The following is a 139,829-nucleotide window of genomic DNA, read 5'->3' on the forward strand; positions in this document are numbered from 1 at the left end:
TTTCGAAAGACCCACTTTGTGCCAATGATGTTCTTGTCTTTCGGAGGAGCTTCGAGGACCCAAACTTTATTGCGGGTGAAGTTGTTCAATTCTTCTTGCATGGCCATCACCCAATCCGAGTCCTCAAGCGCTTCCTCTATGCTAGTGGGTTCAATACAAGAAACAAACGAGTAATATTCGCAAAATGAAGCATGCTTAGAGCGAGTTCTTACTCCCTTTGAAGGACTACCAATGATTTGACCAATTGGATGATCCTTGGAGATGCGACCATGCTTCACTAGCAGTATTTGCGTGGATGCTTGTTGGGGTGGATCTTGTGTGACTTGTGCTTGTTGTGGAACATTTTGCTCTTCTTGTTCTTGGACTTGGGGTGTTGGTGTTGGCACATCTTCTTGAGGTAGTGGATCATCTTTTTCTTGATCTTCATCCACTTGGGGCGCCATGGAGGTGCTTGGTGTAGATGAGGAAGATCCTCCCCCTTGATCATTGCCTTCATGCACCTCTTCCGGCTTGATATCCCCAATGGACATCTTCTTCAATACTTCATCAATCTCCTCATCACCTACATTTTCATAGCCAACAACCTCATCTTGGGAGCCATTAGATTCATCAAACTCCACATCACATGTTTCTTCAACTAACCCGGAGGTTTGATTGAATACTCTATATGCTTTGGAGTTTGATGCATAACCAAGAAAGAAACCTTCATCACATCTACTCTCAAACTTACCGAGCCTTTTCTTCTTGTAAATGAAGCATTTGCAACCAAAGACTAGAAAGTAGGATATATTTGGTTTCCTCCCGGTGATGAGCTCATATGGAGTTTTCTTGAGGAGTCGGTGGGGATACACTCGGTTTGATGCATGACACGCCGTGTTGATTGCTTCCGCCCAAAACTTCTCGGACGTGCCATAATCATCCAACATTGCTCTTGCTAGGGTGATGAGTGTCTTGTTCTTTCTTTCCACCACTCCATTTTGTTGAGGCGTGTAGGTGGCGGAAAACTCATGCTTGATGCCCTCTTCATCGCACCATTCTTCAATCTTCATGTTCTTGAACTCGGTGCCGTTGTCACTCCGGATCTTCACAATTGGGGAGTTGTACTCCCTTTGAGCTCTTCTTGCAAATGTCTTGAAGAGTTCCGGAGTTTCACCCTTATCGCCTAGAAACATAACCCAAGTGTAACATGAAAAATCATCAACAATTACTAGGCAATAGAGGTTACCACCAATGCTCTTGTATGTAGTTGGACCAAAGAGATCCATGTGAAGTAGCTCGAGCGGCTTGGAGGTAGACAACATCGTCTTGATGGGATGATGTGTTGCGACTTGCTTCCCGGCTTGACATGCTTTACATAGCTTGTTCTTGTCAAACGTGACATCCTTCAAGCCGGTGATCATCCCTTTCTTGTGGGCTTTCTTGAGGTTGCTCATGCCGATATGAGCAATTCTTCTATGCCAAAGCCACCCAAGAGACGACTTGGTGAAGAGGCATGTCATGGTGCTTGTTTGCTTTGAAGAGAAATCCACCAAATAGATGTTGCCATGCCTAAACCCCGTGAATACCATTGACTTGTCTTCTTCAAGAGTTACTACAACACCATTCTTGTCAAAGGTACACGTTAGTCCAAGATCACACAATTGAGCAATTGAAATAAGATTAAAACTTAGTGTTTCTACAAACAAGACATTAGAAATAGATAAATCTTTAGAGATTGCTATTCTACCCAAACCTAAGACTTTCCCCCTTGAGTTATCACCATAGGTGACATGTTCATGATCACCGGGGTCTTCAAGAGAGGTGAACATGCTATCATTGGCGGTCATGTGTTGAGAGCAACCGCTATCAAGTACCCAATGTTTTCCACCGGCTTTGTAGTTCACCTACACACATGAGAATTCACTTTTGAGTTTTAGGAACCCAAACAAGCTTTGGGCCTTGCACATGTGTGACAAGAGCTTTTGGGACCCAAAGTTGCTTGGGGAGCTTCTTCTTTGACTCCTTAGCAATTTTGCCAATGAATTTGGCCTTCACCTTGCCCTTCAATTTACTAAAGAGAAAATGGTTATTTTGAAACATAGATGAGTAATTCTTAGGTAAAGTGGGAAGAGGACGTAATGGTAAGGTGCACTCCCTAGTGTGGTGTCCGGTGACTTGGCAATGTTGGCAATATGAACCAACTTCCTTGATGAAGCTAATCTTGATCTCCGGAGAAGGAGTACTGCCTTGATTTGGCTCCGGAAATGAACCAAGACCTCTCTTGCCATAGTCACGGGCATTGTTGAAGAGAATCTCCTTGTGGATGTATTCTCCTCTTGAGAGCTTCTCCACACTACTCTTGAGGCTTGCCACTTGATCCATCAATTCCTTTTCCCTAGAAGGTACAAGCTTGGGCAAAGCATTAGTAGCATTTGCATTAATGAGTAGGTCATCACATGAAGTAGAAGCATTGACCTTCTCAATAGTTTCATGAGCAAAGTTCTCAAGACTTGGGTCAATTGCTTCATAGGCAAATTCAAGTTCTTGATATTTGTGAGCCAACTCCCTATGCTCTTGTTTAAGCTTTTTGTGGCTCTCTTCAACTTGCTTAGCAAGTACAAGTGACTCATTGTGCTCTTTGAGCAAGTCATTGTACTTGCCAAGCAAGTTGGAGTGGGCAAGCTCTAACTTGGCATGAGTGCTCTCAAGAATCTTGACTTTGCCCTTTTCCCTCTTGATGACGGATGTATACTCATTAATGAGGTTAGTGAATTCATAAGGGTCAAGCTCTTCATCACTATCATCCTCACTATCCACCTCACATACCTTGGTGTTACCTTTTGCCATGAGGCACATAGGAGGCGGAGGTAGTGGTGGTTCTTCATTTGTGAGGGCGATGGTGACGATGTCTTCTTCATCACTTGAATCTTCGCTTGATGAGACATCGGTCACCCACTCTTGTTTTTCCACCAAGAAGCTTCTCTTGGTGTGCCCTTTCTTCTTTGGGAAGAGCTTGGTCTTCTTGTCATGGCTCTTCTTCTTCCCAACCTTCTTGTTCTTGTTCCTTTTTTCATCCTCTTCATCATCGCTTGAATCATGGCGATGTTTGCCTTTGTTGTCCTTCTTTCTCTTGTCCGGCTTGGGGCAATCGGGAGAGATGTGGCCTTTTTCTCCACAATTATAGCAAGTTTTGTTCTTGACATCTCCCCATGGCCGGAACATTCTTCTTTTGGGGTCAAAGTTGAAACCCTTCTTGTTGATCTTGTCATTCAAGCGTGTGAACTTTCTCATCATGAGAGCAAGTTCTCCATCATCTTCTTCATCGGATGAGCTCTCATGATGATCCTCTTCTTCATTGCTTGAGCTTGATTCTTGCTTGACGATCTTGAGCTTGCGGGATTTGTTGGCATTGGTTTTGAGAGCAATTGACTTGCTTGTTGTTGGCTCTTCGGACATACCAAGGATACCCATTTCATGAGCGCGAATTTCGCCCACAAGCTCTCCCACTTCCATTGCATCAAGATTCTCTTTTTGAAGCATAGCATTGATAATGTTGTACTTGGGCTTCGGAAGGAGCATGAGAATCTTGCGGTTGATGGAGCCACTGTCAATTTTAGAAACTTCAAGAGCGTTAATGTCCTTGACAATGACATTCAAGCGAGAATACATATCATTGCAATTTTCATGAGCAAGCATCTTAAAGGAATCATATTTTGCTCTAAACAAGTGATATTTTTGTTCACGGACTTTTGTGGAGCCTTCATGAATTTCAATTAGCTCTTTCCATATCTCACTTGCTAAGTCCATGCCATTTACTCTAGCAAAGACTTCCTCACTAATGGCTTCGAAAATTGCATTTCTAGCCTTAGCGTTCCATTTTAATTGCTCCGGGGTGGGAGTTCCGGTGAATCCGGTCTTTGTTGCCATCCACACTTTGGGGGCAATCGCATCAAGGTATGCGGCCATACGAACTTTCCAATAGGCAAAGTTCTTGCCCTCGAACTGAGGCGGCGAACCTCCCATCTTGGCCATAGCTCTAGGCGGTGAAGCCTAATGATCCAAATGAGCAACGAGGCTCTGATACCAATTGTAAGGATCGATGGACCAAGAGGGGGGTGAATTGGGCCTTTTTCAAATTTCTAAGATAGATAAAACAACCTTAACCAATGCAATGCTAGTAAGGCTCAATTCACCAACCGACTAAACAAAACAAACTACACAAGCTAACAAAGATATGAAACTAAGCAAGGTAGAGCTAAGCTATGATCTCTAAGGTCAAGCACATGAAAGAATGCATGAAAGTAAGTGCTTGAAATGAAAGAGAGTGCAAGAGACAACCGGATTTTTTCCCGTGGTGTCGATGTGTTGGCACACACCCCTAATCCACGTTGTGACACTCACTAAGAGTCTTGTCACCTCCCATGTCACCGAGACTTGGGCGCTCACTAAGAGTCTCCGTTCACCATCCCGGCGTGGTGGAGCTCAAGCCACGTACAATCTTCTTCTCCGGGCTCCCACAATCCTTGGCAAGCTCCGCGAGAAACACTTCGATCACCAAGATCGTCTAGGTGCTGCCAAACACTAAGAGTAACAAGCTCCTAAGCCTTCACTTGACCTACACTCAGTTGGCCCTAGCTCAAGCACACTTGCTACACTTGCAAAGGATGAAATCTTCAAGGTTGAAGCACAAACAAAGCACTAGATCTTCTCTCTTTTGCTCAAAGCTCTTTCTCTTCTTCTCAAGGGTGGCCTCAGGTTTTCAAGGTGTCAAAGGCAACTGAAATGAGCCAGGGGGTACCCTTATATAGAGTGGAGGAGGTCACATAGCCGTTGGAAGTTTTCTGCAGAAAAATCGTGACCACCGGAAGAACCTTCGGTATAGAAAGTATTGGCATCGGTTCAACCGGTCTCTCTGTGTCAAAGAAGTAGCCGTTGGAGTTCTGACACAGTATCCACGCTTGCGTCATTGCACCGGTGCATGCTCCGTAGGGGCATCGGATCAACCGGTGCTAAAGAGGTTCACTGATCAACTCAAACAAGCGTTCTGGAACAAAGTACATCCAATGCACCGGTGTTTTGATTCTGAAGCGTCGGTTCAACCGGTGCTGAAGAGAGGTTGAATTCCACCAAAACATGCTCTCTGGAACAAAGAACTTCCATTGCACCGGTGCTTATTTTTTGACCATCGGTTCAACCGGTGCCATACTTGATTTCTGCCTTCATCCAGAGAAGATAGAACGACAGGGCATCGGTCCTTCCGCCATGCATCGGATGCTCCGATGATAGGTCACCGGTTCAACCGGTGCTGCTGTTTTTCATTGTATTCAACTGTTTTGACTTGGATAAGAATGTGACTTTGATTGTTTCTTCTTCCAAGAGTTGTATTGACTTCTATTGACCATCTTTTGCTGTTTTTGAGTGAGTGTGCAAGATTTCTAAGGCCAACTCAAGTTTGATCAAGCTACTAACTCATGAACCCCTCTTAATAGTACGATCAAGAACTAGAAACTATAAAACCTAACTAAAACAAGTGTCCTTCAACTCCTTGTGACACTTGAGACTAGAAAGGTCCTTAATCTTTCAAATTGAGTCCTTGGTACGCATGATTGTTTCGAATTGAGGGGTCTCCTTTCATATTTCATATGAGACTAATCCAGTTATTGAGCTTTCCTTTAAAACACACGTTAGTCGCATACGGTTGTCATTAATCACCGAAACTCACCATTAGCATCTATCGGCCTAGATGCGCTACAATCTCCCCCTTTTTGGTGATTGATGACAACACAAGGTAGAGATACATACTATAAGAAAATGAAAGAGATAAACAAGCATGCATTACGAAATAAAGCACATGTAGGGACATGTCAACTCAGAGCATACACAATATCCAAATAACATGTCCATACACAAAATCCATGAAGATCCAAACACGCCACAAACCACCAAGCTCCCCCTATCTCTACTCCCCCTATCTATCTCCCCCTTTGGCAACAAAGCACCAAAAAGGAAGGCGATCTAGTCCTGAGCTGGAGAAGGCGGGGTCTTCCGGCTGGGTCCGGTGGAGAACTGAGCGGCGGAGTCGTCGGCGTCGTCGTCCGTCCAGTCGTCGTCGACCGAAGAGGACTTCTGCTCGACCGGAGTCGTCGGAGCAGCAGAAGTAGCTGGTGTAGCGGTAGAAGCTGGCGCGGCGACGACTGTGGAGTCCGTCGGAGGAGCAGACGTGACGGGAGTCAGGTCTGGCTGAGTGGAGCGTACGACGGACGGACGGAGCACCTCAGGCTGAGAAGGAGAGTCGAACGTGAGAGACTGAGCCGAGGGGTGCTGGAGCTGGTGTAGGATCTGCTGTTGTCTATGAAACTCTGCACGCTGCTCGGCAGTCCAAACACTAGGTTGAGGAGCATGAGCCGGAGCAGCAGTAGGAACAGGACTGGCAAACAACCCAGTCTGAAGAAGTGGTGACATCGGGAAAGATGACAAGGGTGTCTGCACAAATCCGCCAACAGGTGGAGGGGGAGCAGTGGGGTCGAACTGGAGCTGCTGGGGTGTAGGAAGCTGAGGCTCAGGCAGTCCAGTGTGACGATACAGCTGACCGAAGCATCCCGAGAAGAATTGTGAAATTTTTGCAGTAGCTTACTTTAAGCATGAGTGATCCACCATAAAATTTTCATACTCATAGGACCTAGTTTTGTATAAGAATATAAAATGTAACCAAACTTAAATATGTGTATAGGAATAATAATATTTTTACATGTAAATTTTTATACAAATTATAAGAGGCAAATAATAATGTCTTTGCTAGTCATATTTTATTTTATAGTAAATCATGCTCTAATTGATAATTTGGCCTCTAATTGTTTATAGCACTAGGGTTAAAGTTAATTATCACCATACTTGCATCTTTGTATGTAAATTGTTAAATTGTTTAATGTTTATCATCTAATGGCAAAGTCATGTTGGCATTTACACATTGTCTTATATGCATACATATAGAGTCCGCGACCGAGGAAGTCGTGTACGAGGTGATCGCGGAGCCGCAGGAGCAGACGGGGCAAGCCCCGCAAGAGTTTCGTGACGACCCGGCCCAAGGCCCAGTGGACACTAGCTCTGAGCAACAGCCCGCAGGCAAGCCCCGGAGCATAACCTATTATTTTAACTTATGAAATGTTATATATGTATTTAATTGCTTATGCATTAAGTTTCTAGGCGTTGGATGAAACACTAGTTGCATGATTCCTAGGTTCCATTGGTCGGAATACTAGTATGTATATGTCATTATCCTTGCCATGCTAAAATTAGGATTCGGTAGAAATCGAGTAACGTCCTGTTACTCACAAGGTATAGGATGTCTTTATGATTTGATTATGGAATATTGGAATATGGAGGAAAGGAAAAGAATTGGAGACCGGACAGGAACTGTTTAGCCCCGTCTGTGTCGGTTAAGGACCGTACCGTTGTCGGCCCTGCTGATCATGTTTGATTTGTACTAACTGCATACCGGGAGTAGGAGGTAGTCGAAACCGGTAAGCCGAGTACTACCTTGCTTAGAAAGTACAGGAACCCGCACCCAACTCCTGGGGTAGTTGAGTAGTCGCGGAGAAATGGGGATGCATATGTTTACTTTTGGTGGTCTCACGTTGAGCTTGGCTGACCATATGTCGTTGGACTGGTTCCTGTAGTTCGAGGCGGGGAGGGGAATGGCTGGTTTGTATTGTCTGATGGGGCAAATACGTGCCGTGTTGGTTAGGTCCACCTTGCAAGGTTAAATCGGATCGATTCGCCGTCAGTCACTCTCGGACATGAGCACCTTGATCTCCGAGCCACATCGTAGTAAGAATATGGAAGGGAATGAGATGATCAGTATAGTTGTACCTAATCAATTGTTTTTCCACACTGATTGGTATAGATATGCAAACCATAGAAAATAGGTACCATTCCTAATCTTAAGCTAAAATATTGAAAGTAAGGACTCACTTTTAATTGCTTTTCCGCAAAACAACCCACAGCCAGAAAGCCATGCATGTCTAGATAGTGGGCTATGTATACCCATAGTCGGGTAAGTCTTGCGGAGTATTAGTATACTTAGGGTTGTGGCTCAAACTATTTCAGGTCAGGACGAGATAGACTTCTGCCCTTGTTGTGCTAAGTTCATCCAGCTTGGCGCGGATGGTTGGGAGGTGGCCGGACCAGATGCTTAGTCCTTACTAGTTACCAAATCACACACCCGTGGGCTGAGTGTGTGATTCGATGCCACGCTTCATGTATTATAGACGTCAGGTTTCCTATGTTGGACTTTGTTTTAAAATAAAGTTGCTCTTGTATATTGTTTATGTAATTAAACCAGGTTTGTAGAACTTAATGTACTCTACTCGGTATTGTAATCATATTTATATGTACTCGTCATGTTTGTACTGCCTGCGCTCACCTTCGCGTGGGACTACTGGTGTTTGTTTTGATCGGAAGATCAGTGCCGAAAGGGCTGTCAAATTAAACCGTTAAGCCAAATGTGCCTGATGTGTTCAAATGATAGCCATTTAGCTTAATTTTGAGTTTTAATTTGGCGGTTCCGTCACAGTAAGGCTCAATTCACCAACTGGCTAACAAAGCAAACTACACAAGCTAACAAAGATATGAAACTAAGCAAGGTTGAGCTAAGTTATGATCTCTAAGGTCAAGCACAAGAATAATTCTAAGAAAGTAAGTGCTTGAAATGAAAGAGTGGACAAGAGACAACCAGATTTTTTCCCGTGGTGTCGATGTGTTGGCACACACCCCTAATCCACGTTGTGACACTCACTAAGAGTCTTTTCACCTCCCATGTCACCGAGACTTGGGCGCTCACTAAGAGTCTCCGTTCACCATTTCGGCGTGGTGGAGCTCAAGCCACGTACAACCTTCTTCGGGCTCCCACAATCCTTGGCAAGCTCCGGAAGAAACACCTTCAATCACCAAGATCGCCTAGGTTCTGCCAATCACCAAGAGTAACAAGCTAGGGTCTTCACTTGAGCAAGAACCGATCACCAAGAACGGATGCACACAAGCTTCTCTCTACTCAAGTCCTTAGTCTTGCTTCTTGAATGATTGAATGAACAAATGTGTGAATGATGAAGCTCAAGGTGGCTCTCAACAATATATGAGTGTATGAAATGTTGCCTGTTGTCAAGAGAGTGCAAAATGACCCATTGGAGGGGTATATATAGGCAGCTCACACGAATAGAGCCGTTGGAGAAAAGCTGCCAGAAAACTGCGTAGCGACGATTAATCCGACGATCCTCCAATAGCCAGCATCGGTTTAACCGATGAAAGTAAACTGCCCTTTCTGAAAACTAGTCGTTACAACTTGGGCAGATTAACCGACGTATCATCGGTTTAACCGGTGAGTGTAGTTGTCCACTGATCAACTGAAAAACCAAGTCTCTGGACAACTGCACCGACGTTAACTCAAATCTATCGTCGGTTTAACCGGTGAGTACAACTTCTGAAATCCTTGGAAAAACCATCTCACTGGTCAATTGCACCGACGTTTGATTTCAAACACCGTCAGTTTAACCGGTGTATAGAACTTGGAATACCCTGGAAAAAACCAACTCTGGACTAATGCACCGACGTTAATTCAAACGTCATCGGTTTAACCGGCGTATAGAACCTGTCCAGACTCTGCTGACTGCGTTTAACCGACGTATAGAAAAATGGAAGCGTCGGTTAAACCGGTGTATAGACTTTTTCTGATTTTGCCTTTTCTGATTTGAGTCTTGAGTGAAATCTAAATATTCTTGAGATATAAGTTGAAAACCACTTATTTGAACTTCTAGAAACCTGAGTGACTATAGTGTGCATCCATTTTCAAATGACCATGTCCATGTTCAAGTTACTTGACCTTAACCCCTCTTAATAGTGCGATCACTACAAAACTATAAAACCTATACTAACCTAAGTGTCCTTCTCAACCTTACGACACTTAGGACTAGAAAGATCCTTAGTCTTGTTATATATTTGAGTTGAATACCGAGATCACCTTTTTGAATAACGAAATTGAGGGGCCTCTTTTGACATATGACCAAATGAGCGGTAATGATTTATTAAGCTGCACAAACTCATTAGTCACAATAATGGTTGTTATTAAACACCGAAACAAACCTAGGGGGCCTAGATGCTTACAATCTCCCCCTTTTTGGTGATTGATGACAACACAAACATAAATATAACGAGAGAGCGAGAAAGATAAAACAGGATAAACACAAGCAAACTCGAAAAAGGACCAAAAAGCTCAACGGCTCAAATGAAATCCATAGATATGTCTCAAACCACAGCATACTCAAGCGTCAAATGTACATATCCATGAACTAACACCAAATGAAATATAACATCAAAGTCCTGATAACTACGAGCTCTCTCTATCTCTACCCTCCCCCTGACTCCAACTCCCCCTGACTCTCTCCCCCTTTGGCATCAAAGCACCAAAAAGGCGAGCTACTGATCCGGCTGTCGTGGCACGGCAAGGAAGCGGTCCGGGTCGTCATCGTCGTCGTCATCGTCGAATGGGGAGCCCTCGATGACGGACGGAAGCTGCTGGTCAGAGCTGACTGGGGGTGTGACTGTCGTGGAGGCTCTCGTACTGGCACTGCCTGGAAGAGGGTCTGTAGATGTGGTAACCGGCTCAGCAGAAGAAGTGTCGGCATCTGAAGTAGTGAGTGCTGAAGCTGCCGGCTATGTCGACTGTGGAACTAGAGACTGCTATGCTCCTCCCCCTGAAGGTAGTGTCTGTTGTACAATGGGGAGGGCAACTGACTGAACTGCCGACGGAGAGTCCTGGAAGAGTGTAGTCGCTGGCAGTGGTGAGAAGAGCGGACGACCGGCAGACCCAAGGAGTGCTGACATCGAGAACGTGGTCTCCGGTGTCGCCGTAGTAGCTGGAGCTGCAGTAAGGGCTGGAGCTAGAGTGACTGCAAGCTGAGGTGCTCCAACACCCTGAAGTCCTAGCTGTCCTGGCTGCTGCGGGGCGAGTCCGGTGTGAGTGTAAAGCTGTGCAATCATCCCGAACATCGCCATCATGCCCTGCTGCATCTGCTGGAACTGAGCATCTGTCCTCTGAGAGACTCTGTCGATAAGCCCAACAAAACGCTCCTCGGCTGCAGCCCGCTCTCGGGCGGCCTCCCTCTGAATCGCTGCAAGCTGAGCCTCATGGGCTCTCCTGGCCTCCTCCTGTGCTATCCGATCCTCTCGCTGCTGAGTGACAAGCTGCTGAAGTAGAGAGGTAAGCTCGGACGGCTGAGTCACCTGGGACTCTGTAACAGTAGCAGCTGCCGGTGACTCTGGGGCTGGCTCTCGGGACCCTCCTGCCTCGTGGTCGTGACTGGCGGGTGCTTTAGGAAAGTACTCGGCATCCATGGAGGAGTCTGACTCAAGCTCAGACCAGTGTATCTCATCATCCCCTCCGGGAAGCTGTGCCTCGGCAGCTAGCAGTGCCCCATCCTCCTGTGCCACTCGGGCCTGTGCCTCAGGTGACAACTGTGCCATGGCAGCTCTCTCTGCCTGTCTGCCCCTCCTTCGATCCTAGGGAGCTGTCGGACGGTAAACTGGGAACCGGGGAGCCTCATCCTGACGGTACACTGCACTGACGGGTGACTCAGCTGGCACAATCATAGAGCATATGTAGCTGATCCAGTGAGCATAAGGAAACTGGCGTACGACCCCCATCCCGTCAGTGATCACATCCTCAATCTCAGCTAAAATGAAGTCAACAATGTCAAACGGCTCGTGAGTGAGTATGTGAAGAAGCAGTAGCTGCTGTAGACCTGTAAACCCCTCTGGGTAGCCACTCCTCGGTAACAGAGTCCTCCGAAGTGCCATGTGAATAGCGTACACCTCTGGGGTCAGCAAGCTAGGTACTCTGGTATACGATGCTGGAAACGGCTGGCGGAAGCACTAAGAGATCGCCTCGTGAGAAGGTGCAATCCCGCCAATCATAGCTCTGCGAGGTGGATCTGCGTCTCTGTATACCATCTCGTGCAGAGAGACATCAACAAGTCAACTCCAAGTATCCCTGCTATCGTCGCCCTGGACAGACCAAAGACCTGGCCTCCAAACACGAAGTGTACGGCTCTACGCTCAGAAGCGATCCAGGCTGTGGCATAGAATACTCTGACCCAGTCCTCTATGTACCTGTTCTGCTCCATCTGAAGTAGCCTGGGTAGACCTCTGAAGTGGGCAAAGTTCTCTCTAATATTAGCTCCCCCTGCAGCTGTCCTCAGAGAAACCCAGTCAAGCACCCTGTGCGGAAAGATCCTGTGCCCTCGCCTCTGGTAGGTCTCGTAGAAGCTGGCCTGAAGAAGTGTCCAGAATCTACGGTCGACCCTGCTGTCACGGGTCACGGGGAACCAGTCCTCCTCTCCAACACTCCACCTGAGCCTCTTGACCTTCGCCGCATTGGCCTTGGTCAAGTTCTGGAGCAGCACACCTGGCTCCAGACGCACAACAGTGTCCATACGGAACACTACGCGCTCGGCCTCTAGGGCCTCGGCTCTACGGGTTGCTGCTGCTGCTGCGGACCTGCGAGGCTCCTGTGGCTGGTGACCTCCTCGCGTCCTCGGTCTAGTGCGACGCTCGGTCGCTGGTGAAGACTCTCCTACTGGGGACGTCTGCTGAGTGTGGCCAGAACGTCGTAGAGTCGGTGACCCCTGTGTGCTCTGCCCCTGAGTCTGCTCTGACTGCGCTGCATCTGAATCTGCATATGAAACTGAGTGATCTGACTCTGCAGCTGTCGGCTCCCCCTCAGACGAATCACCCTCGGTCTGCTATGTAGTGGCCCTGGCACCTCTGACCCTGCCTATACCTCGGCCTCTGCCCCTGCCCCTGGCTGGCTGCTCTCTGATCGCGAACGGGCGAGCACGGCCTGACGCCTGCTCCTCGGCGGCCTTAGCCACCATCTCGGACCTCTCGGCCTCTCTCTCTGCGCGAGTCCGCTTGCGGACGGGCTTCTCGACAACAACCTCCTTTCCCTTTCTCTTCTCGCGACCCATCTCGACTGGCGGTGGCTAGGGCGTGGCGCGGGAGTGTGCGGAACGCGAACGCGGTGCGAAAACAACGCAAGAAGCGGCTCGGGCAAAACGTCGAGCACCCTTGAAAGGCCCTTGTTTGGTTTTGGTAATTGAGTGACAACTTAGGTGGACTAATAAGTGTTTATGTTGAGATACACAGGAGATTAGTCCACACAAAGACACTAGTATGAGCAACGTGTGCCATGGAGGTGAAATGGCTAAAGGTTGATGCTATGCTCATATAGTGTGATCGAGGAGCTCATTGCATATGAGACATGACATGGAGTTATGTGACCAAAGTGGAGAAGATCAAGACAAGACTTGGCTTGATGGACCGGTTGCAATGGAGAAGGGCAAGTCAAGGCTTTGAAGCGAGGGACCGCGAGGCGGTGAAGCTTGGGCAAGATTTGCCGCCGATGGACCAAGGCAACGGTGAAGAGTTAGCAAGGCTCTTGATTCACTTGTAAAAAAATGTCTAGCTACAATCTATGCATGCTAGTTATCAAATCATCAATCAAGTTCTATGACTAGCATACATTACACACAAGCAATGCATATATAAATTTTAAAACTTATGCAAATGCAAACAAGCACATGAATATGCACATATCAAATGCAAGCAACCAAGTTCATGAGCTTGCTCCCCCTACTTGTGTGCTCCTCTTGTCCAAGAATATTGATCCTCCTCAATATTGCTCCTCTTGATCCATGTCCATGATCGCACTCTCATCTCATCTCTCCCTTTGTCATCCAAGGATAATTCATATCTTTGTTCATTTCTCTCCCCCTTTGTCATCAATGACCATAAAAGGGCCGAAACCATATGAAATTGGCCATGTGAAGATCAATGGCTACCACTTGAGGTTGTACCTCTTGTACTTGTTACCACTTGAATACCCCTTGTAGGCAATCATATGAAGCGTTTGTGGTTTGATACAAAGAGTTGGACTTGGGTAGATGGTTGAGTCTTGAATCTTCATTTTTGATGGACACTTTCAATTTGATTGGAATTGACACCACTTGTAACAACAACATGTGGAAGCATGAAGATCACCTTGAAATGCCACATGTAGGATACTAGTAGGATCCTTGACCTTGATACTTTGTAGTGGGGCTCCTCCCCCTATGTCAAAGTGTTTGTCAATCTACTTGAATCTTGAGCTCTTCTTGATGATGATAGATTTCTTGATTTGAATTGATCACTTAAAGTTGAGAATCACTTGTGGAACCACCATTGTTGTACTAGATCTACTTGAATGAATACCACTTGTATGACCATGTATATCACTTGTAGAGATACAATGATATACCTTTTGTTGAATCTAGTATCACTTGTAAAATCATGATGGATCACCTTGTTGAATTTGACATTGATAACCAATTCTTGAACTAGATTGTTTCCATGAGCTTCTTTCTTTTTGACTTGATCTAGACTACTTGCCCAAATAATTCAACTCGGTTTGAACCAATGACAAGCTTTTTCACACCTCATTCTAAGAGTTATCTTGACAATGTTGAGTTAAACACTTGAAAGCTCATTTTCTAGATCAACTACTTGGGTTTACTAGCTCATGAACATGTCATATGTTACCACTAGATCATATCAAGCATAGAAGCAATAGTGGCATCATAAAAACATTTAAAATTATTTTATTTTTCATGAATGATCACTATATATGACTATATCCACTAATCATATCCTTAGCATAGTATGAATGCATATGTCAAGCAATTTCACCTTGCTATGTTGAAGTAGAGGATAGTCATTAGATTCCAATTTAGCTCTCCAACTAGCATGATGAAGTTCAATTATAATAGTTTGGTGAAGACAATGAATACCAATATGAAAACCATTCTTCACCCATATGAAATGAATATCACTTATCATCAAATGCACTATCTTTTTGTGGTTGGCTTGCTTCATCTCTTTGATCCTTGCTTGCATGAGAGAATACCATTTGAATATCACTTGAATTTTCATGAATTTCTCTACTTTGGGTGTTACTTGCTTTTCTTGATCAACCCATTTGATATCTTCAACTAAGCATCTCCAATGACTCTAGATCACCACTTCCATATTGGCCTTCCAAGCACCTTGCTTGTCAATCCCATTATTGGGCGGCTCGGTCCCTCTCTAGGGAGAAGTGATTTCTCCAAGAACCATTCTTGACACTCACTTGAATGACTTTGGTTGATTGATCAAGATGATGGACTAGAAATGATGAATAATCTTCAAGTCTTCTTTAAGTCCCTTTCTTTCTATTTTGCTTAGTCTTGATCTTCCAATTTGAGTACCAAAAATGTGATAAGTACACTCAAATGGTCTTGTACCCAACACTTGTTATGCTTCTAGCTCCTCACAAAACCAAACCTAGGTTCCTCAACCATTTGTAAAGATTATTCCAACTTGAGGGACCTTTCAATTTAAGTGACTTAAGATCAATCCAATATTTGTCACTTTTCTGGCAGATTTTGTACTTCTCAAAGAATACATCAAATCTCTCAAAGTACAAGTTGAATTGCCACGAAATTTTGTGGAGATGTGTGACACTAAGTCATATAGCAGCCATAAAAATTTGACCTTCAATGCATTTCTAGATTGCTACCAGATTTCACATCTTCACTCATAGGTGTATGCTGAAAACTGCTGCACATGCATTGACAAGATCCACTCCAAAACCGAAGTATCCCTCATCATATTCTCATAAAACTTGTACAGAAACTAGTATCATAAGTGTAGGGAATGCATACCAAATTTCAAGCCAATCCAAATAGATTTGATCATCCAACTATGGCTATCTTCTCAGCTTACTCAGATTTTTAATAAAGGACAGATTTTGAGCAATTGAGCTATACTTTATCAAATTGAATCAAACTTGATGTCAACTTATTTGAATAAACTCACAAGACATATATCTAATCATATCCCATATTGAATGTCATCTCATGATCATATCCATTCAAACTTACTCAATTTTGATTACTAACCATTTAATCCATTCAATCATCTTGTAGCAAGTAACAAGAGCATATATATCCAATTCAAACATCTCATATGCACCCAAATAAATGTAATCAACTAGAGATATACCTTTGTAGCTCATGATAAGTCTAGCTGTCAGGATCCTCCTGAAAACACCAAGAGCGGACCGTCCGCAGTACATGAGCGGACCGTCCGCAATGTAATTTCGCTGCTTAAAACTTTTCTGCAGAGCCTCTGGTAAACAAGTCTCATGAACGGCGGACCGTCCGCCTCTTACCCGCGGACTGTCCGCACTACCAAATTTCAGACAGCCCAGAATTTTTCCAATTTTCACAATTTCAACTTTGAATTGGGAACATTGCTCAAATAAAATTCCAAAAATCACAAAACTAGCATGAACACCATCCAAAGACTCATATGAGTGAGTAAGAATGAGAAATCAAAAATAGATCAAGTAAAATCAAGGAAACTCATAATAGCCCATAAAATCTTTGGAAAATCAAAAATTTGAAGCAAAGAGTGCACATAAGAACCAAATGTCATATGTACTAGTTTTCAAGCCACATTTGAGAAGTAAATGACATTTAGCTCATTTTTCAATTTGCAAAAAGATTTTTCATCCAAAAGCAAGATTTAACACAAATAAAATTTGCAAGCCATCAAATATTTTCAATGAATCACCCACAACATGATAATTGCACTTGTATGTTGAAAGCACTTTGGACTTCATAAGCTTGTCATGGCATTTGGTTGTATATATGCAAAAACCTTCAATTCCTTGATTCAATCATAAGATCAAAAATATGAATTTTATTTGAATCAAGCCTCCAATGCCTTTGGCACCTACACACATTCATCCACGTTTTGATGGTACCCAAACTAGGTTGGATCCTCTCAAGTTAGGAGCAACATACTTTGGCAATGCCTTAGTATGAATAGCGGGATGTTTTGCAATAGTAACAAATGAGGTACCATTACCATCCTTTCTAAGCATAATATTTGCATCAATTGAAATAGGCTTAGAATTGTTACCTAAGGGACATGAATAAGCCATGTGTCCCCTTTCCCGGCATAAGTAGCATCTTCTCTTTTGTTGAGCCTTTTCTTCCTTACTCATTTAATGCATCTCATTGCCTTGCTTCTCATTGTTTGCTTGAGCCTTCTTCTCAAGCTTGTTTGGGCAACCCGAAGTTAGGTGACACAATATTGCACAACTATAGCACTTGATGTGAGCATGTGGATTCTTCTCTTGAATTTTGTTATTGCTCAACATCTTGGCATCTTGAATATGAGTTGGATACCTTGCTCTTGTTTTGCCACCCCATCTTGTTCTCTTTTTCATCATCTTCAAGTCATCAACTTGATCATCATGGTTGCTCTTGACTTGAGGTTGGGGTGCCTTCTCTTGCTCAACTTGTGGCTTTGATTGAGGTTATTGTTGCTTCACCAATTGCTTGGTTGGGCACATTGAGGTGAGGTGACCCCAAGTGCGGCACTTGAAGCATTTGATATATTTAAGCTTCTCTTCTTCCTTCTTTAACTTGAGCTTTTCTTTGTTGGGGCAACCAATTGCAAGATGTCCCATCTCATGGCATTGAAAGCACATGAAATGAGATAGCTTCATTTCTTCTTGCTTCTTCATCTTCCTATTATATTTATTTTTGTCCCATTTCTTGCCTTTGGCTTTGCTCTTGTTGGAACCAATGCCACTCATGTCACCGAAGCTTCTTTGATTTTTGATTATGCTTTCAATGGTGACTTTTGATTTTGTCCATCTCTCTATCTTGTTGCTCAAATACTTTACTTGACTTTGGAGCTCTTTGTTTTCTTCTACAAGGTTAGTCTCATATTGCATAGTAGAAGAAGAACAAGCATCTATATGTGAAGTACATGGCATAGACAATAAATCATCACATGAGGTGGATACATGTTTCTTTCCTACATCACAAGGGTTAGCAACATTTTGCAATTGATCTTTTAACCCTTGTGATGAGCTCTCACTAGTTTTAATTCCTTTACTAGAAAATTTGTTAGTGAGTAAAGCATGGTCTAGTACCAAATTCTCATGAGCAACACTAAGCTCCTCATGAGTCAATTTTAGCTCCTCATGTGAACAACTCATGACATAAAGTAGATGCTTTTGTTGTTCACATGTGTCTTTGAGAAAAGAGTTTTCTTTTTCAAATTTGATTGTTTTGGCTAACACTTCCTCAAATAATTTGGTCAAGCTAGCATATCTACTCAAGAGCTCATCATATGAATTAAGATCAATCACATTGCAATTTGATACATTTGTGTCACCTTGTGACATGAAGCAATGTGGAGATGGAGATGAGCTTGACATAGCAATATCATCCGTACATGAGCCAACTTGATCATCAAGTATGCTTGGAGTAGAATCATAATTTGCAACACTTGAATCATCATCAATCATGTCAAGTGAACTTGTTGTAGATTGATTATCATCGTCATCACTTGACCATGAGGTGGAGCAATCTTCCACAACCACCATGTTATGGATGTGTTCATCATCCTCATGCACTTCCTCCTTGGTCTTATAATCATCATGATCATCGGAGGCCGCCCCATATTTCTCATTTAGATAACTCCAAATCTCATGGGCGGTTTCCTTGTCCATGATCTCACCAAGAATGCAATTATGCAAAGATCTAAACAAGATGTTAGTAACTTGGATGTCTAGATCTAGGCATTTCTCTTGTGTTGGAGTTAGATTTCCTTCATCTAACACATGAGAAAAATCTACATCCACCATCCACCACATTTGAGGGCAAATAAATTTAAAATTGCATATCATCCAATTTTTCCACCGTGCAAAGTGTGTGCCATCAAAAATATGTGGACACTCAACATCTAGCCCATAAGTCGCCATCCTCTCGGGTCGGTAAGGACCACAAATGAGAGACCTCGGCTTTGATACCACTTGTAGGGTCGAGATGGCGGACTAGAGGGGGGTGAATAGTCCTTTCTAAAACTAATTGCGCCGGCTAACCGAAACTTATGCGGAATTGAAACTATTCGCTTAGCCAAGACTACACCCTTCTAACTATAACTCTAAGGCACAAAAAGATCCTACAACCCTGCAAGCACTGAGTGTGAGGGCAGCGCGGGCGAGGTGAATGGCGTGCGAGTACTGCTGCACGGGCGGCATGGAGTGTATGCAGAGGCGTTTCTGAACGCGTGGCTGCAGCGTGGAGGCGCACGGCGGCGCGGAGCGGCGCGGGCGCAAGGCGGCGGCGGTGCGCAGCGGTGGCAAACGCGGGCGGTAGTTGCAGCGCGTGGATGGAGCGGCGCGGGCGCAAGGCGGCGGCGGTGCGCAGCGGCGGCACACGCGGGCGGCAGTTGCAGCGCGTGGATGGAGCGGCGCGGGCTGTGTGGAAGACGCGCGGTGGTGGTGTCGCGGTCCGGCGGCGTGCGGGCGAGATCGTGGGCGAGCGGCAGCGGCTTGAGTCGGCACGAGCAAGACACATATATGACAAGTGGGCCCCGCGATTTTCCTTAACGCCGGTTAAACCGATGCCTAGGTTTAGAACGCCGGTTGATTGCATCGGTTCAGTTCACCCGAGACTCAGCAGAAACTCATCTGAACGCCGGTTGAACCGACGATACACATTTTGAACTCGCCGTTTGAACGCTGCTAACACCGGTTGATTGCTGGGTCAGATCTGAGTTACGTTCACCGGTTGATCCGATGCTGTGACTTTTGAATATGCCGGTTGAACGCCTGGTTTGACTGAGCTGAGACAAAAACTTAGTAACGCCGGTTAAACCGATGGGTATAGATCCATTGAACGTCGGTTTAACCGGTGAACTCAAAAACCCCTCACTCAGCTCACTCTTCTATGCTAAGTCCAATAAACTTATAAAATTCAACTAAACTCAAGTTAATGGACTTGCATAGGCGGCTTTACCTCTCAAAATAAATAGGGTAGCACACTAGCTTAATAGTTTTTTCTTTTCAACACACGGAAAAGCCGCAAAGCGAGACAAAGCGCCAAATAAAATGTATGAGCCTTGTCATAGGAATATTGAAGATAGAAAGCTTCAAACTCATCATGACATGACTCACTAGGCAATAACGTACCTAACACTTTGCTCTTTTCACTTTTTATGAATTAAGATCTTGTATATGAAACAAGTCTCATTTTCATCAAGTGATCTCCTTTGTGACCCTTACGCATGCAATGATGGTGCAAGCTACAACCACATGCGAAAGTAAAGTAAACATGAAGTGCACATCTATATGACAAGAAATGCATAACAAGAATTTAAGATCTACTTGTCAAGTTTGAACCCACGGGAAGCTTCTTCATGATGAGCCTTTCTACAAGCCTAAAGGAAAACAAGTGGACCACCACCTCTAGCTAAACACTTGCTCATCACTATCTTACCATGGTTAGACAAGTGTCCTATATGTATGCATTTTTCTATATGACATGGCAACTTATATGACGTTTGCCGCATCTAACACATTAAGCTCATTCCTTAGCCTAACAAAAGTACTCTCGTCTAATGGTTTTGTGAAAATATCCGCCAATTGCTCCTCGGATCTCACACCTTGAAGAGATATGTCTCCTTTAGCTTCGTGATCATGCAAGAAATGATGGCGAATATCAATGTGCTTTGTGCGAGAGTGTTGAACCGGATTTTTGGCAATTTTTACGCCACTTTCATTGTCACAAAGGAGTGGGATCCTATCTAGTTTCACACCAAAGTCCAAAAGGGTTTGCTTCACATATAGGATTTGGGCACAACATGTACCGGCCGCTATATATTCCGCTTCCGCGGTGGACAAAGCCACGGAATTTTGTTTCTTACTCGACCAAGAAACTAGAGAACGCCCAAGCAAGTGGCAACCCTCGGAGGTACTCTTGCGATCCACACGGCTTCCAGCAAAATCCGAATCCGAGTATCCCAAGAGATCTAAGCTAGCACCTTTGGGGTACCACAAGCCTATGCTTGGGGTGTGCTTGAGATACCGAAGGATCCTATTCATAGTCGAGAGGTGCGATTCCTTTGGGTTTGCTTGAAAGCGGGCACACAAGCACACACTAAACATTATATCAGGCCTAGATGCGGTAAGGTAAAGAAAAGACCCTATCATAGAACGATAGAGGGATTGATCAACCGGTTTACCGTCCACATCCAAGTCGAGATGCCCATTGGTTGCCATGGGTGTCTTGATTGGTTTGCACTCATCCATCTTGAACTTCTTCAAGATATCTTTAGTATACTTTTCTTGATGGATGAATGTCCCTTCCTTCAATTGTTTGACTTGAAAACCAAGGAAGAAGGTCAATTCACCAATTATGGACATCTCGAATTCCCTAGACATCATGGTAGCAAACTCATGGCTTAGTGAATCATTAGTTGAGCCAAAGATAATATCGTCAACATAAATTTGACAAATGAAAAGATCCCCGTTGACGTCTTTTGTGAACAATGTGGTGTCCACCCTCCCAATCTTGAAGCCTTGCATGATTAGGAAGTCACGAAGCCTCTCATACCAAGCCCTTGGAGCTTGTTTGAGCCCATAGAGTGCCTTGTGCAACCTATAAACATGGTTATGATTCCTCGAATCTTCAAACTCGGGAGGTTGCTCAACATAAACAAGTTCGTTAATAACGCCATTTAAGAAAGCACTTTTCACAACCATTTAATATAACTTAATATTATGATGTGAAGAGTAAGCAAGAAGGATGCAGATAGCTTCAAGTCTTGCGACCGGAGCAAAAGTTTCACCAAAATCCAAACCTTCGACTTGAGAGAACCTTTTTGCCACAAGTCTTGCTTTGTTGCGTATCACCACCCCATGTTCATCTTGCTTATTTCGAAAGACCCACTTAGTGACGATGATGTTCTTGTCTTTCGGAGAAGCTTCGAGGACCCAAACTTCATTGCGGGTGAAGTTGTTCAATTCTTCTTGCATGGCCATCACCCAATCCGAGTCCTCAAGCGCTTCCTCTATGCTAGTGGGTTCAATACAAGAAACAAACGAGTAATATTCGCAAAATGAAGCATGCTTAGAGCGAGTTCTTACTCTCTTGGAAGGACTACCAATGATTTGACCAATTGGATGATCCTTGAAGATGCGACCATGCTTCACTAGCGGTACTTACGTGGATGCTTGTTGGGGTGGATCATGGGTGACTTGTGCTTGTGGTGGAACATTTTGCTCTACTTGTTCTTGGACTTGGGGTGTTGACGTTGGCATATTTTCTTGAGATTGTGGATCATCTTTTTCTTGATCTTCATCCACTTGGGGTGCCGTGGAGGTGCTTGGTGTAGATGAGGAAGGTCCTCCCCCTTGATCATTGCCTTCATGCACCTCTTCTGGCTTGATATCCCCAATGGACATCTTCTTCAAAGCTTCATCAATCTCCTCATCACCTACATTGTCATAGCCAACAACCTCCTCTTGGGAGCCATTAGATTCATCAAACTCCACATCACATATTTCTTCAACTAACTCGGAGGTTTGATTGAATACTCTATATGCTTTGGAGTTTGATGCATAACCAAGAAAGAAACCTTCATCACATCTACTCTCAAACTTACCTAGCCTTTTCTTCTTATAAATGAAGCATTTGCAACCAAAGACTCGAAAGTAGGATATATTTGGTTTCTTCCTGGTGATGAGCTCATATTGAGTTTTCTTGAGGAGTCGGTGGGGATATACTCGGATGGATGCATGGCAAGCCGTATTGATTGCTTCCGCCCAAAACTTCTCGGATGTGCCATAATCATCCAACATTGCTCTTGCTAGGGTGATGAGTGTCTTGTTCTTTCTTTCCACCACTACATTTTGTTGAGGCGTGTAGGTGCCGGAAAACTCATGCTTGATGCCCTCTTCATCGCACCATTCTTCAATCTTCATATTCTTGAACTCGATGCCGTTGTCACTCCGGATCTTCACAATTGGGGAGTTGTACTCCCTTTGAGCTCTTCTTGCAAATGTCTTGAAGACTTCCGGAGTTTCACCCTTATCGCCTAGAAACATGACCCAAGTATAACGTGAAAAATCATCAACGATTACTAGGCAATAGAGGTTACCACCAATGCTCTTGTATGTAGTTGGACCAAAGAGATCCATGTGTAGTAGTTCGAGCGGCTTGGAGGTAGACAACATCGTCTTGATGGGATGATGTGTTGCAACTTGCTTCCCGGCTTGACATGCTTTACATAGCTTATTCTTGTCAAATGTGACGTCCTTCAAGCCGGTGATCATCCCTCTCTTGTGGGCTTTCTTGAGGTTGCTCATTCTAATATGAGCAATTTTTCTATGCCAAAGCCACCCAAGAGACGACTTGGTGAAGAGGCATGTCATGGTGCTTGTTTGCTTTGAAGAGAAATCCACCAAGTAAATGTTGCCATGCCTAAACCCCGTGAACACCAATGACTTGTTTTCTTCAAGAGTTACTACAATACCATTCTTGTCAAAGGTACACGTTAGTCCAAGATCACATAATTGAGCAATAGAAATAAGATTAAAACTAAGTGCTTCTACAAACAAGACATTAGAAATAGATAAATCTTTAGAAATAGCTATTCTACCCAAATCTAAGATTTTCCCCCTTGAGTTATCACCATAGGTGACATGTTCATGATCGCCGGGGTCTTCAAGAGAGGTGAACATGCTATCATTGCCGGTCATGTGTTGAGAGCAACCACTATCAAGTACCCAATGTTTTCCATCGGCTTTGTAGTTCACCTACACACATGAGAATTCACTTTTGAGTTTTAGAAACTCAAACAAGCTTTGGGCCTTGCACATGTGTGACAAGAGCTTTTGGGACCCAAAGTTGCTTGGTGAGCTTCTTCTTTGACTCCTTAGCAATTTTGCCAATGAATTTGGCCTTCACCTTGCCCTTCACTTTACTCAAAAGAAAATGGTTATTTTGAAACATTAAAGAGTAATTCTTTGGTAAAGTGGGAAGAGGACGTGATGGTAAGGTGCACTCCCTAGTGTGGTGCCCGGTGACTTGGCAATGTTGGCAATATGAACCAACTTCCTTGATGAAGCTAGTCTTGATCTCCGAAGATGGAGTAGTGCCTTGATTTGGCTCCGGAAATGAACCAAGACCTCTCTTGCCATAGTCACGTGCATTGTTGAAGAGAATTTCCTTGTGGATGTATTCTCCTCTTGAGAGCTTCTCCACACTACTCTTGAGGCTTGCTACTTGATCCATCAATTCCTTTTCCCTAGAAGGAGCAAGCTCGGGCACAATATTAGTAGCATTTGCATTAATGAGTAGGTCATCACATGAAGTAGAAGCATTGACCTTTTCAATGGTTTCATTGACAAAGTTCTCAAGACTTAAGTCAATTGCTTCATAGGCAAATTCAAGTTCTTGATACTTGTGAGCCAACTCCCTATGCTCTTGTTTAAGCTTTTTGTGGCTCTCTTCAACTTGCTTAGCAAGTACAAGTGACTCACTGTGCTTTTTGAGCAAGTCATTGTACTTGCCAAGCAAGTCGGAGTGGGCAAGCTCTAACTTGGCATGAGTGCTCTCAAGAATCTTGACTTTGCCCTTTTCCCTCTTGATGACGGATGTATACTCATTAATGAGGTTAGTAAACTCATAAGGTCAAGCTCCTCATCACTATCATCTTCACTATCCACCTCACATACCTTTGTGTTACCTTTTGCCATGAGGCACATGGGAGGCGGAGGTAGTGGTGGTTCTTCATTGGTGAGGGCGATGGTGACGATGTCCTCTTAATCACTTGAATCTTCACTTGATGAGACATCAGTCACCCATTCTTGTTTTTCCACCAAGAAGCTTCTCTTGGTGTGCCCTTTCTTCTTTGGGAAGAGCTTGGCCTTCTTGTCATTTCTCTTCTTCTTCCCAAGCTTTTTGTTCTTGTCCTTCTTTTCATCTTCTTCATCATCGCTTGAATCATGGCGATATTTGCTTTTGTTGTCCTTCTTTCTCTTGTCCGGCTTGGGGCAATCGGAAGAGATGTGGTCTTTTTCTCCACAATTGTAGCAAGTTTTGTACTTGACATCTTCCCTTGGCCGGAACATTCTTCTTTTAGGGTCAAAGTTGTAACCCTTCTTGTTTATCTTGTCACTCAAGCGTGTGAACTTTCTCATCATGAGAGCAAGTTCTCCATCTTCTTCATCATCGGATGAGCTTTCACGATGATCTTCTTCTTCATTGCTTGAGCTTGATTCTTGCTTGATCATCTTGAGCTTGCGGGATTTGTTGGCCTTGGTTTTGAGAGCAATTGACTTTGTTGTTGGCTCTTCGGACATACCAAGAATACCCATTTCATGAGCGCGAATTTCGCCCACAAGCTCTCCCACTTCCATCGTATCAAGATTCTCCTTTTGAAGCATAGCATTGATAATGTTGTACTTGGGCTTCGGAAGGAGCATGAGAATCTTGCGGTTGATGGAGCCATTGTCAATTTTAGAAACTTCAAGAGCATTAATGTCCTTGACAATGACATTCAAGCGAGAATACATATCATTGCATTTTTCATGAGCAAGCATCTTAAAGGAATCATACTTAGCTCTAAACAAGTGATATTTTTGTTCACGGACTTTTGTGGAGCCTTCATGAATTTCAATTAGCTCTTTCCATATACCACTTGCTAAGTCCATGCCATTTACTCTAGCAAAGACTTCCTCACTAATGGCTTCGAAAATTGCATTTCTAGCCTTAGCATTCCATTTTAGTTGCTCCGAGGTGGGAGTTCCGGTGAACCCGGTCTTTGTTGCCAACCACACTTCGGGGGCAATCGCATCAAGGTATGCGGCCATACGAACTTTCCAATAGGCAAAGTTCTTACCCTCGATGTGAGGCGGCGAACCTCCCATCTTGGCCATAGCTCTAGGCGGTGAAGCCTAATGATCCAAATGAGCAACGAGACTCTAATACCAATTGTAAGGATCGATGGACCAAGAGGGGGGTGAATTTGGCCTTTTTCAAATTTCTAAGACAATTAAAAACAACCTTAACCTATGCAATGCTAGTAAGGCTCAATTCACCAACCGGCTAACAAAGCAAACTACACAAGCTAACAAAGATATGAAACTAAGCAAGGTAGAGCTAAGTTATGATCTCTAAGGTCAAGCACAAGAATAATTGCAAGAAAGTAAGTGATTGAAATGAAAGAGTGGACAAGAGACAACCGGATTTTTTCCCGTGGTGTCGATGTGTTGGCACACACCCCTAATCCACGTTGTGACACTCACTAAGAGTCTTGTCACCTCCCATGTCACCGAGACTTGGGCGCTCACTAAGAGTCTCCGTTCACCATCCCGGCGTGGTGGAGCTCAAGCCACGTACAACCTTCTTCGGGCTCCCACAATCCTTGGCAAGCTCCGGAAGAAACACCTTCAATCACCAAGATCGCCCAGGTGCTGCCAATCACCAAGAGTAACAAACTAGGGTCTTCACTTGAGCAAGAACCGATCACCAAGAACGGATGCACACAAGCTTCTCTCTACTCAAATCCTTAGTCTTGCTTCTTAAATGATTGAATGAAAAAATTGATGTTCCCGCTTAGTTTGATTATGCCTGCTAAAAGTTGCTTAAATGGTGCTCTAAGATGGGTACAAAGTCAGTTAACAAAATGAATCCACACCGCATTGTAAAACAAAGCAAAATTCACATATATCAATGTTACCAATCAAATTTAAGGGCATCATGTCACAATCAATACAACAATATATTGGGTTAATTAAAGATTGGTGCCGACGGGAGACACAAGAGGGCTCAGCGCCCGCTCTCGCCCCTCGCGTGCTGCCGGGTCTCTCTATCTATCCATTTAGTGAAAAGGCCTTTCCGTTTTGCAAAAATAAACCTGCAGTCTAACTTATTGGTCTACTACCCCTATTTTTTATTTTATTACATGTTGTATTGGATTTGTCCTGAAAACATATCCAACTTTAACTAAATTTATAGAAAAGTATAACAATATCTATACTAGCAAATATATGCACAATTGGAGTATATTCCATTTTGCAAAAATCAACCTGCAGTCTAACTTATTCGTCTACTCCCTTTATTTTTTTTACATGTCCTATTAGGTTTGTCCTAAATCAAATCTGTCCAACTTTGATTAAATTTATAGAAAAGTATGACTATATCTATACTATTAAATATATGCACAATCAAAATCTATTTCATTTTTTCTTTTAAAAAAATATATTCCATTTTGCAAAAGATCAACCTGCAGTCTAACTTATCCGTCTACTTCCTCTGTTTTTTACATGTTGTATTAGATTTACCTAAGTTGAACCTATCCAACTTTGACTAAATTTATAGAAAAGTATCACAATACCTATACTAAGTATGAACAATCAAAATATGCAAAAATCAACACACTGTCTAACTTATCCATCTACTCCCACTATTTTTTTAATATCGTATTGGGTTTGTCCTAAGTCCTCTGTCAAACTTTGACTAAATTTATAGAAAAGTATAACAATATCTATATTGCTAAATATATGCACAATCAAAACATAGAGAAAATAACTTTCCATTTTGCAAAAATAAACCCGTAGTCATTTCGCTATATTTTGCCCTTATATCCTTAACCCGCAACTGTTCAAGTGCAATTTCCTCTTTTTTGTTTCTTCTTGCACAAATTTTTGTTCAACCTCAATTTTGCATGATGGTAGATTTTTGCGTGTTCTATCTATTCATATTTTTGGATGAATTTTTTATGTACAAATTTAAATATAATTAAATTTGGTAACGTGGTAACTCCTAAAGGCACGATAACACTGGATATGTTCTCCACCAGCATGCACTTCTTTCATGCATGCTTCATCCATCCCAAGAACAAGCAGCCAGCTCCACCAGGTAGCTTCCTATCTTCTTTTTTCCACCGAAGCAACACCAACTGCAGAGACTCCCTGTGTTCCGATAGAAATCAAATTGCAACCCAATCCAATCTCTAGCAGTAGCAACCCTCAAATCGTCTTGGCTCCTCGTGCCACTTCCGTGCGAATGCATGTGAATTTAACAGTAGAGTTACCTTCAAATGGAAACTTTCTTGATTATTTTTTCTCATGTGAAGATGTATCACTCACAAACTCGGAAGCGCAGATCATTTTTACAACTTAGATGATTCCACATGTATTAAGTATTACCTGTATTATTATATGCATATTAAGCTCATTTGGAACTCAGTTGCAGAGTCAATTTTCATTTCACGTCACTCCTCAATTAAGCGTACACCAATAGATCAATATATAATTGAAACAAACTGCCCTTTGTTGTGCAAAGGACAGATCTGAAATGTGCATTCGTTTTATGATGGGGCATGCAAAGCGCGCCTAATGTTCTAGTTATATTAATAAGAATTGTTAAGAGAAACCACCTTGTTCGCTAAGAGGATCTAGAAATTCTCATGTTAATTATAAAAAAAAGATTTGTGCCATTGGATTTTATGAAATCTAGCAGTCTAAACTAACTCAAGAGTCCTTATCATATAAGGTTAATAAATAGCTTATGTCGGATTTTAAAAAAAGGAAAATTAGGAAATGATCAAAGAGTCTATGCTGAATACGATGAGTAACAAATAGCAAAATTCAGAATAAGTAAAATAAGTAAAATAGGACTTAACTAAAGAGTCTATGTCCAATACAATTAGCAAATAGCTACTCAGAATTATAAAAATAAAAAATTAGTGTTAAATGCCAAATCTGAATACAACATATCACCCTTGAATGCAACGGGAAGTTCCGGCATGAGGGCGACAAAGTTTAAGGCCCTAACAGTTACGACAGGAGCACTCTGCGCACCAAAATAATCCGCCCTTCTTAACCCCTCCAACATTGCAGGCTCACAGGCCAGCTATACACACATTCACCGCCTGAAGCTGAACATTTTGAGAACGAGGAACACCTACTTACAAACAAACAGCTAATCAACCACTAAACTTTTTACAAACACACCTATGTAGCACGTGCAAATTCTACTGCACAAGAACAATTGGATTATACTGCTGCAGCGCTCCTCCAAAAGTTGGTCGCATGCATCGGTCTCGAAGTCCAAAGAAGCATATACCCTCTGGCGTTAAAACAGAGGCATCACTGATTTAGTGAACAAGAGGCATTATACTGCCAAAATGATATCAGAGAAATTCTAGAGAGACAAAGCATAGTGATCATTACTGATTTACTGCCTAAAGCCTATGTGTGGGGTAAAAAGGAAAAGGACAGAATGGTTACCATGTATTTTTCAATTCCATCAGCATTTGTAAATCTTCGCAGGCCCCCTTCTTAGCCTCTTTAAAGCAGGGCGAGGTGCACCATCATCTGTTTGTGAGAACCCACCTTCAAGATCATCTGAAAGGGGTATTTTAGTTCATGCAAGAAAAACAATTAAAATTGAGCTCTTTTACAATGATTGTAAAGTACCAATGGGTACTTTCAGGTACTTTTACGTTGAACTTTTTTCTAGCCGTTGATCTATGGAAAGTATTTATAAAAATTAAATTAAATTAGAATTCAGTCCCACTTTTTGGTACTTGGTCCCACATTTTGGAAGTACCAGGTATTTTATCCTAGGTACTTCCTACCTTCACCACCGTAGTCCTATTTTTTCAATCATTGTAAAATTTCTCATTAAAATTACAAGGAATCTCAGCTATACAATGTTCTTACCATCGCTGTCGTCCTTCGGCTTTGATGGGGTGCCACTTGAAGATTTACTTCGCTTGTTGACCTCTTGGGTACCCCGGACATTCTGTGTACAGAATGTGATTAAGCTGTTTGTTTCCATGGCTTTGATCTTTGAGAAAGGGAGCGGAAATGTATCATATACTTTGGGGTTTATACAGTTACCTTCGTGTCTCCATCATCTTGAGTAATCCTCTCAGCCTTGAGATTCTCGGGCCTCATTTCCTTCTTTGGTCTCTCTCCTTGCCGGGCAGTCTTATTGTGTTCATCATGGGCAGATCTCTTCTCACCAATCACGATGACACCACGTCCCATTTGTTGCTCTGGAACCTCACATTTCCCATTGAAGGGTGGCATGTAGCAGAACCTGAGAGTGAGAATATCAGTGCTTAAAACCTATTGATAATTTGATAATATATGTACATAAACAGGTGAACCAATGTGCCTTAGCAAAACAACATCATAAACTCTCCCATCTAGAAAATAGTTTGAACTGATCAATGAACTAATGAAGTGAGATCCCATTATTTAGCATATGGGTACTAAAACTGCTACATGAACATTTATCCAGTATGGTGAGAAGCCAACAAGATGATCATCATTAATAAAGTCATCTAGTGTGATTACATTTAAAATCAATAATTATCCATAGAGCGTTGGGTCGCAGTAGCTCGGGAGTGCGCAATGGTAAAACTACCGCATATGGATACAACATAGTATATGACTAAAGAGAGCATAATTGCCTGGTTAACATGTGAAGTAAGATCGCTGCTAATAAAAATAACGGCTCCTGTACACTTAGCATATCAATCAGTTGCCTCATTGCAGCAAAGAAGGGCACAGCACTAAAATCACGACTTTATTAGGTATGAAACTCCTTTATGATTGCCTGATACAAACCATTCCTCCGGAAGAGAGTCTGTATTGAAGCCTGCATTCAACATTCTCCACTTACGACAGCTGTAGCACTGAACCCATTCACAATCAGGCTTGTGACGCTCATCCCCTTTTCTCTGGATGAAGAAAGTTAACTAGAGTGAACACTTCCAAAAAGAGTGCATATAATCTTTTCAGAATAACATAAAATAAACAACAATGAGAACTTGGTCCCCATATAACATGCAAATTTAGCTCCTAACGTCAAGGGAAGAAACAAAGGCTGGAAAGAAACTCTCCATCCCTGCCCCTGCTATGCTCGTTCTATACTAATATGAACATTTAGCACTTCATAGCCTGGTGTGATTGAGCAGCAACACACATTGTAGTAAACAAAATCATAATCCATACCAACTCGAGATTGTCAAAATGTGTGTCCCAGTATTCATCCAATTTCCTGCCGAGCCACTCCTCCAGTTTAGCATACATTTCACAATCTTGAAATCCCTGTTTACTATTCAAAACCCAAGAATTACCATCTCCATCATCCTGCAAAAGAATAGAGAAGTTAATTCCATGGACTAAACGAAAGGACAACTGAATTTCTCGCACTGAAAACAAAAAAAAGGTATAGGAAAGCCATGGTGTTTGAAGCTTACAATGAGATTTGTGATATCTACAACTCCTATTACTCCACGTCCCATGTCAGCACTATGTTTTTGGCCTCCAACCCGTTTGTAAGACTGAGAACGAAATACATGATCAAAAGTACAACAAAACAAATATTTACAGCTAAAACTTGGACATGAAAAGGTCAATGTAATTCCTGCAAAGTTGTTAAATCCAACATGTATTTCCATGCTCAAGCTACAATTCCCTCGTCAACTCTAATCTAGAAGGCAGAGCAGTAAACCAGAATAGATAATCTCACCTCAATAAGACGACCATGCCAATATAAGAAAATTCCACAATTTGTTCTGTCCCATTCTACCTTGCTCCTTCCCAGAGTCAACAGAATAGTCCTTCCCATAATTTCGCCAGAAATAACAGATGTCTTGTTAAGGGTCTTTGCCAAAGGACGGCTTTTGACCTGCCAAGTACAAAACCCAACGAATGAAAACAGGAATATAGATGCACTGTGATATAGAAAGAAATGACACAAGAATATTTACCAAAGACCCTTGGACAGATATCTTCATCCGAGGATTCAGGAACATAACTTCCAAATAGGACTGAAGAGAATAGTCCAACATGACCTATGAATACAATCCATAAAAGAAGTGATCCAATGCATGGAAAGAATTGGAAATACAAAATTAAGAACTTGATAACCATGACATGACCGAAGAAAATGGTCAGGGTCCAAATCAGTCATGCAAAAGGTTTAGAGTACTTAATGTGCGAGTGACATGCATCTTCTGCTAATATACGACCAATTAGTTTTTGGACAAAAAGTTTTTCCGCCATCCCATTTTGAGGACACACAGAAATACCTCAGAATCAAACTACCAAAACAAAGCTTACAGGCAGCATACAAAAACATGAAAGCTACAGTATTCCATCAGAAAGCTACAATGAACTTCTGGTTTCTACACAGTGAAATTGAAAATACCTCTCTAAAGTCATTTTCAGTATGGCTGCCTCTTGCCTCAGAGTTACCGAGCATACCTTGTTACTTGTTTGTCCTGGACGTGATCTCACTCTTCTTGAACGAATTAATATGTCTCCACGACCATTGTGCACAGGATTTTCAGAAGACTTGCCAGAATTCCACTCCAAAGTGTAATCGTTACCCCATCTGTCTAAATTCCATATGTAAATTTGTGTCCCGGTACGTTCTTCACCAAATAGGCCTAATTTTTCTCCTATGAAATACTCATTAAAGGAAGAAAACTCCTTAATAGCATTCAGGTTATATTCTGCAGTAGCTTCAGATTGGACACTCAAATCAACTTCCATGTATTGACCTTCCTTTCGATACGCCACCACAGGGATCTCAACATTCTGCAGAAAATTAGCCAATTTATAGATCCTCAATAGAATGTGATATACTAGGGCAAGCAATAAGAACAATACATACATCCTTTCCTTCATTAAAAGACTGAGAAAGAAAGGCCACTGATCTGGATGATGAAGTTTGTGTGAGCACAATTGCATCTTTTCCAAGTTTCATAGCACCAGTCTACATGCAGCATAAAGAAAATAGTAAAGTTAGTAACAACAACAACAATCTTAATACGACATAAGTGTGTATGCAAAATTTTGATTCGCCAATACTGCAGGCATGATTGAAGTACTGTTAACACTAGAACTAGGAAGGATGCCTACGAATCCTGAACCAGGAACTCTGAACTAATGGAACTAATATCCATTTGATCTTAAAAGTATTAGATCTAAACAATGTGCATTTTCATTCATGAAAGCATTTATGGCAGAAATGACTAGGTGTATTGTATATATCAACTTGGAGGTAACACTGGCAGAAAACAAAAAACTAGCAACAACAATGATGAATTGATTGTAGATCTCTATCATAGTCATTGCAGAATGAACAGAGCGTCTAGGGCTATTGAATAACATAAAAACAAATTCACAGCATCACATGAATAAGTGCTTCAGATAAAACTATTTCAGTTGTCACCATACCAATGTAACATATTGCATTCATTATTGGGGGTTGGATATTTCAAGTATTTGAAGGACATCTAAAGCATAGATCTCATCAACAATGAGGATAGAATAAGAGTGCAATCTAACCCTGTGACTATGAGTAGAAATACTGAAATAGAGGAAGATGCAGCTATTCTACCAACTGAGAGGTGTCTACCTTAAATCCAATCCCAAATCTCCCAATCTGATCCTCTCGATGATCAGTAGGTCGTTTGTGACCAAAAGAGATCATTCTCATCAAATCAGCATAAGTCATTCCATGTCCGTCATCAATTACAGATAAAACAGGAATTTTCCTTTGTGCTTTCTTTGAAAATAAAGATTCGACAGAAATATTCAACCTTCCATAGCGATAAACAATAAGAAATAAGAAACAAGTAGTTAGCATGATCAATGAGGAATAACTGAAATAAGTGCATAAACTGTGTAACATATCTTGCAAAAGGATTCTTAGAACTACAAAAAGAAGGGTGACACTACTATGACTTTTAATCTGTGATCTACAGTTCAATTTTTCTGTTCAGAGAATTTAACTTTTTTTCTTTGAAAATATCAACCAACTGTGGAACTTTCTTAGGACCACATGAGAATATTTTATTATTAAAATTGTTAAATGTTTTCTTAGCTCGATTTCATGATACAACACAACACACCATATCAGATTGCAACCTGGACCTAAAATGATTGCAAAAATAAAAATCACCACATTAGGTGTTGGTGTATATGTGAGCCCATGTATAGAGGCCCATCTAGAGGCCCATGTATAGAGGCCCATCTAGAGGCCCATGTATAGGAACTACATATCCCACCCTTCTAGGGTTTGGAAGAATACAATTCATTATTCTCTCCTACATTAGGATTACAGCATCCTGAAGATATGAGCATACCTAAATGCACCGGCATCTCTGGAGTTGTCAATGAGCTCGGCTATTGCTCCAAATATCCAGCCAGCATGTGTCTGACTAAGTGTTCGCAGATAACTAGGGTCTGCAACGATGAAATTTTTTGTAGGAGAAGCCATTCTCTTTTTTACTACTGGATTCAAAACTCTAGGGCTGTCTTCAACGGACTCGCGTGGTGAGGATTCTGGAACTGGTGTATGGAGTTCTGTGACATGTGGATTACGATGCTTAGGTGAAGTTTCCATCCCCTTGGGATCCGGCCCACTATCACAAATCTCCTCTTTAAAGTATGGTGGCTTAGAGTTCCTTGAGCCATATTGGACTTCACTCTTGTATGACCTCTTTGAAGAATTCACTGCAGCACCATTCACATGTCTCCCTGTTGTCATGATAATTAAGAAAGAATGGTCAACTGGAAAATTTGAATGATCAAAATTCAAAGAATATATGGTATATTGTGTTGCATATCATGAACTTCAAGCATGTAGAACCCAACACCATGAAATGGGGAAGTAAACAAAAGATAGCTCAATAGTGCAATCTTTAGGAAATGGCATGATATCATCCACACAAACTGGTGATGATGAAATCGAGATTATTGAATATACCCATGTAGGGCTAGTGAATTATCTCAGCATAAAGAGTTGTTTTCAAGAGATAGCATAGCAAAACCCCTCACCAGACGTTACTGCGATCTGATTGCAATCTCCAGGGCCATTTTGTCCACACTCGTACAAAAGCACCGCATGTGAAAAATTTGAGCATTCGTCGGATTGAGGAGGAAGTATGTGGAAGGTTGAGGACCCACATCTTGCAATAGCAGCCTTGAGAAGCAAAACAAGAACAGATTTACTAGCTTATGTGACAAAAAAAAATACAGCACATAAACCTGCCTACAGTGTTTTAGATGATTGAACTGAAAATCCCGAGAACATCGAGCCCATCTCCCACCTTCCCTTATCTTTCTTAATCCAGATGTCCCAGCTAATATACACTTTTTGTAGCAACTTAGCTACTTACATCACACCAAAAAAAAAGTGAGAACTCCCTCCCAAGATAGCAAGTCGGTTGATCCTAACCCCGACCCCAAGTTTTCAAGAGATTAATTAAAGATACCAAAAGCTACCTGCTTATTCAGTATAATTATGGACAGTGCAAAAAATATTTACCTTTTTATTATCCGATAGGAAGCGCGTGAACTTTCCCCATTCAGTTTTTTGACGGCCATCTTCGGGATCAGGAAGCAGTGAAAAGGTTGGGAGGTCCCTCTTCTGGTATGCTTTAATCGGCATAAATGAAATAATTGACCAAATAGATGGCCTGAAAAAGGAAAGCATAGTTGTGATTTTATGGAGCATATACATCAAGACATGAAAAGAACAGACACATAATGCTTCCATGAAATTAAAAAAAAACAATAAAGTGGATGGAGCTAGTGCTGAACACATAGACAACAGTGTTACAGTTAAACGGTCAAAAGGCCACCCATCCACAGTTAAGTGATGTGCGATAGTATGTTACATAAACATGAACCATTCCATTTGTTTCACCGAAAGTTTGGTCCAAGTATACAAAGTACTTAATAATATAACTAATTGGTCAGAAAAAATCTCAACTTACACTTCTATGGGAAGATCACAAACTTTGGTGCGGCATATGTTCTTACAATCCTTTTGCAGCAACACATAATGCAAGCTTCCACCTAACATAAGAAACTATATTCTTCAGGTCAAATCTTGCCAAATTTATTCTGCAATATAAATATATAATTGGATAGCAAGACAAAAAAGGAAATAAAGTTCAAGTTTAAGAAAAACTACACAGATTGGAATGAAAAGTTTCATGGACAGCATGTGTTCACGAGAGAATTTGGACCATTACAAAGTCCATGCTCACAATCAATCCATGAGCAAAGTACATGGCTACAGCTTACAACCATGGTTTTAAATAGCGGACTATGGCAAATAGAGGCATACTTTTTCCCGAGACTAAGAGGCTATAGTGGAGGCTATAGCGGGCTAAGGCAAATAGCGGTTTACTACTAAATCATGAAAAATACAAGTAATAGATGCACAAAAACATAGTAATTAGCGAATTTCATAAACATAAATATGTTTCTAGAGCTACGGGAACATTACTTAAGTTGACAATACAACAAAATTCATAATCAAATATTCAGCTGTCCAAAAGACCAAAACAGTAGCACTGAGCTAAGGATAAGGCTATAGCGGCGCTAAAGCAACGCCATTTAGCGCAGCTATAGCCCAATTTAGCGTCCATAGCTGCCATAGTGGCACAAATACAAATAGCGTTGCGGGAAACCTCTAAAAAGGCTACAGCGGGGTTATAGCCCGCTATTTAAAACCATACTTGCAACTGGATTGCACAAAGTATATCTGGTAAATTATCAAAACTACAGTGCAGTTCATACAGAAGATACGCTGTAATATGTACATTTTAGGAGTACAACTAGACTTGGTACGATCTCATCAAAAATTTGATGGATAACCCAATTTATAAAAAAAACTGTGATTATTTCATTATAACAAACTGACAATTATCAGTGACACTCGTACCTCGATTTTCATGTTGTTGCTCATTCAAATCAAATGTCACACTTCCCATCGTTTCGACTTCACCTGCTTAAATAGAATTAGCATTGGAGTGAGAATCAATTATACTCTAAGATAAGATAATGCCCTTCCGATAAAAGAAAATTAAGATAATACACCTACATCTAACTCAACTGAAATCTAGGCTGTGTATTGCCCTGAATTACAGATCTTCAAAGTTGAAAACAGAATGAAGGTAAAATATAAAGCATTGCTAGACAAGAGGCATACAAAGCATAAACAGGTCCAGAACTACCATAAACATGTAGCATAATTACTCCTCCTGGATCATGTCAGCAGGGCAGTTGATGTGTTTTCCTTTTCATAACACATGGAGCCACCAAACCTAGCCCTAGAAGTTCGACCGCAGAATCCCAAAAATCAAAACTGACACAAACGCAAGCAGGAAAATCATAGTGAAGCGCCAACTTAGATGCCCATGCCCATACTCCAAGGTAACATGCATCAAAATGGAACATATTGCGAGACAACCAACAACTCTGAAATTCGGCAGTCCCACCCCCAGGTGCACCCCCAATGCACAACCCAAGGTCTCAAATAAGGCCAAAAGGCCGTGAACCACCAAACACCCTCCTAATGCAACTACAAGTCTACAGCATTCCACAAATTCCACCAACAGCGCGTCAGGATCAGCGCAAAACACTCGGAATCGCGGGAAAAGGAGCGGAAAACCCTGCCGCTTATTGCTTCGATTCCAACCCCAGTGTCCACCGACGAAACACAACCGTCAACCAAATAAACCACGAGCACCAACTTATAATGCACCAAGTAAACATGGAAATCAAGGCAAATCACTCTCACGAGGCGGAGCGCCTCAAGGACACCGCAATCATTTCATGTGTCGCAACGGAAACGCGGATATTAGCGGATTATTTTAGAGCGGGAACCAGCCCCCGATCACACGATAAACATCACGCAAGCAAAGTACTGTGACATAGAGGGGAAAGCCACCGAACCCCGCACAGAAAACCCCCGCTAGCAGGCCACAAAACCCCACACCCAAACAGGACCAGCGAGCAAGCGGCGCGACAGGCACACCACGCACGCGGCGCCGCAGAGCGGCCGAGCGGAGCACCAGCGCGCGCCGCGGGGGAGGGCACCCCGCCCTGACAAGGAGGGGAAACCCCCACCCCAAGCACCCCGCGCCCACGAGCACCCGCGGGGCAACAAAATGAAATCCACGGCGCGGGTGCCGCCGCGAGAGGACGGGACGGGGACTAGGAGAGCGGGACCGGAGCTAGGGGGTTGGGGCATTACCCGGCGGAGGAGGCGGAGGCGGAAGCGGAAGCGGAGGCGACGCGCGGCGAGTGGGTTTGCAGTGGGAGAGCGAGGTGCGTGCAAGGTTAACCTAACCGTTGGAAACCGGTCCGGTTTGACCGGTTACCGGTTAAACCGGTCCGGTTCCGGTTTCGGCCGGTACCCAACCGGTCAAAATTCAAATTTTAAATTTGAATTCAAAAAATGAAAAATTCCCAAAAAATTTCTAAAAATACTTCAAGGTGTGATGAATCTAATGGTGTCAAATTTTCTTAAAAATTCATTAATTTAGTATAGTTTGTGGGAATTTAAAGTTAAATCAAAAAAGAAAAAGAAAAAAAATGGGCCGGCCCATGAAGGCCCACCGATCAAACCGGTCAAACCGGCCGGTAAACCGGTCAAACCGATCGGTAAACCGGTCAAACCGGCCGGTAAACCGGTTGCACGGGAGCTTTTGAATTTCAAACCGGTCAAACCGACCGGTAAACCGGTAAAACCGGCCGGTAAACCGGTCGGAACCAGTTACATGGGAGTTTTGAATTTATTTGAATTTAGATTTGAATTCAACCGGTTTCCACCGGTTACCGGCCTAACCGGTCCGATAAACCGGTACCGGAGGGCGGCGGTTAGGCCGGTCCGGTCGGATTTTAAAACCCTGGGTGCGTGCTGGCGATACGGAGGGAGACGGAGCGGCGGTTGCTGCCAGGCTGGCCGGCCACGGTATAATATACGGCGGTGAGTGACGGAATTGCCCTCGGTGTTGGCGGTAATCCACGGATCACTGCCATCGGCTGCCTCTGTTGCAGGTATCCCCGTGTGCTCTCTTTCACGGTCGGGGGGAGGGGGCGCCCTGAATTTTTTTTGCTCGTTTTCACTGCATTCGGCAGGTGATATAGCACTCTAGCGCTACACTGAATCCCTCTCACATCTCTCCAATTCCAGCCACCAGGTAGGTAATAGTATTTTTCTCTCACACCATTCCAGCTCCAGCCTCCAGCTCCAGTCTGCCGAACATAGTGTTTCTCTGCTAGGAGCACCTGCAAAGGTACTTGTGCCCATCATGGCCTTTGTTGTTTTGGCCTTGTTTGATTTTGTAAGAATAGTACGTTTTTCGTAAAAAGAATCTCGCATGTATAAAGTACTAAATAAAATCTATTTGTAAAATTCTTTTAGGAATAGGTGTAATTTTTCGCGACGAATCTAATAACGATGATTTGCTACAATGATGCTAGAGTAACCATCCTCTAATCGCATGGTCAAAGACCTTATTAGATTCTTCAGGGTCACTAGCGCGGGGTTCTGAAATTAGTTTTGTAAACTGGGTTTATTTGACACCGTAATTAGCAATCAAAATAACACGAGCACAAAACCAAACAAGACCTTTACCTGGGCCCATCGGGCTTCTGGTGAGGAATCTTTCGGCGTCGGCCATCATTGCCCTCAACAGGACCAATCCACTGGGAGACCAGCATGGAGCATGTATTGGTATACGAAAAATCGATTTTGTGGACTTCGTATACACATGCAAAAATAAGGCTAGGGAATTAAGATGACTGCACACATGACGGCACCGTTTGCTAATTAACCTCGCTCTCTTTTGTTCCACGATTGGAGCAGTTATTGTCCCTCTTCCGGCATTCTTCATGGCCCGATTAGAGAAGGACTAGTCGCACCCTACGACTACGAGCACTTTTTTTAAGTAAGACTACGGTCACTTGAAATAATTGAATCGGCTATTTATGAGTATGCGTCAATGTATGTGTATGTATTTGAGCATCAACGCCTGCACTGTGTTTCGCAAGTAAGAAAAATAATAAGCAGTTATGTTTTTTTTTTTTTGATATTGATAATCATAGGTATGGTAAAGCTGACCAGATAGAGTGTGGAACTGTGGATGCATAGCAAATCATATGAATTTAAGAAAATCAAAACAACTGAGTTAAAACGGATGGAGTGTTGACTAAGGATATCGGGTCGTGCATATCTTTCTCTAAACTTAACTTTAACTAGATTTTCTTTTTAAGTAAAATTTTCATCCAAATTCTCCTAATTGGTCTAATAATAAGAGGAAGAGTGGACCCAAGCAGGGACAGTGGCCAGTCCATGGGATGCATAAAACCGAGTTACATTGCTTATCGGTCCACATTTAGGCCATATTTAGTTTGTGAAAAGATTGGATTTGAGTGCTGTAGCACTTTTGCTATTATTTGATAATTAATATCTAATCATGGACTAATCTATATTCTATATTATAAGAATCCATCGAATTTGAAACATTTTTTTACTAAAATTAGCCTCTATATCCACTTCACATATCTCTATTTTGAGGTCTATATGTAAGCTCGGAAAGTTTGACAGGAACTAAGCAGACTGGAAACGTTGCCTCCGCCAGTGCAATCGCGAGGGCGGGCCCGCTGATGACGCTACTTTTTTCACCGGAATTTTTCCAACCCGTGCGTGTACGCACCTCCAGTCCCGCCCGTCAATCATGCCGCCTGCCACATCTTATCGCCGCCCCACGCCATCGCGCATCCCCCAGACGCCGCCTCCCTCCTCGCGGCCCGCATCCACCTCGCGACACCGCCTCCCCGCGAGTCCGCGACCCCGCCGTGACCCCAGCCTCGACGGCGTGCTGCCGGTTCTCACGCGCCCCACCGTAGAGCGCGGTGGCGGCGCCCTTCTTCCCGCGCACGCCGCCGGCCTCGAGGAGGGAGACCAGCAGCAGGACGGCTCCCGCGCAGCCGATGGCAGCCGTGGTGGCGCCGTCGAGCTGGGCCACCACCCTCGCCTTCGATCCCTCTGCGCCGCGGATCGGCCACCGAGCCTGTTCTCCGCGCCGACGCCGAGCGCCCGGCCGCCGAACCAGCACCCTCATCCTCCCTCTGCGCACGGCCGCCGAGCCTGCTTTCCGCGCCCGGCCGCCGAACCACTATCCTCGTCGTCCCTCTGCGCCGCGGATCGCCACCCAGCCCGTCCTCTGCTTCCGCATTGGATCCCTCGCGACGTGACGCCGAGCGTCGCCGCGTCCGGGCGCCGAGCCAGTGTACGCACCGACGCCGAGCGTCTTCCCCTTCCGTGATTGCAGCCGACGGCCACGAGGAAGAGGTTGGCCTTCCGTGATTGCAGTCGGCGGCCTTTCGTGATTTTCTTCTATAGACCATCGTGATTTCCTTGGTTTCCTTGATCCAGCCCGCCGGTGGCCGCCCCATCCGCCTTCTCCCCTCGAGCTGAAGCAATTATATACGGCGGGTGGGCGTACCGGCCGGCACAGCTGTGGTTCCTCTGCCAAATCCGCGCGCGGGGAGGTTGTGACCGGCATGGGAGCTCCCCGCGTCCCCCCGCCTCCGCGGAGGCCGAACCGCAGCAGGCAAGTTGTTTCCCTCCGTGCTTGCCCATTTATGCTTTTCCGTTTGGCTGGAGCCGGAAGTGAGTTGTTAACTCGTAAGCTTTTCGAGTGAATGCGCAGGAGAAGGTTGCCAAGGCAGGCGGGACCAGTGATAAGGAGGAGGTCGGGCGGGCCACGTGGATGCTGCTACGCACCATTGCAACTCAGGTGCTCGATCTTTTGCCTCTGTGAGTAGCATAACGAAGCCAAATCAGTTTGTCATTTACTTTTGAAGATGTTTTCTGGTTCACATTATGGATTATGGACAAACTGTAAATGGAGGGCCAGGTACTGCTAATCCACGGACGACAGGGATCTTGGTTTGTCCGGAAGACCGCTCTAGACGCCGTCACTGTCGGCGATCGGTCATTCGCGGTTGATGGCATCCTCGAAGATAGGGCCTGGCAGGTATATGAGGAACCTGACCCCATTACACTGTGGAGCTTGGCCCAATTGTGCGCGATCCTGAACGGACTTTGTGAATTGGTGGTTGTTTGCAGGCCGATTCGTTGTTGTGTTGCACATGATCGAGAATGCCCTGGCCGGATTCAACACGTCCCTCATCTGCTACAACCAGGTACTGCTAATCCACGGAGTCGGTTTCCTATTTCTCTTTTCTTCAGTAGGCAATGCCGCAATGCTAGAGGGAAACATTCGGTGGTAGATACACTAATTTCTACTCATACCATATGAAGCTCTCACTGCTCACATGTAAGTTTTTTATGTCTTGTAGGTTTCTTTGGACTTTGTTAAAAGTTTGTATGCAAAGTTCATATATTGGGATGAAGATATGTATGACCTGGGAAATGACACACCTGCCCATGCATCAAAGTAAGTAACCATGCATATTTCTATTGCTAAGCATATGGATAATTGCCCTTTTTTGCTTCGCTAAATCTACCTTCTCACAATAAGTTTCAGCGCAGCAATTACTGAAGACTTGGGGCAGGTTGAATATATTTTGACAAATAATGGGAACATTGACTGATAATAAGATGATCTTTAGAAGATGCTGTGTGAACCAGCCCACTCACTCTTCAGGTAATTCAGTCTTACTCCTTCCTGCATTGTTCTGCAGATTACTACTACCCTTCTTGTTTGTGAGTAAATTTAATCACTATTTTCCTGTTGTGTGCGTATCAGAGACCTTTGGAGAGGATTAATTTCAGGGGATGATGCAAACCATTTATCTAGGAGCATCATACTGTAATTTGGATGCCGCGGGATAATAAGGTGTAGTGGAGTACATGAATGTGAATTAACTACTTCAGACAACACCTTGGCAAGTCACCTTCTATGGTTGCAGGTTCTGATCTATGTTACTCGGATACCAGTACGGGTATCGGATACGATACGTATCAGATACGCAGATACGCACTTCCTCAAAAAACACCGATACGGGAATACGGCTAGAATAATTTAATATTAATAATTTTTATATAAAATATCACACTCTTGAGTGATGAGAGTAGTATTTACATCAAACTAGTAGTATTGTAGTGGCTAGAGTCCTACTCAACTAGAGAGAATCAACTGGCCCTAAAAAAAACCCGAAGAGATCAAGTGCATCTGGACCCCCGCGGCCCCCTCCCTCCCATTCTCTCTCTCTCTCTTTCTCTCTCTCCACGCCTCCTCTGCTCTCGATCTCTCTCCCTCTCCCTCCCTCCTCGCGGCCGGGGCGGCCGGCGCGCTGGCGGCAGGGGCGCCCATCCTCCGGCCACCGCCTCAGGCCACCGCCGCGCCGAGCTGCTTGGGGCTCGACCCCCCCTCCCTCCCTCTCCGGCGAGGGGAGCAGCGCGGCCAGGCTGGGCAGGCCCAGGTCCGGCCGGTAGAGGACGGCGGCTCCACCCACGGGTGGCGGCGGCGGCTCCATCCGCTAGCTAGGTCCCCTTCCTCCCAACGGCGCAGCGGCAGGCCTCCTGCCTCCCTTGCGGCGTGGCCTCCACCGCACCTAACTCCTCCGTCCGCATCCCGCCACCGTTGAGGCCGCCTAGCCGCTCGCCTCCGGCTCGCGCACGGCTGCGCCGCCTCCTCTCTCTCTCGTCTCTCCCTCCCATGGTTTCCCTCTCACATAGGTGTTCCATACGTGTATCCGAGCCAATACGTATCCATATTTTTGAGATACGGCTGAAAACGTATCTGAGGCGTATCCAAGGCGTATCCGTATCCAATACGTGTCAGATACAGATACGCCACTCTCCAGGCGTATCCACGTATCATAGGTTCTGATAGTTCAGTTTATCTACCTTGTGCCGATTGATTGGATATGTTGGATGTAATACATGCTCACATCTCACGTCATCTAATTGTCCCATGAAATTTTAGTGAATTTCGTAATTGCTGTTATGTGCTTGTAATCATTTCATTTTGGCATGAGTACAAATGGATGCTTTGTCCCTTTTGCAATTATGCCATGGCCACTGGTGAAGCAAGTATGCACTCTGCAAATGATTATGAGCTGATAGAAACTGAATCTGTTGTATAAGAGGCATGCACTCTCCTAAACTTTGTAAATGCATTTTTGTTACCGTTAAATAATATGGAATTGTTGGTCCTGCATATGACATCAATTTACCACATAAATTTTGTGTTCTTCATTACTACAATACTACCTCCATATAATTTGTAAAAATTTGGAGACATCTAGATATCTCTTAAGTCAAAAAATTTACTTCAGTATCTATATATGATACCCCTTCATGGGAAAAATTACTTTACTATTTATGTGCTTGTTTACTAACAGGCATTGGTGAGTTTCTATTTGATACCTCTTCAGTATCTCAATATTTCGAGTAATATTGGGAGCTGCTCATCACATCGTAATTTCGAATCATTTCTTTTGGGTTTCCTGTTTCTTTTCTTTCTAGGAACAATTTTGGACAGTATTTTGCACCCATAAATCCCACCTCCGATTCACTTACATCCTTTCTTGTTCAACAATTTGAAACAACAATTTGGTATTTTTCCTTCAGAAACTGAGATTCACTTACATCCTTTCTTGTTCAACAATTTGGTATTTTTCCTTCAGAAACTGAATTTCAAAATATTTTGTTTCCCGCTTTGCCTTCTCAAATTGCTCCCCTATGATTGGTTGTGGGCAAAGCCAGTGGGCATCTATAACAACTCTGTTTTCTCCAACCTCATATGCATTCTGCAGCTTTGACATTACGGTGTAGAATAGGACAAAGGACAAGTGTGATTCTATCCTCAGCCATGGTGCCAAGTATGTATTTGACATAGCTTCAGCCGATTTTTCCTTACTGCATACTACTAGGTTAAATGGGAAGGCCTCCATATTTGATCCAAATTGTTTCTTCCCCTTTCACGTACAGGGCAGCAAGGACATTGTGCGCCCTCCAGTTTGGTCAAATTAGCATTTTGTCTTATGGAATTCTCAATTATTTCGATGCAGCGCAGTTCTTTCTTTCTGATTGTTCAATCTTGTTGTTCAAAACTAATGTACTGTTATAGTAAGATGACAAAGAACCTTAATGATATTCCTAAGTTTTATGTCCACATGGTGATTGCATTGATTAAATGAAAGTAAGGTTGATTGTATGAGAATAAAATTCATAGTGTCCTTCTATTCCATTCTAAATACAAGCCCAATCTCAGCTCTCTATCACCTCGGTGTTATGATCTTGGGCTTAGCGTTCTTCAAAGATTTTGTTCCTCAGAGGTATGATTGACCAGTGATTTGATTTTTCTTTTGTCCATATGGATGAGTGGACATAGATTTATATTAGTTTGCAATTGGGTAACAGGCCACAAGTGGAGAGGGGAAGAAGCTTCCAGTTGACTGAGGAAGATTTGTTTCGTGCTTCCCGAGCTGTGCTTCATGCGACACGCACGTGTATAAAAAATATTTATAATATAAAAATTATAATCAGTTTTGATAAGACCCATTTTGTATTGCGTGCTACAGCCCTTGACAAAGCAGCATACAGTTGTCCAGGTGTGTTATTGACAGTCATTGCAAAAATTAATCTAATTGGAAATTGTTTCCTCAAAAATCTTAATTAAAGTATAATATCCTCTGATGGAGATATAGGGCATCTCTCTGACATTTCCTCGTCTGGTGTGATTATGGGATGATAAAAGCCCATAACAGGCGACCACTTCTGAGCAAGTAAGTTTTCTGCTGCATGCTATTTTCAATGGGTTGGTGTTTTATTATAATGTTACATACTGACTGTCCAAATTTTGGAGGTTGCTGACATGTACCGTGCTAAAAAAATCAACCATGGTTATAACTAGGAGGATGAGGACCTATGCCGGTTCACTGGATTGCCTTGCCGTCTGCAATGACAATTTGGTGTGGAACTGTGGATTGGAATACTTAAATTTCAACAATATTCCCCTTTACAGCATTATAATACAATCTGAGTATTTTGCTTTTGGAGGGTTCCACATATGTTGGTCATTCAAATCTTGGTGCAATGAACCTTTGTTATTTATTAATGAGATTTTTTATAGTAGTTCTATGCATTGCACTTATTTTTAAACAATCTAACTTTAAACACGTGCCTGTGCCTGCGCCTGTGCCTGCGGTGCTGAATGCTTCTGCTATCAGGTAAACAATTCTTGAATGAAGTCAAAACAGGACTAGAGGATACAATCATTCTTAGAGTAGTCCATCCGCATGGGTCAGAACAGGATGAAGAAGAGGATTTCTTCAAAGAACTAAATGACTAGGGAATGAAATGCAATAATGGGAAGTTTTGCCATCAGAACATTTTGTTTTGCTAAATGAAAAAGTCATGTCTACTGCATAGGCATGGCATCAACGGGTATTAAGTTTGTACGCGCTGGCAGATTTGCAGAAAAAATGACAATGTTCTTGTTTGGTCGTTTGCATATAAACATGCACATGGGCATGGTTGATTACTCTTGCATCGTTGCACATGATGGCCTGGTGCCGGTGGCTTATGAACATTGACAACGTCAATTGAGCAGCATGCATCGATGGTGACAGGGCGGCGCGTATTTGAGCAGCAGTGTGGACGGGGGAGGCATGGCTAGCGAGTGGTGGGAAAGCATGCGGCAAGTCTGACATCGCCTGTCGTGGCCTTAGGGAAGAACCCAACTTCACCTCCTACTCGGCAAGAGCTATTTGGAGCATTATTCAGTTTGTTTATAGCGGTCTGGGCATGGCGACCTGCCCTACATGCGGCGCGGCGGAGAGATAAATAGGAGAGTTAGGGGAAGAAAGAGACAAATAGGAGAGACATAAAAAAATAAGTCAGGCATATATATATGCTAAACAGGAAGGTGGAAGTGAAGAATGGCATGTCAACTTTATTCTGGGAAGATCCCTAGATAAAAGACAAACCCCTATGTATTCTTTTCCGTGTCCTGTATGACCTCTGCTTAGACAAATTTGTGTCTGTCCATCAGTTTCTCTCACGGAGTGCTCAGCTACAATTTTCCAGATGGCTACCTCCCTTCTTATTTGACTCCTGGATTAGATTATTAAATGACATTTATGCCTTCCCTTTTGATAATACTAATGATGTGGTTTCCTGAAAAAGGAATACAAAAGGCATTTTCTCTACCAGGTCAGCTTATGACTTCCTTACTTCCAATGATTCTGGCTTGTCCTTCTCACATATTTGGAAAGCTAAGATTCCGCACAGAATTAAAATCTTCATGTGGCTCTTGGAAAATAATGCTATCCTCACCAAAGACAACTTGATTAAGAGAAAATGGTCGGGATCTCCCACCTGCTACTTCTGTCCCTCCCCTGAAAATATAGAGCATCTCTTCTTCCAATGCTCCGTGGCGAAAGTGCTTTGGGGACTTATAGGCATTTGTCTGGGAGCTACCAATATCCCGGAAAACCTCACACAATATAAACTCTGGATTCAGCACTGGTTGCCAATATAAATAAAGCATGTGGTGCCAGGAGGGCATGTGGTGCACACATTTTGCGTCGCTGCGATTTGTTGGGCTATCTGGAAAAAAAGAAATGAAGCATGTTTTGAAAATAAGCTGTTGAGAAACCCGATTGATATTTTGATTTATGCCTGTGCTCTCATGTCTTATTGGGAAGGTCTCTATGGCTCGGATATGCAGAACAAGACCATGGATGGCGTGAAGCTCCTTCTCTCTTGTGCCAACAGAGTGCTGGTTTAACAACAATGTCCGCCGCTGCTGATTGGGCCGCCGCGTTCTCACTTGGAGGATGATGACACCTCTACGGATGAAGCATGAAAACGCTGTGAACACTCACTCCTCTTTGTTCTTTGGGTCATTTTGATCCATGCCACTCCAATTTCTTGAAGTTGGATTTCATGTTCAAAATCATGCCATTGAGTGGCATGATTTTGAACGTGACACCCAATTTCACGGAGTTGTGGTGGCACGAATCGAATTTTCCCTTGTTCTTTTATCTAGCACTCCCATGTTAAACTGGTCTGTTAAAAACTCTACTCGAGGGCGTTTCCTAGTAAGCCTAGGACCCGGGCGATCGGTAGTTGGGTGATATGAAACTTGAAAGTCAAGCCATATCCACCCTGCTTTGAACTTGTACCGATACCCTCTTTCCCTCCTTCCCCCTCCCCCCTCCATCTCTGTTGTATGAACTGCTGGTATTTCCGTTCTTCGTAATGAAAATGGGGATGTCCTCGCTTCAAAAAAAATGTGGGGCCCATTGCCATGTGCCAAAAATAGACTTTATCCTATCTTATACATACCATTTATCTATTTTTATAATTCTATATTTTCATATTTCAAATATTTTATCTATTTTTACCACAATTGAGATCTCGTTGTTTGTTTTCACCATATATAGTTTTTCAAAAATACTTGTTGCAACTAAAATTTAATATGGTTATTTTTTTGCAACATTGTTCTTCAGACACGTGCGATGTCGCACGTGCACCCTACTAGTTAGACTTAAAAGATTCGTCTCGTTATTTACAGTTGAACTGTGTAATTAGCTTTTTTTTTCAATTATATTTAGTGCTTCATGCATGTGTTTGAAGATTCGATGTGACGAGTACTGTAGGAAGATTTTTGGGAACTAAACAGGGCCTTATGAAATTGGTTATAGGTCCACGAGTTACAATGACTAGTCCATAGGATGTATAAGACCGATAAGTCTTTATAATAAGCAATGTGGTATGTCCATGGGATAAGCAGGGACATTGACTCATGATCTCTTAATAATAAATTTCATTTCTCTTCTCTCCACCTATTACACCCTTCATCTATTATGAAATACTATCATCTTCATTCCAACACAAATTTGATAGTGTCTATTTCATTGGATTTCACATTAAAACTGACTCTTACATGAGACATAGTTTCTACCCCCTCTATTATCTCTCTCATTTATTTTAGTGTCACATAAACTAAAAATACTATTTAGCAGTGCAATTATTGTCATAGAAACTATCCTACCTGGAGGGTTGTAAATGCCCTTTAAAAAAGTGGATGGTTTCCTTTATATTATTAGGCCAGTCTAGCCGGAGTGTCATTCAAGTTTCATCCACATTTAATAAGCTGCCACATAGGCATTTTTGATGATGTGGCACCATATTTAAGAAAAAAAAATAAATTTTATGGAGATGAAACTCTACTGGCACATTTACCAACTCACAATGAGTCATGGAATTAAATGTTTATATATGAAACTATAGAATGAAACTATGCATTGAGAGTGGTTGTTACATTCAAGTTTCATTGCATTTTATATGATGTGGCATTCTTAGAAACAATGCTATGAAACTCTCTATTGAGACTGGCTTTAGATGTATATGCTTTCTTATTTCTTTTCATTAAATTTGTACCATATAATACACTAGATGGATATTAATATGTTGTCTTTTCTCTCTCCTCATTAAATTTACCATACTATCTCCTAGATGTATATCCTGCTATTTTTTTGTTCCGGCTGGAAAGAGTGCATAGACTGTTTCATCTATAGAGATATGTTTTGTTTTCTTTAGAACATCTCCAGCAGATTTAATATAATAGATACGTATCCCTAAAAACTGTCAGGATACCTAAAAATCACCAAAAAACAGCTCCAACAGATTTGGTATATATGGATATCTATTCCTAAATTTTTTTAAAAAAATTACCTAAATTTCTCTCTCCTGGACCCAAATATATCAAACAAAAGACTGGATTGGTAAAACTGCAGGCGTGTGGCAGAAGAGGCCAACCACTCCTGGTCAGAGTTTTCGAGCTGCCTCCGTCCCCTTCGCGTGCCGCATCGCTGGCGTTCTCCTTGCCTCCGGCCGCCCGCCGCCTTCCCGCGAGGTCGCGCCGCCGTTCCACGAGATGTCGGCATGATGCCGGCCGCCGGCAGCTGCTCCCGCGAGGTCGTGACGGCAAGATCAAGGCGAGCGAGCACCGTCCGCAGGCAAGCTCGACGGTGTAGGGGAGAGGGGGGAGGTGCCGACGCTACATAGGCCGAGCAGAACGTGGTGGGGTGGGGGGAGGTGAACGCGCGGATGTTAGAAGAGGCTGAGCAGGATGACAATAAGATCCAGTGGGTGGCCTCGTGGAGAGCCGACGGCCACGCATAGGAGCGGTGTGGTGTGGCGAAGGAGCGGCGAGTAGCTCCAACAACAGCGAGGAGGTGGAGGAGTCGGCCGGGGTGGGAGGAGGCGAAGTTCGGCGTGAAGGGAGGAAGAAGGGGATTTTTATGTGTAGGTGACATCTTGCAAAAAAAGTTCTCAGTGAAAAATGTAATTTTTGATAGTTTTTCTGTATCTTGGATCTTTTATGAAAAAATCTTTTATGAAAAAACCCTACAGCATAAGAGTATTTGTATTTTTAGAAAGCTTTATAGGTACCCAGTTATATCAAACCTGCTGGAGAGAGCACAAAACCATGATCTAAATCATCTCTCTCCTATACCTAATTTTTTTTAGAAATCCAATATGCTTAGTAGTAGGTAGCAGATTATGTATTTGAAAAATAAAATCAAAATGCATTTTAACGCTAAATAATACTACCTCCGTCCCAAAATATACCAACTTTTTGATTCGATCAAAGTAAAATATTTTCATCTTTAACCAATAATATCTTAAGAATAATTACTTTTAAATAGGAAACGTCACATGTTGTGATAGTTGATTTCATTATAACTACACTGGTATCACTTTTGTGTTGTTAATTTTTATAATTTACTATCTACGGTTAAATTTTAAAAGATTTGATTCCGAGAAAATTTAAAAACACTGTAGCTATATACCATTCTGAAATGAAGGTAGTAAAATTTATATAAAAATATAAAACAGAAGAAAAGTACGTGACACGACAAAAACGGTAAAACTGGGAGCGCCACGCTCCCCCCTCGTCAGCCCGGTTTCAGACTTCCAGTTCAAACCATTTGCCCACTGTTCCTCCTGGCCTCTCCCTCTGCTCCTCTCCCTTCGTCTCCCCATCTCCGGCTAGGGTTTGCTCATCCCAACCGCGCCCGACGCCCTCCTCGCCCTTGCCACGGCCGGGACCAGTGATGTCGCAAGAGCAAGGTGGGGAGGATCCTCCGCCGCCGCCGCAGGCGGAAGGCGAGGCACCGCCGGCCGCCGACGTCCCCATGGGCGAAGCTGCGGCGGTGGATGATGATGATGAGGCGGAACCCGTCACGGGGGAGGGCGCCGCGGACGGGGCGGCCGGCACCTTTGGTTCCGTGGAGGCTTCGGTGAAGCCCGAAGCAGCGGGTGCGGAGGAGGGGGACGGGGAGGAGCTGAACGGTGACGCAGCGGCGGATTCCGTTGGCGAGGGTGAGAAATTGGAGAACGGGGATGAGCCCGTGAAGGTGGGCAGGGAGAAGGGAGGCTCGCCGGTGCGAGATGCTGCAGATGGCGGTGATGATAAGGGCGTGGATGGTCAGAATCAGGCTGCTGAGAACCAGCTTGTGCTGGTGTCGGCTGAGGAGGACCTGGCCATGTCCAAGCTCTCAAATAATTCCTTCATGTTCGATTACTCCACTGGTGGTGATGACTCGGGGACTGAGGAGGAGCAGGCTGCCTTCATGAAGGAGCTCGAGCGGTTCTACAGGGAGAAGATGATGGAGTTCAAGCCCCCAAAGTTCTACGGCGAAGGATTGAATTGCCTTAAGTAAGCGCGCACACAAAACACACTTTTTTCTTGTATTATTCATTGACCTCTGACTCTGACTATGCTGAATGAATTAACTGTATCTTACTACCATTAGATTGTGGAGACAAGTTACTGGATTGGGTGGCTATGATCAGGTACTCATCATTATTTGCACCTTTCTGTTTCGTTGAATAAAACATAAATGATTTAATTTTCTGGGGATGGTTGAGTTATGAGTTCATTTGCATTGCACATGCTCAGTCATTAATATTTTTTGTTCTGCTAGCCATAAACACGTTGTGTCTGAAAAATGTGTTGGAATGAGCCTCTTACTACATACTAGAGTTTAGTCCTAAGTAATTTCCTCACCCTATGTGGCTTTGGCTTCCTTTATTGATACTTAGCATATCATTCTTCTTTAACTTTGTACCTCAATTAAAAAAAAAGGACAGCCCGGTGCATGTAGCTCCCGCTTGCGCAGGGTCCGGGGAAGGGTCCGACCACTTAGGTCTTTTTGTACGCAGCCTTTCCCTGCATTTCTGCAAGAGGCTGGTACCGGGACTTGAACCCGTGACCACAAGGTCACACAAGGCAGCAGCTTTACCACTGCGCCAAGGCTCCCCTTAGGTCTTTAACTTTGTACCTCAATTAGGAGTTAAGAATTTTGACTAGCTTGCCAATGTTGTTTACATATGTCTTTATTTGACCATCAAATTGTCTTGGTTTTCCGTACCCTACGCAGAGACTTGGGCCTACTATTTATCCGATTTCACCCTTTTCTCTTCCAGAGTCATATACACAACCATCATTCTGTTTTTTTTTTTTGGTGTGGAATATGCTTAACCTGTTCAGTGTTCACCGTGTCGGTTGCATTCTGTGTCCATGTTCAAATCTTCTAGTGCCTGTTCTAAAAGACTGTCGTGTAGCCTGCTTATGAAACACTAGGTGCTCCTGTCCACCTCAGGTGGTTGGCGATACATCATCCCTCTTCTTATTAACATCCTTGGCATTGTTTTTCGCATACATATGGCGGTGAAAATCTCAACAGGTCGCAAAAACTTAACCTTTATAGGCATGAATATCTCTATTTGAGAAAGCACCATTTGCAGAGTAAATAACTGTACGACTCATAATTCATTGCTGAAATGTAACCATGGGCTATACAGACATAAGCTAGCAAATATTGTGTTGCTTTAGTGGAAAATTTCCTCTGTGCTACCAAATGGATTGACATGATTGCCTTTTATTCTGTCCACAAATGTGATATTTAATCAATTTTATTTCTTTGTGGGACTATAAAATATATATCTGTTGATTTGTGGTTGTGATTGTTTTTTCCCCTGTTTCTCTAAGAGTGGTTTTGATTGTGTAATCTTGTTTATACTTCTTTTTAAATAGTATGCTTGCTAACTAGTTGCATCAACACTCGACAGGTGACATCATGCAAACTGTGGCGCCAAGTGGGGGAGTCGTTCAAACCTCCAAAGTATGAATTTAATAGTCTGCAATCGTTCCATTCATGGCTTCTCAATTGATGGCCCTCATATGTCGTTTTACATAACCGAAACTGGGACATAGTTGACATGAACTCTTATTTCTGCAATCTCTCCCATGATTTGAATGGCATGTTTTATGCAGGACATGCACAACAGTTTCATGGACGTTCCGTAACTTCTATGAGAAGGTAATTTTACATTTCCCAGTCTGTGGGACTACCTGATCAGCCTTAATAGCTCTCTAGTTTCAGGGCTCTCTTAGCACTTAGTGTTGCCTTGTTTGGTAGCTGCTACGGTTGAATAGAAAACCTTTCATTTAAACACATTCTTCATGATCATGTCAAATTAGTCTTTCCATCTCACAAAATGCTTTTTGTTGGAAGTTTTCCAAGCTGTTACCATAAGATTAAGATTATGCACTAAAATTAATATCCTTAATTGGCACAGAACATATCAAATTTGAGTCTACACTGTGGATTTCCCCCTTTTTTTTGCAGAAAAAACATTGTACATCTCTATTTAGTGGTAGGATTTTTGGGGCAAGATGTAAACATATTCTGCTAGTATATACACCTAGGTTGTCCCGAGAACTGCAGAAGGACTGTTCTCAGCAGAAATGTAATTGAGGGTACAATGCCTTTGCTAAGTGTAGTGCTAGTTTCGTCAAGAGTGCTTAAATTCTTTAGTGACCACTGATCCACCCCTGTTTCCTACTGCATCTTTAATTTTCTCTCTCTCCTGCAGGCACTACTTGAATATGAGAAACACAAAATTGAAACCGGAAAGTTCCAAGTAGCTTCATCTACTTTAGCGGATCGAATTGGTTCTGAGAGCCAGGTACAGTTTTATTTGGTCTAAAAAAAATATTGTTTGATATGGAAATAAAATAGAAATTAGTCCTTTTGTAGATAATTTAACACAAAGTTGATTCTAATGCAATGGGATTCATTTTATATCTAAGATCCATGATCATTCCATGAACTGCTAAGCGCAAACTGGATGCTCATTTAGTCATGGTAAAACATAGGAAGGATATGCTGCCTTTGATATGTGGAAGGAGCCTAAAAGTTGATGTTGTATGTTTCCCTAGGTGGGTGGAAGCCATACATCTGGCTCTGGAAGGGCCAGAAGAGAATCTGCAACTCGTGCTATGCAAGGCTGGCATTCTCAGCGTCTACTAGGAAATGGTGAAATTGCTGATCCTATAATTAAGGTATTGGTTGTTATCAAGTCAAGGGTCACAGCAATCTTTATTTTGTTGTATAATAACTTCTTTATTCTTTCCCCAGGATAAAGGCACTATTGTCTTGAAGAAGGATAAAACTCCTAAAAGCAGTGGTACCTTTTCTGCATTATCTTTCATTAAACTTCCATAGTTTCATCTTTACTAATAGTCGGATTTGTGTAGGTTCTGCCAAGAGGAAAAGGACTCCATCCTTGGAAGATGACAGGGTGATGCCATATAAATCCGATAAGCTACAGTAAATCCCTTGTGCACTTCTGTATATAAATCTTAATGCAAACCTTGTGTTCATTTCCTTGCTGTTGCTGTCAAAAAATCAGCAAGAATTGCAGCATCGCTTCACAGGAAAGGCTACATTCTGCTCTTTTGCATCGCAAATTTTTTCTCGAATATGCAGGAGAGCTGCGTATCATTGCATTAAGATAGAAGGAGGAGGCCAAAATAGCCGTACAGACCCCACTCCACCCCCTCCCCCAACACACACACACACACACACACACACACACACACACACACACACACACACACACACACACACACACACACACACACACACACACACACACACACACACAGGGGGAGGGAGGTTTTTATGTTACATAGCGCCCGGGAAAGGCGAATTTTGCATCACAAATGATAGCGCTATGGGGAATAATATCCATTTGAATAACTATTTATGCCTGGCATTGCATAAGAACAAAGCCCTCTTTCCTTCTTGCTCCTTGGACTTCAATTGATTGGATGAATTATTGCTATCTGGCAGAAATGACTCTATGGTTATCGACATGGGCCCTCCCGCTGATTGGGTGAAGATAAACGTTAGGAGAACCGTGAGTATCTTTATCTCAGTTTTATAGATCTTGTTGCGCTATGTTGTTTGGTACGCCTTTGCTGTTTTTCTCCCCAGTTATTTTTTCCATTAATTCCAAAAGGACATTTTGAAGCACTAAAAGTTAGCTGATTCTTTATGAAATGAATAAATACCTGCTCTTGTGGTTGTTATGGAAGTTTTAAAAAAATACCATGGGTCAAGAAGAAATCAGTGAAACCGTGATCATTTATGGGCATTCTGTGAAAGATGTTTTCTGTTTTCTTGCAGAAAGATTGCTATGAAGTCTATGCGTTGGTTCCTGGCCTTCTGCGGGAAGAGGTAAGTAAATGCAAATGTTTTAGACTGGTTTGTTATTGCTCTCTAATCTTGATTTCTCATATGTGCTGCAGTAAGTTGGATTGCTGAAGCTGCTTCTAGAAAGCTGATGCATGTTTTGATGCAGGTACATGTTCAGTCTGATCCTGCTGGTCGTTTGATAGTTACTGGAGAGCCTGAGCAACTAGATAACCCATGGGGTGTTACTCCATTCAAGAAGGTCTGTTAACCATTTGAATTGTATGCTGATACTTGTTTTTTTTTTTGTTTTAAGGTTGTACTCATTGGTACTGCACATCCTTTGCAGGTCATTAGTTTGCCTTCCCGCATTGATCCTCACCAAACCTCCGCAGTTGTCACTCTCCATGGGCAGCTATTTGTGCGTGCACCATTTGAGCAATCAAAATAATGATGCCACATGAAGCACAATAATACAAAGTATGCACCCAATTGTTTTTTCATAAACATGCGCTAATTCTATGTTGTTTCACTCAAGCTGTTATCTATTGAGAATGGAAACTAAAACAAGATTTTAGTACAATTAAAATCCGCATATATGGATGGTTGTTCGGTGCCTGTGTCCTTGGGTGGTGTGTTGTAAGGGCTCTCTACCCTTTTTTTTCTTTTTAATACAAAGATACACAGCTCTCCTGCATGTTCGAGAAAAAGATGGTTGTGTCGGTGCTTTGAAAGTGTCTGCTGTTGTTTGTTCATGAGTCATGATCAAAAACTACTTGCAATGGATTTCACGTTCTGAATTATTATTTGTATTAAGTACAAGAGTTTCTTTTTTTCTTCTGTCAGGCTCCAGTTAAACTAATACCATCATATGAGTTCGCACCTGTCTAACCACTTGTTTCCTACTTTGCACATGCCTAACCAACTTTCGTCTCTACTGCAGGTTTGCCTTATGTGTGGGATTAGGTGCTTGTGACATGAGCTTAGAAGTTCCCACCCTGATCTTTATCGAAAACTAGTTCTTTGCTGATTCTAATGCTTCAAGACTCCTTCCTTGCTAGATCTCTCCTGTATCAATTAAACTCATTAGTTGACATAGTTCTGTCTGTATTCAGTTGTCTCCATTGGCTGTGATTTGTAGCTAAAGCTAAGTTACTAAAAGCCTTTTAGTTTAGAATGTTAATAGCCTGATGCCCAACATGTTCCATGTTTTCTTTTCAATTTAACCGGCATAAAGTGTACTGTTTGTAGCAATGTAGCATGTAGCTTGTTCCCAGTATTTGAGTTATCAGAACATGTAGACATGTTACAGGTGGATTCATTGTATGTAACTGTTGCCTTACTCATTGCTATTCAACATGTATGGTCAAACAGTCTAAATATTGTGTGCCTCGGTACTAGCTGACAAAGGTAGCATCATGGAAGACGGCGTTGAGGGACGTTGATTGTTGGTTTGTGTTCCTGTCTGGACAATATTTTCGCAGGTTCAAGATTCTGTAAGGATGGATTGTAACAATTTGTTCTGATAGGCCATAACTTAGATGCTTGCAGCTGAAGAGGATTGTCTGGTCCTATACATTATATTTGCTGAAATTTTCAACTCTGTTCTGCAGGAGTACGTCTCCATATCATTCAGACCAAAATTTATTGTACTTAGTATAAATCGGAGTAGTAAAACAATGAGCTGCTGCGTCCACGTTTTGTGAATACGTACCATCACAAATGTCTTGAATTGAAAACAAGCTAAGCCATTCTAGCATGGTACTTAACATGAGCAGCTACTATTATTCATACATGATAGGCTGTTGCAACTTGAAGACACGAGAAAACACCGAGACAAGAACATGCTTGTTTCCTGGTGCAACACTGTTTTAGCAGAGTACTGCTAGATCATGCCACATGTCAGCGTAAACCGTCATCCTCAAGATTTCTCTTTTGGGATGCGGCTGCTGCCACGCCAGCCGATCAATGATGAGGTGGTCTTTTTCCTTGCGACCTTGCCATCCTAGAGATGCCCATGGATGTGCGTGGCACTATAGCTACTGTCATCTCCGCCGCCACTGCCTGCACCACCCTTATCGTTACTACCACCTCCGCTGCCACCACCACTATTCTCTCCGCCGCCGCCTCCACCTCCACTAGCTGAGCTACCTCCCCCACCGCCTCCATCATTTCCTCCACCACCACCACCTCCTACTACGACATTGCCATGCCCACCATGGTTACCTCTTCCTTTGCCACCACCACCTCCGCCATCAATTCCTCGACCTCGACCATGGCCTTTGCCTCGACCAATCCCTCTTCCCCCACCTTTACCTTTATCTCCATCACCTCCAATACTGTCATCATCACCATTACTCCCGTCCTCTCTACCTCCTCCAACACCACCACCACCACCACCACCACCACCACCTCCGCCGCCACCTCCACCACCGCCGCCTCCTCCGCCACCGCCACCGCTGCCGCTATTACCCCACGGCCCCCATCCCCATACCCTCTGCTGACGCTTAACAGCGTCCTCATCTTTCACAACCACATCGCCGTGCACGACGCTGTCGTTCCTAAGCACCACAGCTCCATGCCCAAGCGGCGCCGCAGAAGCTCCCTCCAGCTCCTCCGCCAAGGCCAGCCGCAGGAGCAACGCACCGGCAGTGAGGAAGAGGAGGCCCAGCCACGGAGCTCTCCTCCTCACCGACACCGCCATATCTTCACCGCACCCTCAATGCAAGCTCACTCACTGCTTGATCAACCGGCAACACGCTCGCTGTGTTGCCTATCACTGCCATGCATGGGGTGAGGTATATATAGGAGCTAGAGGGCAACGCAGCGGGTGAATTCATGGCGATGAGCGCAGTAGAAGAAATGGATGCAAGATGGGGGCAGGGGCAAGTGGTGGGGGGAAGACTGCAGAAATGGAGTGCGTCTAATCGCTTCCGTTGAAAGCGATCGATGATATTTGCATGTGGCAAAGTGTCAGTAGCAGCTTGCATGTTCCGGCGGCCACATGCATCATGCAGTGTCGATATCCATAGCTCTATCAGTGGCCATCTAGCGTCATGCCATATCTTGGGGATGTGATGCTGTGCTTGGCTCGACAACTTGTACACATGCCAGGTTCAGTAATGTGGTAGTAGTATTCACCAATAATTTAAAAATTGAGCCTGAAGGCGAACGGTCGCAAGTCGCCAAGTCTGAACTCTGAACCATGGAATTTGAAGAAAATTTCAATGAATATAACGGACCACCACCAATAGTGTTGGTTCAAATCACGGCCTTCAAGCTTTAGGCTATTAGCGACAATGCAAGAACGAAATTGACGCGGTTTGAGCAAAATTTCAGACGAGTGTATTTGTGCTTAGTTCAAATTTGACTTAAATCATGAAGGCTCGCTTCATATGCCCTCATCCAAACACGCCCCTACTTCAAGCAATGCTATATATGGTTACTACTCTTCAGAATGAAGCAAAGATGCCTACATGCATGGCTACACGGACTATAGAAAGGGAAGCATGGCATTGCCACCACATTCAGTACTAATGATCACCACATGAATACGTAGAATGTACTTCTACACAAAAGAGTACGTACTCCTCCGTTTCTTTTACAAGACGTACTTTATTTTGTTAGCACAGAGCATTTTGACCGACATTATTACCCAATTAGCATTCATTCATGTGATATGAAACTGTAACCATAATTAAATAATTGTATTATTTCAATTCTGTATCAGTAATTACATACTAATAGATTACTTATTAGCCAAAGGCTTATCCTTACAAGACAAAATAAGTCATCTATAATTTCAAATGAAGAGAGTGCGTACGTATGCACAACGCAGAGCGCACCGAAACGAAGAGAGTGCGGCGCCACAACGTGAACCATGCACGGCATTTTAAGGAAAAACAAACCAAAACCGAAAATTGAAGGAGAGCGAGGCGGGGCATTCACCAACCAGGGGCACCATATCGTTAAAAATTAAACACAGAAATCTAGTCTAACAACAGGCAAATACACACACACACACACATCTGATCGGGACTAGCCGACGTGGTTTCTGTTTCACATCGTTGTCGGAATCGTTACTGCTCCCACACTAATAAGAGTATTGCTCCAGTGGTCCTCTCCTAAAAATTTGCACGAACCCTAAAGCAAATGAGTTACTAAATAAATGTTTTTTCTTAAATATTTTTGTTCTGGGTCTCTTGGGGCCTGGCCCTGCCCGTGTGACCAGTCCGTGCCCAGACGTCATCCACATCCCAGTCCCGTCATATTCTCGAATCCACATACATCGCGGATCCATGTGAGACAGGAGCAACGGTGGCGGCTATCTCTCGACCACGGCATTCATGGCGGCACTACATTGAGGGAGAGGAAGCTGGGGTTCCATGGAGTGTGGAGGGTCGCACGATGTTCGGCTAGAGGAGCTTGGTACCCACGCAGGTCGCACATGCCACGCGCAGAAGTTTTTTTCCTCAGGCAGAACAGTGCAAGAAAAGAAGAACAACACCCATGGCGGGTCCAAGTCCAACCTCTTTGACATGTTCAGTTGCAGAAGCGCTGCAACGGTTCTGAATCTTTTCGTTTAATTTTTGGAGGAACTAAATGATCTGAACGAATGCATAATTGTACATGCTGATGACAGGTTCACAATTGTGAGTGTGGACTTGTCTGTGAACTTCTCCCTCGATCCAGTGCTGCCATGAGCGCATCATCATCGTCGAGAGGTGGCCGCCGCCGCCACCACCATCGCTCGATTTGGTCTTGCGTGGAAATAAGGCGCGGCGAATATGGATCAGGAAAACAAGGATCCGGATTAGAATGACGTCTCACGTGGGTATGGGGCACGGACTGGGGGCATGCAGGGCCAGGACACGGACCAAAACCCAAAAGAAGCAGAACAAAAATAATTAAGAAGATAATAAATTAATAATTTATTTGCTTTACAATTCGTGCAAATTTTTAGGAGAGGATCACTAGAGCAAAACTCCACTAATAATTGCACCCCATATAGTAGATTTTCCGACAGCCTTCTGTCAGCACACATACATAGATACGCTTGCCAATGGGAAGCGATGACACTTTCAGCTTTGTTGTGAATGCGTATTGGGTACTTCCTCTGTTCTAAAATATAAGCATTTCTTGGTTTGGTCAAAGTCAAATCTACTCAATTTTGACTATGAATAGTAAATAATTTATAAAGATCTTTTAAGATAAAAATTATATTACTAGATTTGTTACGCAAATAATTATCTTAATATATAAGTGCTTATATTTAAAATAATTTATCCATAAGAATATTGATGGTCAAAGTTGAACAAATTTGACTTTGACCAAATCTAGAAATAGCTTATATTTTAGGAAAGAGGTAGTAGGTTATTTAGGGCTGTTTGGGGAAGCTAAAGTTAAGCGCTAAATTTAGTACCTATTAGCAGTTTATCACTTATACTGTTGCTACAGTTTTTGGGTATTGGCTAAACTTTAGCCTACCTTGTTAGCACTCCACTCCTATTTAGATACACTAGTACTAAAAATTTACTACTTTTATCCATTAGCACTTAGATCCAAATGGTGTCTTACTCCGATTACTATGAAACACCTTTCGGGAAGTCAATATGGACGGTGACGCGGCGCCGCCCATTATAGATCGTATCATGCTCGTGCATAATCAGATGGAAATCATAGAAAACAGTTTAACGAACTGGAGCAACAATTGCAGCATGTAGATTGACACGAGGTCACAAGTTTAACAAACTGGAGCAATAATTGCAGTTTATGCTTCCATCAGGTCACAAGAATAAGGGAAGAAAAACCAGTGGATCGCTCAAAAACATGGGCTAAGATCTACCAGTTCCATTGTAGCTTCAAATGGTAGACACCTCGTGTTTTGTGCACCCGAGAGCCACCATGGATGTTCTGGGTAACCAAAAAAGATCCTACCGGATCATTTCCATGTCACCACGAAATAAAACAAGTTATCACATCCCATTAACGAAAAGTAAAAGTTTCCAGAAATCGCCTCATCGCTGTAACTTTTTTCATGAATAATTTCATAATAATGCCTGGATATGCTGCAAGCAAGCAATGATAAGGCTACGAGCAAGAGAATGGGAAGTTACACTTTGCTTGCACACAAAGCCTGCAGCTTTAGCTTCTCACCACTTACAGTGCGAGGAGCCTGCAGCTTTAGCTTCTCACCACTTACAACTAAAAATGTAAAAAGTCAGTCGACGTGCTTCGCGATCTGCTTAGTCAGCAGGATCCTGATCCTCTAAAACTTTTTTGTTATTCAACAATGATTCCTTTTGCTAATCTGAGAATTGTACAAGGTACAGCCGTACAGGCGAGTCATTTCGCCAACGCTCAACTTGTAAACAGTCCTAAACTACTGCAGCTGCCGTGCATGTGTTCTCTGATTACAGGTTGCAACTAGAGCTACAAAACTGGTTGGCTAGTGGTACAGTAATGACACAAGAAATATTGTTGGATCGCCAGATTCTGATTTTCTTCTTGAACATCCGAGCTCCACTTGGACAGCACAAGCTGGCCATGAAGTCCTGAAGCACAGGCATTTAAAACGTTCCTTTGCCAATGTGCTTTAGAGTGAACAAACTTATAGGTCATCGTCCATCAGTTCATCAGGAAGGTGTACTTTCTCCATTGCGGACTGCCAAATACAAGGCAAGCACGTCAGTCATTAAATTGCAAATGGATTCTCCATAGCACAAGCATTACAGTAACCATAACAAGTGAATTCCACTTCGTGACACCTAATAAGGTAACAGATCAACTAGCAATGGTTGCTAGACCGCTCTAGGAAGAGACTAAGCGACACAGAGATTAGTTGGAAAAGAAGATAGGAAAAGGAGGTAGATGGAGGTAGGCGAGGTAAGGAGATAAGATTGTATTATACCTTAATTATAGCAAGATCAGCAGCAGGGGGTTTCAAATCCAGGGCAATGCCAAAGCAAAAAACAGCTTTGTCAAGAATGTTGAGTTGCTTGTAAATCTTTCCCATCAGTGCATACATACTACTCTCATGAGGCGCAATCTCCTTTAGCCGCTCTAACTCTTCCAAAGCTTCTGCGTATTTTTGTAGGCCTGAAAGGATTAAAGCCTTCTGATACTTGGGCAGTGGATTCTTCTTATCAGTAGCTATGGCTTTCTCCAGCATCTCCAATGCCTCCTCATTCCTCTGACAAGATTGCATCCAGAAATAAAAGGATTTATTTAACCATTTAGCAAGGGAAAATGCAATTCCATCTGATTCCAAATGTAAGTCATTTTAACCTCCTCTACTATTTCCCAGAAGTCACTCCAGAAGGGCTACTATAACCTATATTTGGAATCAGAGGCAATAGTTTATTGTTGTCAATCAATGGTATCAACCTTTAGAGAATGCAAGGCCATCCCAAGGTAACACATAAGAACAGAAGAGCGAGGGTTTATCTGAAATGCCCTCCTGAAATGATGCTCAGCAAACTCAAACTTCTCCTGCCGAAGATAGACCACCCCAAGGCCATACCAGGCATTGTAGTGCCTTTCATCTACCTGAAGTGCACATCTGTAGAATTTGAGGCTATTTTCATAATCTTCTAGTGCAGAATACCTACAGTTTCAAGGAGTGGTGTTTGATTAGAAAATTTGAAATCTCAGACATGGATTTTTATGAAGTTCAAACTTGCGCCAGTTAAAAAACTCCATCTGTACCAAAATATAAGGTGCACACGTACTTCAAGATTCAAACCTTGTAATCTTGACCAACAGTTAACCTCACGTGATGTCAATTTTATTTTACAAAAAATAATATCATTAGATTGACATTTAAAGGTATTTTATTATTATTAAAATTTTGTTGCTATAAACATGGTAGTATAGGAACAATTAACAGTCAACCTTATTTCGGAGACCGTGCCAAGTCAGATCACGCCTTATGCTTAGGGACAGAGGGTGCACTCAAGCATTAACTAGACATGTAGCATCAATATAATTATAATTGTGGGAGCAAAAACATACTCATGACCGCATAGAGTGTGAGCATATGCAAATCTTGAGTCAAGCTGTACCGCGCGTTGAAAATTCTTCAAGGCAGTCTCATGATCTTTCCTCAAGGCAAAGCAATTCCCCACTGCACACCTGTTTGCACATTCCAGAGAGATATATTAGATTATGTAACATTATAGTAATGCAATGAGAGGGGCCAGCTTAAAAGCAAATCCCACTAAAGATTTAAAATTGCCACCTAGACAAATCCACCTGTTTTGCACTGCAATGACAACGGGACTACATATGAAATTGTCAAACCAAGAACAACGCGGCCTTATTTATATTTAACCCAAATCCCCCTCACCCCTCTCTCAACCCAGGACATCTTGTGCTAGTCCAAAAATGTCATCATTACAAGATTTAATAGGAAAAAATAAAATTGAGATACTCTGACAAGAAAATGGTGCGACACTTTTGTTCTTTATAAAGTAGAAAAAAGGCATACCATGCTTGAGGAGATAGTCGATCAATAGAAATGAGCTCTTGAGCTAGGTAGCTTAGTCTCATTTCCGCGTTCAGATGCTGTAAAAAAATAACAAAAACATGCAAGCTTGTAGATAAATGTTAATGTAGCCAAAAGTCGAACTGCCGTGATTTCACTTACATAAAGAACAGTGGAGTAGATGTCCATTCCATCCAATGTACAAGGAGACAGTAGATGCGCTAACTCAAAGTAATGATCAGCTTCTAAATAATCAACCAATTCAAAATATGCCTTACCAACCTGCATAGTTGACCAGAATGAACACAAACTTTTTCTTACCAAAAGAGATGAAGTTTAGAAATATTTTGTAATATTAATGTCACCATATATTTTGCCCACTTGTTCAAAAGTGCTCTACTCTTTAAACCCTGTAATTTCTTAAATTAAAAGATAGTTCTCAAGAGTCGTTACTGCCCTTTCAAGAAAGACAAGGACATGAAGTTCAAGAACTACCTTTTAATTATAAGAAATTACAGGGTTTAAAGAGTAGAGCACTTTTGAACAAAGTGGGTAAAATATATACAGGGTTTAAGATGAGTGGGTTTAAGGAATTCATTGCGTTCATTATTGAGCTGTACGATTAACAGTGCCAATCCCAAAATTAACTCGATAAACAAATTAAAAAGCAGCATAGACTATAATTTTCCAATAAACAGTAAGTCATGAACTCATCATGTCATAAGGTTCAATTAAGAGTCACTTTCAAGGTAAAAAACAAAGGACGAAAACAAAGTCCCCCCAAAAGTTCCCACGTTACGATGCGGATAGATGTACACCATTACTTTAGGTCGTAAAGACTTTTTTCACTACAAGATTAATAGCATTTTTGTAAGTCTCCACTCATCTTGCCTTGGTTGTACCTGGCATAGAACCCAACCAGTGTTAAATTGCGACTCAGGGAGTTTTCTGAAGACTTCCAGTGCTTCCTGATCATTTATTTAACAAAATCAGTTTAGTGACATCACTGGATAGAAGGTTATCGCCTGTAAGTTGCACACCCTATATCATACCTGGCACTTAAACAAGCAAGAAAGCCTAAAACCTTCCCCGAGTGTTCGCAAAAGTCCCAGTAGCTCCCTGATTCCAATTGCAACTTTGGAGTCTTGCGACATAATTCGTTCAGCTTTATCTTGCTCAAAGAATCTTCCCTCAGTCGTACTTGCAGAAGATGAGGTTGCTGGCACATTATCTGTCCACATTTCATCAATAACTTCGTATCTGCTTCCTAAAATTGAGAAATCACATTGATCATTCCTAAAGAACAGAAAATGCTACTCTATACAGCAAATAGCTAATGCAAAAAGCCATACCTAGAAAATACAACCTCACTAAAAAGCAATCTTTTTTAGCTTTGGCCATCAATAACTAAAAAAACAAACAGTGCAACTTAAGATTGATATTATATTATTATTCATCAGGAAGAGAAATTTTTGTATTAAAAAATAATATTGAATTAGTTTCACAAAACTACAACCATGCGCACTAAATTATCAAGGAACTACAATTTTTTAGATCAGTTTCACATACCTACAACTACTTGTGCCCTTAGATTCACAAACCTACAATATTCTGCATGGACCCACATGTCAGCCACACAAGTCCATATGCAGGTCCATGCAAAATGTTGTAGGCTTGTGAAACTAAGGGCGTGATTAGTTATAGCTATGTGAAATTGATCCCAGATGTTACAAGTCATGCTAGCCTAATGCAAAACTATGTAGTCGTGTGAAATTAACAATTATATATTTGTGCATGAGTTGATGGCCAAAGTTTCACCCTATACACACCATGCTGATGTCCTAAATTTCTTATATTTGTGAACGGGGAGTACTATAGCAAAGGCTAAGGTGAAAGCATTGGGGATGATCCAGTGAAGGAGAAAACTAAATCCCAGATTTTGAAGTAAACATAAACTGCCATCAGCATTTAATCGTAGCAATTAGAGCAACATTTTAAAGTATGAATGTTAAGCTCACACTAGCATAGAACCACGAAAACATAAGAATTTTCAGGCCACACCTTATATGTTTCAGACCAATTATTTTTTTCCTGTAAGAAATCACATCAAATAAAAATGGCAAGTAATCCTGCAGCTTATATGCTATGAAAATAAGAAATTGATAATATAAAGACATGGATATACTTCAAGAAATAAAGAGAGCAGATCATTGTGGTAGTACTATTCTAGCTTTTTAGAACATTTGAAGGGATGGTAGGAGAAATCACCTTATTAGTAAAACAGAATTCTAAAGTTTTGCAACTTGGAATCATAACTGTGATTTCCAATACAGCAACCATATCGATATGGGCAGAAGAAACAACAAAGACAAAAACATTTCTGCTAAAAGTCACCATATTGATATGGCCAGAAGAAACAAAAACAATAATAATATTAGTACATAAGATATAACTGATGTAAACTCAATGGACCAGAACATCAAGCAAATATGCAGATAGATCTTGATCACACAACCACACAGGTACATAATAAAACATGCCCATCAAGCACATTTTTCTACTTTTATAATTTGATGAATCATCCACATTGAAATGATAATCACCTTCATCAAAATTTTCTGTAGCTCGTGGTTTCCCTTTCATAACTTGCACAGAACGTACGGCTGTTGAACACAATTTTGATGGTGTGGACGAGTTTACTCGCAATTTACCTGACGAGTGATCTGTTCCATTCCCACCAAACTGAGAGATATTTGAATTTGAATTTGAATTTATTGTCATGTCTCGAGAAAGCCTTGCACTTCTTCGAGGCATTGAATCACTACTCTGATTAAAAAGCCTTCCAGAAACCTGGAAAACATCTTCAACTCTAATGTCATCATAAGCAATAACTTAAAAGCATGAACTAAAAACAGTATACTAATTAGCAAAAGATAGAACATAAGGGAAGGGTTAAGTGGCAGATTATATAATGTACAGAACTACAAAACACAGACAATGTTCAAGAAGGCGGAATTAGGCGGCCGCCTAGGCGCGCTTAAGCTCTAGGCGAGGGGGTCCCGCCTCGCCTATGGGGGTAGGCGGTCCCCTAGGCGGCGCCAGCTCGTCGGCGGTGAAAGGATGGCCGCAATTCCATCCCTCGTGGCCGCCGTGCAGATCCGCCAGGTGGGGACGCCATGCGCCGGCGAGGGAGGAAGGGACATCAAGCGCAAGCAGCGGTGGAGGAGGTGGGAGCCTGAGAGGCGGCAGCGGCGGCGGCGTGCGCTGGACGGTGGCGGAGGAGGCTGAGGCCGAGCAGGTGGCGGAGGAGGAGGAGGAGGCATAGGCGGGCGGGCGGGCGACGTCGTCCTGGGCAACGGAGGAAGCAGGGGCGGGAGGGTGGCGGCCTGGGCGGCAGAGACGGGTGGAGGAGGAGGGTGAGTGGGGAGGATAAGGTTGAGGCTAGGGATAAGTTAGGGTTGAGACTTGGGTTGGGCTGCTTGATGGGCTTTCTATCTAACTTTAGGCCCATTATTCTCAAGTTTTCCTTTTTTTTTAGAGATAGTTGATGTGTATGGCAAGAAATATCTACATATATAGCACCGCCTAGCAAATCGCCTTGAAACGCCTAGGCTCGCCTAAGCTCGCTTAGGCTCTGGGTGGTGGGTCACTGCCTAGCGCCTTTTTGAACATTGAACACAGATATACTGAATTATTGATCTGCTTGCAACTAAACTCATGACCTTTTTTATTAACAAACAAAAACTATCATGTGACAAAAAACAAACTGCAAAACATAACTTTGATCCTGATACTGTGGAATACCACGTGACAAAAAGGGATGTGACATTGTAACCTACTAACCTGATACAAAGGAACATCACTGGAAGTTCACAGTAACTTGAGGAACTTGAAGTTTAAAATGAAGCATTTGCAAGCAGCATTAGTACGAGAAACTAGAAAATATCATCTGGCTCTGATTACTTTATAATTTTCAGATTAGAATCAGAAAGGGGAATGGTGTCATAATTGGTAAATATTTAGATGTTAAGGTCCCTAGAAGTTCCAAAATAAGGAAATAGACAAGAAAAGAGTTACAAGTAGTGGCATGATTTCGATCAAATGATAAGAGAACCTAACCTTCTTTAGCCTTGCTTGATCCAAGTATTTCCTTCTGAGTGGCTGGTTTGATCCATTAGCTTTCGGTTTAGCAGGAGCATCACCACTTATTGTATTCTGATAAGCATGGGCATTCCTGAAGAGTGGTGGAGGTACAATACTAGAAGTCTGCAAGAATAAGGCAAGTAAAAATGCATGTCACTAAAGACTAGTCACAAACTAATACCATAAGTCCATAACTCAAGAAATGAGGTCTCCATGCACAACTGATTACAAATTGTGTTACATCATTACATGTTTCAATAGTCAAGATTCGATAGTTCTCCAGTACGATGGAAAACAACAACAAAAAATAATTATGATCTGCGAAGACACAGACACACAGCTCTTTATCATCAGAATTTAACAAGACAGGCAGATCAGATAATGACTGATGCATAGAAGAAGGCTTTTTAACAATGATATATAAGTCAGAATAGCTTGAACATGAATGTTCTGGTTATACATAAGCTATCGGTACCAGTGCCAAATAATGTGAAGCATATAATGCACCAATGCTACCTAACATGGTTATACCAGCTGCAGATTACATTAATACCTCAGGTACACACTGACCTGTGTTGCCGTTGGTGATGGGGTGTCAAACTGTGCTACGTTAGAGGTTGTGCTGTTCTGTACATGCAGTGCAGTTGCTCTAACATGAGGGTAACTAGGAACTTCTGCTGTGTTGTTAGCATGAAGCTGTTTCATTTGCTTAGGGATAATATCCCCGAGGCTTGAGGGAAGACTGGAAGTTAGAATTCGATTTTCATTGGCAAAGTTTGACTTTTCCAGAGCAGATGTGGATGTGTGTTCCTGCTGGAGACGTAGAGCAGTTGCTTCACTAAAACATTCATCTGCATCTTCAGCAACACCTACAAGATGGTGACACATATTGAATTCAGTTTATGACTTCACGCTTTAAATGAGGATGAATCATGATTATTGAGCCATAGTATAACTATGACCATATTGCAATTAGCACACTAGGAATCAACCAATAAGAACAAACACCAAGATAGCCGATAATGTTTGAATGCATTTGTATACAAAATTTAGCACAGTGACACTTAAGTGGAGTGTCTCCTTTTTAAAGTGGAGTGTCTCATCTATGAGGTGATGTAAATGAAGGAAATATTGAAGATTCACTAGAAGTAGAATATTTTGAAGGTACACAAAATCACCATAATTTTCATTTCTTCTTCTAAACCTTTCAAAAGTTATAATATGATGCGGATGAGGTGACACTTAAGTACTTCTGTACTGTAATAAATCACATTTAGTGTAGACGTAGTACAGAACTACAAAGATGAGTGTACAACGAACCAACCAAGTATACACAACTCCTCGTATGCTGCCCATAAAAGAGGATCCAGAGTCAACGCTTGTGTAAATTGTTCAGCTGCAGCTGACATTCTGCCCGTGCACCTGCAATCATATATGAGACAAATATAGAGAACTCTTCCAATATGAGAATTTGCAGCAGCACAGATTCAGTAACCATGAATGAATAACGAACCTATAAATTATTCCAAGGAGGTAGTGTCCTGTAGCTCCATTGGGAACCTGCATAAAGGATGAAACCAGTAGAAGTAACAAATCACCCCAAAGGAATAAAATCAAACAAAGATGTGATCGCTTTTACTTTCTCACTTAATAACCTCTGTAGAATCAATAATAGTAGGCAACTTCACATGAATATCAATATGCCATGGCCCATAAGAGAAAATGGTAAGGAAAAAAATTGCCTCCCCAATCCATGCAGCGACAAGCATTAATTTTGTGATGCTAATGGCTTAATGCTCCTTTGGGCTTTGGCACAACACTCAGAAGAGAAGCACAATAGGAGAATGGACATACACATGGTCTGAACTTAAGAACATAATTTTTAGATACGCCATAGCAGGCAAGGAAGATCAACCAGGCCTAGTAAAATAGGAAATATGTGTGCTCCTCTAGCTATGGAATTTTTAGTTTACATAAACAAGTCCACACAACATCATCGAGCAAATATTCTCTTAGAACAAGCTACTTTGTGAAACTCATTGTCTACAACGACTATCGAAAGTACTAGAGGGGTATTTAGCAGGAACGTGTTGTTCTCATAACACCATAGCAGCCAGGCATTGTTCATGTGGGACCCAGCGGCATTACCTTAGTTTTTCTTTTTGTTAATAGTTGAGGTCAGGTTCTTATACACGCATTGCAAGTTTCAGAAATTAGTTTTCTTAGGTTTACCGATTGTGCCTTATTGGATAAATTATGTTATCCCTATAAGTAATCTATAAACTTAAGAAATACATACAAATAATGCATGTGTTTACCTAGTGTAAATAACATGGCCCAATTAGACCATTGTTTTGTGATTTTGGTGATCGATGGACAACACAATCAATGGGACTAATGAGTTTGTCAAGTGAATATTTATAGATCACAGGGATGAAGCAAAAGGCCAAGCAAAGCAAAACACGAAGAAAGAACTCAAAGAAATATCGATTTGGACGAGGTCTACACAACACAGCTGCACCGGTTGAACCGACGGCCCATGACCGGTTTATCCGGTGACTCCTACGTCAATTGTCAAAAGACCCAACGGCTACTTCAAGGCGCAGAGTGACCGGATGAACCGGTGCTCTACCGTCAGATATTCCGACGCCTACGCAGAAAGTTAGATAATGGCTCTAAACGGCTAGTTCGACTTGGTGGGCTATATATATGCCATCCCCCGGGCATTTGAAGATTGCTGGAGTTCAGAGACATCACACCCACATCCTATAACACCTCCAAGCCATCCAAGAGCTTAGTGATCATATCCTTACTCCTTAGCACACATTTGAGAGTGTTAGTGCTAGGTTAGCTCTTTAGAGAGTGAGAGAGCAAGGCTTTATGCCCTTGTGCTGTGGTTCTTTAGTGAACCAAGAAGATATCTTGGTGCGCCGGCCCCTTGGAGATTTGAGGCTCGCCGGCAACGTCAACGACCCTCCGACTTGGTGTGGAGCGGCGTGGACGACCTTGTGCGGGGGACGTGAAGACCCCCTTCCTTTATGGAGAAGCTCCTTAGTGGAAATCGGAATCAAGGTGACCGTGGTTTTGTCCACGAAAGAGACTTGATTGCCGAGAAGCGATACTCTTAGTGAGTGCTTCAACAACGTGCATGTAGGTGTGACTTTGTGGCTAACCGAACTACGGAATAAGCACCCGCGTCGAGAGTTTGCTTCCTTCTATCCCGCTCTTTACGTTTCCGCATTTTATACTAGCTTCCTTGTGTGCCTTTACTTTCATAGAGTAATATTTTGATAGAAAAAGCTATAGGTTGCTAAACTCTTTTGGAATAGGGGTTTCACACTAGAAAAATCATAGTTGCACATATAGATAGCATATTTTAGTTTAATATTGTGCAATTTAGTTGGAGCCATAGGTTAAGGTTTTAACTTGCCTAATTCACCCCCTCCCCCTCTTAGGCTAGAGCACACGACCCGATTCCTTTCACCGAGAATCAAACCCAACGAATGGAAAATTATGTCTACATTTTCCGACTAAAATAGTTCGATTATATGAGTAGTGCGCAGTTCCTAGGGTACTACATGAACAATACCTACATTACCCTCTACACAAAAACAACAATAAGACTTTATACATTAATTTGCAACAACATAAACAAATTGTTTTAACAAATACACTGCATACCTCAATGTTTGGTTCATTTACTGGACATAGAGTATCTTCTGCTTCATGCAAGAGGTTCATACGAAAGCATGACATAGCAAACAGGTACCGGGACTCTGGCAGCTTCTTCCCTTCATAGTACAGTAGAAACAAAATCCATAAATCATCCACACTACTTTCACGCCAACATAGAAGGAGAAAAATAGTCCAAAATGCAAAGTAAGAAATATCCCCACAAGATGGAAAATATATTCCAATTGTTAAGATTCCCAAACAGTCAAACCATAAGGACATTACTACACACTAGTGAGCATGAACTGCAGAGTGGTAATATGGTGGGCAGATTCTATTACCTTTCAAAATATGGTATGCAGCATATGGCTGGTTGTTGTGGAGGTAACATGTTGCTAACAACTGCACATTGGTCTGCACAAAAGGTACAGAACAAGATAACATTTAGTGTATCAGCCATGGAAGTAAACAAGCTTACAAAATAACTGTCCTATAACAGGAAAGTTAGCATTAGCACTCACTGTCTACCTTTAGGCTAACAACTGCTAAGAAACCAAACACAAACAAAAAACACTCGACACAGCAAAATTAGTGGATAAGAGTTCCACTAACCTCACCCCTCATCAATTACCAAGAACAACATCGAGAACCCAACAAAAAGTTACACCCCGCTCGGGCAACTATAAGATTAAGAAGATAGAAGAGGGGTGACCTAGGCTACTGAAAACCTTAGAATGGCTTCAATCGTGGCCACCTACAGATTCAGATAAGTTAAAACACCCAGCGGCCAGCAGAGCTTATAGTCATTACAGACCAACAACACTAAAGCTGGTACATGAAACTGCTCCCAATTTCGGGTTTCTCTCCACTCTCCAGCAAAATTCTAGACGAATCGCGCACAAATACTCCAATTCCTTACAACTCAAACCACTGTACGAAACAGCTAGAGAGAGCCGCCTGATTCAAGTCCCCCATACGCCCTACTACACCCAAATCCCACCGCTTTAGCTCAAATGCATCCCCAGCCAAATCGAAAGGACAATAAATCGAAGCGCCGCAGGTGAGACCCCGCGCCAAATCGCGGCCTCACGCCGACCACACTCCCGATCTAACCCGCGCCGAACCATTCCCACCAGCAATCACGCCGAATCTAGCCGTACTAGCCAAGCTGAGGTGCGGGGGGCGAGGGGGGGGGGGGGGGGGGCAGCTACCTCGGAGGGGAACTGCGCGCAGAGGCGCTCGCAGAGGAAGACGGCGTTGCGGTGCATGAAGAGGCGCAGGCTGCTGTGGACGCGGTCCACCATTAGGGTTTCCATCGCCGCCGCCGCCGGCAGCGAGGCGAGCGGGCGGGCGAGGGGAGGCGATGGTGGTCGAAACGCAGGCGCAGGCAGCAGAGGGTCGTTTGAATCGGACGTTTGAATCCGGCAGGCTCTTGGGTTGGTGGATTGGGGATTCGAACGAGTGCGTCGAGCCGGGGCGTTTGAACGGCGTGCCTCGTCGCGAGCGGCGGCGTGTGAGCTGGTTGGCCGCCGAGGATGTTGCTGACAGGCGGGACATGGTCTCCGTCTAAACAACGGGACCGGGTGTCAGTGGCAGGCCGTGCGGGATGTGAACGTTGGATTGGATCAGCTTCGGCCAATATTTGCGAGAAGATGGGCCGCAGCAACTACTTCCTAATCATCGGCCCATCAACGGGAAGCCCATTCCACGAACCCAACCCAGGTCCCTCGCAAAGGAATCCGCAGGCTGACCTGGCGCATTCCGCCTCTCCCATTGGCCAGGACACGGCACCACCCCTCGTGGGCCCCACCCCGTTTAAACTGCGACGAACCTTCCTCTCCTTCCCTGCGAAGCAAACCATCCGAATGCGAGAGCCCGCTATAAAGTCGCACAGCTCCGATCCCGGCGACAAAATATCTCGCTATCCCCATGGACGTCGACCTCTTCGCCGACATCGACCTCGACGCCCTCCTCGCCTCCTTCTCCGGGGAGCCCACCGGCGTCTCCGACCTCATCGTACCGTCCCCGCCTCCGCCGGCGCCGGCGCCGGCGCGCGATGCGGAGGCGGGGTCGCCGGAGTCGGTTACCTCCCGGGCGAGCCCACCCGGGGAGGAGGCGCTGACGGAGATCGAGAGGTTCCTGATGCAGGTGGGGGAGGCGGAGCTGGGCGGGGAGGCCGAGGGCATCAGCATGGAGGAGTTCTTCGACGCGCTGTACGACGGCGGGGAGGGGGAGCGGGAGGGGAAGGAGAGCGAGGCGGGTGGAAGCACGGATGAGGATTCCGGAAGGGATGAGGTGGTGGAGGTTGTAACGCCGGAGGTTGAGACGGTGGAGGTGGACGACGATGATCCTGTCAGCAAGAAGAAGAAGATGAGGTATGTTGATTATGTTTTATATCCTTCTTATCCTGCTTCCTGTGAAATTGGGAGTATGCTATAAATCCGTGTGGATTATTGCTTAGGTATATGGGTGTCTATTGTGAACTGTACCTAATGAAAGAGATTTCTGTGATTGATCACTAGAAGATTTGTCTAGTTGTGCAATTTGTCTCGTATATAAAAGGGGATCTGCCTTGTGAATTTATCAGGAAAATGAGGAACAGAGATTCCGCCATGAAATCGAGGGAGAGGAAGAAGACGTATATAAAGGACTTGGAGACGAAGAGCAAGTATTTGGAGGCAGAGTGCCGCCGCCTCAGCTATGCACTTCAGTGCTATGCAGCTGAGAACATGGCACTGCGCCAGAGCTTGTTGAAGGATAGGCTTGTTGGTGCTCCCACAGCCATGCAGGAGTCTGCCGTACTCACGGGTAAGACACATCAAGCCTTCCATCCTCTTATCGTTCTCTGAGGTTAGACGAATACCTGTGGCTCGAGTCATGGATATGATCAGTCAATAACTACAATTTTTCCTCGAACACAGTTGATAATTACTAAGCAAGGGATCTTTTGGAAGTACAAGAGCCACCGGATTTTTATTAGAATTTTGCTATATGCGGATTGGTTCTTAAATCCTGATGCTAATACAATCTCATATCTGCAGAAACCCTGCCGTTGGTTTCCCTGCTTTGGCTAGTGAGCATCGTGTGCCTGTTCCTGATGCCCGGTCTGCCCAACCGAAGTCCAGCAGCTCCAAGCAGCGCCGGAAGAGGTCTCGGGATGGTAGCCGGAAAGACAAGCAGTGAAAACCCAGAGATATTGGAACTCATCCTCCATGGAAGGCGCTGCAAGGGCACAAGGGCAAAAATCAAGCTAGATACAGTACCATTTCATGAAGTAGCTGCTTGCTAGCCTTTCCATAGGCCTCTTTTGCAAGCATCCAGTATGTAGTGTAGTACTTGCCAAGCTCAGCATGCCTGTTATATATGTGTCATGCAGTTGATATCCATGGAATATCTTTTCTTTTCTATTTGGATTTTTCTTTTGTTCTTTTTGGTTTCAATAGCTACTGTCTTATCCAGATTCCGAATGGGCTTTTGTGTTCGTATATTGGCATCTTGTTGTTCCTGGATCTGAAATTCCTGTGATCGTGAATCTTTGGAAGTGTTAGTGCATTATGAGATGATGTAATAAAATTAACAAGATCATGGAAGCTCGTTGAGTTCTACACGTATGGTTTAATAGACAGTAATCCGGGCAAAAAAAACTATGCCTCTGCTTAATTGACTCATGATTGTCTTCAGTTCCAGGCAGCTCCAGCCCAACAGTATTTTCCTCTCACATCACTCCAACCAGCCCAACAGTATTTTTCTCTCACACCATTCCAGCTCCAACCTCGAGCTCCAGCCTGCCGAACGCAGTGAGTATGGGCTTTTCACTTGCTGGTTCATTTACTGGTACATCCACTATTTTAATGAACTTGGTATCTACACAAATTCAACATTCAAAATCCAAACCCAGTTATTTTTGTATCCGAACATCCTTGCGCAAACGAGCGCCTCGTGTCACCAGCACGCGGCTTGCATAGAATCTAGTTCCTCCGTTTAAAAGTTCTTTTTACACAGCAGGAAAAGGTGACTACAAATTCCCTTTTGTTTTTTTGGAACCCATCTTTGTATTACCCTAGTTGCATTTAAATAATAAATATGCAACAATCAGTACGAACCAATCAGTTTATTTTAAATACATTAGCTTGTCTTGAGCGTCATTTCTCTCCCTTTTTTTGAAAGAAAAAGAGAAGGGATCAGATGAATTTGAGTACATTGGCAGGCATCTCCGTAGCTTCAGGCGTCAGAGTCGGGAAAACCAATTCCCGCGAGACTAGCGAGCAATGATCGACGATTAGAGCATCCAAGAGCTCTTCTATATTGGATGAGTTTGCTAAAAAAAAGATAAAAAACTCATATCCAATAGAAACTCTATCTACCTCATCTTCTATCCTCGTTTTCTATCCAGAGGGTGACGCTGGGCATCTTTGCCTAGCGCTGAGCGCTAGCCATGTCTTTTTGGATTTTGGAGAAGCTGTTGGATTTCATCCCTTTTTCGTTAGTTATTTCGTTTTACATAATAGCTATATTAGGATTTTAGCTATCCATAGATACAAGAGTTCTTGGAGATGCTCTTAGAGTACGACATAGCATCGGTCTGGTTGTACTTTAGCATCTATTAGCACCTATTTCCTTGCTAAAATTTTTAAATCTTAGCTAAAATTCAGCCTACACATTAGCTTTTTTTTAACGAAACAAGCACAGAGTGTGCCCCTTTTCTATTAATAAAGAAGAAGTTAAAGCCACGGAAGGCTAAATAAAGTCAAAATTGAAAAAACAGTGATAAAAAAATTGTACAAATGGCGGCCATGTGCCCGCCACTAGACCCCAGTGAGACTCGCCAGATGTCGGGCCCCCGCGATTCCCTATGCACGCACCTCTTCCTTGATTTTGCCAAAAAGCATTGTTGGCGAGGTCTCTCTTCGGTTAAAAGTTCTCGCGTTCCGTTCTTTACAAATTTCCCAATTGACCAACAGGAGGAGGGATCTCAAGGCCTTAGTTGGCATGTCCGCGAGGTTTCCCAGCCGAGTCCACCACTCCTCGACCGAGTGCGTAGGACTCCAGTGACTTGGAAGTAGTTGGGGGTAGCCGACCCACCCAACGATCAAGCTCCACACCCTCCTTGTATGACTCCTGCTCTCGTCGACATAAAGGGCAGACCTCATTTCGCGGCCATCCCCTAGTTGCTAGACGATCGAACGTCCACACTCTATTCTTGATGATAAGCCATGCAAAGAATTTGCACTTTTTGCGGTGCCCACGGCTTCCAAATCAACGGTTGTAGTTTCGTTTTGACCGAACCTAGGAATTGTGCCCGATATGCTGAGGCTGCAGAATATTCTCTATTTGACGTCCACTTCCATCTGATTGTGTCGGCCACCCCCGGGCTAAGGTGGACATCCCGCACGATCAACCAGAGGTCGAAGAATTGCTGTAGGTGGTGCAAGGTGATGGTCGAGTATAGAGCAATATCCCGAATTCACTGGTTATCCGCCAAAGCTTCATGGAGTTTCCTGTTTTTCCTCGTGGACATGGAGTAAACATCTGGCGCAATGTCTTTTGGCCGCCGGTCGGCCGTCCACGCCGTGTGCCAAAAAGGAAATTTTCCGGACATCACCGATCCGAATTTCAGTGGATGCCGCGAATAATAATGCGTCTGTATCATTGCATGGTGTGCCCATACCAACCCAAAGTTTTTCTGGCCTCGTCCACTCCTGCCATAGCTATCGTAAGCGTAGAGCTCTCGCGAATCTATCCAGGTCTAGGAGGCCCGCCCCTCCTAAGTCCGTTGGCCTGGCGGCCATTGGCCAATTGACCTTACACTCTCCGCCGGTTAGGTTCTCATCCCCTGCCCAAAGGAATTTCCTACGAATCTTGTCGACCGATTCCAGTACCTCGTTCGTTGCGGTGAGGGCTGTAAGCAGGTAGACTGGTTGGGAAGATAGGACGGTCTTGGTGAGTATCACCCGGCCTGCCTGCGTGATGTTATGGCCTCTCCAACCTGATAACCGGGCCGCGGCTCTGTCAATGAGTGGTTGGAAATCCACTTTGCGTAATCGCCTGGTAGATAGTGGGAGGCCAAGGTATTTGATCGGAAAAGTTGTCCGTGCTGCCGGGAGGTCCGCTAGGATATCATCGAGGTCGATGCCATCACATCGAATTGGCGCAATGGAGGACTTGTGGACGTTCGTTTGTAGCCCGGTGACCTGACCAAACAGGTTTAGGAGACGGGCCAAGGCCTTCACCTCCTGCTTATCAGGCCGCAAGAAGATGACTGTGTCGTCCGCATATAATGAGATCGGCATTCTTGCCCGATCCCTTGCGACTTTGCTAAGGATGCCTGCCTCCGGGGCCAAGTTGAGTAGGCGCTGCAACGGGTCAATTGCCAGAATAAAGAGAAGGGGCAACAACAGGTCTCCCTGCCGCAGACCGATGCTCCTCATAAAACTTGATATCTCTAAGGCCTTTGACTCGGTCCGCTGGGACTACATCCTCTCCCTCCTGCAGCACATGGACTTCCCGGCTCGCTGGAGAAACTGGCTGGCGGCAATCTTTTCCACGGTGTTGTCGCAAGTTCTGCTCAATGGCATCCCGGGGCCGCACAGCCTACACATTAGCACTTATGTTCGGATGGATCCGTGCTGAAGTTTAGCACTTTCAACTATTAGCATTTGGATCCAAATAGAAAAAACAGAACAGGGTCATAATAATAACGCACGCATCTATTGTTATTTTTCTACAACTTAGGGAATCAAGCAGGAATTACACCTGCACAGTAATAGTATAGGAGTATAACTATACTACTAGAGTACTAGCGTAGCTGGTCTTCGGACAACTGATTTGGTGAGTTCTCGGTGCAAATTACAGACATTTCAAGCCAGTCTTGTTCTGAACGCAATGACTTTGTTACATTGTATGACTCCCGGACAAAATTAAGCTGTTTTCCGATAACAAATTCCTGCATTTCAAACAGATTATAAACTAGCAGATCAAGATGAACTGGAGGAAATTCTGTCAACAAGAGATCGGAGAGCCCTCGCCCCGAAGCAAGCAGGCGACACAGCACGACACGACACCGTTCCGATACTCGCAGCGTACTCTCCGTTGATCTGTTCCAAGCAGGGTTTACAAAACCGGTGGGTTTGACCGGCCCGGTTTTGGTTTGGGCCGGTACCAAACCGGGTCAAATTCAAAATTAAAATTTGAATTCAAAAAAATGAAAATTTTTCAAAAAATTTCTAAAAATACTTCAAGGTGCGACGAATCTAATGGTGTCAAATTTTCTCAAAAATTTGTTCGTTTAACATAATTTTCGGGCATTTAAAGTTAAACCAAAAAAGAAAAGGAAAAAAATGAGACGGCCCATTAAAGCCCACTTGGTAAACCGGTCAAACCGGCCGGTATACCGTTCCAAACCGATTACACATGCGATTTTAAATTTGAATTTGAATTCAAGCCGGTCAAACCGGCCGATAAGCCGGTCTAACCGGCCGGTATACCGGTACGAACCGGTTGAACTGAGTTTTTTGAATTCAAATTTAAATTTGACCGATACCGACCGGTTTCCGGCCAAACCGGACCGGTATACCGGTACCGGATCCCGGCGGTTTGGCCGGCCTGGTTCGTGCTTCCCTTCCCTTCCGCTTCCACGCTCTTTCCAGAACCGGGCACCAGACAGCAGCAGAGCAGAGCAACGCGTCACCGGCCACCGCCCACCAGATCTCCCGTGCTCCCACCCCCGCCTCCGATGAGTCCACCCGCCACCGCCGCCTAGTCGCACCGCAGTCACCGCCCCAATGTCGTCGTCGGAGCCCGACGCCGAGGGCGCCCCGGGCGCCCGCGTGCTCGCCCGCGCGCTCGACAAGGTCATCAAGCACTCCTCCTGGCGCCGGCACGCCGCGCTCGTGGCCGCCTCCAAGTCCGCGCTCGACCTCCTCTCCTCCGCGACCGCGCCGGGGCCCGACGAGCCCTCGGATCCCGCCTCCCCGGTCCCGGGCCTCCCCGCGCCCGCCGCCGACGCCGCCCTCGGCGCGCTGCTGCTCGCGCTCGACCCGGGGTCCCCGAAGGTGGCCGAGCCCGCGCTCGAGTGCGTCGCGGGGCTCCTCTCCCTCCGCCTCCTCCAAGGCGACGTCGACGCCGCGGACCCCTCCGCCTCCTCGCCGCCCTCCCCGGCCTCCAGGCTCTTCGCCGCGGTGCTCTCCTGCGTCTCGCTCGGCGGCGGCGGCGACGACGCGCTCGAGCTCGCCGTGCTGCGCGTGCTCGTCGCGTTCGCGCGGTGCCCGGGCGTCTCCGTCAGCGGGGAGTGCCTGGGCCAGGTGGTCAAGGCGTGCTACAACGTCTACCTCGGAAGTGCCAGCGGCGGCAACCAGCTCTGCGCCAAGCTGGCCATCGCGCAGGTGCTGGCCATCGTGTTCGCGCGCGTCGAGGCCGACGCCATGGACGTGCGCGTGCGCACCGTCTCCGCTGCTGACATGATGGACCTCTCCGACCGCAGCCTCAACGACTCCAGCGTTGTCCAGGCAGCACAGGCGTTCATAAACGAGGCCATGGAGGGGAGCGACTTGCCGGAGGAGGCACCCCCTGTGGATGCGGCGCCAATTCAGTGGGAAGGAAGTGGGGATGATGGTGGAATAAGCAAAATCAGGGAGGACGGCCTGGCTTTGTTCAAGAACATCTGCAAGTTGTCGATGAAGTTTGGTACGCCTGATAGCCCTGATGATCCAATGCTATTGCGGGGGAAGGTTTTGTCACTCGAGCTGGTTAGGATGGTTGTTGACAATGCAGGACCTTTCTGGAAGACAAATGAAAAGTATGTACCACACCAAGATGGTTCGGATCATCGATTTCTATTTTATTGCGATGTTCCACTAACTATCTTCTTTTGTGTTATTGCTGCAATGAGTCTTGAAGGGTGCAAATGATAAGGGTAGAACTGTGGAAGCCAGGAAGAGTAAAGTGGAATACGTAGAAACATTTTACTACTATCTATAACAACACTGAGGGCCGATTTGAACTAGATGCATTGTCCAGGAAATTTGGACTTGAATTTGAACTAATTCCTTATGATTTGGATCCCAGCCCTTTCCAGCGTACACATGAGAGCGTTAGCAAGGTCCATGATTTTCACTTAGTCACTGGGTCGGGTAATAAGGTTATCTTTCGCCATGTTTTGTGCAATTAGCTGTCATAGTGGTTGTTCTGCAAGGATCTAGCTGGTGAAGGAGCATGTGTGTTCCAAGGACAGATTTAGTGTCTATATCAGATACCCTTGATGTACTCATGTACATGCTAAAGCTTCCAACTATGATACTCAACTAGTTTTCTCATATAACTAGAATGAGAACTGCAAGTACTGATTGATATTCAACCAGCTAGATTTTCCAACTGTGTACATACCCCATGCTTGTTAACAGTACATGCATGGACAGTGGACACCCTCTCAGATCTGCAGATCTAAGCTGATACTGGTGGAGGGAGAAGAAATAACTAATTGGTGACACTAGTGCGAAATATCTTAGTGCAACTGACTGGTACTTTTAAGTATGATAGAGCTTAGTCATGTGGGAATGTATCCATCAAGCAGCAACGCCCGAAAGAATTCATAGTGGATAAGTGGAAGTTGTTTTGGTCATTTCATATAGAAATGCTAAATTGATTATGTGCCTAACAGAGTACAAATCGCTGATACGTTTTTTTTAATCTTATTAATGCAGGTACCTTGAAGCAGTTAAGCAGTACCTTTGCTTATCCTTGTTGAAGAACAGTGCCTTGTCTGCAATGAGTGTCTTTCAGTTATTGTGTTCCATTTTTATGAGTCTAATATCAAGGTTTAGATCTGGTTTGAAGGAGGAAATTGGAATGTTTTTTCCTATGCTTATCTTAAGAGTTCTTGAAAATGTCCTCCAGCCTAGTTTTCTGCAGAAGATGACAGTTCTAAACTTTCTGGAGAAGATATGTAAAGAACCTCAGGTTATTATTGATATCTTTGTGAACTTTGATTGTGATGTTGATGCACCAAATATTTTTGAAAGGTACGTTATTATTTTGTCCAGATGGGCATTCTCCTTCAGTTTCGTTTTTTGTGATCAGTATTACTTGTTAAATTTCTTATCAAATATAACGAATTGACAATGAGCATAGTTGTTCTCTTCTACTACTGCTATACCACAGTTGCTATTCCCTAAGTATACGGTGAAGCCTGCTAATTCTATCAGATCTTCACAGGATTGTCAATGGACTACTAAAGACTGCTTTAGGTGTCCCTGCTGGATCTACAACAACATTAACTGTTGCACAAGACCAAACATTTAGGATTGAGTCTGTCAAGTGCCTTGCAACTATTATGAAGTCGATGAGTGCATGGATGGACCAACAACTTCGAATTGGTGAATTTTCTCCCAGCAGCTCTGAAAATCTAAATTCAGTGGACAACCAAAATATCAATAATGGAGAAGAAGGGAGTGGGATGGATTATGAACTGCAGTTTGATACTAGTAATTCAGACGTAACTGACTCTTCCTCGCTTGAACAGCGGCGTGCTTACAAGATGGAACTTCAGGTGTGGTTGCTTACTTGAATTTGGCTTTCTCCTTAATTAAACTAGGTCTGTCTTTGAGATTACGGATAGGTCTAAAGTTTCTTTTTTGCAGAAAGGAATCGCCTTATTCAATAAAAAACCTTCGAAAGGTATTGATTTTCTCATGCGGAGCAAGAAAATAGGTCAGTCTCCAGAAGATGTGGCTTCTTTCTTGAGAAATACTGCTGGCTTAAATGCAACAATGGTAGGCGACTATTTGGGTGAAAGAGATGACTTTCCCCTCAAAGTTATGCATGCTTATGTGGACGCATTAAACTTCAAAGGGATGGACTTTGGTCAGGCAATTAGGTTCTTCTTGCAAGGTTTCAGATTGCCAGGAGAAGCTCAAAAAATTGATCGGATCATGGAGAAGTTTGCTCAATGCTACTGTAAATGTAATCCAAACGCTTTCACTAGTGCAGATACGGCATATGTTCTTGCTTATTCTGTGATCCTGCTAAACACTGATGCTCATAATCCAATGGTGAAGAACAAGGTAAGTTAATGATAATTTTTCTAGCATCTGGCAATGGTTCATGAAGTAATTTATATTTTCTTGTGCAGATGTCCAAGGCAGATTTTATGCGCAACAACAGAGGAATAGATGATGGGAAGGATTTGCCAGAAGATTATCTGAGTGCACTTTATGACCAGATTGTCAACAATGAAATCAAAATGAGTGCTGATTCATCAGTTGCACAAGCCAAGCAATCCAATAGCGTAAGTAGGCTTCTAGGCTTAGACAATATCATAAACTTTGTCAACTGGAGACCAGCGGAAGACAAGGCAGTAGGAGCCAATGACTTGCTCATTAAGCACATACAAGAAAAATTCAAAGCAAAGCGTGGGAAATTAGAGTAAGATCACCATGATTTGCCATTTAAACTACTTATGCCCTTAGCGGCATTTATTAATTTGAGGTTGTGCATAATACAGGTCCACATTTTATGTTGTTTCTGATGCAACCATTTTAAGATTCATGATGGAGTCGTGTTGGGCTCCTATGATGGCTGCGTTCAGTGTCCTTCTTGATCAGTGTGACGATAAGGCTGCCACATCACAATGTTTGAAGGGATTAAGATTTTCTGTGCATGTCACTTCTGTTATGTGCATGCAGACACAGAGGGATGCTTTTTTAACATCCATAGCTAAATTCACATCCCTCCATTCTGCTGCAGACATGAAGCAAAAAAATGTTGATGCTATGAAGGTAAGAGGCCACACAAAGCATATTTGCTTGTCTAATTTAAAGGTTTCTGATAATTTGTTGCTGAGCAGTCCAGTAAGTAAGGTGTATTAAGTCTTATTTGTCCCCATAAGCTTTTGTTTCAAAACATAATGAATTAATGATGCTTTACTTTCTAGCATAGTGGGGGTTCAAACCATCAAAAAAGTGATATTCTGGATTTTCTGATGTTTTCTCCAATATGTAACAAAGGCTATCAACAAATATGCTTATTCATGTCTCAAACGAAAAAAAAGAGAGATGCATCACCTGATTCTTGAACTTATTGAATGTTCCTCGGGGCATTTGCATGCTGCCCCAAGTTTGGGGCCTAATTCTGAATTTGCCCTCCTTTTTTTGGAAAAACATTTTGGATTTTTTTCCACTTTGCACCATTGTACCTGTTGTTTCCGCAGGGGCAGTGGTTCAAACATTTCAGAAACAGCAGGGACAATTGGGCAAAAGTGAAGAAAGGAGGGCAAAATCATAGTTAGGCCTCAAAGTAGGGGCAAATCATAATTATCTGAGGTTCCTTTTATATTGGGTGACGATCTTTCCAATATTTGTGATACTGAACTGTTGAGCCAGTGCAATAGTTCTGTATGCTATACTTTATTGACGCATTTGTTTGGCAGATCTGGCTGTTTCAAAGTAGTGGAATGATAATTTTTCCTTATGTTCATGAACAGGCTATAATATCTATCGCAATCGAATATGGCAATTACTTGCAGGAAGCTTGGGAGCATGTCTTAACTTGTTTATCACGGTTTGAGCATTTACATCTGCTTGGAGAAGGGGTTCCTACTGATGCTTCATTTCTGACAGTTCCTCCGATTGAGGCAGAAGATAAAAATCAGAAGTCTACTTCTGTTTTATCTTCCAAGAAAACCAACGCTCTTCAGAATCCTGCTGTGATGGCTGCTGTTAGAGGCGGCAGTTATGACAGCACAGTAGCAAAAGCCAGTGTGTCAGCATTGGTCACTCCTGAGCAGATCAATAATTTCCTATCAAACATAAATTTGTTGGATCAGATTGGCATTGTTGAGTTAAATCATATCTTTGCCCATAGCCAAAGATTAAACAGTGATGCTATTGTTGCTTTTGTGAAGGCTCTTTGCAAGGTCTCAATGACTGAGTTGCAGTCTCCAGTGGACCCTCGTATCTTCTGCCTTACAAAAATAGTAGAGATCGCGTAAGAAATTTCTCAGACCCACCTACAAGATCAAATCTTTACTTATGGCAAGAACAGCTATCACTTGATGCCTTTTGGCTACTCTAATTCCGAACTTTGTTTGTGCAGGCACTACAATATGAACCGCATACGTCTGGTGTGGTCACGGATTTGGAAAGTTTTGTCAGACTTTTTTGTGTCTGTTGGGTTGTTGGAAAATCTTTCTGTCTCTATATTTGTGATGGACTCTCTGAGGCAGCTGGCCATGAAGTTTCTGGAAAGAGAGGAATTGGCAAACTATAACTTTCAAAATGAGTTCCTTAGACCTTTTGTGGTTGTCATGCAGAGAAGTAATGCTCCAGAAGTACGAGAGCTTATTGTTAGGTGTGTCTCACAGATGGTTCTGAGTCGGGTTCATAACATAAAGTCTGGGTGGAAAGGTGTTTTTATGGTATGTATTGATCTTTATGTTTAGTTTATTCTGATATTTTTGTTCATCTGCAAGTTAGTGCTATCGTGTCCTATCTAAAATTTCATCAACTTACAGGTTTTTACTTCTGCCGCTGCTGATGATACAAGAAGTACAGTTCTATTGGCATTTGAGACTGTAGAAAAAATTATTCGAGATTATTTTCATCACATAACTGAAACAGAGACAACAACATTCACTGATTGTGTTACTTGTCTTATTGCATTTACGAGCAGCCAGTTTAACAGTGATGCCAATCTCAATGCTATCGCATTTCTCCGATTCTGTGCTGTTAAACTTGCTGAGGAAGGATTTGTTTGTCAAGATAGAGGTGCTGAACAACCCAGGAATTCAGACATGTTGGGTGAAAATGCCACTGTGCACAAAGATGGTTTTGTTTCCCTCTGGGTGCCTCTCCTTGCGGGTACTGCATTCTTTTTCACCTTGAAATTATAATATTAGGTTTATTTATCGTGCAGGTTGAATCTTCTTGATGATGATACTCTGAAGCACATGAACATTTTAAATTGATACCCTCCTTTGCCATTTCAGGTTTAGCCAAGTTGACAACTGATCCAAGAATGACTATTAAGAAGGGTGCTGTAGGAGTACTTTTTGACATTTTAAAGGATCATGGACACTTGTTTTCACAGACGATCTGGATGGACATCTTTGAACGTATTGTTTATCCTCTATTTAACAGTGAAATGTCCACACCCAATGATCAGATTTCAACATCTAATTTACCTGATCTTGAAACACAAACATTGGCAATGAAGTGCTTGGTCGGTTTGTTTGTTAATTTCTTTGATCTGGTACGACCAGAACTTGCTAGAATTGCATCCATTGTCACAAGTTTTGTCAGAAGCCCCTACAAGCATTGTGCTACTGCTGGTGTATCTGCAATTATGCGTTTAACGGAGGGGGTTGGTAACAAACTTTCTGAGGAGGAATGGAAAGAGATATTGGTCTGCTTCAAAGAATCAGTGAAACATACCTTTGTCATATTATCTAAAATTTTAAGGATGATGCAAGATATTGAAATCCCAGATAGACTTGATTCTTATTCGGAAACTGAGCAATATTTGGATCATGAAATGTACAGTAATGATGAAGAGGAAGCAAATATGGAGACAGCCTCTTATGCTATTGTCAAACTGAAGAATCATATGGCCCTACTGCTTGTAGTGATTCAGGTATTGAAGTTTTCATAAGTGCCCTGCATACCCTTGTGTACCGGCTGTCTTTAAGAAAGTTGATCTAGGAATAAGAACCAAATTTTGGAGATAGAATAGTGCAATTAAACCTAACAGATTTTGGTTTGAAGCCGCTGAGTACATCCTAGTTGCCCTTGGTATCAGACTGTCAAGCTATCAGCTGTGACCGACTGGGCCTTTTTGTGATGACTGCGGTAATGCAGTCCAACTGCAACATTGGCATTGGCATATCCTGATTACTTTATTAACTGAACCTTCCCCAATTGCCTCTATGGGGCAGTTTGTTTTTGTTGAGATGTCACTATGTATGTCATTGATTCCAGATTTTGATTTTTAGGTCACATAAAAAAAACAAGAAAACTTCTTAACTAATACAAATAATCTGGAAGTGTCAATCTTTGTTTCTAAATTGTCAGATGATTGTAACATGACAGTATTTTGTTTTCTTTCATGCAGAGCATTACTAAATTATACGAGGAAAACAGAAAATATCTTCGTGCTGAGCATATGGGCATTCTATTGGAGATAGTGTCAGATATTACGACATATTCAAGTGAAGTGAGCTCAGAATCTTCCTTGCAGATGAAATTCCATAAAGCATGTTCCCTTTTGGAGGTATCTGAGCCAGCTATTGTCCATTTTGAGAATGAATCCTACCAGAGTTACCTCAAACTTCTACAAGCTCTGCAACATGACTATCCTAATCTGTCGGAAGAAATGGACATAGAATCACAAGTACTTAATACCTGCAAGAAAATACTGCAAACCTATCTGAATTGCGCAAGACATGAACCATGTGATGAATCATCTCACAGAAATCCATCTCTAAATTGTGCTGTGCCACTGAGTGCTACTAAGAAAGAGGAACTGGCCGCTAGGTCTTTGCTAGCCCTTCAAGTCATGAAATTGCTGGGCGATCTGGAGAGGGAGTCTTTTGGCAGAATATTGCCCTGCTTTTTCCCATTGTTTGTTGATCTGGTCCGCTGCGAGCATAGCTCGGGAGAAGTTCAACTCGCACTCTACAATATCTTCCATTCAGTTATAGGCCCCATGATAAGAGTATAATGGGAGATTGTCACATGCAGATGGCAGAGTGTACAGTTTTGTGACCCATTCTGACGCTGTAGTTCAGCCCATCACCCTACGCTACTAGGGATTAACCAATAGGCCGGCACACCCCAGGTGCAACTGGTTATACATTTGGAATGATCGAATACAAGGTGGAATATCTCTTTGGTTCTAGGTCCTCTCTTACCGGTCAGTTGAGCTGGTTCTCTTGCTTCGCAGGCTCACATAAAAATGCTGTGGATTTTGGGATAAGTCTAAGCAGCATTCATTTCAATGCATTCCGTGGGCAAGCAGACTGACTGAAGAATATGGAACCAATGTCCTGCACCGAGGCAATTTTTGACCCAAAATGCTGGTGGCCGAGATCAAGTGTATATAACATGAGATAATCGGAGTTTTAAGTTACTCGTTTGCTACTTCGTAATATTTGTGCAATGTGGAGGTAGATGTCACCAGAATGTCTTTCATTCTAGCTCATATATTGTTCATATATGTGTATTTTATTCATAGAAACGGATTGACAACATACTATACTCCCCTGTTTTTTCGTTGTCGCATCCTTGCAACGAATCCACATTCTTTCCCAGGATAGGGCTGTCATTATTTGATTACAGTTGACATAGAGATATATAATTTTACAGTTTCAGGATAATAATGTACAAGACCCACCAACGATACAGTGACGCTGAATGACCTATACCCTAATGCGACATGAAAACATGCACTGAAGATACTGAAAAAAGGACAGAGAAAAGGAATGTATATACACAACCAGATGTTCGAAAGAATGGACCTGTTCTACGATTTGAACCTAGATGACCTATATTATACACAGGTTGGAAGCCGGACTCCAATTCCGGCATCCACTTGGTCCGGGCACAGACCACCAGCTATCAGAATTTCTGGCAGGAGATGGGGAATGTACAGACACTGACAGAAGCTGAGCAAGAGTGGCTTCATCTTCAGTTTCTCAGCACTTTCCTGCCCCATCCGGCGGGACAGATCAGAGACGTTCACATTATAACAATTCAGGTAACCATGGATAAGGGCAACCTGAAATATAGTGAGAAACAGATGGATTGATTCAGACACGATGCAGCATACTCTGATGCCCTAGTTTCTTTAATAGAAGGGCATGTTTTAGATGTTAGATAAATGCAATAACTAACCTTTAGAGTGCAAAAGAAAACAGTTTGCAAGAAAAAGAAGCATGCCGCCCAATTTAGCGGTTCTGCTGTTCTTAGTCCTGCTGCAGACTATAGGATACCTAGAGAGAGGGAAACAAGATGTTACAACAGAATAATGGGAAGACATGTAGGAGTACTTGAGAGGTAAACACACCTCAAATTGTCACTTTCTGGCATCCTTGTCAGCCCGATGCTTGTTCAGAAATGTTGTTCTGTGGGAATGGTGGTGCACGAGCAGGGACCAAAATCTGTTGCTGAGGGCGTGGGCCTCCTGTTTTCACAAAAGTACTTTACAAATTATATGAAGAGCATGATAAGATGGTCCTGAGCAATATAACAGATATTCTAGGACAAGTATGTTTGATGTAACACAACAGTGGACTTCTTACCTGGAGGAAATTGTTGCTGAACAGGTGGCACGCGCACAACATTTGCAGCATTAACATTCTGATTCGATAGTGGGAGAACATGACCTGGTGCATAACCAGGAGAATAAGCATGATCACTTGGTACAGGTTGGCCAAACTGCCCATACGGGTAGACTGCTGGGCCTACTGTCCTGGGACCACCATAAACTGGGACAAACTGTTGTCCAACATATGGACCATATGCATTCTACAAAGCTAAAAATAAAACAAATGAGTAACAATTTCATTTGATTATATTAACAAGAAAAAAATATTGTTTAATGGCTCTGGAGTTTTCCACCTGCTGATATAAGTATTCAGGTCCATATGTTGCTGGCCTGCATAAAAAAACAATTGGTCAGTATTCTAACAACTAAGCTGTTCACTTGGAAATAAAGAAAAGGTATTCTTGCAAGTGGGGAAATTTTCTACACTACATCCTGCAAATCATAAGTTAGGCTAGCTACAACTTTAATCAGCATGCCAGATATTCGCAGCCTAACAGGAGATCAAATTCATAGCTGTGCATGATCTTTGCCAACAATGCATAGAATGAACTGTTAACCTACCCATAAGAAGGATATACAATTGGTCAGTATTTAAACAACTATGCTGTTCACTTGGAAATAAAGAAAAGGTATTCTTGCAAGTGGAGAAATTTTCTACACTACATCCTGCAAATCATAAGTTAGGCTAGCTACAACTTTAATCATCATGCCAGATATTCACAGCCTAACAGGAGATCAAATTCATAGCTGTGCATGATCTTTGCCAACAATGCATCGAATGAACTGTTAACCTACCCATAAGAAGGATATACAAAGGCCTGTGAGTAGTTGTAAGGGGGTTGCTGATATGTTGGGCTTTGCACATACATGCCCCCTGGAACCGCCACACCTCCATTGTATGGGATGACCGGCCTTACAGGTGCTACTACCACATTGAAAAGCAGGGGAAACTTTATCACAATAATCAAAAACACAAACACATGCTAAAATGGTGAACATGTGTACATTACATTAAGCAATAAGAAAGTTTCTTAGCAACAAGCTTTTGCAGCAGATATGAGACTAGCAGAGGTGAGTTTAAGGGAAACTTGTTGGTGCATAGATCGGGGAGTTATATTGCAGTTTAGACTTTCTACTGATGGGTTTGGACAAATCTTTCTGAGAGAAAAAGTGCAAGCCAATAATTTTCTAGTAAACTTAAGAAACCTTTGCTACTTTACTACCCTCTCTCTCTGTAACAGTGTATAGAAAAATATCCACTTAGGCCCATAAATAAACACTAAGCATCTCAAAAGCTTTGCATTCCATCCCAAGCAAAAATGTTGATCTTCTGATGATTAATATCTGTCATTCCAAGTTGAAGACTATGAAATATATGTCTGATGTAAGTGGCCAATTTGTATCGAAAAGCAGTGATGATCGCCAACCCTTTCTACCACCTACCAGCTCATACTCTTTCTGTTATCAATTATTCCCTTTATCAAGTCCAACACTAACCCCAAAGGCCCAAACATAATTGTCAGAGGGGACTAGTGGCTGTATTGGTTTGTTTATATAACAGCTAATGCTTCTTTATACATGAGCTTGTAGAAGATCCTACAGCCATCTTTGGTGCTATGAATGTTCAGGCAAGGAATTAAATATCTACTGCTCCTCTGCTGACAAGTCCTTTTCCTTCTTTTAGAACTAGTGGCAAGACTATTAGTGGTTGAAAAGAATAGGCAGTGCACAAACCTAAGCATCAAGCTTTGTAACTACGAAATCATTGAAAATGTATGATTGTGATGACTCCAATACATTGGGAATTGGGCATTGTTTAAGAAATTACATTCCACCAAGAGCTTAAGCAGCTGGAAAGAATCATATGTACATCTGACAGCTGTGCAATTAGGAAAACAGGGTGTCCAGAAAAACAGATAGGAAAACAGAGAACCAGGTTAGCAGACCTACCGAAAGGCACAGCTGGACCAGGCCTCCCTAAGATGGCGAGATTGCAATTAGCGCGCCGCCCATCAATAACCGGGTACGGGTCCATGCAGGCCATCCTCGCGGATTCTGGGTCCCGGAAGGTTACCTGTACACACCTCCAAACATAATTAAGATGAATCAAAAGTAGGAAAAAGACGAAATATCTGAGCTGAATTTGGAAACCCCAAAGGTTGCACTGATTTCAGCATACCCCTATCAAAATACAAATAGTTCCCTGAATCACAGGGGAAAATACTAAATTTCATTTCAATTCCGGTAAGTCAGAATTGAACCAAGTGCTTGAAAAAAAAATGAATATAAACCATAGAAATGCTTAACAGGAGAACTTTTCACCCCTCTCTGTAACAGAATCTAACTCCTCCCCTCGTTTCTATCACTAATGAGTCAACAATCCACCAAATTTCCGGGCACAGAATGCAAAACTGCCAAATTCTAAGACCTTCACGGCCAATTGCAGCGGCGGCCACAGCCACCGCTGATCCCAGAACCTCCAAATTCAACCCACAAACTCCATCCCCGCACAGAGAATCGCAACCTCTAGTTCCAGAACCGAACCAGACCTCTGATCCCCAACAGAGAAGGAAAAAAGACGTACGGGCCAAGCACCCCCCGTGCCAGCACAGCAGATACGGACAAGAGAAAAAGCAGAGGAGGAAGGCGTGCTCACGAATCCGTAGCCCTTGGAGCGGCCCGTGGTGCGGTCGGTGATGACGACGGCCTCGAGGATGTCCCCGTAGACCTCGAAGTGCGCGCGCAGCCCCTCGTTGCGCGTCTCCCACGCGAGGCCCCCCACGAAGACCTTGGTGAAGGTGGTGTCCCCGTACGGCGCGTTCAGGTAGTGCAGCGCCGGCGTGCCCCCTCCCCCTCCGGCCCCCGCCGGCGACCGCTGCGGCGTCATCCCTGCCGCGCCCAGCCCGCGCGCATGCACGCGCGAGCGCAGCAGCGAACCCTAACCCTAGCTAGCAGCTGACTAGACACGACCACGACTCGCGCGCGAGTGAGGAGGCGAGCAGCAGAGGCGGCCGGGTTAGCTTAAGCTAGGGCTGATAGGCCCGCGCGCGCAGGCGGGGGCGTAATTATAGCGGTGGGGATGGCGCTAATCGGAGGAGCGGTTATTATTAGCGGTTGGATTACGCGGGAGAGGGGCAGGGGAGGGGGAGGGAATGGAGCCGGATGTCGGTGAGGAAACCGCGGGGCTGCGCGCGACAGAGAGGGACTAGCAGTGGAGACGCCCGGGCGGGAGGAGAAGGGGAACAGGGGAGGGAGGGGGCACCACTGCAACTGGGGTATGCAGTATGCTTCCTCGCTCCGGCCCCACGGCTATATATACAGCCCAACCTTATTTATACTAGCGGCTGGTCGCTGTTTTATTATTGTATAAGAGCGGTTTTGTGTATTCTAATTTAGAATTATCGGTGCTTCTTTTATTTCGATGGTCGCTAAACCGCTCTTCGTGAGCGGCGATGGCGGCTAGAGCTGTAAAGTGATCGCATGCGGTGCCTGAAAGTGTGTGGTTTTATCTGTAATTGTCAGCAAACCACTCTTTTTGAGCTGTGATGGTGGCTAGAGCCGAACAGCGATCGCATGCGGCACCCAAAAGTATGTGGTTTTATCTGTAGTGGTTTGCTAAAGCACTCTTTTTGCGAGCCGTGAGCCAGCGGTGGCGGCTAGAGCTGGAAAGCGATTGAAGACGGCGCCTGAAAGTGTGTGGTTTTATCTATAAGGTGGTTCGAGGTGATGTGGCCTGCGCCAAAAATAGTTCTGGCATATATTATCGATGGGAGGTGTGATGAGGGTGAGATGCTTCATTTTGCATAATGATCTATCTATAAGCTGGAATGCACCAACTTTTTGCATCACTTTTATTAGGAAAGTTTCAAGTGTTGGCGTATTTGAGAGTACAAGACTTTCCATCCACAAAAAGATAGAAGGTGAATAGCGTTTCTATCATCCTGGTATAAGCCATGAGGTGAATAAAATTCTTTATTTAATGTCCGTTCAACTTTTTACCCTTATTGGCTCAATTTTTTGGACGAATAAAGGTGGTAGTATAGAGTTTTTTCATCAATAAAAAAAGTCAAGGAAGGTTTGTGTTCCCGTGGTAGTTTTTCCCATCTATCCAAAAAATCAAAGGAGGTTTGTGCTTCCATGAGTATGGTACGAATTTAGTTGATATTGGTCTTTTTAGTGGGGTGGCAGCTTAATTTCTTTTGATTGGTAACATATGGTATCAAGAATGTCTATATAGAAACACAGAAGGTGTAATAAGCATATATTCAGGCAGGTTTATTACGTGCTTTGGTGCATTCCATTAGGGCAAGGTGGAGGTACAAGGCTACAAGCGTATCCATCGATATTATCATAGCTGGATATATCTTTGTTGTCATTTCACTTATGTACTATTATTTGTACGGGCCATTGAGGTCGTTGTTGGTGACTACGTGCTGTATCATCGAAAGACTCATCATCTTGGTGTAGAAGATTAATGCTTACCCATTGCTTCTCTTATCTTATTAAAAAGAAAAGTCAAAAGCTTTTCATTGTAACCTGTTGATCGATGAATAAACCCCTACACTATATTAAACACAAAGGTAAACATTATATATGTTCGATTCTAATAAAAGTACACGTGACCACGGGCGGTTTCCATGATTTTTTTTTCAATTATCTACTTGTAGTCAATTAAGATCCACCTTACAGCTGCATCACTTTTATGTGCACTATGTAATGCATAATGAATTATGGAGTGATGGAAACACACCGCATAGAAGAAATCTACATGCATGGTTGTATAACTAGTTAGAGTGAACAATGAGCAATGATGGAACTCAGTGTCACAGCAACCACATGTATATACTCCAAAAAATGGCAACTTTTCAATCCATGATTCTTTTTCGTCTTCCAATGGGGTGCGCAATGTAACATCCTACTACAAAGCTTTCAAGGTTTTTATTTGTTTACCATTAACTGATGATTAGCTCTTGTACCGAATTGAAGATCGCCCATTAACTCTTATGATACTGCGTAGCATGGAACCAATATGCAGGAGCCCTCGAGAATATGGTGGCGGATCGGACCTGCAGGTGGCAGACTGGTAGCAGGCAAAAGCCACGGCCCACAACCATGTTTTCATCAGAAGGGCAAAAAGCGAGATAGCGAAGATCTTTTTTTCTTTTTTACAGGGAGTCAGGGAGCTAGGGAGCTCACTTTCTATCGGCATCGTCCTACTCCCTACTTGCCATAAAAGCGGGCAGTGCTATGCTACTGCGTTGCATCTCCATGCTTATCCGCAGCCACAGTATCTATATATCCACGGAAAAGCTTGAAGCTTCTTCTTTGCTCAAGCTCGCCTCCTTTATGCTTCAATCACTATTCGTTCTTTCGCCAAGCAGGCAAGCATCGTCCTCCTCCCATCTCTACAAATCTTAGGGCCGGTTTGAGACGTCTGGTCACACAGTTTTTTTCAATAAATTTTGCTCTAGTTTGGAACATAGTAGTTATTCTGTAAAATTTGCTTTAATTCATGTTTCAAACTAGTAGGTGAGAAGTTGCCTAAGCTCTCGTTTTCCAAGAAGTCGTGTGGGTGGGCTAGGGCATTTGGCCGCCGGAATGTTATTTCACAAGAATCATGCAACATTCTAGCTTGGTGAGAGAGGGATCGCCAAAATGTTGCTTCAGCTTCCTTCAACAAAAAAAATTGTTGCTTCAGGTGCTTCAGAGCAGAGCCGCCGGGATCTGGAAGGCGGGACCGGCCGGTGGAAGGGACGGGAGAGGAGAAATGGGTAAGCGAGGCGCGTGGACGGACAGCGCTGTGGGGCCCGGCTGTGGGGCCTGGCTGTCGCGCCACATCGCGCCGTGCGCTCTCTGCTTTCGACAATTCGGACGATGGAAGACGCAGTCACGTCTGATAGATGGGCCAGTTTGGTTTTAGTAGAATAGTGACACTTTCACCGATTATTATGTTGTCAAACAAAGTCAGTTTACAAAATCAACTCCAGAACCCCGCGCCAGTGACCCTGAAGAATCTAATGAGGCCTTTGACCGCGCGATTAGAGGATGGCACTATAGCAGAACTGTAGCTAATTATTGATTAATTACCGTCATTAGATTCGTCGCGAAAAGTTACACTCGTCCTAAAAAAGTTTCGCAAATAGACTTCATTCAATCCTTCATGCGGGAAAAATTCTCCTCTAGCGCGCATAAGGCCGCGGATGATCGGATCATCAGAGTCAGAGGGGAACCTCAGATCGACGCTGGCTTATCGCTGATATTTTACCTTTTTGAACGGTTTGGGCCTGGCCGTTTAGTTTCCAAATCAAAATTTTTTAAGTGTCACATTAATAGTTTGACCAGATGTCGGGAGGGCTTTTCGGACACTAATTAAAAAACTAATTTCAGAACTCACCTGGAAACTGCGAGACGAATCTTTTGAGGCCTTTGACGCATCATTAGCACATGTGGGTTACTGTAGCACTTATGGCTAATCATGCACTAATTAGGCTCAAAAGATTCGTCTCGTCGTGTACATCCAAACTGTGCAATTAGTTTTGTTGTTTAATTACATTTAATGCTCCATGCATGTGTCAAAAAAAAAAGCACAAATTTCGAGGTGAAAATTTTTGGGAACTAATCGCCCCCTAAATACTCCACGGGAGGGAGGTGCTGACGGCGTGGTATTTGTTACACGCGTTGGGAAAATTTTGAAGGCACAGGTCATGTTTGGTATAGCTCCAACTTTCGACTCTAGTCCCCTCAATTTTTTTTAAAAAACTCTAGTCCCCTGAAAAAAAAAGGAGAAAAAACTCCAAACTCTAGTCTAGGGCTGAATGAGCCAGCCAAAGAGGCCAGCTCCATAAAATTTTGAAGCAGGCCAACTCCATGGAGTTGGTGGAGCCACAACTCATTTTCGTGTAGCATCTCATTTGCAACTCCATCACTCTACGAAGCCAACCTAGACGTGGAGTTCAGAAAAAGCTACCCTTCACTATCCTTAATTACACAAAAACGTTTCAATCTTTTCCCCTTCGTCGAGCAGTTTTTTCTCCTCCTCTTGCTCGAGGGTTGCGCTAATAGTGATCATTTTGTTTGGAGGTGCTTGTCAAGTGGGACTCATTAGCACGATACCAAACAAACAATCAATGTATGGAGTAATCAACATTATATAGGTCCAATATTCATTACTATCAGACAAATTTAAACCAAGATTGTGATCTTAATAATGGTGGAGTATTATGGTGATGATCCTTCTCTCTCGTCCCATGCATGAAACTCCCCCTCCTCTGTCGTGCCATACCACAATGCAAGTGTCAAATGCATCTCTACCCATACCACATACATAACAATACCAATCAGCTGCTATTCACGCAATAAAAGATGCTATAAGTTCCATCAGTTCTAGAAATATATTCGCTGCGTTCGCTTACTGTTCTCTCATACTAAATCACCACCAGCTTCCAGCTACCAGCCAGTCAGCAGTACAGTTCTCTCATAACAAGTCAGCATCAGCCATCATCCACAGCAAAGCGAACACAATCGCAACTTGTTTTTGTTTCCCATTTTCCTAACATCTCACTAAGCAGTCAATGCGAATTTGCGGCAAAAAGTCGGATGAACATTAATTTACCATGCATTTGTGCAAACATACACGCATGAACAAGGAGTAACATGGTGAAATAGAGCCTCATCAGAAAACTTGATTCAATTTTCAGGCACTTGTACAGGACATCATAGACAAAAAAAAACATAGAGAGAGAAAAGAGAAACCAATTGTCAAGAATGGGATTCGAACCCATGCCCTTTCGGACCAGTACCTGAAACTGGCGCCTTAGACCAACTCGGCCATCTTGACTTTATGCTTCGAAGTTATAATTTTCATTAACATATCAATAACAGAACCCATGTGGCTCGGTTGGCTGCAAAAAGACTTCCTTCAAACGGCCCAGAGACCATCAGCCCGCCAGCACATGGGCCAGGCGAAGGAAGTGGACCACCCAGTCCGCCACTCACCTTGTCTTGCTCTTCCTGACCCTCTCCGTTGAATCTCCACTCTCCAGCTTCCTTTTTTTTTAAAAAAAAAAGGAACCTCCAGCATCAGCCAACACACAGTTCGTGTGTTCGGTTACCAAGGGAACGAAATTATACGTATTTGGTCGACGTAACCATCCTTCCCACTTTTTTTTTTTGAGGTAAAACCATCCTTCCCACTTGATCCTACCTCTGTAGCGGAGGAACAAGCGGTACTAGTAATCAGTTTCTTCTTTGTGGTGTCAAGCGTTTATTCAAGATATGATTTTCATTGCATAATGCTGCAGGTTTATGCATGCGAGATTTTGTGTTTTCTTTTGTTCCTAAAAAAAAGGCACTTCCGATTCCGGCGGCTAGCTGTATTATTGCATCATCACCAATTTCCCCTTCATTTCGTTTGAGAGTCCAATCTCCATGACTCATCCATCAGTCATCAGTTGAGGATTCCAGCAGCCTTGTACGAGTCAATGGTGTCCCTGAGAGTCTCCTCCGCCGTCCTGAACTTCCACCCCAGCGCCTGCAGCCTCTTGGAGCTGACCCCCTTCTCGTCTTCCACCTCAACAAACCTGCAATGCCATCGTCGATCGCCAGACAGCGAGTGAGCGACCGATCAAGTGTTCTTACAACTAACTTGACGTGCAATTCACGCTGTGATCTTGTGATCGATCCATGAGGTACGTAGTCCAGGTAGGTTCTCACTCCCTGGGGTAGTCCAGCTGCCTCAGGTCCGGGTGCAGGCTCCGGACGAGGCCGACCATTTCGGACACCCTCATCGCGTGCGCGCTGCAGATGAGCCGCCGGCCGGACGCCGCCGGGGTCTCCAGCGCCAGGACGAGCGCCTCCACGACGTCGCGCACGTCCACCATGTTCCTCATCTTCTCGTCGGTGTTTTCGCCTGCACACGTAACGTACGTACTCACCTCTGATCATGTTCAGCTAGTAGGTAGGTATAGTCGATCGATCGAGCTACCTGTCAGGTAACTGACGAGGCGCATGCTGGTGGTGTTCACCGTGGGCTGCAGCAGCGGCCCCAGCACCCACGGCGGGCAGACGGTGACCACGTCCGTCGTCGTCTCGACCTCCTCGCCGTACGCCAGCGCCTCGCGCTCGGCCAGCGTCTTGGAGAGGCAGTACCAATTCTGACAAAAACGGCGAGGAGGCCCTTGTTTAGTTGCAAAAACTTTTGGAATTTTGATACTATAGTACTTTCGTTTGTATTTGGTAATTATTATCCGATCATGAGTTAACTAGGCTCAAAAGATTCGTCTCGTAAATTACAAACAAACTGTGTAATTAGTTATTTTGTTTAGCTACATTTAATACTTCATGCATGCGTTAAAAAATTCGATGTGATGGAGAATCTTATAAGTTTTGAAATTTTGGACGCAACTAAATAAGGCCGAGATCGCAGAGTCAGAAGCGAGTCAAGATTGAGACGTTCCTGCAGTTTCCCTGAACGCGCGTACGTGTGCCCAGGAAAGCAGCGATTTTTACGGCTGCAGATCAAGCACAGGATTTTGGATCAAATGCCAATTAAGGGTTTGACGACCCCGCACCTCGGTGGCTCTGCAGTGGTCCTCGTCGGACCAGCAGTCCTCGTCGACGACGGCGCCATCGGGGATCCTGGGGTTCACGATCACCGCGCCGACCGACGACACCACCACGACGCGGCGGGCGCCGGCCGCGTGGCTGGCCCTGAGCACGTTCCGCGTGCCGGTCACCGCCGGCGCCAGGATCTCCGCCTGCACGCGCATGGGTCAGAGGCGGCCGGCGAATCTGCAATCGCATTCGAACTGCAAGCTCTTGCAATATACATCGGGGCTCGTCGGGTTGACGGCCGGGACGGGGCTGGCGACGTGGAAGACGCCCTCGCAGCCGGCGACGGCGGCCGCCACGCCGGCGTAGTCCAGCAGGTCGGCCTTGAACAGCCGCAGCCGCTCCCCGGCGCCGTCCAGCGCCATCAGGTGCGCGTTCTTGGGATCACCTGCGGCAGGCAACATCGCTAATTGTTTGGCCCGATCGATTTACTGCAGCGGATCGACGGATGATAGGCGGAACACGCTCCGCTCTCTGAATCGATCGTGAGGGGATCAGATCAGATCAGATCACAGATCGGATCAGTTCATCAGGAGCTTACTCGGGTCGCGAACAGTGCCATGCACGAGGTAGTCGCCCCTGGAGAGCAGAAGCTGCACGAGCCACGAGGCGATGAAGCCACCGGCGCCCGTCACGCACACCGTCTTCCTCGCGCCGCCGCCGTCCATGGCCTCCTCGATCTCCATCTCCTCCTCGCCGGCCTACGCCCGCGCCGCCGCCAGCTATATAACAGCGCGCCGGCGGGTGCTGTGCGTGCCGCCGCACGTGGCCCAGACAAGTGGAGCGTGGTTCCAGTGCAGAGCCAGACACACGGCCTCGCCGCCAGTCGCCACTCATGCGGCATGGAGGCCGTGTGGCCCGTTGGCCGTTGGCGTCGAAACAAAACTCTGACGCCGCCTCTCATGCTCAGCCCACGTAGGCCCATGCAACGGCCTTATCTCCAATGATTTCGTCACGCACTCACGCTGTGTAGCATGGAGCATGGGCCCATGGCCTCCGGATGGTTGTCAGGCACTAGTACTGGCGCATTGCCGAGTCGACAGCTACATCTCCACTCGGCAAACACGAGTGAAGTTCCTAAGGCCAGCACACAGATACTAAAATTGAAAACTTAAAAACTGTATCGATTGGATTTCATGGCGGCAAATCTTTCTTTTTAAGAAGTGACGGAATTTCTCTCTCGTCTCATAAAACTCTTCCTCATCTCTCCTCGTAATGACGCATCAAATCAGCAAAATTGTTGATGTACCATGTTATTTAATGCATATATGAAACTCATAAAACTTCCATTGAAATTAGCCTAAAAAGGTCTATTTTGAAACTAGAGCGTTGTGAAGTAACTGTAGCGCCTTATTACACTGACAAACTTTGTCCCTTTTTGATTTTTACACTGCCCACTGGCCACTCCAATTCTCAAGTCAAAGGATGCACCATACAGCGATTTCGATGAAGGTTCGCTGCCTGTTCAATCCAGGACACCTGCCGCCCTGAAGGACTCGACGCTGTCCCTGAGGGTCTCCTCAAACGGCCTGAATTTCCAGCCCAGCGCCTCCAGCTTCTTGGAGCTGAACAAAGACTCGTCGCTCACCCGCACAAACCTGCCATTTGGTTTGCATCAAGATGCAGCACAATGTAGCAGCAGCAGCAGCAGCAGCAGCAGCTTCAATTCAAGTTTCAGGCCCTGATAACCTGATTTACCAGCAAAAGTCCTACAAGATACAGTATGCAAATGTTCAGTAAGAGCAGGCTCACTTGCTGCTGCTGGCATTCTTGCAAGCCGGGTACCAGCTCCTCAGCAGCTCCACGACGCCGGACACCTGCCTCGCGTTCGCGTCGCAGATGTACCTCCCCGACGCCTCTGGCGTCTCGTACACCAGGAGCAGCGCGTCAGCGACGTCGCGGACGTCCACGAAGTTCCTCAGCTTCAGCTTCACCTCCAGACAGACCTCGCACTTTTCAGAGCTTGCACTTCTATCAGCATCGGCAATGGCGCGAAGACTAGTTTCTGGAAGGACAGATGACTCAATGGGCAGGCTCCCATGGATATTGCTCCGTTGTGTTTCGCTCTGGCCTGGCGAAAAAACATGACTGTGGCTTGCAGCTTGCCACAAGGGAGATGGATGCGGGGCCTGAACCGCACCAACACCAGTGCCCAGCTTCATCAGTTCGTGTCCCTATGGGAGCAGCTCCAGACGGTTCAACTCAATCAGGAGCCGGACCAGATAAGGTGGAACTCCACGGCAGATGGTAGCTACTCATCCCGTTCGGCATATGCAGTCCAATTCCACGGATCCTATCCGGATTTCAACTGGTCAAAGGTCTGGAACCTCAAGGTGGAGAACAAATGCAAATTCTTTCTGTGGCTACTCCTACAACGGAAGTTAATGACTGCAGACCGCATAATCAAGAGGGGTGGACAGGCAAACCCTATTTGTCAACTCTGCAGAACGAGAGAAGAATCCACCCTGCACCTCGCTGTCAACTGCTCCTTCACGCAGTTGGTCTGGTCCCTGGTTTCGCAGCAGATGGGACAACATAACCTCACGAGCACAACAACAGACCTCAAGAAATGGTGGTTAGATCTGCTGTCTCACTCACAAGAACGAAACTAAATCATCACCTACACCGTCTGGAATGTGTGGAAGGAACGCTGCCGACGTTTCTACGACAACAAAGCTCTCAATGCTTTACAGCTAACCAGTTTGATCCGCCAGGATGTTGCTGCGCTGAGTGCAGCGCTCATCGTTTAAGTTGTAAATTAGTTTCTCCTTTCTAGTTGCGCCCGTGCTGCCGCTTCTGGTAGCCGGCGCTAGTTGTTTGTTTTTTGTTGTGCTTTTGGTTTCTATTTTTGTTCTTCCTGCTTCCTACTATTAATGAAAAGGCAGAGCACCTGCTATTTCCTTCAAAAAAAGCTTCACCTCGCGATCCCCTGCAGAGAAAGGTTTCGGACTTTCAGTCCAGGCCTTCTTCTGATCAGAGCACAGGAGCACAGGAGGAAAAGTGTTGGGGTCACCTTTCAAGCAGTCGGCGATGACGGAGCTGCTCTCGTTCAGTGTGGACTGCGGCAGGGGCTCGATGACCAGGGACGGGCAGAGTGACACCACGTCCAGCCCGGTGCTCTTGGCGTGGTCGAAGGCCTCGAGCTCTGCCAGGGTCTTGGACAGGCAATACCAGTTCTGGCAGAGTGAAGGTGGGAGACAAAATCAAAGTTGGAGCATTATTACGATAGGTTAGAGCAAAATTAATAATACAGCTACAGCCAGCTGCTGACTGTAAAACTATTTGCAATCCATCTCGCAGCTCACTACTATAGTGGTTAGTCCTGACAGCGTCGCTGTCAGCTACCGAAGTCCAGCCTAAGTTATCATCCATGTCGCTTTCAGTTGCTCGACAACAATGAGCACGTGGCTTTTTTTGTGCGATTTGTCTGTACTTCGTCGAGAGGGAGAGGGTTAGGATCAACACGAATCTAATTGGCGGCTGCACTGGCCTACGTGTCAGGGACGGAATGGGTCCTACACGTAGGAGAAACGCGCTGGTGGCTAATCATCGAAATTTGCATGAGGGGAACAGGGTGCGAAGCTTTTTTTTTCAGTCACCTGAGTGGATCTGCAGAGCTCGACGTCAGACCAGCAGGCTTCGTCCATGGCCTGGCTCTGAGGCCAGGCAGGGTTCACCATCACCGCCGAGAGCGACAACACCACGACGACCCCCTGACCTTGTGTTAGGGTTCTGCTGCTCAATTTGGCGGATACGGCTCGGATTCGAGCGAGGGAATTGGGGAATCGGAGAACAGAGGAAGAAGAAGGAAGAAACAGAGGAAGAAGAAGGAAGAAATAGCAGAATACGATATGTGGAAGGTTTCAGTTTGTTTTCTTCATATCCAGGTCATCGCCCGTAGATAGTTATATAGTCCATTACAAGGCCAGCTGGCCCACGAAACGGCCCATGGCCGGGGATAACAACTTCGGCCCAAAGCCGGAGACGGTTCGGAATGGTTTACTTCCCGCTCACTCCTTCGCTATACGGTACATGTGCTGTAGGACCGTGACATCACCTCCCCCTTGAGATCCAGGTTGCCCCCAAACTGGACCATCCGGAAAACGGCGCATAATATCATGAATCTCTTCCCAAGTAGTGAAGTCGGGGTGAAAGGAGGACCAGTGGACTTGAACCTGGGATTGTGTTGACGATCCGATGGAAACCAGACGATGATCCAGTACAGCGACAGGAAGTAGTTCTTGAGAAGAATCCAATGGAACCATTGAGATATCAGAATTCACCTGTTCATTAGGAGGCACGTGCATCTTCAACTGAGAAACATGGACAACTGGGTGAATCTTGCACGATTCTGGAAGATCGAGGTGATAAGCGACCTTGCCAATACGTTTCAAGATCTTGAATGGCCCATAGAACCGAAAGGCCAGCTTCTGATTGGACCGTGGAGCGACCGAAGTTTGAATATATGGTTGTAATTTCAAATATACCAGTGAACCAATCTCAAATTGTCGCTTCGAACGCCCTTTATTTGCCTGTACTTTCTTCGCTGCTGCGCACGTAGAAGATGTTGCTTGATTATCTGGCTCAGTAAATCCCTCTCTTTCAGCCACTCTTCAAGTTCAGGAACAGATGCTGCATTCATATTGGAGATGCCAAAATACCTGGGAGGGTGACCATAAAGAGCTTCAAAGGGAGAACGCCCCAAAGCCGAGTGGTAAGATGTGTTGTACCATAATTCAGCAAGAGGAAGCCATTTGCACCATTGCTTCGGGCAAGCATGAACTGTACAGCGCAGAAAAGTCTCCAGGCATTGGTTCAAACGTTCGGACTGTCCATCAGTTTGAGGATAGTAAGAAGAGCTCATCAAGAGCTGAGTATCTGTCAGTTTAAAGAGCTCTTGCCAAACTGCACTTGTGAAAATACGATCCCTGTCTGAAATGATTGCTTCAGGAAGTCCATGCAGCTTACACACTGAATTCAGAAAGACTTGAGCCACTTGGAAGGCAGTGAATGGATGGGACAAAGCCATGAAATGGGCATACTTGATGAATTTATCAATCACAACTAGAATGACATCATTTCTGTTGGAGGAAGGAAGCCCCTCGATAAAGTCCATGCATACAACTGTCCAAGGTTTGGTAGGAATTGGCAGAGGTTCAAGCAGACCAGGGCTTTTCACATGTTTAGCCTTGGCTTGTTGATAAGCAGTGCAGCTTTGAACAAATTTCCTGATGGAGTCCTTCATCTTTGGCCAGGCAAATAAAGCTTTAACACGGTGATAAGTGCCATGGAACCCAGAGTGGCCCCCTATACCACTAGTGTGCAAAGCTTGTAACACATGCTGCTGGGCCAGAGCATTGTTACCAATCCAAATCCTGCCCCGAAATCTGATAACACCATCAGTGATAGTATAATCCTTGGTGCCATGAGGAGATAGGGCTAGCTCAGCTAGTAATTGTGAGGCAACAGGATCATCCTCATACCCTTTAATTAAATTTTCAACCCAAAGAGGAGTGCATGCAGAAACAGCAAAGATGGTACTAACAACTGGGCATCGGGATAGGGCATCAGCAGCTTGATTAGTGTTACCTTGTTTGTAAACAATATTGAACTGAAGATCCATCAATTTGAGAAGAGCTTTATGCTGCAGCTTAGTGTGCACACGCTGTTCAGTCAGATAGAGTAAGCTCTTATGATCTGTGCGAATTACAAAGGACTGAAGCTGGAGGTAAGGTCTCCATTTATCCACTGCTAACAATATAGCCATACACTCTTTCTCATATGTTGAAAGAGCTTGATTCTTGGAGCACAATGCTTTGCTTAAGTAAGCCACTGGATGCTCATTCTGCATAAGTACAACACCTAAACCAATATCACTTGCATCTGTCTCCAACACAAATTGTTTACCAAAATCAGGTATTGCCAAAACTAGAGCTTCAACTAAAGCTTGTTTGAGGAGACTGAAAGATTCTTGGGCAGTTGGGGTCCAAAGAAACTGGACACCCTTTTTCAAAAGCTGTGTCAGAGGTCTGCTTATCATGTTATAGTGTCTTATGGACTTCCTATAATAACCAGTTAACCCCAAAAAAACCCCTCAGATCTTTAAGGTTGGAAGGAGTTGGCCAAAGCTTGACAGCCTCAATCTTAGAAGGTTCTGTTGCAACCCCTTTACCAGAGATGCAATTACCAAGGTATTCAATCTCAGTCTGAGCAAAGGAGCATTTAGATAACTTCAACATAAATTGGTTTTGCTGAATAATCAGAAATACTTGTTCTAATAGTTCTAGATGTTCTAATAATGAAGAAGTGTATATCAGTATGTCATCCATGAAAACCAAAACCCCTTTTCTAAGTAATGGAGCAAATATCTGGTTCATGACACCTTGGAAGGTTGCTGGTGCATTGGTTAGACCAAATGGCATCACAAGAAACTCATACAAGCCACTGTGAGTTCTAAATGCAGTTTTGTGCTCCTCTCCTTTGGCAATCCTGATTTGGTGATACCCAGACCTAAAGTCAAGCTTGGAAAACCACTGAGCCCCTGCCAGCTCATCAATCAATTCATCAACAATGGGTAGGGGATGTTTATTTTTGACAGTGATGTTGTTGAGATGCCTGTAATCGACACAAAAGCGCCAAGATCCATCTTTTTTCCTAACTAGCAATACAGGAGAGGCATAAGGACTCGTGCTTGGCCTAATTGTACCATTCTTCAGCATTTCAGTCAACTGCCTTTCAATCTCAGTCTTTTGAGCTGGTGCAAATCTGTATGCCCTGGTGTTGACTGGTTGTGCTCCAGGTACAAGAGGAATGTGATGATCACAGGGTCTTTCAGGAGGAAGGGAGTTTGGATCTTGAAACAGGTGAGAATACTTATCCAGCAACTGAGAAACTTCAGGGGTAGGATTGTCAAGCTGCTGGTCAGAAATTGGGTGAATGGACAATGCAGCAGAATCTGTTCTACACTTAGACCACAACTACACACAGTGTGTAACAGCACCCCTCCTCAGCAAACCCTTCAATTTGCCAGCACCAATAGCATAACATTTAGTTACCTCTGTAGTTGTTCCTTTCAAGGTAATTCTTCTGCCTTTGTAATTGAATCTCATGATTTTCTTTCTCCAGTGCACCCACATCGGGCTACAGTCCTCTAACCAGTCCTCACCAAGGATCATGTCATAACACTTGAGTGGAAGAATACCAACATTGGTAGAGAATGTGTCCCCTGAACAGCCCACTGCAACTGAGGAATGGTCTTGTTACAAACCATTGGACTGCCATCAGCTGCCATATACTGAGTTGCCTCACAAGGCTGAGTACTATAGTGTAGTTGATCAGCCAAGGCAGAACTGATAAAGGTAGAGACACTACCAGAATCCACAAGAATAAGCACATCCTTATCTGCAATTTTGCCATGCAACCTCATTGTCCTTCTTTTAGAAGATGAAGGAGATACAGTGGCACCCACAGCCATTACTGAATCAATAGTGTCCTCTTCATCACTTTCAGGGACATCTTCCAGCTCAGGCTCAAGGGCCTCCAATAACTCTTCTATTAAGTGAATGGGTACCTGAGTGGACATGTGTGATTCCTACCCCACTTCTCTCCACACTTAAAACACAGACCATTATTCTTACAGTGAGCTAACAGTGCTTTAACCTTATCATCAACATTTGATTTATCAGGTGCAGTCACTTTGTCTGAACTCGTACCTTGATACTTGTCCGAAGAAGCTGAAGACCGAGAGAAGTTCTTACTGAATTCTTTGTCATGGGGTCGTTGCCGGGCATGTGCCAGTTCTTATTCCTGAAGTAAAGCCAAGGCAGAGGCGGCATCCACATCTTGAGGTCGATGCAACGCAATTGGGGCCCGGATTTCTTCTTTCAGACCGCCCAAGAAACAGGTGACAAGGTACGTATCATCATACGCTGAGTTGTAAAGAAGAATGCCATGAGATAACTCCTCGAATCGAGCCAGATAATCAGTGATAGAGCCCGATTGCCGCAAGGAATCCAACTGCCTGAGATGCAACTGATAATGGTCTTTGTCGAATCGGGTGAAAACTGCAGTGCAAAACTGCTCCCAATCCACAATATGACCACACCGCTCCGCAGTGTGCAGCCAAGCCTTGGCCGCGCCCTTGAAATTTAGAGCCGCGAAGCGAGTCTTCAGATTATCGCCCACAGAATACACCTCGAAATACATTTCACAATGGTCACACCACAATCTAGGGTTCTCCCCATCAAATTTAGGAAACTCGATCTTCGGAAGCGGAACAGAGCGTCCCGTTCCCTCCCGAGATCCATCATGCAAAACAGGACGATGGGATGGAGGATCAGGGGGCATACCCGTGACCGGGTGTGGCGGATAGGAACCTAGGATCCCACCGCCAGCATCCCGGTAGTGAAGGTCGTCGTGGTGCCCATGGGGCCGCTCCCCGGATGACGCAGGTGGGCGTGTTACCGGTGGTGGAGCCAAGTTGAGGTCGAGCGGATTCGTCCACCTCGATGGGGGTTGTGGCGGCGCTATGGACGGTCGGAACGAGGACGATGATGGAGGTGGTGGCGCCACTTCGAGTCGATGAAGCCGGGACTCCAAGCGCTCGGTCTGGGCGAGAAACTAGTCGGTGGCGCCTTCCGCCGCAGTTCTCCAGGCTTCGAGTCCAGTCAGCTTGTCCAGGGCTTGAGTCATCATAGTCTCGAAGCCGCTGAACTTCATCGCGAGGTCGTCCATGGCTGTCGTCAGTGCCGCTTCGAACTTGGTAGGTTTCCGCGGCGCCAGTTCGCGGCCGCGCAACAAATCCGCGTTCCTCAACTACCCTAAGCGGAGCTAGATGAGAGGTGTGCGATGACGCCGGAGCGGCTAATCAGCGCTATGCGGTGGCCACAGCCGACGGCGTCGGCAGCGGGGCGTGGAAGCCGGAGTCAGAAAAGACCCGGCGACGAATCGGAGCAAGAGTAATGCTCCAGGTGAGGAATCGGAAAAAAGATAGGGGGAAATCGCTGAACAAGGCTCTGGTACCAATTGTTAGAGTCCTGCTGCTCAATTTGGCGGATACGGCTCGGATTCGAGCGAGGGAATTGGGGAATCGGAGAACAGAGGAAGAAGGAAGAAACATAGGAAGAAGAAGGAAGAAACAGCAGAACACAATAGGTGGAAGGTTTCAGTTTGTTTTCTTCATATCCAGGTGTAAGCATCTAGGCCGTCCAGGTATGTTTCGGTGATTAATGACAACCATTATTGTGACTAATGAGTTTGTGCAGCTTAATGGATCATTATCGCTCATTTGGTCATATGTCAAAAGAGGCCCCTCAATTTCATTATTCAAAAAGGCGATCTCGGTATTCAACTCAAAATTATATCAAGGCTAAGGATCTTTCTAGTCCTAAGTGTCGTAAAGTTGAGAAGGACACTTAGGTTAGTATAGGTTTTATAGTTTTGTAGTGATCGCACTATTAAGAGGGGTTAAGGCCAAGTAACTTGAGCATGGACATGGTCAATCAAAAATGGATCCACACTTTGGTCACTCAGGTTTCTAGAAGTTCAAATAAGTGGTTTTCAACTTATATCTCAAGAATATTTGGGTTTCATTTAGGACTCAAATCAGAAAAGGAAAAATCAGAAAAAGTCCATACACCGGTTTAACCGACGATCTCATTTTTCTATACGTCGGTTAAACAAAGTTAGCAGAGTCTGGACAGGTTCAATACACCGGTTAAACCGATGATATTTGAATTAACGTCGGTGCATTAGTCCAGAGTTGATTTTCTAGGGTATTTCAAGTTCTATACACCGGTTAAACCGACGCTGTTTGAAATGAAACGTCGGTGCAATTGACCAGTGAGATGGTTTTTCCAGGGATTTCAGAAGTTATACTCACCGGTTAAACCGACGATGGATTTGAGTTAATGTCGGTGCAGTTGTCCAGAGACTTGGTTTTTCAGTTGATCAGAGGACAACTATACTCACCGGTTAAACCGATGATACGTCGGTCAATCTGCCCAAGTTGTAACGGCTAGTTTTCAGAATGGGCAGTTTACATGCATCGGTTAAACCGACGCTGGCTATTGGAGGTACGTTGGATTAACCGGTGCTAAACAGTTTTCTGGCAGCTTTTCTCCAACGGCTCTATCCGTGTGAGCTGCCTATATATACCCCTCCAATGGGTCATTTTGCACTCTCTTGACACCAGGCAACATTCATACACTCATATATTGTTGAGAGCCACCTTGAGCTTCATCTTCCACATATTTTTTCAATTCAATCAATCAAGAAGCAAGACTAAGGACTTGAGTAGAGAGAAGCTTGTGTGCATCCGTTCTTGGTGATCGGTTCTTGCTCAAGTGAAGGCCCTAGCTTGTTACTCTTGGTGATTGGCAGCACCTAGGCGATCTTGGTGATTGAAGGTGTTTCTTCCGGAGCTTGCCAAAGATTGTGGGAGCCCGAAGAAGGTTGTACGTGGCTTGAGCTCCACCACACCGGGATGGTGAACGGAGACTCTTAGTGAGCGCCCAAGTCTCGGTGACGTGGGAGGTGACAAGACTCTTAGTGAGTGTCACAACGTGGATTAGGGGTGTGTGCTAACACATCGACACCACGGGAAAAAATCCGGTTGTCTCTTGCCCACTCTTTCATTTCAAGCACCTACTTTCATGCAATTATTCATGTGCTTGACCTTAGAGATCATAACTTAGCTCTACCTTGCTTAGTTTGTTATCTTGTTGTATCTTTGGTAGCTTGTGTAGGTTGCTTAGTTAGCTGGTTGGTGAATTGAGCCTTACTAGTATTGCATAGATTAAGGTTGCTTTATTTGTTTTAGAAATTTGAAAAAGGCCCAATTCACCCCCTCTTGGTCCATCGATCCTTACAATTGGTATCAGAGCCTCATTGCTCATTTGGATCATTAGGGTTCACCGCCTAGAGCTATGGCCAAAATGGGTGGTTCGCCGCCTCACTTCGAGGGCAAGAACTTTTCTTATTGGAAAGTTCGCATGACCGCATACCTTGATGCGATTGCCCCCGAAGTGTGGTTGGCAACAAAGACCGGGTTCACCGGAACTCCCACCTCGGAGCAATTAAAATGGAATGCTAAGGCTAGAAATGCAATTTTCGAAGCCATTAGTGAGGAAGTCTTTGCTAGAGTAAATGGCATGGACTTAGCAAGTGATATATGGGAAGAGCTAATTGAAATTCATGAAGGCTCTACAAAAGTTTGTGAACAAAAATATCACTTGTTTAGAGCTAAGTATGATTTCTTTAAGATGCTAGCTCATGAAAATTGCAATGATATGTATTCTCGCTTGAATATCATTGTCAAGGACATTAATGCTCTTGAAGTTTCTAAAATTGACAGTGATTCCATCAACCGCAAGATTCTCATGCTACTTCCGAAGCCCAAGTACAACACCATCAATGCTATGCTTCAAAAGGAGAATCTTGATACGATGGAAGTGGGTGAGCTTGTGGGCGAAATTCGCGCTCATGAAATGGGTATCCTTGGTATGTCCGAAGAGCCAACAACAAGCAAGTCAATTGCTCTCAAAACCAAGGCAAACAAGCCCCGCAAGCTCAAGATGATCAAGCAAGATTCAAGCTCAAGCAATGAAGAGGATGATCATCATGAAAGCTCATCCGATGATGAAAAAGATGGAGAACTTGCTCTCATGATGAGAAAGTTCACACGTTTGAGCGACAAGATAAACAAGAAGGGTTACAACTTTGACCCTAAAAGAAGAATGTTCCGGCCAAGGGAGGATATCAAGCACAAAATATGCTACAATTGTGGAGAAAAAGGTCACATAGCTCCCAATTGCCTCAAGCCGGACAAGAGAAAGAAGGACAACAAGAGCAAACATCGCAATGACTCAAGCGATGATGATGAAGATGAAAAGAAAAACAAGAACAAGAAACTTGGGAAGAAAAAGAGCCATGACAAGAAGACCAAGCTCTTCCCAAAGAAGAAAGGTCACACCAAGAGAAGCTTCTTGGTGGAGAAACAAGAATGGGTGACCGATGTCTCATCAAGCGAAGATTCAAGTGATGAAGAAGACATCGTCACCATCGCCCTCACCAATGAAGAACCACCGCTACCTCCACCTCCCATGTGCTTTATGGCAAAAGGTAACACAAAGGTATGTGAGGTGGATAGTGACAATGATAGTGATGAAGAGCTTGACCCTTATGAATTTACTAACCTCATTAATGAGTATACATCCGTTATCAAGAGGGAAAAGGGCAAAGTCAAGATTATTGAGAGCACTCATGCAAAGTTAGAGCTTGCCCACTCCGATTTGCTTGGCAAGTACAATGACTTGCTCAAAAAGCACAATGAGTCAATTGTACTTGCTAAGCAAGTTGAAGAGAGCCACAAAAAGGTTAAACAAGAGCATAGGGAGTTGGCTCACAAATATCAAGAACTTGAATTTGCCTATGAAGCAATTGACCCAAGTCTTGAGAACTTTGTCAATGAAACCATTGAAAATGTCAATGCTTCTACTTCATGTGATGACCTACTCATTGATACAAATGCCACTAATATTGTGCCCGAGCTTGCTCCTTCTAGGGAAAAAGAATTGATGGATCAAGTAGCAAGCCTCAAGAGTAGTGTGGAGAAGCTCTCAAGAGGAGAATATATCCACAAGGAAATTCTCTTCAACAATGCACGTGACTATGGCAAGAGAGGTCTTGGTTCATTTCCGGAGCCAAATCAAGGCACCACTCCTTCTCCGGAGATCAAGACTAGCTTCATCAAGGAAGTTGGTTCATATTGCCAACATTGCCAAGTCACCGGGCACCACACTAGGGAGTGCACCTTACCATCACGCCCTCTTCCCACTTTAGCCAAGAATTACTCATCAATGTTTAAAAATAACCATTTTCTTTTGAGTAAAGTGAAGGGCAAGGTGAAGGCCAAATCCATTGGCAAAATTGCTAAGGAGTCAAAGAAGAAGCTCCCCAAGCAACTTTGGGTCCCAAAAGCTCTTGTCACACATGTGCAAGGCCCAAAGCTTGTTTGGGTTCCTAAAACTCAAAAGTGAATTCTCATGTGTGTAGGTGAACTACAAAGCTGGTGGAAAACATTGGGTACTTGATAGCGGTTGCTCTCAACACATGACCGGCAATGATAGCATGTTCACCACTCTTGAAGACCCCGGAGATCATGAACATGTCACCTATGGTGATAATTCAAGGGGAAAAGTTTTAGGTTTGGGTAGACTAGCAATCTCTAAAGATTTATCTATTTCTAATGTCTTGTTTTTTGAAGTACTTAGTTTTAATCTTATTTCAATTGCTCAATTGTGTGATCTTGGACTAACGTGTGCCTTTGACAAGAATGGTGTTGTAGTAACTCTTGAAGAAGACAAGTCATTGGTATTCACGGGGTATAGGCATGGCAACATTTACTTGGTGAATTTCTCATCAAAGCAAACAAGCTCCATGACATGCCTCTTCACCAAGTCGTCTCTTGGGTGGCTTTAGCATAGAAGAATTGCTCATATTGGCATGAGCAACCTCAAGAAAGCCCACAAGAGAGGGATGATCACCGGCTTGAAGGACGTCACTTTTGACAAGAACAAGTTATGTAAAGCATGTCAAGCCGGAAAGCAAGTTGCAACACATCATCCCATCAAGACGATGTTGTCTACCTCCAAGCCGCTCGAGCTACTACACATGAATCTCTTTGGTCCAACTACATACAAGAGCATTGGTGGTAACCTCTATTGCCTAGTAATAGTTGATGATTTTACACGTTACACTTGGGTCTTGTTTCTAGGCGATAAGGGTGAAACTCCGGAAGTCTTCAAGACATTTGCAAGAAGAGCTCAAAGGGAGTACAACTCCCCAATTGTGAAGATCCGGAGTGACAACGGCACCGAGTTCAAAAATATGAAGATCGAAGAATGGTGCGATGAAGAGGGCATCAAGCATGAGTTCTCTGCCACCTACACGCCTCAACAAAATGGAGTGGTGAAAAGAATGAACAAGACACTCATCACTCTAGCAAGAGCAATGTTGGATGATTATGGCACGTCCGAGAAGTTTTGGGCGGAAGCAATCAATACGGCGTGTCATGCATCCAACCGAGTGTATCCCCACCGACTCCTCAAGAAAACACCATATGAGCTCATCACCGGGAAGAAACCAAATATATCCTACTTTCGAGTCTTTGGTTGCAAATGCTTCATCTACAAGAAGAAAAGGCTCGGTAAGTTTGGGAGTAGATGTGATGAAGGTTTCTTTCTTGGTTATGCATCAAACTCCAAAGCATATAGAGTATTCAATCAAACCTTCGGGTTAGCTGAAGAAACATGTGATGTGGAGTTTGATGAATCTAATGGCTCCCAAGAGGAGGTTGTTGGCTATGTCAATGTAGGTGATGAGGAGATTGATGAAGCTTTGAAGAAAATGTCCATTGGGGATATCAAGCCGGAAGAGGTGCATGAAGGCAATGATTAAGGGGGAGGACCTTCCTCATCTACACCAAGCACCTCCACGGCACCCCCAAGTGGATGAAGATTAAGAAAAAGATGATCCACTACCTCAAGAAAATGTGCCAACACCAACACCCCAAGTCCAAGAATAAGAAGAGCAAAATGTTCCACCACAAGCACAAGTCACTCATGATCCACCCAACAAACATCCACGCATGTACCGCTAGTGAAGCATGGTCGTATCTCCAAGGATCATCCAATTGGTCAAATCATTGGAAGTCCTTTCAAGGGAGTAAGAACTCGCTCTAAGCATGCTTCATTTTGCGAATATTACTCGTTTGTTTCTTGTATTGAACCCATTAGCATAGAGGAAGCACTTGAGGACTCGGATTGGGTGATGACCATGCAAGAAGAATTGAACAACTTCACCCGCAATGAAGTTTGGGTCCTCGAAGCTCCTCTGAAAGACAAGAACATCATCGGCACCAAGTGGGTCTTTCGAAACAAGCAAGATGAACATGGGGTGGTGATACGCAACAAAGCAAGACTTGTGGCAAAAGGGTTTTCTCAAGTCGAAGATTTGGATTTTGGTGAAACTTTTGCTCCAGTCGCAAGACTTGAAGCTATCCGCATCCTTCTTGCTTACTCTTCACATCATAATATCAAGTTATATCAAATGGATGTGAAAAGTGCTTTCTTAAATGGCGTTATTAACGAACTTGTCTATGTTGAGCAACCTCCCGGGTTTGAAGATCCGAGGAATCATAACCATGTTTATAGGTTGCACAAGGCACTCTATGGGCTCAAACAAGCTCCAAGGGCTTGGTATGAGAGGCTTCGTGACTTCCTAATCATGCAAGGCTTCAAGATCGGGAGGGTGGACACCACGTTGTTCACAAAAGACGTCAACGGGGATCTTTTCATTTGTCAAATTTATGTTGACGATATTATCTTTGGCTCAACTAACGATTTACTAAGCCATGAGTTTGCTACCATGATGTCTAGGGAATTCGAGATGTCCATGATCGGCGAGTTGACCTTCTTCCTTGGTTTTCAAGTCAAACAATTGAAGGAAGGGACATTCATCCATCAAGAAAAGTATACTAAAGATATCTTGAAGAAGTTCAAGATGGATGAATGCAAGCCGATCAAGACACCCATGGCAACCAATGGGCATCTCGACTTGGATGTGGACGGTAAACCGGTTGATCAATTCCTCTATCGTTCTATGATAGGGTCTTTACTTTACCTTACCATATCTAGGCCCTATATAATGTTTAGTGTGTGCTTTTGTACCCGCTTTCAAGCAAACCCAAAGGAATCACACCTCTCGGCTGTTAATAGGATCCTTCGGTATCTTAAGCACACCCCAAGCATAGGCTTGTGGTATCCCAAAGGCGCTAGCTTAGATCTCTTGGGATACTCGGATTCGGATTTTGCCGGAAGCCGTGTGGATCGCAAGAGTACCTCCGGGGGTTGCCACTTGCTTGGGCGTTCTCTAGTTTCTTAGTCGAGTAAGAAGCAAAATTCCGTGGCCTTGTCCACCGCGGAAGCGGAATATATAGCGGCCGGTGCATGTTGTGCCCAAATCCTATATATGAAGCAAACTCTTTTGGACTTTGGTGTGAAACTAGAAAGGATACCACTCCTTTGTGACAATGAAAGTGCTGTAAAAATTGCCAAGAATCCGGTTCAACACTCTCGCACAAAGCACATTGATATTCGCCATCACTTCTTGCGTGATCACGAAGCCAAAGGAGACATATCTCTTCAAGGTGTGAGATCCGAGGAGCAATTGGCGGATATTTTCACAAAACTATTAGACGAGAGTACTTTTGTTAGGCTAAGGAATGAGCTTAATGTATTAGATGCGGCAAACGTCATGTAAGTTGCCATGTCATATAGAAAAATGCATACATATATGACATTTGTCTAACCATGGTAAGATAGTGATGAGCATGGGTTTAGCTAGAGTTGGTGGTCCACTTGTTTTTCTCTAGGCTTGTAGAAAGGCTCATCATGAAGAAGCTTCCCGTGGGTTCAAACTTGACAAGTAGATCTTAATTCTTGTTATGCATTTCTTGTCATATAGATGTGCACTTCATGTTTACTCTTCTTTCGCTGTGGTTGTAGCTTGCACCATCATTGCATGCGTAAGGGTCACAAAGGAGATCACTTGATGAAAATGAGTCTTGTTTCATATACAAGATCTTAATTCAAGAAAAGTGAAAAGAGCAAAGTGTTAGGTGCGTTATTGCCTAGTGAGCCATGTCATGATGAGTTTGTAGATCTCTATCTTCAATATTCCTATGACAAGGCTCATACATTTTATTTGGCGCCTTGTCTCGCTTTGCGGCTTTTCCTTGTTTTCGAAAAGAAAAACTATTAAGCTAGTATGCTACCCTATTTATTTTGAGGGGTAAAGTCTCCTATGCAAGTCCACTAACTTGAGTTTATTTGAAGTTTATAAGTTTATTGGACTTAGCATAGAAGAGTGAGCTGAGAGAAGGGGTTTCGGGTTCACCGGTTAAACCGACGCTCAATGGATCTATACCCATCGGTTTAATCGGCGTTACTAAGTTTCTGTCTCAGCTCAGTCAAACCAGGCGTTCAACCGGCGTATACAAAAGTCACAGCATCGGATCAACCGGTGAACGTAACTCAGATCTGACCCAGCAATCAACCGGTGTTAAGAAAAATCGCGGGCCCACCTGTCATATGTCTCTTGCCTGCGTTCTCTGCTGTCAGTTCTTTTCCGCGCCGCCGCCCGTTTCCTCCCGACTCCACGCCGCCGTTCGCCCGCTCACGCCGCCGCTCGCCCACGATCTCTCTCGCGCCCGCCTGCACGCCGCCGGCCCGAACCGCCGCCGCCGCGCGCCATCCTCGCCGCCGCGCGACCACACCGCAGCGTAGCCAGCGCCACCGCCGCTCGCACTCTGCCCGCGCGCTCCCGTGCCGCCTGTGCGCCGCCGCCACCAAGTGCTTGCGCGTCGCCACCACTGTGTGCCTCCGCATTACTGCCACGCGCTCAGCACCATCCACGCAGCAGCTTCCCACAAGCCGAAGCCACAGCCGCTGCCACACAGAGCTCGCGAGGTGTTCGACAGATTGTCTGACCGAGATGGGTCGCGAGAAGAGGAAGGGGAAGGAGGTCGTGGTCGAGAAGCTAGTCCGAAAGCGGACTCACGCAGAGAGAGAAGCCGAGAGGGCCGACATGGTGGCCAAGGCCGCTGAGGAGCAGGCATCAGGCCGTGCTCGCCCGTTCGCGATCAGAGAGTAGCCAGCCAGGGGCAGAGGCAGAGGTCGAGGTACGGGCAGGGTCAGAGGTGCCAGGGCCACCAGAGCCACGACTGAGGCAGCAGCAGAGTCAGATCGTTCAGATACAGCTACAGATTCAGACACAGATACAGAGGTAGCACAGTCAGAGCAGTCTCAGGGGCAGAGTTCTCAGGGGTCACCGACTCCACGACGTTCTGGCCGCACTCGGCAGACGTCCCCAGCAGCAGAGACTTTGCCAGCGATCGAGCGTCGCACTGGACCGAGGATGCGAGGAGGTCACCAGCCACAGGAGCCTCGCAGGTCCGCAGCAGCAGCAGCCCGTAGAGCCGAGGCCCTAGAGGCCGAGCGTGTAGTGTTCCGTATGGACACTGTTGTGCGTCTGGAGCCAGGTGTGCTGCTCCAGAACTTGACCAAGGCCAATGCGGCGAAGGTCAAGAGGCTCAAGTGGAGTGTTGGTGAGGAGGACTGGTTACCAGTGACCCGTGACAGCAGGGTCGACCGTAGATTCTGGACACTGCTTCAGGCCAGCTTCTACGAGACCTACCAGAGGCGAGGGCACATGATCTTCCCACACAGGGTGCTCGACTGGGTGTCACTAAGGACAGCTGCAGGGGGAGCAGATGTAAGAGAGCATTTTGCTCACTTCAGAGGCATGCTCAAGTTACTTCAGATAGAGCAGAACAGATATATCGAGAACTGGGTCAGAGTGTTTTATGCCACAGTTTGTATCGCTCCCGAGCGCATTGCCGTACACTTCGTATTTGGAGGCCAGGTCTTTGGTTTGTCCAGGGTGATGATTGCAGGGATACTCGGAGTTGATTTGGTTGATGTCTCCCTGCACGAGATGGTATACGGAGACGCAGATCCACCGAGCAGAGCAATGATTGGCAGGATTGCACCTTCTCACGAGGCGATCTCTCAGTGCTTCCGCCAGCCGTTTCCAGCGTCATATGCCAGAGTGCCTAGCTTGCTGACCCCAAAGGCGTACGCTGTTCACATGGCACACCGGAGGACTCTGTTACCGAGGAGTGGCTACCGAGAGGGGTTTACAGGGCTGCAGCAGCTACTACTTCTTCACATACTCACTCACAAGCCGTTTGACATTGTTGATTTCATTTTGGCTGAGATCGAGGATGTGATCACTGACGGGATGGGTGTTGTACGTCAGTTTTCTTATGCTCACTGGATTAGCTATATCTTTTCTATGATTGTGCCAGCTGAGTCACCCGTCAGTGTAGTGTACCGTCAGGATGAGGCTCCCCGGTTCCCAGTTTACCGTCCGACAGCTCCACAGGACCGGAGGAGGGGCAGACAGGCAGAGAGAGCTGCTATGGCATAGCTATCACCTGAGGCATAGGCCCGAGTGGCACAGGAGGATGAGGCACTGCTAGCTGCCGAGGCATAGCTTCCTGGAGGAGATGATGAGATTCACTAGTCTGAGCTTGAGTCAGACTCCTCCGAGGATGCCGAGTACTTTCCTGCAGCACCCGCCAGTCACGACCATGAGGCAGGAGGGTCCGGAGAGCCAGCTCACTCATCACCCGCAGCTGCCACAGTCACAGAGTCCCAGGTGACTCAGCCGTCCGAGCTCACCTCTCTCCTTCAGCAGCTTGTCACTCAGCAGAGAGAGGATCGGATGGCACAGGAGGAGGCCAGGAGAGCCCATGAGGCTCAGCTTGCTGCGATTCAGAGGGAGGCCGCGAGAGAGCGTGCTGCAGCCGAGGAGCGTTTTGTCGGGCTCATTGACCGAGTATCACAGAGGATAGACACTTAGTTCCAGCAGATGCAGCAGGGCATGATGGCGATGTTCGGGATGATTACACAGCTTTACACTCACACCGGACTCGCCCCGCAGCAGCCAGGACAGCCAGGCCTTCAGGGTGTGGGAGCACCTCAGCTTGCAGTCACTCTAGCTCCAGCCCCTACTGCAGCCCCAGCTACTTCAGCGACACCGGAGACCACGTTCTCAATATCCGCACTCCTTGGGTCTGCCGGTCGTCCGCTTTTCTCGCCACTGCCAGCGACTACACTCTTCCAGGACTCTCCGTCGGCAGTTCAGACAGTCACCCTCCCCGTCGTACCACAGACACTACCTTCAGGGGGGGAGGAGAGGGGTCTTTACTTCAGCAGTCGACATAGCCGGCAGCTTCAGCACTCACGACTTCAGATGTTGATACATCTTCTGCTGAGCCGGTTACCACTTCTACAGACCCTCTTCCAGGCAGTGCCAGCACGAGAGCCTCTACGACAGCTACACCCCCAGTCAGTTCAGACCCTCAGCTCCCGTCTGTCACCGAGGGTTCACCGTCCGACGACGACGACGACGATGACCCGGACCGCTTCCTCGCCGTACCACGACAGCCGGATCAGTAGCTCGCCTTTTTGGTGCTTTGATGCCAAAGGGGGAGAGAGTCAGGGGGAGTTAGAGTCAGGGGGAGGGTAGAGTTAGAGAGAGCTCGTAGTTACAGGACTTTGAAGTTATATCTCATTTGATGTTAATTCATGGATATGTACATTTGATTCTTGTGTATGCCGTGTGTTGAGACATATCTATGGATTTCGTTTGAGCCGTTGAGCTCCTTGGTTCTTTTTCGAGTTTGCTTGAGTTTATCCTGTTTACTTTTCTCGCTCTCTCGTTTAAGTTATTATTTGTGTTGTCATCAATCACCAAAAAGGGGGAGATTGTAAGCATCTAGGCCCTCCAGATATGTTTCGGTGATTAATGACAACCATTATTGTGACTAATGAGTTTGTGCAGCTTAATGGATCATTATCGCTCATTTGGTCATATGTCAAAAGAGGCCCCTCAATTTCATTATTCAAAAAGACGATCTCGGTATTCAACTCAAAATTATATCAAGACTACGGATCTTTCTAGTCCTAAGTGTCGTAAGGTTGAGAAGGACACTTAGGTTAGTATATGTTTTATAGTTTTGTAGTGATCGCACTATTAAGAGGGGTTAAGGCCAAGTAACTTGAGCATGGACATGGTCAATCAAAAATGGATGCACACTTTGGTCACTCAGGTTTCTAGAAGTTCAAATAAGTGGTTTTCAACTTATATCTCAAGAATATTTGGATTTCATTCAAGACTCAAATCAGAAAAGGCAAAATCAGAAAAAGTCTATACACCGGTTTAACCAACGATCTCATTTTTCTATATGTCGGTTAAACGAAGTTAGCAGAGTCTGGACAGGTTCAATACACCGGTTAAACCGACGATGTTTGAATTAACGTCGGTGCATTAGTCCAGAGTTGGTTTTTCTAGGGTATTTCAAGTTCTACACACCGGTTAAACCGACGCTGTTTGAAATGAAACGTCGGTGCAATTGACCAGTGAGATGGTTTTTTCAGGGATTTCAGAAGTTGTACTCACCGGTTAAACCGACGATGGATTTGAGTTAACGTCGGTGCAGTTGTCCAGAGACTTGGTTTTTCAGTTGATCAGAGGACAACTATACTCACCGGTTAAACCGATGATACGTCGGTTAATCAGCCCAAGTTGTAACGGCTAGTTTTCAGAATGGGCAGTTTACATGCATCGGTTAAACCGACGCTGGCTATTGGAGGTACGTCGGATTAACCGGCGCTAAACAGTTTTCTGGCAGCTTTTCTCCAACGGCTCTATCCGTGTGAGCTGCCTATATATACCCCTCCAATGAGTCATTTTGCACTCTCTTGACACCAGGCAATATTCATACACTCATATATTGTTGAGAGCCACCTTGAGCTTCATCTTCCACATATTTGTTCAATTCAATCAATCAAGAAGCAAGACTAAGGACTTGAGTAGAGAGAAACTTGTGTGCATCCGTTCTTGGTGATCGGTTCTTGCTCAAGTGAAGGCCCTAGCTTGTTACTCTTAGTGATTGGCAGCACCTAGGCGATCTTGGTGATTGAAGGTGTTTCTTCCGGAGCTTGCCAAAGATTGTGGGAGCCCGAAGAAGGTTGTACGTGGCTTGAGCTCCACCACGCCGGGATGGTGAACGGAGACTCTTAGTGAGCGCCCAAGTCTCGGTGACGTGGGAGGTGACAAGACTCTTAGTGAGTGTCACAACGTGGATTAGGGGTGTGTGCCAACACATCGACACCACGGGAAAAAATCCGGTTGTCTCTTGCCCACTCTTTCATTTCAAGCACATACTTTCATGCAATTATTCATGTGCTTGACCTTAGAGATCATAACTTAGCTCTACCTTGCTTAGTTTGTTATCTTGTTGTATCTTTGGTAGCTTGTGTAGGTTGCTTAGTTAGCCGGTTGGTGAATTGAGCCTTACTAGTATTGCATAGGTTAAGGTTGCTTTATTTGTTTTAGAAATTTGAAAAAAAGGCCCAATTCACCCCCCTCTTGGTCCATCGATTCTTACACCAGGTCATCGCCCGTAGACAGTTATATAGTCCATTACAAGGCCAGCTGGCCCACGAAACAGCCCATGGCCGGGGATAACAACTTCGGCCCAAAGCCGGAGACGGTTCGGAATGGTTTACTTCCCGCTCACTCCTTCGCTATACGATACAGGTGTTGTAGGACCGTGACACCTTGGCCTCGGAGCACGCCTTGAGGACGTTCGCTGTGCCCGTCACGGCGGGAGCGAGCAGCTCAACCTGCAGCAGCAAGTGGTTGGTGTGTCTGGTGAAGAATGAACGATAGGCATGGCGCCGCCGCCGAGGAAAGGAAGGGTGAGGTGATGAGGTGCCTCGGGGTCGGCGATGGCGTGGGCGGGGACCGGGGAGGCGACATGGAAGATGCCGTCGCAACCGGCGACGGCCGTCGCCACGGCGCCGTAGTCCAGCACGTCGGCCCTGAACAGCCGCAGCCGCTCTGCGGCGCCGCCCAGCGCCGCAAGGTGCGCGTTCTTGGCGTCGCCTGCGCACGAATCGTGATTCATCGTCACACGCACTCTTCCTCCAGGCTTCAGATTCTCTGAGCTGCATATGGATGAAGAATTTACCGGGATCACGGACGGTGCCGTGGACCGTATACCGGCCGGCGGCGAGGAGGCGCTCGACGAGCCAGGAGCCCACGAATACCCCCGCGCCGGTCACGCACACCGCCACCGTCCTCGTCCTCCCCGCAGCGCCCTCCTCCATTGGTACGGCACCACGACCACGGCCTCGTCTTTGCCGCCGTAGACTGGTCCGGATATCTCATCCTAAAGATCGCGAGTTGATAAACAACGCTGATTGGAGGATATTGAGCTCGTGCAAATTGTGACAGCTGACAATGTGGCGCCAGTGTTGACGTCAACCCTTGCACGTTGGGTAGAGAACTGGAGCGGATCCTATGTGCACAGTACTTTGGCGGCAACCATGCACACGAGACATGGCCAAAGCTGAATACGCGGTTGACCGTAAGTTTTAGAACTTACGGTCAATCCCACAACATTCTTCTTCTTCCCCTTTCCTCTTTCCTTCGAATAGATCTAGGCGGGGGAGCTTGACCGGCGCCGACGCACCCAGCGGCGGGCGGTGATGGGAGGTTGGCGGGGAGCACGACACGGCAGGAAGCGCGGCGCGGCAGGCCGGTCGGAGACGGCGGCGAGCTCTCGGTAGTTATTTTCTCTTTTTTTTATTCAAAATTTTTTTCTCATCAAAATTTTTTAACTTATTTCCTAAAACTTTCTCTTTCAGTTTTTTCTCTATCTCTCCAAATTTTTTCTTGAATTTTTTTTATCTTCCCAAATTTTTCCTTGAAAATTTTGCTCCAAATATTTTTATCCAAAAATGATAAAAAAAAGTTACTAAAAAGGAAAAAAAACGGTCCGAAGATTGATCTCAGAGAACCCCTCCCTACGGTCGACCGTAAATAAGCCTCTCCATGCACATTGTATTTCCACAATGTCCCTATCTTATCCGAATCTGTATTTGTATCCCTAGATATCCTATCGCGGTGTTTGGGGCAGCTAGCGAATCAGGTGGGTGGCCAATAGTATCCAACCTTATTAGCTACCTATACTACTACTCCGATCATCATCAAACTTCTTCCAGCCTAATTCACAAATAATTGTGTTGCGATGAGACCATCTCAATTCTTGACATTCAAAGTTTCAAACCATAGCATGCCTTCATATATAGCAAAGTCATGTACTTGTTCCCGCCTATTAAACGAACAAACAAGACAACACACTCTGATTTTCAAAATGTGATGAAGGGCACTGTTTGATTGGTCAATCCAGGACGCCTGCCTTCCTGAAGGACTCAACGCTGTCCTTGAGGGTCTCCTCCAACGTCTTGGATTTCCAGCCCAGCGCTTGCAACTTCTTGAAACTGAATGAAGGCTCATCGCTCACTAGGACGAACCTGCCATTGGTTTTTGGAACAGAACGAAATTCATCACCGAATTTCAAATTCACAATGCACCAAACTAAATGACGATTTGATGGAACAACTAAAACTTTAGTGCATACTATGACATCACCAATTTTTGTTAATTTAGCAGTTTGACATATAAGATTTCAAATACATGGCGTTGACAAGATCGTTACAAATGCGTCCTCAATGAAAGCACATAAGACCAGTCTCAGTGGAAGTTTCATAGAGGATTCCATAGCATTAAATATCATCAATTTTGCTGGCATGGCATGGAGAGAGAATGATTGAGTTTCATAAAATGTGATGAGAGTTTTATCACCATGAAATTCATCTGGCACAGTTACCTAGTTCCCAGTATAGGTAACTATACCATGAAACTGTGCACTGAGACTGGTCTAAAAAGGATGCACTAGAGAGGAACTCTATTCTCGTCGAGCTTGTTTGGCGTCACCAACTTTGATGTACAAATTTCATAAGGCATGCATAACACAAAAATATATTAAATACGATAAAAAGGAATACTACTATCATATTATTAAACTTTGATAGTAGTATTCCTTTTTATCGTATTATTAACACAAAAATATATTAAATATATTCCTTTGAGCGCTCAAAGTTTAATATATTATCAAAGGCCTCTTATTAGAACGTTTTAACAGTTCTATTGGGAAAAGCGTAACAGCTCACGCTTTTCCCGTTAAAACATTCTAATAAGAGTCCTTAATGAGGGGGTGAGATTTCTTTGGTGTATGTCACAGTGACTTTACGTCACTGACCTATGGCGCTCAGATGTCAAATTGGCAATGACTCGAGGTCATTCTGAAGTACATAGTAGAGTCCGGGCCTCTCAATGGAAGGCCATATGAAACAACTATTTCGTGAGGCACGTGGAGCATTTTCCGCCCAATAACTTATACTAAATCTGTTCCAAAATGTAGATTATTTTGGTTTTCCAGATTCATAGCTTTCTTTCACCTAGAATCCTAGATATGTATATTATGCTTAGGTTCATAGCAAAAGCTATGAATTTAGAAAAGCTAAAATAAATATATCTAAATGCATAGCAAAAATTATAAGTGTAGAAAAGATTAAACGATCTATATTTTAAAACAGAGGAAGTAGATTTATAAGAAACTGGAAGCTGAGTCAAGAACAGACTTACTTGGTGGCATATTTGTAAGCCGGGTACCAGCTCTTGAGTAGCTTTATGACATCGGACACCAGCCTTGGATGAGAATTGCAGACGAATCTCCCGGACGCCTCCGGTGTCTCATACACCAGGAGGAGAGCATCAGCGACGTCGCGAACGTCCACAAAGTTCCGGAGCTTCTTTTTCACCAAACGATCTCCTGATGCGCAGAGACATTACAGATGAGAGTTGGAAAATGGGTGAGGTTATAGTGCAGAGATCGAAAGGCAGTGTAACCTGTCAGGAAATCAACCAGCACCGCGCTGCTTGCGTTCACTGTGGACTGCAGCAAAGGCCCGACCACCAGGGACGGGCAGAGTGACACCACATCCAGCTCAGTTCTCTTAGCGTATGCGAATGCTTCGAGCTCTGCCAGGGTCTTGGAAAGGCAGTACCAGTTCTAGCACAGTGAAATTGGGAGGAAACACAATTAGAGTGGATGAAAAACGAGAGGAAAATTTCATTTTACATCCTCGAACTATCGTACAAGTCAAATTTTCAATTTTTAACTATAAAACCGGATAACAAGGCTCATCCAACTATCGAAACCGGAAAAGTTTGTTTATTCTGGTGGTTTCGAAGGTGGTTTTGTATTTTTTTTAAAAAAACTCAAAATTCTAATTAGATCTAGAAACTCAAAACTAACTCATTTTAAATTAGAAAGTTGTGAATCTATGTTAATCTTATTTGTTCAAAAATAATAGGCATAACTACAAGCAACCAAATACTATTATATGAAAAATTAGATCCGAATAACTGACAAGTAGAGTACCACTAGATAGGTTATCTTTTAGAAAAAAGTCTATATCACCCCCTCAACTATAGGGGTGAACTACATAACCCTCCAACCTATAAAACGGTCTATATCACTTTCTGAACTTTCCAAAACCGGTCAAACTACCTCCTAAAGCAGTTTTGAAAAATCATAGTAAATCACAAAAAAATCATAAAATAGAAAATCCAATTGTGTTAGACTCCAAATGAGTAGATCTACACAGTGAACACATAATATGGTATGCTTTAGTATTTTTTTGCTGTAGCTTTAGATCTATGCTTTTCTTCATAGCTGTAAAAAATATACTGAAGCATACCATATTATATATTCACTATGTAGCTCTACTCATTTGGAGTCCAACACAATTGGATTTTTTATTTTATAATTTTTTTTGTGATTTACTATGATTTTTCAAAACTGCTTTAAGGGATAATTTGAGCGGTTTTGGAAAGTTCAGTGGGTGATATAGAACGTTTCATAAATTGGGTGGTTATGTAGTCCACCCCCAAAAGTTGAGGGGGTGATATAGACTTTTTCCTATATTTTATAACTTTTGATACCAATTTTTAATGTTTAAAATCGTGGGCTATAGAATTTAGCGGGAGCTTGGCCAAAACGATATTTTACCGCTATAGCGGCGCTATTTGGCGCTATAGCGCGCTAATGAGCATCGCGACAGCTACTTCTGGCCGCTATAGTAGAGCTATTTTGACGCTATAGCGCGCTATTTTTTACGCAATTTTGTATTTTTTATTTAAAGTGAATTACTTATAAATTTTTAGTTTAAATTTGAATATTTTTAATTCTTACATAATAAAAAATTATCTTTGAAACCACCTAAAAGATCAAAATTATCCGGTTTCGAAATCTTATTTTTGTAATAGTTCAAGAATGTAAACCGTTTTTTTAAAGAAATACATATAGGTGGACTCTGTCTCACGATACCACGAAAAATCCCTTCCAAGTTCCAGTTGAACGTGTGGTACGTGCTGCGGAACAATAGAGTTTCAATGGGGGGAAAATATTCCGTGCAGCCCGGCTGCAAACATTGCCTCGTGCAGCTCTGCTCTCGATTTGCGCCACACGTCAGCCGGTAGGATCCAATGCTCCCGCGGTCACAGCTCCCCGGCTTGCATGATCCGCGCAGTGAGGACTGAGGACTCGGCTCCGGATGATGCGGCTCGGCTCGGCTCAATTCTTTTCTGAGTTTTTCCTATTTTCCCCGTCTCCCGCCTTCTCAGTCGTCTGCAGTGTCGTCGCCTCGGTTTACATGCGCAGAGGAAAATCGTGTTTGAGTATATCATCCGATTCAACACGACAGCCTTTGACCAGCCTGGGCAGTGGGCTGCGGGCATGTCACCGACGATGACCTGAAGGCTGGTTGCAGCAGCAGGCTGCTCCATGAAGGTCCATTGCTGTTTAATTTCTGGTTTGAGGGAATGGATGTTTAGTCGAATGCTAATTTAGATAGTGGTTGATATCAATTGCTATTTGCAGGGGGGTATGCAAAACAACTAGGGATGTTGATTGTCGACAAATAAGTTTGTATTTCCATGGTAGTCTTGAGTGTCCCTCCGCTTTGAGTGGATGAGTTCCCCGTGTTGATGTCCCAATCCAACTGGGAGAGTTGAGTTGTTGAGTTTTTCGGGTTGACGTCCCAATCCAGCCGGGTGAGTCCTGTTTTCTTTTTCTTTTTTCTGGTTATGACTTTTCAGGGCCGTAGCCTTGTACTTTTCTGCTATATCAATGAAACGCGCACTATCTTGTGTGGTTCGTTAAAAAAAAGTTTATATTGGACAATGGCAATTTCACATAAGAATATATGATGCTTATTTAGCCTAAAAAATGGCCGATTTGTGGTTGAATTTTAGATCAAACATTGGATGTACTGACACGGTTAGGTTGTAAATTATCCAAAGATTGTTAATTGCAAGTTCCTAATTTGTAACAGAACTAATAATCTATAAATTGTATGTGTTTGTACCGATTGTTTTTTAGCGTGTTTGATCACTATGCAGTCATTTGTGCTACTTGCGTCTTTTTTTTTTTGAAAGGAAAACTGTGGGGGAGATCCCCACAGTGTAAAAACCTTTAAATTAAATTAAAGACCAGAAGTCAAGTTCAGGATACAAACCATTAAGTGAAGCCATCTAACCAAAAACAAAAGGCTGTCCTAAGGTCAGCCTTGAATCTAACCGACTGAGCAAAGCATTGACTCTTAAAATTACAAAGCCACCTATTATGGCTTGCTGCTTGACGTTCAAAGATTTTGTCATTCCTCAATTTCCAGATTTCCCATGCTGCAATCATTGTAGCTTCAGTGAAGCAAGGCTGATGATTTGTTGATCTGGCATGGACCCATCTATCCTCTAGGCTCAGAAGATTATCCCAATTGATGTTAATTGATAGCCAGCACTGCCTTGCAAAAAGGCAAGTGAAAAAGAGATGATCAATAGTCTCCTCCTCCCCTGTGTCACACATTACGCAAAGATTATTGCCAAGTGAAAGATTGTGCTACTTGCGTCTTGATAGCACAAAAGGGAAAAGCACTATGCATGAAAACATGATACTAGTGATGTATATTCTATCTTTCTACTAAATGCTTTTGCAGCATGTTATAAAAATCAAAATTGGATTTGATGTTTGTATTCTGCTGAAGTCATGGCGGCCGGTAGGTTTAGCTAGAAACGGACTCTCGGACGTCTAGGAAGCCATCGTCAATCAGCAACTAGAGCCGCACCGATTTGTGGCGGTGGACAACGGCGTGCAGCGGCACCGGATGATCGAGGCGGCTGCCGACGCTGGAGGCATGCGGCGGCGGCGGATGCTGGAGGCATGCGGTTGTGCGGCCGTGGGACAGAATGGAGCCGAGCCGAGCCGCATCATCCGGAGCCGAGTCCTCAGTCCTCACTGCGCGGATCATGCAAGCCGGGGAGTTGTGACCGCGGGAGCATTGGATCCTACCGGCTGACGTGTGGCGCAAATCGAGGTTGGGAAATCGGGACAATAGAGATTTCCAAGGTTTCCCAACAGAGACAAATCAGCGTTTCTGTATACTGTAGTAGTGGCAGGGCTGCACGAGGCAATGTTTGCAGCCGGGCTGCCCGGAGAGATTTGCATTGAGATCCATCCACCACCTACATGTCAGCCAAACCAGTGGCAGCCATACATGCAGGGGCGGATGCACACCCCGGGCCACCCGGGCCGTGGCTCGGGGTTCGGCCCAATTTTTTTTTTCATTTTGCTGTAGTTTTTACCTCTGAATTTGGATTAATTGTCGAAGAAGGACTTGGATCAATTACTGAAAAAGAATAAATATATTACTTCGCGATGACGCTTTTTGTATGTTATCTATCTTTCCGTTTATATTTTTATGTATCTTTTGAACTGTGAGTTTGTGGACGTCTATATTTAAAACTCGGCCCGGGGTTCGACTCAATCCTGGTTCCGCCACTGCATACATGTAAGTGGAGGATGGGTGACGTCGGCCTCAGCTCGGTGGTTCTGCAGAGCTCGACGTCAGACCAGCAGCCTTCGTCCATGGCCTTGTCACCCCACTCAGGGTTCACCATCACGGCCGAGAGGGACGAGACCACGACGACCCTCTTGACCTGCGCCTGGGAGCACGCCTTGAGGACGTTCATGGTGCCCGTCACGGCGGGAGCGAGGAGCTCGACCTGCAGCAACAACGCATCGGCGCCATGGCCGCCGGTGTCCGATGATGAGAACTCGAGATCGCACACGAAGCAAGGCGGCGTAGAGAATTAGCTGAGGAAATCAAAGAGAAGGGGTGGCGTGATGAGGTGCCTCCGGGTCGGCGATGGGGTAGTCAGGGACGGGGCACGCCACGTGGAAGACGCCGTCGCAGCCGGCGACGGCCGCCGCCAGGCTGCCGCATTCCAGCAGGTCGGCCCTGAACAGCCGCAGCCGCTCGCCGGCGCCGTCCAGCGCCGCCAGGTGCGCGTTCTTGGCGTGGCCTGCGCACAGATGGAATCGAATCGAATCGATCACCGTCACATTCATGTGCTCGCTCTATCGATGATGTTCTGAAGAACAAGAAAGAACTCGATCGACAGCAAACTGCGCTCGATTATATTTATCCAGGGGTTGAAATGGGCTGCTGGTCAAGAAAAGTTACCGGGATCGCGGACGGTGCCGTGGACCGTGTACCGGCCGGCGGCGAGGAGGCGCTGGACGAGCCACGAGCCCACGAAGCCCCCGGCGCCGGTCACGCACACCGTCATCGCCGTCGCCATTGCAAGAGTTACGGCGGTCTTAAGATTGTTAAATTTCCTTTTTTTTAGTAGTATATCTCCTATGATACTGGTGACTGATGCAATGGCAAGTAGATATAGGCTGCAGGTCGGTGCTTTGTATTTGAATGGGCACAGCTACAGATGCTATATTTTCAGTAAAATTCGATCGAGAGATCCATATCGACTGAAAACACTCGGTTTAAATACACCTGCTGGTTTAGATAAAGTGTTTCCGTTTCTGATTTTGCTTATAAGTAAGTCTGGTGCATTTGTTTAGTAGTGATGATACAAAACATTGCTTGGAAGGTATTGATCAGCTGTTACAATTGACAGAAGCAAGGTACGTTGTGCCAGCCAGCTACAAATGCTCACTGGAAAGAAAGACACGGTGAGGTGGTGTGGATTGCAGGAGAATAGCGCAAACTGGGTACAGGCGTAGAGCACTGAGGGGATCCTATGGGCCGGGCATGCATACCCTGTGTGTGTGTGTGTGTTTTTTTTGAAAAGTCATACCTTGTGTTGTGAGCACGAGGGAGCACACCAATGTTGCTGTCATTCTCATCCTAGGTTAGGCATGCAATGATTACGCGAAAGTACTATTAGACTACCACCGTGAGCTGCTAATACATTCCTGAACAAGGACAAAGAAGGTTCAAGCATCCGTGCCTGTGACTGCAGGGGCCAATGTGGAATCAAGAGCAATCTGCATGCATCGCTGCTGACCAACAAATAAAGTAATGTTTCACAGTCATGTTCTGAGTCTGACGAGTGGGTCCCACATGGACTTGCCGTTGACACCGACGTGTGTGTGTGCGCGCGCTAGCGTGTTCGGCATCAGCAAAGGTGGCATGGACGTAATCTTCGTAGCATCAGGTGCATTGTGGGCAATCGTAGTATAACTTCTGGTACACATCCTGCTGCACTGGCATCCAAGAAATAAAGTGTGTGGGTGGTTCAGAAGCAATACTTACCTTTATTTGCTGTTTGTTAGAGACATTCCTTTCCTGTATTTGCTGCACAGCTCATTGGATAGATTGCTTCCCAACCTAGATTGATCCTTTACTTGCTGGCTTGCTGCCTTAGGGAACAATTAAACAAACACTAAAAGATACTAAGCATGACATGGGAGCGCTGAAATGAATTTCTTTCCCACATCTCTTACTGATCAACTGCTAATAAGCCTCCCCTCCCCAAGGAGCACATAGGGAAATAGCAAGGATACAACACATCAATTTCCCCTGCACATCTTCATCGATCAGTCCTCCTCCTGCATCTAGATTGACTATAAAAACTTACAACCAATCTTAAGAAAACTTGAATGGATCCAATGAAAACTTTTTGTTTCTAAACTTTCGATTGATTTGCAAAACTTCAATCAATGCGAAAAAAAACTTCCTAATTGATTTGGGGTAATAACTTTCCATTCAAAAATCATTCAACCAATCCTAGAAACCTCTGAATAATTTCAAATAATTGTTTTGATTGCAAAATTTTCAAGATTTGAGCTTTCAGGCAATTAAAAAACTTACCAAATGAGTACTTACAATATCCTGCTCAAGTAGTGGTACCTCAAGGTCCATCCACACACTATTAGTTGCATGCCACCACCACCACCTAGGCCCTAGAGAGGGACAGAGGAGGAGGAGTAGAAGGCCACAAGAAGAGGGAAGGAGAAGGAGAGGAGCATGGTAAGGCGGATGGTTTTTGGGAAGAATGGCCAAAGTTTGCAAGCAAGTCTAGATAGGATATAAGTAGCATCCCCCCCCCCCCCCCCCGCCGCGCCCCGCCCTCGGTGTATTTGCGTCACTGCTAAGCATACTTGGTTGTCCCATCCTGTACACCTTGTTTCACTCTTCCCACACGGTATCAGACTAAACTTTCTTTCTTGCGATATAGTGCTCTATTGTCGTATATATCCATATTGCTGTGTGCTGATCTCCAACAGCACATACGTGACCCTTCTTTCATGTCGACCGAATTGCACATGTTTTCCATGACATAGATTGCCACAAGCACAAGCATAGGTTATAATACCACAAATTCTCTTGCTAACATCTAGTGTTGTTGTCAAGACAAATATATGTCACACTCTCAAGATCCAAAGACAATCATGGCGCATCCTTCTTGAAGAAGTCCACGTGCGGCGATTCTACATGCGTCACCATCATTAGTGAGGTATGACTCCTCTCCCATGTCATGTAGGATCAAAAACATCTGATTGCAGCACTAAATAGCCTCTACATGCCTCATGATGGGTGAGTCTTAGGCTTCCCGCATGGTGTTCAATCATGTTACACTCGTTTCTACCCTTGCTCACCCATCCATGGTCATTTCTCTCTCTCTCTCTCTCTCTCTCTCTCTCTCTCTCTCCCCGCGAACGTGCCTGATGAGCACGTATTTCATTAAGAGGGAAGCAATACGACTATTACAAACCTTAATAGGTAGAGGCTATTAAGACAGATACAGAGCACCACCGAGCAAGTGGTAGAGGACCACCAAGCAAGTAGCAAGTGGCAGCCCTTCATCTAGCCCTTAAAAAACATTGCTTTGTCTTTAATAGAAAAATCTTATCTTTGTTTGGAAATTGACTCCTAATATAATAGGTGCACCATTCTCTTGCGATTTTCATGCTAAAGATATCGGGACACCATATGCATCATTCAACACTACTTTTTTTTTGTCACCGGGAGGGGAGAGATTCCCCCACCTGAATTTCATTTCATTGGCCTTGAGATGGCCCACCAGAATATTTCAAGACATTTTACAACCAATTTGCTTAGGATTACATTACAGAATCAAAGATAGAGCACCAGGACATGCTAACAATAAGATCACTGCAATCGTCATAGAGACCTCTACACTCTACCTCGGGGCCTATCCCCACCATCAAATCTCCATTTGTGGCTACCGACTGGAGATTCACTGCGTTTTGGTGAATCCTTGCGCGGTAGCAAGGAGTAAGAAGGTGTCATGGGCCTTCATGGACTCGTGGGCCCCCGAACTTCGATTACTTTAAGTGACAAGTCTCAATTTTGTCTAAATAGTGAGTTAACCCCCCCCCCCCCCCTCAGGTTTCAGAAATCCGGTTGAAATTTTTCATAAAAAATAATTGCACCCCGTGTTCCTGCGAAAATACTAGTAGTCGCGCGCGGCTGCTAGTAATCCGGCTGCAGAAGGTTGATAACTGGGCTGTTTTTTTATTTTATATTGCCCACAGGCCGCAGCGGTATGCAGAGAGCAAGTTGGTCCGCTAAGAAGTCAGGGCCAGCTAGGCTGATGTGTCGCATAGAAATTCACACAAATATAAATTAAAAATAAAAATATAGCTCGCAAATTAGATATTCAAATGAAATTTTGATTATACTGTTGTGTTTTTCTCGACGAGATCTTCAAAACTAGATCATGCTTGACTATATTTATATAAAAATATTATTATTAGAACAATATTTATAAATGTGGAACAATTTTTTTTCCAAAATAGAACAATTGTTCCAGCTTTGCAAATAAATTGATCCAGTAGAACATTTTTTTATTATGTTGGAACAATTGTTCCACCTTCGCAAAGAAATTGTTCCAGCGGAACAATATTTTTATTTTGTTGGAACAATTGTTTTAGCTCCATAATAAAATTATTCTGCGTTTTAAAAAAATTCAAAAAAATCATCCAAATATATTCAAGTGTAATCTTGTTTTGAAGATTTTTCCGTAAGAAACACAGTGGTTCGGTTGGATTTTGATTTAAATATACCGTTCAATAAATGCGACATTTTTTTGCTTGGGGTTTCTTGTTGGCCCACGTGTCCGGCCCATTGTTCTTTTTGTGATAGATTGACTTGTAGTCACATGTGTGACTGCTAACAGGCCCCTGTTCCTGCCACCGGTTAGTCCTGGCAACACGGAGGGGTTTTTTTTTTCATTTTCTTCCTTGTGGCAATAAACTAGGAGTTTTCTAGGGAACTAAGGATCAGTCCCGTTGCCATCCCTAATATTGATAATGATATAGCTGCATCTTTATAAACCTCTACGTGGACAATCACGTTATGTGCCACAAACTACGATCAAGTTGTATATCTAGTGTTGTTTGTATTCCTGCTTTGAGTTAGCCTCAGTCTAACTGAATGTGCAGTAGAACTGAGCCCATTTCTGACAACGGTTATACGTTGCAAGCCATAAAATCGTCAGCTTCAGGCCTAATTATTTGGTCCGGAACACCGAGACAAAACAGGCTGAAAAACACATTGCTTTCCCTCATGATTATTCAATCCGTTACAACAAAAACGTTCTGTTCACTGCTTACATGAATCAGAGAGGGATTGAGCTGTTGGACCTGCTTATTCACTGTCGCTAAATTTCATTATTTACCAAGAGTTTGGAGTTAACAACAGATGAGAACAGCCCCACTTGGATGCTCAATTTAGTAAGCCAAATCCTTTGTAGGATTCAACGCAATCACGAAGGGTTTCCTCTATTGGCCTGAAGGTCCATCCTAGCTTTTGAAGTTTCTCCGAATTGTCTACAAAATTCCCTTCCACTTCCACAAAGCTACAAAACATCGAAACACGGAAATAATAAGTTCCAACCAAGGTCAACTGGTCAAGAGAGTGTAAAACTGAAAGGACGAACATTACGAACAGGAATTCAGTGACATTAGAGTTAAAATCCAAGCCCTCTAAATTTTGTGCATGCACGCAAGTATTAAATCGATATGAACACCGTTCGCCTATATCATGTCTAAAGGTGTGGTTACTGAACGAACTGAAGGACTATCATAACATGAAAAAACATTGGAAATTTATTGTTTTTGACAAGTCATGTTATCATCCTTCTCTTGTTAGGCTATAGAAGTTACAAGAGGAACGAAACTGTATGCTTACATGTAGGAGACAACAAAATTATTTCAGAGGAGGCGACTTACTTTTTGGGATAAGTGTAAGTTGGATATAAGTTCTTCAATATGTTCATCATATCAGAAACTTTTATTGGATGTGAACTGCAGATGTATCGTCCAGATGCCTCTGGTTTTTCATATGCCAGAAGAAGAGCATCAGTAACATCGCGAACATCCACAATATTTCTGAGTCTATTTTCAACGGTGTCATGATCCCCTGCAGAAATGTATTTATTTTTTAAAAAACACTGAGCATCTATGATGTTGTTAAACTGAACAGCTTGATTTTAAGTAGATAAAGTATCTTTCCAGCTATTGATTAATATGCTTTATGAATAATCAGAAAACAAGCAATAGAGAAACACTGTTGAGTAATACCATTTTAATCATATAACTGAATTTAAAGTTTTAAACCAACGGGAAACTAAGATGACATGATAACCCTACCTTTGAAATAATTAAGGACTTTACTGCTTGCATTTACTGTAGACTGCATCAAGGGTCCAAGTACCAATGACGGGCAAATAGTTACAACATCTAGCCCCGTTTTTTCTGCATAAGCAAAGGCCTCGCATTCTGCCAGAGTTTTGGAGAGGTTATACCAATCCTGCAGGGTAATTGAAGAAAATAATTTTTAGGCAAGCCAGAGCAGGACCTAGACCCCGACGACGCGGAGGTGGGGAGGAGGAAGCAGTGGCAGAGAGAGGGATATGGAACAAAGGGAGAGATGGCGTGCAGGAAATCCATGGCTGAATGAGCTGCTTGAGGAAGAAGGAAAAAAATTGGGGAGGAGAGGAGAGAGTGAACCAAGAGGGTCTTTTTGGATAAGTTCACAGCGCGGCGCTGTGTGGCATCGCATGTCGGCATCGGAAACTCAATGGCGTATTTGGGACCGGGATGAACCCCTTTACATTGTTCTGGGACCCGAATATGCATTTTAAGAGTTTAGGGACCTAAGTGACATAGAGGTACAAATTTGGGGACCTGGAGTGCACATTACTAAAAAAATAAGGATAGAAGGCATGGACAGTAAATTTCAGCATGTGGAAATAACACACAATGGGATCTAAATCATATGGTGCTTAACTGTAAATTAAGACTGCATCACCGAAATAAAGCTGTACTAATCAGTTCAGCCAACATATTTGCAAAAATAACTCGAAAAGCTTAAACTGCCATGAAAGGAGTCAACTATGAAAGGAAAAGACAATTCTTGTTATATATCTTGATATTCGTACATAAATACTAGCATGAGCAAAGACACTGCTATACTAAGGATCAAATGTATCACCTCATTCTTCCTGCAGTACTCCTCATCTGACCAGCTATCTTCATCAAAAGCCTTGCCCTTAGGCCAGTTAGGATTATTGGACACAGCTGCAATAGAAGACACCACCACAACTCTACCAACTTTTGCCTCATAAGAAGCCTTTAACACATTGGCAGTACCTGTGACAGCAGGACCTATGACTTCCACCTGTAAAATGTACAAAACTTACATTTATGTACAAAATAGCATTGAAAAAACAAAAGAAATGTATGTAACAGATTGCATGAGCATAGGACTAGATAGATAAGCTAAAATGATGCTGTGCTGAGAAGTGATAAATCGTCATCTTTTGCCATAATTAAGCTTGTGGGGAAACACAGGCCCCAAAAAGAATGGTCAAGATATCGCACATTTCACGCTTGTTTATAGATATTCAATGAATTAACATTTTTCCTATAAATGCAGAATTGGAAATTTGAAGGAATTTTTAATATTTCCCTCGTTTATCAAACTAGATCTTTAGAAGAATTATGTGTGTCAATTTACATTTCACATACAGTTGGAGCCTTGCCAGCAATTGCATCAGTTGCACTCTAGAAACAACCACATTGAAGCATCTATAACCGCCTTATTTGACCTTAAAACTCTGGGAATAAAATATAAAATAGATGTTTTTGACAAATTCACCTCGGGGTTGGAGGATCGACCAAAGGGAACAGGGCTAGCTACATGGAAGACACCCTCACAACCAGCAACCGCTGATGCAACGCTGTTGTAGTCCAACAAATCAGCTTTGAGAAGCTGCAACCTTTCCCCAGCACCGTCCAACGCCTTGAGATGAGCATTCTTGCTAGCACCTACCAAAGAGACAAGCTATAGCTTCACATTTGTAAAAATAATTTCTCGGTTCACGATTACAAAACAAAAATCTTGGTCCATCATAACAAAAAAAAAAAGAAAACTTGATTTGCCTTTGTTTGTCAGGTCCTTTTTTTTGGGCCTGCTGTTAGTGAGCGCCCTTTTCCTTTATTTTTCTGTTTATTTCAGGCTTTGTATCTGAACTTTAACTTCTTTGTAGCACAAAGATGAGCATTTCTTCTGATTCTGCATATTCTTGGAAAAAAAACATGTGTAGTAAGGTAGGAGCTTTCTGATTTTCTTTAGTTGTCTGAGCTTCTATTTCATTTTCTGGCTAGAAAACCGGCAACTGCGTGCAGTATGTTTTACATTAATTTCGATGGTAAGGGAAATGTTTTCTTTTGCATAATTTATTTTGCCATACCTTTCAATGGCTGAACAGTTCCTACTACTAATATAATTGACACTGTACGCAGTTCCTCCTGTATATTCTCGGAGGGGGGTGGGGGAGCAGCATGTATCCCAATTTTAGAATTTAGAACTACCTAAGGCTATCTTCCAAATCCTACGGACTACGAAAGCTGTAATAGATTAATCTCCCACCAATTCCTACGATTCCCCATCACCCTGAGGACAATACATTATCTCAAGTTCCCAACGAGGTAGGACCACACATAACTTGTTTTGTATAAAAAAATCTGGATCTGAAAAAAGGCTTCTTCAACTCCCAAGGCAATGCAAAAAATCGAATTCTTTCCGTGCGCATATACATCGACTACGGAGGAATCGCCCGCCGCGCAGCCAAGAACACCGTGGCGCGACGAACAGATGGAGAAGAGGTGGGTCTGCGAGCCATACCTGGGTCGCGCACGGTGCCGCGCACAGAGTAGTAGCCCCGGGAGAGGAGGACCTTCACGAGCCACGACGCGATGAAGCCGCCCGCGCCGGTCACGCACACGCTCTTCCCCGCCGCCTCCATTGCTCTTGGTTCGGTTGCTCCTTGACTCCCACTCCCAGTACTCTGTTGAGGTCACGCTCCCGCTGAAGGAGGTGAACGGCCAAGTTCTGAGTCCAGACTCCAGAGACGTCTGGGCGTGGTGTCATCCATTTTGTACCCTTTTTATTTTTCAGTTTCTCTTTTTGGTTGGTATTAACAAAGTTCTTTTTTTTTCTCGATTTCTTCTTGCTGGGATGGTCCTACCAGCCTCTAGCAGTTTTGCATGGAACAGTTCATTTTCTATTTAAAATACAATCTAAATGGGGTTGTTTGGTAAAGTAGACTCTTCATTTCTTTTATATTTCAAATGTCCTGATGGCTTATACGGAGTATCCATTATCAGATAAAGTAGTTTTTTTAAAAGCATAAAAATTGAGCCTGATTTATATGTTAATTTTTCGGATTCAACGCTGGTCTTACATAGCACAAAATCGGCCTGCCACTGAGCATCATCTCCAGTTGCTGGCCTTCCAGCCCACCGTCTCTAGCTACATGCCGTTGGTTTTCGAACAAAGATCACATCAAGACATATCGGATGTAAGTATGTAACTGTGATAGGCTGCTACTCGTAGCAACATGTCCTTAAAGATGATTTGTGGGCATATTTATATCTGGGAAACCATCTCTTCTTAATAAGCCTGCGTTTAGTTTGTGAAAAAATTTGCACACCAACCGTCACATCGAATTTTCGGACACATGCATGAAGCATTAAATATAGTTGAAAAAATAACTAATTACATAGTTTAACTGATTACCACAAGACGAATCTTTTAAGTCTAATTAATTCATAATTAGACATTAATTATTAAATAACAACGAAATGTGCTACAGTACTCAAATCTAAATTTTTCCACCAACTAAACACCCCATAAACTTGGAAGACCATCTCTTCAGCAGGTCTATGATACTATGCAGTCATGTACCTATCTTGGGTGGGCATTGCAGATGCATCTTCCAGAGGCCTTCAGAGTTAAATAAGCTAGAAAAAGACCATCGGCTTTGTTCGTCTGATTTATCAGTCAACCAGCCAGCAGTGCTTTTCTCTCATATCAAATCAGTATCAGCCATCAGACAACAATATTTTTCTCTAACAACAAATCAGCACTAACTACCAGTCACAGCTAGCCAAACAGAGCGAAAGCTCTCGAGTTTGCTTTTCGCCGCATGACCTTGTCAGACCCGGGGCAGCGGGACTGCTTATAGACATAGAATGTTCTAGAGTAAGGGACAACTCATGAATGTACCTTACCTCTCTTGTAACTATCCGGATAGGCGTAGAACTAGGCACAGTACAAAGGAAACTACTCGATCGTGCTGTAGTAGGACTCCAACTGTACTTGGCTAGGACTTTCCATGTAAACCTGTTCCCCCGGATATATAAGGGTGGGCAGGTACCCCCTCGAAACACATCAACACATAAGGCAATACAAACCACCACATATGATGTAGGGTATTACGTAACTCGCGGCCCGAACATGTCTAAATCTTTGTGTTCATTTCACCATCGAGTTCCAGAGCCGTCGATCCCTAGCTACAAACCTTACTGCTAAGGGTATCCCTGAGCAGGCTTGACGGTAAACACCGACAGCTGGCGTGCCAGGTAGGGGACTCGGCGAGTTCATTGACGAGTTCGATGGCCACCTTCGGCAGGGGACTCGGCGAGTTCATTGACGAGTTCGATGGCCACCTTCGATTTCAACACCATGGCGCCTTGAGGAGGCGGCACCTTCGTCTTCGGCTCGTGGGTCTGCGTCGCCAATGGTTCGGGCAGCTTTGACAGCCACCTAACCAACTCTCCCACACTGAAGATGTAACATCTCTAAAATTCATTAACCAAATGCACTCGCTAAAAATCATTCTCAAAACCTATTGAAAAAAAAAACTTATCTTTTGAGCTCAAACTCCTTTGCCATCTAATTTTCACCATGCATCTAATCTACATCCAATTATCTTTCTCTTTTTCTTCTCCATAAACCATTTGCTCTCTTCTCCCCCTCCACGTTCTTGTGCTTGCACATGCAAGCTGCACACGCACAAGCCATCCAAGCCAGGCCCCTCTTGCTGTGCCCATCTCGCCATGCTCGAGCAGCTCACTGCCGCGTCCACGCCTCTGCAGCTCGCAAGGCCCGGCCCCCCTGCCGTCCTCATTCGCGCTCGCAGCACGCAACACGCGCGCCCCTGTTCCCACGCGCTCCACGCGCCCCGAGATGCTCGCCGCGCCGCCCGTCGTCCGGCACAGCACCACTGCCGGCCACTTGCGCCGCCCACCTCTGCCGCGCCATTACTTGGCCTGCGCGCCATCGTCTCAGCGCTCCGCAAGCGACACTCGCTAGCTGCCGTCCGGCCACAGCATCTCCATTAAAGGCGGCCGGAGGAGCGCTGGCACAGCTCACCGCGGTCTGCCTATAAAAGGGCACCCCAGGCCGCTTGCCATCGTCGTCCTGAGCTCGCCGAGCCGCTCCGCTCCGCCGCTCACCTTCTCCCTCGCCCCAACTCCTTCTTGCTTTGTTCTTCAGCAAGAACAGAGCCACCCGTCGATCTCCTCCATCGAGCCAGCCTGGTTCAATTCCTCCTGCAGTGAGCACCGCCACGCCCTCCTCTACCTTCCCAAAGCCGCGCCCTTCCCTCTCCCTACCTGAGCCGGGCTCCCCATGAGCTCCAAGTTGCCGTAGCCATGGCCGCCGCGGCCGCCGTAGCCAACCCCCGTCTCCCATGCCCGGAGTCACCCAAGTAGAACCCCCTCACCCACCTCTCTCTTCCCGTATCCTCGGATTCGAGAACGATGGCCGGAGCTGCTGCCGGCTTAAGCTCGAGCGGCTCGGCCATGGCGTCCTCGCGGGGAAGAACACGACCTGCACCTGCTATTGTGCCTCCTCTGTTCATTCTCCTAAGCACGAACGGGCTTGGTTCTTTATGGACCAAACGCACCGTTGCTGGGCTGTCCAGCCCACGTGCCCACAAACTGAGCTGGGCCACGTTGTGCTGCTGATTATGGAACGTCACACACTTAAGCAATACACTTTTCTATTTTCGGAATTAATTAAACACTCAATCTTATAACTCCAATAT

At 44.3% G+C, this 139,829-nt stretch overlaps 10 protein-coding genes, 3 long non-coding RNA genes and 1 other non-coding gene across 24 annotated transcripts; 6 read left to right on the forward strand and 8 right to left on the reverse strand.

Moving 5' to 3' along the window:
• Nucleotides 1-28,622: 28,622 nt before the first annotated feature.
• On the reverse strand, nt 28,623-38,079 carry LOC120671151 (MORC family CW-type zinc finger protein 3-like). 4 transcript variants are annotated; one of them, XM_039951416.1, is made up of 18 exons: nt 37,995-38,079; nt 36,681-36,743; nt 35,725-35,806; nt 35,274-35,424; nt 34,784-34,928; nt 34,090-34,483; nt 33,360-33,543; nt 32,613-32,714; nt 32,201-32,536; nt 31,705-31,788; nt 31,464-31,622; nt 31,192-31,275; nt 30,944-31,081; nt 30,557-30,669; nt 29,822-30,023; nt 29,642-29,723; nt 29,207-29,323; nt 28,623-29,045 (listed from the first exon to the last, which is right to left on the reverse strand). In XM_039951416.1, the coding sequence occupies exons 2-17, from the start codon at nt 36,727-36,729 to the stop codon at nt 29,226-29,228; spliced, it is 2,403 nt and encodes an 800-aa protein (XP_039807350.1). In that variant the 5' UTR covers nt 36,730-36,743; nt 37,995-38,079; the 3' UTR covers nt 28,623-29,045; nt 29,207-29,225. The 4 variants fall into 4 exon arrangements, with proteins under 4 accessions (XP_039807350.1, XP_039807351.1, XP_039807348.1 ...); XM_039951417.1 differs by having other exon boundaries at nt 35,725-35,819; nt 37,995-38,013; XM_039951414.1 differs by lacking the exon at nt 37,995-38,079 and adding an exon at nt 36,973-37,706.
• A 2,430-nt stretch (nt 38,080-40,509) lies between these two features.
• LOC120670928 lies at nt 40,510-41,890 on the forward strand. Of its 2 annotated transcripts, none has more exons than XR_005673441.1 (3): nt 40,510-41,567; nt 41,668-41,787; nt 41,880-41,890. It is a non-coding gene; the product is annotated as an uncharacterized LOC120670928 (long non-coding RNA). The 2 variants fall into 2 exon arrangements; XR_005673442.1 differs by having other exon boundaries at nt 41,460-41,547.
• A 509-nt stretch (nt 41,891-42,399) lies between these two features.
• On the forward strand, nt 42,400-43,788 carry LOC120670271. Its single transcript, XR_005673177.1, has 2 exons — nt 42,400-42,685; nt 43,602-43,788. It is a non-coding gene; the product is annotated as an uncharacterized LOC120670271 (long non-coding RNA).
• A 1,010-nt stretch (nt 43,789-44,798) lies between these two features.
• LOC120670272 lies at nt 44,799-45,607 on the forward strand. The gene is made up of 4 exons (XR_005673178.1): nt 44,799-45,058; nt 45,144-45,334; nt 45,431-45,508; nt 45,589-45,607. It is a non-coding gene; the product is annotated as an uncharacterized LOC120670272 (long non-coding RNA).
• Nucleotides 45,608-50,681: 5,074 nt separating this feature from the next.
• On the forward strand, nt 50,682-56,662 carry LOC120671152 (AT-rich interactive domain-containing protein 5-like). Its single transcript, XM_039951419.1, has 13 exons — nt 50,682-51,456; nt 51,554-51,593; nt 52,872-52,924; nt 53,077-53,122; nt 53,679-53,771; nt 54,025-54,147; nt 54,224-54,272; nt 54,343-54,415; nt 54,941-55,007; nt 55,277-55,327; nt 55,452-55,544; nt 55,632-55,762; nt 56,226-56,662. Exons 1-12 carry the CDS (start codon nt 50,852-50,854, stop codon nt 55,731-55,733), a joined length of 1,395 nt encoding a protein of 464 aa, XP_039807353.1. The 5' UTR covers nt 50,682-50,851; the 3' UTR covers nt 55,734-55,762; nt 56,226-56,662.
• A 4,865-nt stretch (nt 56,663-61,527) lies between these two features.
• On the reverse strand, nt 61,528-73,111 carry LOC120671153 (cell division cycle protein 27 homolog B-like). Of its 3 annotated transcripts, none has more exons than XM_039951420.1 (16): nt 72,794-73,103; nt 71,924-71,996; nt 71,592-71,701; nt 69,424-69,470; nt 69,235-69,332; nt 68,481-68,779; nt 67,887-68,033; nt 66,371-66,617; nt 64,820-65,034; nt 64,670-64,735; nt 63,930-64,049; nt 63,771-63,847; nt 63,296-63,415; nt 62,669-62,888; nt 62,193-62,474; nt 61,528-61,946 (listed from the first exon to the last, which is right to left on the reverse strand). In XM_039951420.1, exons 1-16 carry the CDS (start codon nt 72,896-72,898, stop codon nt 61,893-61,895), a joined length of 2,280 nt encoding a protein of 759 aa, XP_039807354.1. In that variant the 5' UTR covers nt 72,899-73,103; the 3' UTR covers nt 61,528-61,892. The 3 variants fall into 3 exon arrangements, with proteins under 3 accessions (XP_039807354.1, XP_039807355.1, XP_039807356.1); XM_039951421.1 differs by having other exon boundaries at nt 61,550-61,946; nt 66,479-66,617; nt 72,794-73,062; XM_039951422.1 differs by lacking the exons at nt 61,528-61,946; nt 62,193-62,474 and having other exon boundaries at nt 62,692-62,888; nt 63,346-63,415; nt 72,794-73,111.
• Nucleotides 73,112-73,461: 350 nt separating this feature from the next.
• On the forward strand, nt 73,462-75,186 carry LOC120671154 (bZIP transcription factor 50-like). 2 transcript variants are annotated; one of them, XM_039951424.1, is made up of 4 exons: nt 73,497-73,528; nt 73,568-73,957; nt 74,170-74,390; nt 74,624-75,098. In XM_039951424.1, exons 1-4 carry the CDS (start codon nt 73,512-73,514, stop codon nt 74,869-74,871), a joined length of 876 nt encoding a protein of 291 aa, XP_039807358.1. In that variant the 5' UTR covers nt 73,497-73,511; the 3' UTR covers nt 74,872-75,098. The 2 variants fall into 2 exon arrangements, with proteins under 2 accessions (XP_039807357.1, XP_039807358.1); XM_039951423.1 differs by having other exon boundaries at nt 73,462-73,957; nt 74,624-75,186.
• Nucleotides 75,187-79,222: 4,036 nt separating this feature from the next.
• On the forward strand, nt 79,223-88,035 carry LOC120671156 (brefeldin A-inhibited guanine nucleotide-exchange protein 1-like). 2 transcript variants are annotated; one of them, XM_039951426.1, is made up of 11 exons: nt 79,223-80,376; nt 81,281-81,598; nt 81,792-82,125; nt 82,217-82,639; nt 82,708-83,000; nt 83,080-83,353; nt 84,100-84,560; nt 84,669-84,990; nt 85,087-85,432; nt 85,561-86,204; nt 86,682-88,035. In XM_039951426.1, the coding sequence occupies exons 1-11, from the start codon at nt 79,364-79,366 to the stop codon at nt 87,288-87,290; spliced, it is 5,037 nt and encodes a 1,678-aa protein (XP_039807360.1). In that variant the 5' UTR covers nt 79,223-79,363; the 3' UTR covers nt 87,291-88,035. The 2 variants fall into 2 exon arrangements, with proteins under 2 accessions (XP_039807360.1, XP_039807359.1); XM_039951425.1 differs by having other exon boundaries at nt 79,224-80,376; nt 84,058-84,560.
• On the reverse strand, nt 87,833-92,075 carry LOC120671157 (RNA-binding protein 24-A-like). 2 transcript variants are annotated; one of them, XM_039951427.1, is made up of 8 exons: nt 91,552-92,069; nt 90,846-90,969; nt 89,691-89,820; nt 89,189-89,225; nt 88,870-89,095; nt 88,635-88,751; nt 88,463-88,560; nt 87,833-88,346 (listed from the first exon to the last, which is right to left on the reverse strand). In XM_039951427.1, exons 1-6 carry the CDS (start codon nt 91,780-91,782, stop codon nt 88,663-88,665), a joined length of 837 nt encoding a protein of 278 aa, XP_039807361.1. In that variant the 5' UTR covers nt 91,783-92,069; the 3' UTR covers nt 87,833-88,346; nt 88,463-88,560; nt 88,635-88,662. The 2 variants fall into 2 exon arrangements, with proteins under 2 accessions (XP_039807361.1, XP_039807362.1); XM_039951428.1 differs by having other exon boundaries at nt 87,854-88,346; nt 89,691-89,817; nt 91,552-92,075.
• Nucleotides 92,076-96,651: 4,576 nt separating this feature from the next.
• TRNAL-CAG lies at nt 96,652-96,732 on the reverse strand. The gene has a single exon. It is a non-coding gene; the product is annotated as a tRNA-Leu (tRNA).
• Nucleotides 96,733-97,290: 558 nt separating this feature from the next.
• Nucleotides 97,291-99,172, reverse strand: LOC120671121 (cinnamoyl-CoA reductase 1-like). The gene is made up of 6 exons (XM_039951364.1): nt 99,046-99,172; nt 98,723-98,892; nt 98,465-98,650; nt 97,879-98,047; nt 97,608-97,803; nt 97,291-97,474 (listed from the first exon to the last, which is right to left on the reverse strand). The coding sequence occupies exons 1-6, from the start codon at nt 99,170-99,172 to the stop codon at nt 97,342-97,344; spliced, it is 981 nt and encodes a 326-aa protein (XP_039807298.1). The 3' UTR covers nt 97,291-97,341.
• A 797-nt stretch (nt 99,173-99,969) lies between these two features.
• On the reverse strand, nt 99,970-121,306 carry LOC120670720 (cinnamoyl-CoA reductase 1-like). The gene is made up of 8 exons (XM_039950863.1): nt 121,168-121,306; nt 120,913-121,082; nt 120,753-120,820; nt 120,557-120,560; nt 102,104-102,217; nt 101,495-101,680; nt 100,257-100,438; nt 99,970-100,102 (listed from the first exon to the last, which is right to left on the reverse strand). The coding sequence occupies exons 1-8, from the start codon at nt 121,304-121,306 to the stop codon at nt 99,970-99,972; spliced, it is 996 nt and encodes a 331-aa protein (XP_039806797.1).
• Nucleotides 121,307-122,382: 1,076 nt separating this feature from the next.
• Nucleotides 122,383-128,735, reverse strand: LOC120671159 (cinnamoyl-CoA reductase 1-like). The gene is made up of 6 exons (XM_039951432.1): nt 128,630-128,735; nt 128,299-128,468; nt 127,988-128,168; nt 123,954-124,118; nt 123,690-123,876; nt 122,383-122,515 (listed from the first exon to the last, which is right to left on the reverse strand). The coding sequence occupies exons 1-6, from the start codon at nt 128,733-128,735 to the stop codon at nt 122,383-122,385; spliced, it is 942 nt and encodes a 313-aa protein (XP_039807366.1).
• Nucleotides 128,736-132,966: 4,231 nt separating this feature from the next.
• LOC120671158 (cinnamoyl-CoA reductase 1-like) lies at nt 132,967-136,855 on the reverse strand. Of its 2 annotated transcripts, none has more exons than XM_039951431.1 (6): nt 136,622-136,855; nt 135,593-135,762; nt 134,927-135,112; nt 134,083-134,242; nt 133,663-133,762; nt 132,967-133,289 (listed from the first exon to the last, which is right to left on the reverse strand). In XM_039951431.1, the coding sequence occupies exons 1-6, from the start codon at nt 136,740-136,742 to the stop codon at nt 133,157-133,159; spliced, it is 870 nt and encodes a 289-aa protein (XP_039807365.1). In that variant the 5' UTR covers nt 136,743-136,855; the 3' UTR covers nt 132,967-133,156. The 2 variants fall into 2 exon arrangements, with proteins under 2 accessions (XP_039807365.1, XP_039807364.1); XM_039951430.1 differs by having other exon boundaries at nt 133,663-133,852.
• Nucleotides 136,856-139,829: the final 2,974 nt, after the last annotated feature.

This window comes from Panicum virgatum, chromosome 4N (assembly GCF_016808335.1).
Source record: "Panicum virgatum strain AP13 chromosome 4N, P.virgatum_v5, whole genome shotgun sequence".
NCBI classification, from domain to species: domain Eukaryota; kingdom Viridiplantae; phylum Streptophyta; class Magnoliopsida; order Poales; family Poaceae; genus Panicum; species Panicum virgatum.

Excerpts from the sequence above, each read along its gene's own strand:
- LOC120671151 (XM_039951414.1), bottom strand. Across the intron at positions 32,715-33,359 it reads GATTTGGGATTGGATTTAAG|ACTGGTGCTATGAAACTTGG; the intron begins GTAGACACCTCT and ends TGCTGCATGTAG. Across the intron at positions 31,082-31,191 it reads TAGATATCACAAATCTCATT|GATGATGGAGATGGTAATTC; the intron begins GTAAGCTTCAAA and ends ATTCTTTTGCAG.
- LOC120671152 (XM_039951419.1), top strand. The coding sequence starts at position 50,852 with ATGTCGCAAGAGCAAGGTGGGGAGGATCCTCCGCCGCCGCCGCAGGCG. Across the intron at positions 52,925-53,076 it reads GAGTCGTTCAAACCTCCAAA|GACATGCACAACAGTTTCAT; the intron begins GTATGAATTTAA and ends TGTTTTATGCAG. Across the intron at positions 54,148-54,223 it reads TTGCTGATCCTATAATTAAG|GATAAAGGCACTATTGTCTT; the intron begins GTATTGGTTGTT and ends TTCTTTCCCCAG.
- LOC120671153 (XM_039951420.1), bottom strand. The coding sequence starts at position 72,898 with ATGGAAACCCTAATGGTGGACCGCGTCCACAGCAGCCTGCGCCTCTTC. Across the intron at positions 68,780-69,234 it reads CGAGGAGTTGTGTATACTTG|GTGTTGCTGAAGATGCAGAT; the intron begins GTTGGTTCGTTG and ends ACCATCTTGTAG. Across the intron at positions 62,475-62,668 it reads TGGCCTTGCATTCTCTAAAG|AGGAATGAGGAGGCATTGGA; the intron begins GTTGATACCATT and ends CAATCTTGTCAG.
- LOC120671154 (XM_039951423.1), top strand. The coding sequence starts at position 73,512 with ATGGACGTCGACCTCTTCGCCGACATCGACCTCGACGCCCTCCTCGCC. Across the intron at positions 73,958-74,169 it reads AGCAAGAAGAAGAAGATGAG|GAAAATGAGGAACAGAGATT; the intron begins GTATGTTGATTA and ends TGAATTTATCAG. Across the intron at positions 74,391-74,623 it reads GGAGTCTGCCGTACTCACGG|AAACCCTGCCGTTGGTTTCC; the intron begins GTAAGACACATC and ends TCATATCTGCAG.
- LOC120671156 (XM_039951425.1), top strand. The coding sequence starts at position 79,364 with ATGTCGTCGTCGGAGCCCGACGCCGAGGGCGCCCCGGGCGCCCGCGTG. Across the intron at positions 81,599-81,791 it reads GCACCAAATATTTTTGAAAG|GATTGTCAATGGACTACTAA; the intron begins GTACGTTATTAT and ends AGATCTTCACAG. Across the intron at positions 86,205-86,681 it reads TACTGCTTGTAGTGATTCAG|AGCATTACTAAATTATACGA; the intron begins GTATTGAAGTTT and ends TCTTTCATGCAG.
- LOC120671157 (XM_039951427.1), bottom strand. The coding sequence starts at position 91,782 with ATGACGCCGCAGCGGTCGCCGGCGGGGGCCGGAGGGGGAGGGGGCACG. Across the intron at positions 89,821-90,845 it reads TGGTCCAGCTGTGCCTTTCG|TAGCACCTGTAAGGCCGGTC; the intron begins GTAGGTCTGCTA and ends TCAATGTGGTAG. Across the intron at positions 88,752-88,869 it reads TCAGCAACAATTTCCTCCAG|GAGGCCCACGCCCTCAGCAA; the intron begins GTAAGAAGTCCA and ends TTGTGAAAACAG.
- LOC120671121 (XM_039951364.1), bottom strand. The coding sequence starts at position 99,172 with ATGGACGGCGGCGGCGCGAGGAAGACGGTGTGCGTGACGGGCGCCGGT. Across the intron at positions 98,048-98,464 it reads ACCACTGCAGAGCCACCGAG|AATTGGTACTGCCTCTCCAA; the intron begins GTGCGGGGTCGT and ends CGTTTTTGTCAG. Across the intron at positions 97,475-97,607 it reads CAGCTGGACTACCCCAGGGA|GTTTGTTGAGGTGGAAGACG; the intron begins GTGAGAACCTAC and ends ATGGCATTGCAG.
- LOC120670720 (XM_039950863.1), bottom strand. The coding sequence starts at position 121,306 with ATGGAGGAGGGCGCTGCGGGGAGGACGAGGACGGTGGCGGTGTGCGTG. Across the intron at positions 120,821-120,912 it reads ACGCCATCGCCGACCCCGAG|GTTGAGCTGCTCGCTCCCGC; the intron begins GCACCTCATCAC and ends TTGCTGCTGCAG. Across the intron at positions 100,439-101,494 it reads ACCCCAACACTTTTCCTCCT|GTGAAGCTGAAGCTGAGGAA; the intron begins GTGCTCCTGTGC and ends GTCTGTCTGGAG.
- LOC120671159 (XM_039951432.1), bottom strand. The coding sequence starts at position 128,735 with ATGACGGTGTGCGTGACCGGCGCCGGGGGCTTCGTGGGCTCGTGGCTC. Across the intron at positions 128,169-128,298 it reads ACCCCATCGCCGACCCGGAG|GTCGAGCTCCTCGCTCCCGC; the intron begins GCACCTCATCAC and ends TTGTTGCTGCAG. Across the intron at positions 124,119-127,987 it reads CGAGCTCTGCAGAACCACCG|AGAACTGGTACTGCCTTTCC; the intron begins AGCTGAGGCCGA and ends TTTCACTGTGCT.
- LOC120671158 (XM_039951430.1), bottom strand. The coding sequence starts at position 136,742 with ATGGAGGCGGCGGGGAAGAGCGTGTGCGTGACCGGCGCGGGCGGCTTC. Across the intron at positions 134,243-134,926 it reads AGTACTGCAGGAAGAATGAG|GATTGGTATAACCTCTCCAA; the intron begins GTGATACATTTG and ends ATTACCCTGCAG. Across the intron at positions 133,853-134,082 it reads AGTCCTTAATTATTTCAAAG|GGGATCATGACACCGTTGAA; the intron begins GTAGGGTTATCA and ends ACATTTCTGCAG.